The 144179-nt window shown below is 37.1% G+C and overlaps 1 long non-coding RNA gene across 1 annotated transcript; it reads left to right on the top strand.

Moving 5' to 3' along the window:
• The first annotated feature begins 42494 nt into the window (after window positions 1-42494).
• Window positions 42495-133978, top strand: LOC131829725 (uncharacterized). The gene is made up of 3 exons (XR_009352968.1): window positions 42495-42603; window positions 91450-91519; window positions 133682-133978. It is a non-coding gene; the product is annotated as an uncharacterized LOC131829725 (long non-coding RNA).
• Window positions 133979-144179: the final 10201 nt, after the last annotated feature.

Here is a 144179-nt window from a genome sequence, read left to right as displayed (position 1 = left end):
TAAATTCCCACTCTGTCCAGCATCAAGAACACCTAGCCCCTTCAGGTTCCAACAGAGGCTGAGTGGAGAACTTGTGTATCCATCACTGCCTGGTAGTACTGAAGTGATGCCCCCTTTCCTGCAATGGAGTGGTATCACAGGAAAGTTGCTATGGCTCCTAGTGACTCAGTTGGTTAAGCATGGAACTCTTGATTTTGGCTCAGTTCATTATCTCAGGTTCCTGGGATTAAGCCCTGCATGGAGCTCCTGCTCAGCAGGGAGTCTGCTTCTCCCTCTGCCTCTGTTCCTCCCCCTGCTTGCGTACTCTCTCTTTCCCACTCTTAAATAAATAAATAAATCTTTTTAAAAGGTTGCTAAAAAAGATTTAAATAAGATCCAGATGCTTATAAGACCCCAAATATTCAGGTTTCAATAGGAAATCACTCTTTATACCAAGAATCAGGAAGAACTCAAACTGAATGAGAAAAGACAATCAACACCAACATCAAGATGTTAAATATGTTAGAATTATTTGACAATGAATTTAAGGAAGACATCATAAAAATGCTTTAGTGAACACTTTCAGATACACTTGAAACCATTGAAAAACAGAAAGTCTGGGCAAAAAATGGAAAATATCAGCAACGTAATAGAAGATATAAAAAAGAGCCAAAAGGAAATTTTAGAACAACAACAACAACAACAACAACAACAAAAAGCCAAATAAAAATCCAATGGATAGCCTTAATAGAAGAATGGAAAGGCAGAGTGAAAAAAAAAAAAAAAAATCAGTGACTTTGAATGTAGAACAATAGAAACGATCCAATCTGAACAACAGAGGAAAACTGAAAAAAAATGAACAGAGCCTTAGGGACAGATGGGGCTATAAAAATTCGTCTTTGCTTCTAAAAGGAGGTAGGAGAGAGGGTGCCCACTGCTATTACACAGAAATGTAATTGATTTTGTATGTTGATCTTGTATTCTGAAACCTTTCTGAACTCACTAGTTATAGGAATTTTTTGTTTGTTTGATTTTCCTTGGTTTTTTTTGTTTTTTGTTTTTTAAAATAGATTCCTTGAAATTTTCTTGTAAGCCATTGTGTCATCTGCAAATAAGGACAGTTTTATTTCTTTCTTTCTGGTCTGCAAACCCTTTGTTCCCATTTCTTGCTTATTGTACTGGATAAAACCTCCCATACTATGCTGAGTAATAGTAGTTAACATATTCTTTGCTTTGTCCCCAATCTTAGGAGAAAGCATTCAGTCTTTGACCATTAAGTGTGATGGTAGCTAAGGGTTTTTTGTAGATGTTCTTTAAAGCTGGGGAACTTTCCTTCTATTGCTAGTTTTCTGAGAGTTTTTATCATGAATGAGTGTTGACACTGAAACTAAAATACAATACCATTTACAATCACTCAAAAAAGAAAGAAATACTTACTTGTAAGTGTAACAAAACATCTGCAGGCCTTTATTTTGAAAACTACAGAATGCTGATGAAAGAAATCAAAGAAGGTCTACATAACGGAAAGATGTGACAATTTCATGGATTAGAAGAATCAGTATAATAAAGAGGTCAGTTCTTCTCTAATTGATAGAAGTATTAAAAATCCCAATAAGATTTTTTTGCAGGTACACTCAAGATTATTCTAAAATGTATATGGAAAGATAGAGGAAATAGAATAGCTAAAACAATTTTGAAAAAGAAAAATAAAGTGGGAGAAAAAGTGTGCTTAATTTCAAGATTTATTATCTATTAACAGTAATCAAGACTGTGTGGTATTGACATAGAGGTGGACACATAGATCAGTGGAACGGATAGAGAATCCAGAAATTGACTCACAAAGTATGACCACCTGACTTTTGACAAAAGTGCAAAAGCGCTTCAGTGAAGGAAAGACAATCTTTTCAACAGATGGTGCTGAAGCAATTTTCTATTCATAGACAAAAATAAAAACAAAAAAACTTGAACTAAATCTCACATTTTATGCAAAAATTAAGCCAAAATGCATCATAAATATAAATGCAAAAGATAATACATACAAATTTTAGAAGATAGCATAGGAGAAGAATATTTTGGATCTAGAGCTTGGTGAAAAGTTCTTAGACATGGCGCAAAAGACCACAATCCATAAAATACAAAAATCAATAAATTGCATGTCATCAAAATTAAAGACTTTTTTTTTTTTTAAAATGTAAAAGACATCATTAAGAAGTCTAGAAGACTAGCTTTAAACCAGGGGAAAATATTTGCAAACCTTATGTTGGAAAAAGGACCAGTTTTTAGAATACATAAAGAATTCTGAAAATTCACGTTAAGAAGCAAACAATTGAAGTAGGAAATAGGCAAAAGACATGAAGAGACATTTCACTAAGAGGATGTATACATGACAAATAAACACATGAAAAGATGTTCAGCATCACTAGCCATTAGGGAAATGCAAATTCAGACCACAATGAGATACCACTGCATACCTATAAGAACAGTTACATTTGAAAATATGACAATACCAAATGCTGGCCAGGATGCTGAGAAACTGAATCTGCCACACATTGCTGGTGGGAGTGTAAAATGGTACAGCCACCTTAGAAAATAGTATGGCAGTTTCTTTAAAAAACTAAACATACGTTTACCATATGACACAGAAATTGCAGTCCAGGGCGTTTATCCCAGAGAAATGAAAACGATTTGCCCAAAAATCTTTTACGGTTTATAATGGCTTTATTTGTAAAATTCCTAGTTTTGATACTTGACTATAATTATATAAGATGTAGCCATTGGCCGAAGCTGAGGAGAAAGCATTCTTATCAATAACCTAACTCCTAGAGACTCATAACTCAAATCCCCGGGGTCCTAACATCACCTTCCCTTCCATGTGTGATGTGGGAAACAGAGGCAGAAGGAAATATAAAGTTAACTTTCTTAATGACCCGCAGCCTACTGACAGGGACTTGTAAGAGTATAACATTTCTCCAGGAAACTCCCAACTGTCTTTTTTCTTTTTTTTAAATAGGAAGTAAATTATTATTATTATTTTTTTATTTTATGTTAATCACCATACGGTACATTGTTAGTTTTTGATGTAGTGTTCAATGATTCATTGTTTGCATGCAATCCATGCCCTCCTTAATACCCATCACTAGGCTCAGCCATCCCTGCACCCCCTCTATTGTAAAACCCTCAGTTTGTTTCCCAGAGTCCATAATCTCTCATGGTTCACCTCCCCATCCGATTTCTTCCCCTTCATTTTCCCTTCCTTCTCTTAATGTCCTCCATGCTATTCCTTATGTCTCACAAGTAACTGAAATCATATGAAAATTTACTTTCTCTGCTAGATTTATTTCACTAAGCATAATCTCCTCCAGTCCCATCCATGTTGCTGCAAAAGTTGGGTGTTCATCCTTGCTGATGGCTGAATAATTTTCTATTATGTATATGGACTATATCTTCTTTATCCATTCATCTGATAAGTGGTATCTTGGCTCTTTCCACAGTTTGGCTATTGTGGGCATTGCTGCTATGGACATTGGGATGCATATGGCCCTTCTTTTCACTACATCTATATCTTTGGGGTAAATAACCAGTAGGACAATTGATGGGTCTATTTATCTTTGTGTATGGTGTAGAAGAATAGTTGAAGATCTGGAGAATCAACAACAAATTAAACCTAACCCAGACACCAGAAGGGAAATAATTAAGATTAGACTGGAGATGAATGAATTAGAAAGCAGAAATGCATTAGTAGAACACATTAACGAAACTAGATGCTGATTCTTTGAAAGAATTAATAAGGTCAATAAACCACTGTCCAGACTTACCCAAAAGAAAAGAAAAAGGACCCAAATAAATAAAATTATTTGAAAGGGGAAAGAGCATGACTAAGGAAATAAATACAATTACCAGAAATTATTATCAATAGCTATATGACAATAAATTAAACAGCCTAGAAGAGATGGGTGCATTCCTGGAAACCTGGGAACTACCAAGACTGAAACAACCTGAACAGACCAATAACTAGAACAATAACTAGTAACAAGACTGAAGCAGTGATCAAAAACCTCCCAAAAAACAAGAGTCCAGGACCTGATGGATTCCCTGGGGAATTCTACCAAACATTCAAAGAAGAAATAATACCTATTCTCCAGAAGCTTTTCAACTCCCAACTGTCTTAATGTTAATGCATTCCTAGAAGAAAGAAAAACAGTCTTAGCTTGGCAATAGCAAGGCCTCCAATATCTTGAGAGTCTTCTTTGGCATATCAAAGTCCTTTTGAAAACCTCCCTTTTTCCTTATCTCCCTCACTCCCAAGTGTGTAATCAGCCATTCCTCACAATCCCAGTGCAGCAACTCCTTTGGCTCACTGGACCTGTCCTTGGGCTATAATCACCATTTTTTTTTTTTTGCACCAAAACATCTCAAGAAATTCTTTCTTAGTGGTTGGCTCTGGACCTCATCAACATTCCAAAACTACATCAATCCTGTTCTCAGGGCTTTGGACGCAGACTGAGTACACCACTGCTGGGTTTCCTTGTTCTCCAGCTTGCAGACAGCAAGTTGTGGAATTTCAGTCTCCAGAATTGCACGAGCCAATTTTTAGAATAAATCTCCTCTTGTATATATCCTATTGGTTCTATTCTCTAGAGAACCATAACTAATATAGATGGGAAGGAATTAGAATGTTGGCAGAAGAGCTTGGCAGCCAGTGTGTGGCTGGAATGGAATAGGACAGCATGAAAAAAGAGACCAGAAAAGTGGTGGAGCTGAGGATGGACAAATTACATAGATACTGTCCGTCATGGTGGGTCTCACAACTTTTACAATGAATGGAATGAGAAGCTGTTGAAATCATGAGCATAAAGTGATATGTTACTTATGTTTAAAAGGACTTTTCTGGCTACCCAGTTGAGAACAGATTGTTGGGTGTTGGGAGCAGAGAGAATATTTAGGAATGCGGTTATTGCAATAAACCAGAGAAGCGACGGAAGTGGATTGGAATGGGGTAGGAGATAGGTAGTGGTGTAGGTGAGGAGAAGCGACTCAGCATACAATCTGAAAGTAGGTATCATAGGATTTGCTGGTCAATTGATGTAAGTACAAAGTTTTTGGTCTGAGCAATTGGAAGATCTTGGCACTACATTTGATAATATGTAATTTGAAAAGTTCAGTATTGAGGAATATGTCTTCTTATTTAGTGAGCCTCAACATATGGCTGTTGCTCCTCTTTGGCTCAGATTTGTAGACTTGATGACTGTATTTACTTTTAGTTTCTTGCCACTTGCCATCACGTATGTGCTTGGGGTATCCCATAATTTATGGAGGGAGAATATTAACCACTGTTTGCATAAAGGATATCAGTGACAGAACATGATTTTAAATATTATGAGTGTAACCCAAAGGACTCAAGCACTTAGAATGCTTGTCATTTTGTAATTGGCTTTTGTATTATTGTGTCAAAATTTTTGTATGACTGCTTAACTAGGCCCTTTGTTCTTTCTGTTCCCCTTGTGTCTCTGCCACATTCCTGCCTACCTTTATGTCCAAGGCTAGTCTAGGTAATTAAAGTTTTTCTTTCCTTAAAATATACCTTTCAAGCCAAGAAAAGATCTGAAGGCTTCCTTGAAAAAAAAAAAAAAACTAGCATATGTCATCTTTCAACATGTCCAATTAAATGTTATTGTTGAGGGTGAATGACAGCATCAGTTTTTTTACATGGAAAGACTTTAGCTATTTTTTTCTGAATAACGTTTTTGGGTTTCTTTAGGGCACATTCTGACTAGTATTCTGCCCATTTTAATTTGCACAAGAGTATATCAGTTTTTTGCATGTTTATTTATATGGGTTAAATTTAGTAGAAAACCTGTGTAGGAAAAACACTTGTTCATTAGTCTTATAAGAATTGGAATGTAGTGGGACTTTGCTTTAGGATACAGTGAAAGAGAAATATGAGTATGGATTTAAGCAATAAAGAGAAGGAAAAAAAAGAATCAGAAATAATCAGAAGGAACTAAGCTGAAAATATAATTATACATCAAGACCATAATAAACAATAAGTAAAGGTAATATTGAAGTGGTTTTTAGATGATCCTTAAAACCATTGGGAATAAGGCAGTAAGCAGAACTCCAAGATAGAAACATATATAAGTTTCAGTGAATGGATGGAATATAATACAGGCATACCTTGTTTTATCATGCTTCACGTCATAGCACTTTTTAGATATTTCATTTTTTCACAAATTGAAGGATTCTGGCAGCCTTTTGTTGGACAAATCAGTTGGCACCATTTTTTCCACTTTGTGTCTGTCACCTTTTGGCAATTTTCAAAATATTTCAAACTTTTTCATTATTATTATATTTGTTATGGTTATCTGATCAGTGAGTATGGCTTGTTGAAAGCCTAGATGATAGCAATATTTTTTAGCAATAAAGCATTTTTTAAAAACAATTTAAAAAAAGATTTTATTTATTTATTTGACAGAGAGAGATAACAAGTAGGCAGAGAGGCAGGCAGAGAGAGAGAGAAAGAGAGAGAGAGAGAAGCAGGCTCCCCGCTGAGCAGAGAGCCCAATGTGGGGCTCGATCCCAGGACCCTGGGATCATGACCTGAGCCGAAAGCAGAGGCTTTAACCCACTGAGCCACCCAGGCGCCCCAATAAAGTATTTTTTAAATTAAGGTATGTATTTTTAAAAAAACATAATGCTACTGCACACTTAATAGGCTTACTAGCACAGTGTAAACACAAATTTAATATTCACTGGGAAACCAAAAAAATTGTTTGACTTGGTTTATTGTGATACTGGTTTTCTTGCAGTGATCTCACAATAGCTCTGAGGTATGCCTGAAGTCCCCTCTTAGCCATGGTTTCACTTTCAGTAGTTTCAGTTACCTGAGGTCAACCATAGAAACAGACAGTCCTTATGATGAATCATTAGAAGTCAATAGTAGCATGATATTATATGACAGTGCCTTCATCATTCACCATGCTTCATCTCATCATGTGGGCATTTTATCATCTCACATCATAAGAAAAAGGGTGAATATAGTATCATAAGGTATTTTGAGAGAGAGAGAGAGAAACCACATTTACATTGTTAAAATTGTTCAATTTTATTATTAGTTATTGTTGTTACTCTCTTACTGTGCCTACTTTATAAACTAAACTTCATTCTAAGTATGTAAGTATAGGAAAAACACTATATATAGCGTTCAATACTATCTGTAGTTTCAGGCATCCACTGGAGAGAGGGCTCCCCGCAGATAAAGGGGGACTACTGTAAGATCAAATTATCAACACCTTTGAGCGGTTGTTGTTGAGAATCATGATTGTGAGTAAAATTAGCTGTCATGGTCCAGCCATAGTAGAAGGAGCTCACTGTTGATGAATGGTGTCCCGAAGATCGGTGGGTGGCAGTGAGGAGAACAAGAGAATCCTTCTCTTACAGAGAAGTCAGAAGTACCTTTCTTTAGCTTTGTCTTGGTATCGTCATAAACTACTCATGAAAAATGGACAGAACAATTTGTGGAGTGTACGGGATGGAGGTGGTTGCCTGAGTACCATGCTTAGAGGAGTGCAGTGTGGCTCAGTGCATAGTACTTGAAAAATGAAGTGCTTGATTGGAAAGTAATGGGATTCCCATACTATGAAATGATTTGCTTCTGTATATTTGCTTTTGTGTCATATATTATTTTGCTTGTATCTTTAGGCTGCATATTGCTAATTTTTAATTACTTTCTCAAAGCTATTCTGTTATGGTTATTAAAAACTCCATAGGTGGCCTAGGCCCTCACTTCCTGAAAGCAAAACAAACAAACAAACAAACAAACAAAAAACACCAAGCAAACCAAGACTGGGAAGAATTAAACAGAATATCATAGGGGGCATGTGCTTTGGAATCAGAGGTAAATTGTAGGTTTACCTCTTAATTTGGTGTGTAATCCTGGGCAGATTACTTAATTGTTCTGTGCTGCAGTTGTCTCATCAACAAAATGGAGTTTTTAATCGTGTTTGCTTCCTAGGGCCATTGTGAAGTATAGATGCTATAAAGCATGTAAAGTGCTTGGCACATTATGTGGCTCAATAAATGTTAGCTTATATTGATAAGGTAATTAAATGACTCACTAACACATATCTTTCCACTTCTACAAATTAAGAAAAAAACCATCTCTGGCATTTAGTAGACATTGGTAGGTAATATTTATCTGCAAATGCATTTTTTTTAAATAAAAATAACTGCTTTTTTTTTTAATGTGGTAGTTTCTCTAGTGCTAAAGACTTAAAACTTTTTGGTCTAAAATATTCAAACTATTATAAATTTTTATGGGGAAAATTTTCATTTTTTTAAGGAGGAAATCTATTTCTGAATGTTTATGTTAAATATATATTCTATTTTTAACAGAATATGTTAAAAATATTCTGGAATAAGCTATATTTCAAGGTGAATCTTAAAACTAAAAATTAACAAGAAATACTTCACACGTATGGAAAAAGGCAGGTGTTGGAGATCTTTTGGTGTTGGAGATCTCATCAGTCTCAGGTGTGGAAATGCGTGCTCATGCTGGTGGCTGGCTGATGGTGCCTGTATGGTTCCTTCCTTCTCCTTCCTCTAAAGTGGATGTGGGTTTTGCTTTCCTGGCTGGCTTGTGTGGAAAAGCAGCAGGTTTGATTTTTGTTGGCAGCCGCCCCTTTTGTGCTCTCTGAGATGTAACCTTGAATTGATTATGTTGTCCCTTCACCTCTGTGATCAGCTGGAAAACAAAGGAAAGGGGTTCAGGGAACTCAGAGTTAGCAGTTCACATACAAAAGGTAGTACTTTTCTTTGAGTTCCTCTATCAGTTTGTCTTTCTTAAGACACAGTATACTCTGCAGTGGAATTTTATTTTGCATGTAACATTTCCCTTATTAGTAAAAGGTAGGTGTTTGAGACATATAGTTCAACTCCCTGTCCCCTATCAGAATATTTTCTTATACCCCTAACAACTGATTATCTGTCCCCTGGTCCAACATTTCCAGTCATGAGTTATCTTACCTCATAACCTGTTTTGGGGGAGACAGATTTCTTCTCTTTTTTCAGTGGAAACTCCTTTATTGACACAAATCATATAATACTGTAATTCAAAAAGAGTATAATTTTTCTAGTTCATTTCATTTTTTTTTTAAAGATTTTATTTATTTATTTGACAGACAGAGATCACAAGTAGGCAGAGAGGCGGGCAGAGAGAGAGGAAGAGAAGCAAGTCCCCTGCTGAGCAGAGAGCCAGATGCGGGGCTCGATCCCAGGACTCGGGGACCATGGCCTGAGCCAAAAGCAGAGGCTTTAACCCACTGAGCCACCCAGGTGCCCCTGTTCATTTCATTTTTGCATGGAAGTTTTCTTCACTTTTTTGAAAACTCCTGATTAATATAAATATTTCAATATTGGTATATACTCAATACTTTCAATATCAATATCAATCAATATTTTCTTGAGTATTATATTGGAAGAATATTTAAGCATATTCAACTTGCTCCTTAAATTATTTTTTCACAATTATTTTACTATAATTTTGTAACAAAAACAATTTTGTTTAAGGTAAACTTTACCCCCAATGTGGGGCTTGAACTCATGACCCCAAGATCAAGAGTTGCATGCTCTAACTGACTGAGCCAGCCAGGGGCCCCATGCCCCTATTTTACTGTAATTTTGAATCAAAGTTATATTCAAGGTTTGTTTCCTTAGTTTCTTACTTTTCTCTGTGAAATTTTAAAATATTATATAATTAATCATTTAATTAATGTATTATTTATTATTTGGTTGCAAAGATAATGACCATACCTCTTATACCAATCACTGGAGATTTGGGTATACCAATTGTAGAACTCTCAGAACTAGTCAAGCAAATTTTTCATGCATATCTTTTGATAGCTTTTGATACAACACACAGAGAATCTTAATTATGGTCTGGGATCAAAAAGGTCCATGAATCCCCTAGAATTAAATGTAAAATTGTGGTTTTGCCCTTATGAGCAGATTTTAGGAAGATTTCAGAGACTTTTCAGGCTTTTAGAGAATTCTGCAAATTCCCATCCCCCAGATATTCAGGACCGTATTACTAGAAAATTATGAGAGTATGTATGGCTCTGTTAGAGCTGCTAGAACAAATATCATAGACTGGGTGGCTTAAATAACAAAAATGGATTTTCTCACAATTCTGGAGTCTTGAAGTCTGAGATCAAGGTGTCAGCAGGGTTGGTCTCTTCTTCTTGGCTTATAGATGGCTGTCTTCTCCCAATGTCTTTACATGTTCTTCCCTCTGTACATGTCTATGTCCCAATCATCTTTTCTTATAAGGACACTAGTCATACTGGAATAGGGTTCACACTAATGACCTCTTATTAACTTAATTATCTCTTTAAAGACCATCTCTAAAGACAGTGATCTTCTAGGTATTGGAGGTTAGGACTTCAACATATAAATTTGCGGGGATTACAGTTTAGCCCTCAAAAGAGTACTTGTTTGAAAATTAAAAAGTGAAAACTGCATTCAGTTTACTCTAGAATCAGTTTTCCCTAGTCGGATTCTGCTTGTATAATAGTTATTAGCTTGCAACTCACGCACAATTTCTCTTTCAAACTGGTTGCTTCTGTGTGAGCTCTCTGGATCACTGGAGCCTGAATCAATCAGCCAGCAATATTTATTGAGCACCCACTGTGTGCAAAAATCTGTACCAAGAGCTCTAAAGTCTGCAGTGTTGATTGTGCGTGCCAGCCAGGGTCAGCTTGCCTTGTGAAACAATTCTGGCATTTGCTTTGTAGTGCAAAGGGGAGTGAGAGTCTGGAGGTTTGTACTGTGTATTTTTTTTTGTTGTTGTTGTTGTTGCTTGTTTTAATTAATTAATTAATTATTTTTAAATAAACATAGAATATATTTTTATACCCTGGGGTGCAGGTCTGTGAATCACCAGGTTTAGACACTTCACAGCACTCAACATAGCACATACCCTCCCCAATGTCCATAACCCCACACCCCTTCTCCCAACCCCCCTTCCCCCAGCAACCCTCAGTTTGTTTTGGGAGATTAAGAATCACTTGTGGTTTGTCTCCCTCCCAATCCCATCTTGTTTCATTTATTCTTCAAAAGTACTGTGTATTTTAAGCCTCAAAATTTAAAAATCCTTATCATGGAAAGGAAGTTTCCAATGGTGTATTTCCTCCATCTCTTCTGTAACCTTATGGTATGGACACTGATGGTGTCTGTAAGCTGGAAGTGATTAGATTTTGTCAAGTTTTCTTAAAATATGCACATGAAAATCCATTCCATTATAAAGTGCATTCATAGTTGTGGTAGAGAGAAACCTAAGGAAAGGTAGAGGGTTTATCTCAATGAGACAATTGTCTTTATTTGGGAACCTAGATTAATAGAGATATTTGATTACCAAGATAAGGCTTTATGGGGCTCAGTGAAGCATAGGGAGATTGCTAAACTTTTCTGTACTAAGAAATAAACAAATTTGGAGGGTTCAGAGCTTAGCAATCTAGGTAGGGAAGAGGAAGAGAGCAGAGGGGTAAGAAGAGGGTGGAGACTACAGACTGATATGAGGCTGGGGCCTGGGAAGACACAGTCATTGAAAAATTCCTCTAAGTTGGAAGTGGTAGAAGGGGGGTTTAATTCTTAATTGTAAATTGTTGGTGGTGCTGTGCAGTTATGTGAGCCTTGTCTGCTCTCTCCAAATTCTGTGGAATCTCTTGCAGGCACAGCTTTGAGTCTTTGGTTGCTGAGAGACAAGGGTGAGACCAGATGGAGTGAGAAAAAGGAGAAAAACATAGTAAGGAAATAAACACATGGATCTGCCTAATCTAAGGAATAATATTACTAATAATGTCAATTCTGCCTTTGCAACATTTTAATAAAGCAAGCAACAGATTCCCCCAAATGGCAAATCCTACTTTATTTCATTTTTATTACTTAAGTCAGAAGCTTTTGCTTGGTCTTTTGGCGGCTTCGCCTGGGGCAGTTAGTAGCCAGGAGCCATTGGATATGGGTGGTGCCAACAGCTGAGGCAGGGTTAATGGGATCATACTTCTTAGGCATGCGTGAGTCAAGAGTACTAATTTGTCATTAGCTTAGTCCAGTTGTGCAAAGTTAAGGGTTGTTTATCTTATTGAGGTAGTGCATTTCACATTTCACATCTGTCCTTCTGATTCCGAATATGCAAGCACAAAGTTATTAATGATGCTGGAAAGAGCAAGACCTTGTGCCTCTTTCTGCCAATTGCCTAAACTCATCTCCTTTCTAAGAGTCCTTTATAGTCAGATTGGGTCTGAAATCCCTATTTCATTCTCCTTTCACAGACTCCTATTTTAAGGCTTGATAAGAGTCTTCAGCTTAGAAATATGAATATGAGACCCAAAAGCTCACTGTATGTGCCAGGGTCTTGGCAGGAAAGAGATACCACACTCAAACTGGGTAATTGAGCAGAGTTTCATGAAAGGACAATATATAAAGCTGTGGACAGGGCTAAAAGGGCAAGGGGAGAGAGTGACTCATGAACTTGCTGAGAGAGCTGTATAAAGAGGACCCTATGACAGGAGCTGGCTTTTGAGAGGCAGACACATGTAATCTGGGTGGCCGGCAGGGAGGAACTGGAGCAAGAGAGACTCTGACCTCATAAGTCTCTTGCTTTCTGCTGTCCTGCTGTTGCCTCAGATTGACTGAACCCAACTGGAAGCTTGCAGCAGTCCCCACAGGCCAGTTTCCCAGGGAAGAGATGAGGCTGGAAGAGGATCTGAAGGGCAAATTGAAGAGATCAAGCTAAGCATACAGTTTTCTGTATTTTGAGGGCTGTTGTATTTGGGGAAGGCCCATGCTACTAGCTTTAACTTGCTAAATGCCATTTGCTTCAAGAAAGCTTTCTCATAAACCCAGCCAGAAGGAGCTTGCTATCTTTTAAATGTGTCTAGTACTGTGTTTGTCCTATTCATTGAACACAACAGATACTGTCTTGGATTAAATGTGCATGAAAACTTTCCCATATGTGTCTTGCTTATATTTGTTTCTTCCAGAATGCCTCGCACAATGCCTTGCATTCAACTTTTTCCTTTGAAAGTTTTCTGTTTTGAACTGGCCAACCACACAGGGCAGTAGGGAGAATTATTCATGCCTCCTCAAGTATGACAGGTGTTTACCTCGTCTTTTCACTGTTACTCAGATGGTCTCTAATCTACCTGGATGGTAATACAGCATTTTCAGCATGGTTCAAGCCACTATCCTACTGTGTAGTCTGTAAGCCACAGAGCAGCAAAAAAATTATAAACTTAAGATGGCATTGGGATGATTGTTTTTTTGTTCTGAAGTCTCTTGCTGTTTCCTTGCTTCTTGCCCTCACAGTTATTCCCAGACTATTTTTGCATCAGTTCCTTCCTCTGGTCTAGCTGCTTTTCCTTGTTTCTCTTTACCTCAGGCTCCCTGCCCTGGTTAACCAAAGTTACTTGCTGGCTTCTCAGCCTGAAGAGCATAATTTGCTTTTGGTCCTTTGCATGCATCTTGTTCAAGGTCTAGAGAATCATCTTTTTACCTCCCTAGGTTATTAGGAAGTTAGCATTGCCCTGAGGTTGTTGGTAAGAATCTTAGCAGAATTGGAAAACAACCCAAAAAACCCCCCAAAACCAAACTACCTAGTTAAGGCATGTTTCCCTAATTTTGCGTTTGGGTATTTGCATTTTGGAATCTATAGGTAGTATTTTAGACTTTTCCTTTAAAATGTTTGTATCTTCCTAATGGGTTTTGTAGTATAGGCTACTGCATATTTTGGATCCGGATTATGGTGTCAAGCATATTATTTCTCTAATTTCTGTTTATTTACAAATTTTATAAATAGATAATCAAATTTTCCTTTCAAGTGGTAGTGAAAGCATGATGTTATATATTAAATTTTATCTATTAACCACTCTTAATTTGAATTTTATCTATTATCCACTTTTATCTATTAAGCACTCTGTAGTTCTCATTCATTTAGGTATTAAATCACTCACTTGTGATATTATCCAGATCACATTTCTCCACCTAATTAGTAAAGATATCATTAAAAACTTCAAATGTCTTTCCGTAATCCAAATATAGCATTCTATGCCAGTCTGGCTATAAGAAAAAATATTAGCTTAATTTGCATGATTTATTGTTCAAAGGCCAGGCTGGCTCCTAGTCATTAACACTTGAAAATGTTTACATACCTTTTTAATGATTTGTTCCAGATTTTTTTTTTTCTTTTTGGTTGTTTTTATTGTTATTTTTTGTTTCACCAGTGGTTGAAATAAATTTTAGAAGTCTGTAGTTTTCAGATAATATGTTTAGAAAATGAAATGTTTGCTTGCTCATCCTCAGTCTTCTGTCATCTCTTTTGAATGGTTTAATGTCTCAAATGCTGCCATTTGTCCTGCTTTGAATTTGCAAATCCTTTTAGTATTCAGGGATAAAATTCATCCTAGTTAAGCCCCTCTGAATTTAAAACAGAGTCACCAATTTTGGATTTTAATCCTTTTTGGATTTTAATCCTTTAAAAAAGTTATGGAAGGATTGAAATTGCTCCCTGTTAGGCACAACAGTAGTCTGCAAGTTAAGAAGAAAAAGTGGACACTATCTAACATGCACAGTGAGGGAATAGTAGCTAGCAAATTTGTGCACTATATTTAAATCTAGCTCTGAATTTAAAATTCTTATTATTTAAGAGTCTTTCATTTACAAGGTTGAAAACAGAAATAAATTCATTTTCAAGAGGCATTCCTTATTAAAATCCACATTTCTGTTATATTGACACCTGAGAGTGTTAATGTTGAGCACAGCTGTTACCTTTGTTGACATTAAGATTCAGAAATAGGGTGAGAAAGTTTAAAAATATGGAAAAAATACATAAAAATATGGAAACAAATACATGTAAAAGATACAGAAAAACATAGAAGTGTTTATCTGGATCTTAAAAAAGAAATCCACACTTCAAGGACATGATGTCCTTAGATTTGTTGAAGAGCTAAAGGAGCTATTAGGTGAGCTATTCCTTCCCTTATCTCACGCAAGTAAACCATGAGTGACCAGGAGTGCAGGTCAAAACCCATTACCTGAAACCAACTGGCTCTGTCTGCTACAGTATGACCTTATGTGAGGAACTGATAAATGGACAAAAATGTAATAACAAGCTAAATATCACATATCTGTTATGTTCCTCAAACAGGTTTGAAGTAAACTTTGGAACTCTTGTAAACTTTTTTAATCATTAAATTATTTATTTATTTATTTGTTTGTTTATTTAAACTTTTCACCCCTTTCACTTATCTCTCCCACACCATACTCCCTGCTTCTGGTTACTATGAATTTATGTTTTTTTTTTTTTTTTTAAGATTCCTTATATATAATTTTTGTGGAATAAGAGACATCATACCATATTTATCCTTTTCTGTCTGACCTATTTCACTTTGCATAAAGCCCTTGAGGTCCATTTATGTTGTTACAAATGCAAGATTTCATTTCTTTTTATAGCTCCATAATATTCCACTGTAGATACATACCACATCTTTATCCATTCTTCTGTTGACATACACTTCGGTTTCTTCCTATCTTGGTTTTTGTAAATAATGCTGCAGTGAACGTAGAAGGTTCATATATCTTTTCTAGTTAGTGACTTTTTTTTAAACTTTGGATAAATACCCAGGGTGGAATTTCTAGATCATATGGTAGTTCTATTTTAATTTTTTGGGTAAACTGCTTGCTATTTTCCATAGTGGCTGCACCAATTTACATTCCTGCCAACAGTGCACAGGGTTTCCTTTTCCCCACATCCTCACCAACCCTTGTTTGTCTTTTTGATAATAGTCAATCTGACAGCTGTGAAGTGATATTTAATGGTGGTTTTAATTTGACTTTGTCTGATGATTAATGATATTGAGTATACTTTCATCTACTTGTTGGCTATCTCTGTTTCTTTTCTGGGAAAATATCTGTGCAGATTTGCCCATTTTTAAAATCTGATTTATTGTATTTTTATCTATTGAGTGGTATGACTTCCTTGTACATTTTGAATATTAACCCCTTATATAACTTGCAAATATTTTCTCCCATTACGTAGGTTGTCGTTTTATTTTGTTGATGGTTTTCTTTGATGTGTAGAAGACTTTTAGTTTGACGTAATCCCATCTGTTTATTTTCATTTTCATTGCTTTTGCTTTTGGTGTCAGACTCAGAAAATCATGGAGGAGAGCTATGTCAAGGAGCTTACTGCCCGTGTTTTCTTTTAAGAGTTTTATGGTTTCAGGTCTTAAATACATTCAAGTATTTAATTCATTTTGAGTTAATCTTTATGTATGCTGCAAGATTGTGGTCCAGTTTGATTCTTTCACATGTTACTGTCCAATTTTCCCAGCATCACTATTGACGAGACTGACTTTCCCCACTGTATATTCTTGAGTCCTTTGTCATAAGTTAATTGTGCATATATGTGTGGATTTATTTCTGGACTCTCTGTTCTGTTCCATTGATCTTTGTGTCTGTTTTTATGCCAATAATGTACTGTTTTAATTATTATATATTACTATTACTATAGTAACAGAGTTTGTAATCAGGGAGGGTGTTGCCTCCAGCTTTGTTCTTTCTCAGGATTGCTTTGGCTATTTGGGGTCTTTTGTGTGTTTTTAAAAATATATTTTACCCATTTTTGTGTAAAGGCTTTTCTCTTTAAAGCAAGGATGGATGCAAATAGGAGACCAATTTTCTGTTATTTGTTAGCAATGTATTGTAGATGATAGATGGTTCCAAGTAGTGAGCTTCTTGCTTCTTTGTTTTGTTCTGATTATATTATTTTCTCTCTACCCCGCCCCAACAACAACAAACCCAAAATTCCCACAACAAACCTAGCCAAAATAAAAATTAATAAACAAAACCAAATTAAAAACAATCTTCTTCAGTTGGAATGTTTGTTCCTAGGTGGTGAAGAACCTGAGGGTAGGGCTGCTTATAACATGACTTTTGAGGTTCTCATGGCTCTTAGCTATTCTTGCCATGTTTATTCTGTTCTTTTTATGTTTATGCAGCTTTAAAATGCATTCAGATGATTTTTAAGTGCACTAATAATATTATTCTTTTGTGGGTTAAGAATAAAACTGTATTTGTCCCAGGAGTCTGGACCTGTAGAGTTAATATCAAGCATTGGCAGAGAGGAGTTCTCTCAGGTCTATTTATCCAGTATCTGTTTGATTTGATAATCTCACCACAGTATCATTACTGGTCATAAAATTAACTACTTCTTTTTTAATTTTACCCTTCAACATTCATCTTGCTTGTTTTCCTCTTAGTTGAACACTATAAAATTTTTGAGTCTTAAAGTTTTTCAACTATAACACCTAAGGCATTTAGCGTGAAGAAAAAAAAAGGTGTGCATACAAAAGTTATATTATGTTGCTTCATTCCTGTGTTGTTGTTTTGTGTGTTCTAAGTTTGGATCTTTGATCCAACTAGCTGACTTTTTGTAAGCCATGACTCTGATAGGGTAAGCCAGTAGAGCTGGGCATTCATTACAGATGGTGAAATGCAGTTGCTGAATACCTGGTTTTGCTCAGTGATTATACCTCATGATATATACAATTACTAGAACTTCATTTTTTCTTATCAGGCTGAAGACTGAGAAGCAATTTAATAATGTTTTCAACTGTAAGAAAATCTTATAAGCAGAGGGTGATATTATTTATTGTCCATTTTCTGCTGAAGAAAATGGTATTGGTATTTAATTGCGGTGAGGGTTATTAGATATTAGAAGGAAATTCTGCCTACCTTTGAAGAAGTCATGTGGGGAGAAAGAGGGTAGAAAGAGGGTAAGAGATGGTATTTGTGGTGGCAAATTATACTCTTTAATTTTCATAGGGGCTTTCCCAATAGGATAGATTAAAAGAAGTTTAGAGTATATTCTTTCTGGGAATTCAGTGAGGATATTGGAGAGACTAGACAACAAACAGCATTTTAAGATCTGTTTAATCTTTAATAGTTTAATCTTTAATCTTGAGTAATCTTTCAACAATTCAGTTGCAAGTCTGTTTTACAAATATTAAAATTTTTTTTGTTACTAAACCAAAGCTTCACATATGTATTGAACACTAATATACAGAAGGCTCTTTTGGTTTGGACATAATTTATATATTACTAAATTCAGGCATTGGTGCTTAACAATAAGCACTGGTTTGGATGTGATTTTTCTAAGGTTGAAGGTGATTCAGGCTTTTTGTTTCTTTTTTCATATTTATTGTATCTGTCCCTTATGTAAATTCCATAGGTGGCTAGGAATAAAGATGCTTACTCTGAAAACACAGGGTGAATTTTCATGACTCATGGAACTCCTTTCATCCCACTCAAGCTGCCAACTTTCCATTGCCTCATTATTTTGTAGAAGTTTGAGATTACTATGTGAGGGCTAGGTTCCCTGATCATGCATGATCTGAAATTCTCCAGGTTATATAGTAATCTCTAGTACCACCCTTAAACCCAGACCAAAGGAGCCTATTCTTTGGGTATTGTTATGGGCTCAAATGTGTCCTCCCACTTCTAAATTTGTATGTTGAAGTCTTGATCCCCAGTATCTCAGAATGTGACTGTATTTGGAGAAAGGGCCTTTAAAGAGATAATGAAAGCAAAATAGGATTAGAGTTGACTCTAATGTAACCTGACTGGTATCCTTATAAGAAAAGTAGATTAGGGCACAGAAAACAGAGAGAGAGGGACCACCATGTGAGGACACAGTGAGGGTGTGGTATTCTGTAAGCCAAGAAGAGGGATTTCAGAAGAAACCAACCTTTTGATGACTTGGATTTAGGCATCTAGCCTCCAGAATAAGTTTATGTTGTTTACCACTCAGTATGCAGTATTTTGTTACGGTAGCCCCACACTAATATCTGTATTAGTATCTATATCTATATCTATATCTATATCTAATATAGATATTAGTTTACATTATTACTCATAATGCCTCCTTTGGGTCTTCCTCTTGCCCTCTGCCTCTCTAAGGACTAGGAGTCTGTAGGACCACAAAGATATGTCTGCTTGGGAGGTGGGCCCATCTGGTACCTATGCCTGCCTCTGAACTGTGATATGTGGACCCAGACCCTGAAATTCTGTAACTAAATGGTCTGAATCCACTTTAAGGGCTTGAGGAACCTCTGACTTAGGTCGTTTCTCATGAAGTAGCCCTGTCTACCTGTGGACTCCTGCAGACTTGGGATGTAGCTATGTGGAAGGAGTTTAAGGTAGCAAGAACAGACTAGGCATGGAAAAGAAGAGGGGATAAGCCATGGGTGAGATGGAGACAGAGAAGGGGGTATGATTTTCTCAGTGGCCCTAGGTACTGGTGTGGAACTTTGAGGAATCAGAGTTAGACGTTTGAACCTACTTTCCCAGGGTTTGGTCAAGGTATATTTTTCAGGGTAGTAGGAGAGGATATATATATATATATATATATATATATATATATATTCATGTACTTTTTAAAAAAATTATTTGTTTCAGTGTAATATAATTCATTGTTTATGCACCATACCCAGTGCTCCATGCAATATGTGCCCTCCATAATATCCACCACCTGGCTCCCCCAACCTCCCACCCCCCGCCCTTTCAAAACCCTCAGATTGTTTTTCAGAGTCCATAGTCTCTCATGGTTCATCTCCCCCTCCAATTCCCTCAACTCCCTTCTCCTCTCCATCTCCCCATGCCTCCATGTTATTTGTTATGCTCCACAAATAAGTGAAACCATATGATAATAGACTCTCTCTGCTTGACTTATTTCACTCAGCATCATCTCTTCCAGTCCTGTCCATGTTGCTACAAAAGTTGGGTATTCATCCCTTCTGATGGAGGCATAATACTCCATAGTGTATATGGACCTCATCTTCCTTATCCATTCGTCTGTTGAAGGGCATCTTGGTTCTTTCCACAGTTTGGCGACTGTGGCCATTGCTGCTATAAACATTGGGGTACGGATGGCCCTTCTTTTCACTACAATCTATCTTTGAGGTAAATACCCAGTAGTGCAATTGCAGGGTCATAGGGAAGCTCTATTTTTAATTTCTTAAGGAATCTCCACACTGTTCTCCAAAATGGCTGCACCAACTTGCATTCTCACCAAGAGTGTAAGAGGGTTCCCCTTTCTCCACATCCTCTCCAACACATGTTGTTTCCTGTCTTGCTAATTTTGGCCATTCTAACTGGTGTAAGGTGGTATCTCAATGTGGTTTTAATTTGAACCTCCCCGATGGCTAGTGATGATGAACATTTTTTCATGTGTCTGATAGCCATTTGTATGTCTTCATTGGAGAAGTGTCTGTTCATGTCTTCTGCCCATTTTTTGACATGATTATCTGTTTTGTGTGTGTTGAGTTTGAGAAGTTCTTTATAGATACTGGATATCAACCTTTTGTCTGTACTGTCATTTGCAAATATCTTCTCCCATTCCGTGGGTTGCCTCTTTATTTTGTTGACTGTTTCCTTTGCTGTGCAGAAGCTTTTGATCTTGATGAAGTCCCAAAAGTTCATTTTCGCCTTTGTTTCCTTTGCCTTTGGAGACATATCTTGAAAGAAGTTGCTGTGGCTGATATTGAAGAGGTTACTGCCTATGTTCTCCTCTAGGATTCTGATGGATTCGTGCCTCACATTGAGGGCTTTTATCCATTTTGAGTTTATCTTTGTGTATGGTGTAAGAGAATGGTCAAGCTTCATTCTTCTATATATAGCTGTACAATTTTCCCAGCACCATTTATTGAAGAGACTGTCATTTTTCCACTGTATATTTTCCTGCTTTGTCGAAGATTATTTGCCCATAGAGTTGAGGGTCCATATCTGGGCTCTCTACTCTGTTCCCACTGGTCTATGTGTCTGTTTTTATGCCAGTACCATGCTGTCTTGGTGATCACAACTTTGTAGTAAAGCTTGAAATCAGGTAACGTGATGCCACCAGTTTTCTTCTTCTTTTTCAACATTTCCTTAGCGATTCGGGGTCTCTTCTGATTCCATGCAAATTTTAGGATTATTTGCTCCAGCTCTTTGAAAAACACCAGTGGAATTTTGATCGGAATGGCATTGAAAGTATAGACTTCTCTAGGCAGTATAGACATTTTAACAACGTTTATTCTTCTGATCCAAGAGCATGGAATGGTCTTCCATCTTTATGTGTCTTCTTCAATTACTTTCATAAGTGTTCTGTAGTTCCTCGAGTACAGATCCTTTACCTCTTTGGTTAGGTTTATTCCCAGGTATCTTATGGTTCTTGGTGCTATAGTAAATGGAATCAACTCTCTAATTCCCCTTTCTGTGTTTTCATTGTTAGTGTGTAAGAAAGCAGCTGATTTCTGTACATTGACTTTGTATCCTGCCACGTTACTGAATAGCTGTATGAGTTCTAGTAGTTTCAGGGTGGATTCTTTTGGGTTTTTCATATAATCATATCATATGCGAAGAGAGAGAGTTTGACTTCTTCATTGCCAATTTGGATACCTTTTATTTCTCTCTGTTGTCTGATTGCTGTTGCTAGACTTCTAATACTATGTTGAACAAGAGTGGTGAGAGGGGGCATCCTTGTTGTGTTCCTGATCTCAGCGGGAAGGCTGTGGGCTTTATCCCATTGAGGATGATATTTGCTTTGGGTCCTTCATAGATAGATTTTATGAAGTTCAGGAATGTTCCCTCTATCCCTATACTTTGAAGCATTTTAATGAGGAACAGATGCTGGATTTTTTCAAATGCTTTTTCTGCATCAATTGAGAGGACCATGTGGTTCTTTTCTCTTCTCTCATTGATTTGTTCTATCACATTGATTGATTTGCGAATGTTGAACCATCCTTGTAACCCAGGGATGAATCCCACCTAGTCATGGTGGATAATCTTTTTAATGTGCTGTTGGATCCTGTTGGCTAGGATCTTGTTGAGAATCTCAGCATCCATATTCATCAGTGATATTGGTCTGAAATTCTCCTTTTTGGTGGGGTCTTTGCCTGGTTTGGGGAATCAAGGTAATGATGGCTTCATAACAAGGGTCTGGAAGTTTTCCTTCTGCTTCAATTTTTTGAAACAACTTCAGGAGAATAGGCGTTATTTCTTCTTTGAAAGTTTGGTAGAATTCCCCAGGGAATCCATCAGGTCCTGGGCTCTTGTTTTTTGGGAGGTTTTTGATCACTGCTTCAATCTTGTTACTAGATAATGGTCTATTCAGGTTGTCAGTTTCTTCCTGGTTCAGTTTTGGGAGTCCATGGTTTTCCAGGAATGCATCCATTTCATCTAGGTTTCTTAACTTATTGGTGTATAACTGTTAATAATAACTCCTGATGATTGTTTCTACTTCCTTGGTGTTAGTTGTGATCTCTCCCTTTTCATTCATAATTTTATTAATTTGAGCTTTCTCTCTTTTCTTTTGGATTAGTATGGCCAATGGTTTATTGATCTTACTGATTCTTTCAAAAAACCAGCTTCTAGTTTCATTGTTTTGTTCTACTATATCTCTAGTTTCCATCTTATTGATCTATGCTCTAATCTTCATTATTTCCCTCTTGTGTGTGGAGTTGGCTTAATTTGTTGTTGATTCTCCAGTTCTTTAAGATGTAGAGACAGCTGGTGTATTCTGGATTTTTCAATTTTTTTGAGGGAGGCTTGGATGGCTGTATATTTCCCCCTTAGGACTGCCTTTGCTGTATCCCATAGGTTTTGATTAATAGTTTTCGTATGTAATTGGCTGCTCCCATATTGGGGACATAATGTATCTGATATGAGAATCGCTACCCCGGCCTTCTTTTGAGGCCCATTGGCATGAAAGATGCTTCTCCATCCCTTCAGTTTCAGACTGGGTGTATCCTTAGGTTCAAAACGGGTCTCTTGTAGACAACATATGGATGGGTCCTATTGTTTTATTCAATCTGCAACCCTGTGTCATTTTATGGGTGCATTTAAGCCATTCACAGTGAGAGTGATTATTGATAGATACGTTCTTATTGACATCATGTTATGTTTGCAGTCTTTCTTTCTGTAGATTGTATCCATATATTTCTGTTCAATGATATTCTTTGGATTTTTCCTCTTTTATAGAACCTCCCCTTAATATTTCCTGCAGTGTCGGCTTGGTGTTCGTATACTCTTTTAAGCCTTGCCAGTCTTGGAAATTCTTTATCTCTCCATCTATTTTAAATATCAGTCTTGCTGGATAAAGTATTCATGCCTGCATGTTCTTCTCATTTAGTGCCTTGAATACGTCTTGCCAGCCCTTTCAGGCTTGCCAGGTTTCTGTGGACAGGTCTGATGTTATTCTGATGGGCTTTCCTCCTTATGTAAGGAGCCTCTTTGTCCTAGCGGCTTTCAAGAGATCCTGTCTACAATTATGATTCCTCATCCCTACTATCAGGTGTCTTGAGGTCTTTCTAGATTCTATAATCTTGGGAGGAGACCGTTCTGCCTCTAGTACATGAACGCTGGTTCCATTCACAAGATTGGGAAAATTTTCACAGAGAATTTGTCCCACTATATCTTCTAGTCTTCTTTCTTTCTCCTCCCCCACAGGGATTCCAATAATTCTGATGTTGGAACGTTTCATGGCATTATTTATTTCCCTGATGCTGTTTTCGTGGTTTCTAAGCTGTTTGTTCCAGGTTTCCTCCTGATCCTTTCTTTCAATCTGTTTGTCCTCCAGATGACTAATGTCAATAGCCATTAGCTCTGTTTCAGAAGGCCCAGCCTCTGAATTTTTCTTCTTTGGGCACTCCTCCTCCTAGGCATTTTGGTGAGAGATGGTTGAACAGTTGTAGCTGAATGTTTCGACTGTGCTGCAGGCAAGGTGCACCAATGTCCCCAATATGGGAGCAGCCAATTACATAAGAAAACTATTAATCAAGATAAAGAGTCATATTGATATGAATACATTAATAGTAGGAGATCTTAATACACCTCTCTCAGCAATAGACAGATCATCCAAGCAGAAAATCAATAAAGAAACAAGAGAATTGAATGACACATTGGACCAGATGGGCCTCATAGATATATACAGGACATTCCATCCTAAAACAACAGAATACTCATTCTTTTCAAGTGCACATGGAACCTTCTCCAGAATAAACTACATACTGGGTCACAAATCAGGGCTCAACCAATACCAAAAGACCGAGATAGTTCCCTGCATTTTCTCAGATCACAATGCTTTGAAACTGAAGCTCAATCACAAGGAAAAGTTTGGAAGCAACTCAAACACCTGGAAGCTAAAGACTACCTTGCTTAAGAATGCTTGGATCAACCAGGAACTCAAAGAAGAACTGAAACAATTCATGGAAACCAGTGAGAATGAAGAGACTTCGGCCCAAAACCTATGGGATACAGCAAAGGCAGTCCTAAGGGGGAAATACACAGCCATCCAAGCCTCCCTCAAAAAAATTGAAAAATCCAGAATACACCAGCTGTCTCTACATCTTAAAGAACTGGAGAATCAACAACAAATTAAGCCAACTCCACACACAAGAGGGAAATAATGAAGATTAGAGCATAGATCAATAAGATGGAAACTAGAGATATAGTAGAACAAAACAATGAAACTAGAAGCTGGTTTTTTGAAAGAATCAGTAAGATCAATAAACCATTGGCCATACTAATCCAAAAGAAAAGAGAGAAAGCTCAAATTAATAAAATTATGAATGAAAAGGGAGAGATCACAACTAACACCAAGGAAGTAGAAACAATCATCAGGAGTTATTATTAACAGTTATACACCAATAAGTTAAGAAACCTAGATGAAATGGATGCATTCCTGGAAAACCATGGACTCCCAAAACTGAACCAGGAAGAAACTGACAACCTGAATAGACCATTATCTAGTAACAAGATTGAAGCAGTGATCAAAAACCTCCCAAAAAACAAGAGCCCAGGACCTGATGGATTCCCTGGGGAATTCTACCAAACTTTCAAAGAAGAAATAACGCCTATTCTCCTGAAGTTGTTTCAAAAAATTGAAGCAGAAGGAAAACTTCCAGACCCTTGTTATGAAGCCATCATTACCTTGATTCCCCAAACCAGGCAAAGACCCCACCAAAAAGGAGAATTTCAGACCAATATCACTGATGAATATGGATGCTGAGATTCTCAACAAGATCCTAGCCAACAGGATCCAACAGCACATTAAAAAGATTATCCACCATGACTAGGTGGGATTCATCCCTGGGTTACAAGGATGGTTCAACATTCGCAAATCAATCAATGTGATAGAACAAATCAATGAGAGAAGAGAAAAGAACCACATGGTCCTCTCAATTGATGCAGAAAAAGCATTTGAAAAAATCCAGCATCTGTTCCTGATTAAAATGCTTCAAAGTCTGGATGTTTTCTTTGCAGAAATGTCTGTTCATGTCCTCTGCCCATTTCTTGATTGGATTATTTGTTCTTTGGGTGTTGAGTTTGCTAAGTTCTTTATAGATTCTGGACATTAGTCCTTTATCTGATATGTCGTTTGCAAATATCTTCTCCCATTCTGTCAGTTGTCTTTTGATTTTGTTAACTGTTTCCTTTGCTGTGCAAAAGCTTTTGATCTTGATGAAATCTCAATAGTTCATTTTTGCCCTTGCTTCCCTTGCCTTTTGCGTTGTTCTCTTAATCTCACAAAACAAACTGAGGGTTGCTGCGGAGAGGGGGTTTGGGAGAAGGGGGTGGGATTATGGACATTGGGGAGGGTATGTGCTTTGGTGAGTGCTGTGAAGTGTGTAAACCTGGTGATTCACAGACCTGTACCCCTGGGGATAAAAATATATGTTTATAAAAAATAAAAAATTAATTAAAAAATAAAAAAAAATGCTTCAAAGTATAGGGATAGAGGGAACATTCCTGAACTTCATAAAATCTATCTATGAAAGACCCAAAGCAAATATCATCCTCAATGGGATAAAGCCCACAGCCTTCCCGCTGAGATCAGGAACACAACAAGGATGCCCCCTCTCACCATTCTTGTTCAACATAGTATTAGAAGTCTAGCAACAGCAATCAGACAACAGAGAGAAATAAAAGGTATCCAAATTGGCAATGAAGAAGTCAAACTCTCTCTCTTTGCATATGATATGATTATATGAAAAACCCAAAAGAATCCACCCTGAAACTACTAGAACTCATACAGCTATTCAGTAACGTGGCAGGATACAAAGTCAATGTACAGAAATCAGCTGCTTTCTTACACACTAACAATGAAAACACAGAAAGGGGAATTAGAGAGTTGATTCCATTTACTATAGCACCAAGAACCATAAGATACCTGGGAATAAACCTAACCAAAGAGGTAAAGGATCTGTACTCGAGGAACTACAGAACACTCATGAAAGTAATTGAAGAAGACACATAAAGATGGAAGACCATTCCATGCTCTTGGATCAGAAGAATAAACGTTGTTAAAATGTCTATACTGCCTAGAGCAGTCTATACCTTTAATGTCATTCTGATCAAAATTCCACCAGTATTTTTCAAGGAGCTGGAGCAAATAATCTTATGATTTTCTTAATATACATTTGCTTTTCCTTAGGTTTATTTATTGTAAGAGTACAGCATATAATACATGCAACATACAGAGTATGTGTTAATTAACTGTTGATATTAGCATGAGAACATAGAGGTGCTTGTATTCCCTCATATTCTTCAAGGGTCAACTGTACTTCTCAAATTTCAATCATATAGGAGTCATGTTAAAATGCAAATTCTGTTTGTTTGTTAACCAGTTGTATGCCTAGCATCTTTTGTTTTGTCAGATACTTTATGTTTTCATCAATGCAGGATGAGAGTTTGCTGAAACTTGTTATTTCAATATACTTACTTAAAATATGAACAATCAATAAAGCATAAATAGTTCCATTTATTTCCTTTGGAGTACAGTTCAATCCTTGATTGACGATTAAACATTAAATTATCTTACTTGCTTTTAATGGGAATAGTTGAATGCCATTAATGATTAGTAAGCTTGGTCTGTGTGCTGTTCTTTAGGGCCTGTTAGAATATGTGATTTGGTGAGTGCTGTGAAGTGTGTAAACCTGGTGATTCACAGACCTGGGGATAAAAATATATGTATATAAAAAATATATGTTTATAAAAAATAAAAAATAAAAAAATAAAAAAAAAAAAAAAAAAAAAAAAAAAGAATATGCTTATTATATACTATTTTAAATTTCTCTTTGTGATTTACTTATTAAACTGAACTATATTCTTCCAATCTTCAAGGCTTTGATATTTTGTGAGTATCTTTACCTGTATAATAATCCTTTCTTCCATATTCTGAACTGACTGTTAAGTTTATTGTTATTTTATTTTCATTTCCTTTTAAATTGTTAATGTCTTCAAGATTTTATAACTTCCCAGGAAAGAAAAGGAAATTAAACATGAACCATAGTGCACTTGAACAAAATATGTGCTATTGTTATAGATTGAGTGAATAAATTCATACTGAAAAGTATCTGTTAGAGTCTCGTTTACAATGAGTTACTAACTCACTCTGGTCAGAATGGCTAAAATTAAGAACTCAGGAAACAACATCCATTGGCCAAGATGTGGTGGTAGGGGAACCCTCCTTCACTGTTGGTGGGAATGCAAACTGGTACAGCCACTCTGGAGAACAGTATGGAGGTTCCTCAAAAGGTTAAAAATAGAACTATCTTATGACTCAGCAATTATGTTACTAGGTATTTATTCAGGGGACACAGAAATAGTGATTCAAAGGGCACACATCCCCCCAACATTTATAACAGCAGTGTCCACAATAGCCAAAATATAGAAAAAACCTAGATGGCCATTGACACATGAATGGGTAAAGAAGAAATGGTACACACACACACACACACACACACACACACACACACTGGAATATGAGTCAGCCATCAAAAAGAATGACATCTTGACATTTGCAACAATATGGTTGGAATTTTAGGATATTATGCTAAGCGAAATAAGTCAGTCAGAGAAAGACAGATACCATATAATTTCACTCATATGTGGAATTTAAGAAACAAAACAGATGAACATAGGGAACGGGAAGGAAAAATAAAATAAAACCAGAGAGAAAGACAAACCATAAGAAACTCTTTAACTATGGGAAACAAATAGGGTTGCTGGAGAGGAGGTGAGTAGGGGGAAAGGGTAACTGGGTGATGGGCTTTAAGGAAGGCACTTTTTGTAATGAGCACTGGGTGTTGCAACTGATAAATCTCAAAATTCTACCCCTAACACTATATGTTATCTAAATTGAATTTAAATTAAAAATTTAAGAAAGAGTCTAGTTTATTTGATTCCACATATTCTTTCCTTACCAAGTCAGATTTTTAAAAAAGTGTAATTTCTACTATCATAGACAGTTTTACTCAGATGAATATTGTGTAGTAGGAAGGTGGCTACTTGCACGGAGATTGTTACATGTAGATAACAGTGTGACAACTGTCTGTAAACAAACAATTGACCGTATTGCAGTAGACTTACTGTAGAGGTGAACTTATATTTGGCCCCTATTGTTGGAACCCAGTTACTGCATGTATGCAGGTGTTCTTTAGTCCTCTGTTATATTTCTTCACATCCGAAATGGACTTTATGAGCGTTCATTACCTGAATTTCCAACACTGGAACTGAAGTGAGGCTATTCTAAGAATATGATGAAATTCATAGAACTTCTTCAATAGAAATGTACACATACAGATACACTCAAATTTTTAAATTTAATAATGGGCAGTTTGTAGAACTCTAAGATTAAGAATAACTGGGGAAAGTAATGTAGGGATCAGGTTAAGTTAGAGAGGGGAAGATATCACTGGTAAGATAAAAGAAAACAAAGAAAGAAAAATAATAAATAAGTTTAATGTATAGACTGTTCTTCAGATTATTGGCTTTCTGGCTATGCATACTTAATAGATGATTTCTCTGGGAATTCTAAAAAATGACTTACCTCTTTAGATCAGTGGCAGAGATGAAAATTGAAGGGAATTTGGTAATATGTGCCAAGATAAATGTTAATATACAAATGCAGCAGTCACAATTAAAATTCTATCCTAAAGAAATAAAAAAAGTATAGATGAAAAAATATATATGTATATGAACGTTCATTTCAGTGTTACAATGGCAAAAATGCAAGCACTCTGAATAAAACATAGATCAACTAAATACGGCATGTTTTTGTTAATACACTACAACACAATCATGACAAATAATGTAGATCAATGCCTCTCAACTTTAATGTACATATGAATCAGTGGGTGTTCTAAGAAATGTTTAGCAACTGGCTTTCTGAAAAAAAAATTTATGTGAAATATTTGATGATTTATGTGGTTCAAATATTCTACCATGTCTGATTTAATGCTACCAAAGTGATGCCACTGAATGTAGAGTTGGGGAGAGATGCCACTACTGGCTCACTTAAAATGCAGCCACCTCTAGCACACCACTGAAGAATGAATCACTTGTGGCCTTGTTTAAATGCAGATTCTGATTCAGAAGTTCTGGGAAAAATCCCGAGACTTTTCATATCTAAAAAGCTCTTAGGTCATTTTGTTGGCTGCTGCTCTGGGGACAATTGGAGCAGTGAGGTTGTAGAATAATATCTGTTGGCAAGAGAAAAAAAATTTCCAATATATTACTTTATGAAACTAAAACCTGAGACAAAGTTGTGTGGGTTATTGTATTATATTTCCATGATATATATAGTATGGACACATTGTGTCCTCTGATATATTATATTCATATATGTGTATATAATGTTAATATGCCCAGTAAGTTGATAGTAAGTTGATAACTTATAGGAATGGAATAAAAAAATTTATTTTTTTCTCCTATGGACCCTTTAAAATTAATTTAGTGGAGGAAGTTTCTACCCCTGAATGCAAACTTAAAAACCAACTGTCTAAATTATGAAGTACAGTATTCATTTAGAAAATAGGATGTGAAGTTTTAATAATCAAAATTCTAAACTTTATTTAAAATTAAATTTTTTCCCTTCTTTCGGATAGGACAATTTTCGGGTGGCCTACCTGCTTTTGGGAAGGTATATGGATATATATACCCTTCCCAAGGAAGGAGGCTTCTCCTCCTCCTTTTCTTGATCTGCAGTATCGTCCAATCTTGAATTCATGCCTTTTCATGATAGGTCTATGTGGGAGAAAGGAGGAAAAAGAGGGATAAGAAAGTTCTCACTGGAACTACTAGTGCTGTGAACTGGCTGTGCCTCTCTGGGCTGACAGATGTCGGATGCATGACTCCTTCCATGGAGCACATAGGTGGATTTCTCAGAACCTCATATCTGGGGACTTCTTTACCTGCCATGCCTCTCATGTGAATTACTATTCTGTGTGTTCTTCTGGGAAGCTCTCTGCAGCCCCTAGAAATCCTGAGTCCATCTCCAATTTCCTCTTACTAGGATCCATTTACCCTTTGACAGACACAAGACAATCCTAGTACTTTTTCACTTGGGAAATTTTCACTTATCTTTTGACTTGAGCAACTCAGAAAGTTTAGGCCATGTCTCCAGGCAGCAATGGTTCACCTGGCTTCACCATCAGAGAAGTTGGCCTTTGTTGTATTCCTTAGATTTCTCCAGGGGAATGTCGGACTCTCGTCCACCACACCCCCATTTTGGGATCACATATTAAACTTCTCAGCAGTTCTGTTGAAGCTAGTATCTCCTCCTCCTTCATTATTAAGCTTTAAGTATGGGCAGGCATTCCTAATGCTTCTCCCTTGGATGTCAGTTGAACACCCAGAATTTCAATAGCTCTCTACTCATATCTTCTCTTGAAATCTTTGTTCTCTAATTAGGGTTTCCTTCTGCATCCCTGTGGTGGTTGAGAGTACCAAGAGCCTTGGAAGAATCCTACCTCCTCCCCTTTTTGTTTAAATTGATAAATTATACATTTGAGTATGGCTCTTCCTTCTGATATAAAAGATCAATCCTGTTTTGGTCTTGATTGAAATTCACCTTTAGCAAGCATATCACAAAAACAAAAGGATATGCCTCAAAAATACTAATATTGTTTGTGGTGAGAATATGGGTGTTTTCCTTTGAATATGAATCACATTTTTTCTGTGATTACACTTTTATCATCTAAAATATAGTATTAAAGACAAATTTTTACATTTTTGGCTTTTAAAATCTGAAAATGAATCCGTTTTTATAACTAGATTTGTTTTTATTTCTTGTTCAATCTCTTGAGTCCTGACCTAATTTTTGTTACAGGTAGGAAATTACATATAAATGTTATGTTTTTAAAGAGCCTATGTAATATCTAAAAGAAACAGTGGAATCTTAGAGTTTTATATAGTTTATATTTCTTATTGGAAGCAAATATTGCCTGATTTGCTGAAAGCTCTAAAAGCTCTTTGTAACCCTTTGCTTGTCTCTGTTATCTTTGTCTTTGTGTATACATTCTTCAATTTATAAAGAAATGCAAAAAACATATGCTTTCCTCCTAATTAATAGCACAATGCCAAATTTCCACCTGGTTAAGGGAGATGATGAGTAACAGGGCCAGAGATAAGGTATAGCTGTGTACAGAATGAATGAATGAATGGATGGATGGATGGATGGATGGATGATGGCATCTCAGCTGACAGGTGGAGCATGGCTTGGTAGTCCAGAAGCAAGTGATACTTAGAAAAACCAGGCAAGAAGACATTTGGTCATTTGGTACCATGCATTCTAACCCTTGGACTAGAGGTCAGGATCAGCACTCTAGTTCATCGGTGGGGCTTTGGAAAGAATAAAGTATCCAGGGCCCTGGTTTTGGAGATGTTGTTCTGGGTGTTTTATGTAATAAAGGATTCCAACTCACTTAAGGTATAGAACTTAGAATAAAGCAAGTATTTTTAATGTTTCACATGTCTGTGAAAAGACTGATATGAAGCAGTTCTGGGGACAAAAAAAGAGGGAGCAATGGAATACTCTAACTATTTGACTTCAAATGCAAGATCAGGGCTGGACTAGCAGTGACAGTGATGGATGCTGAATCCCGAGTAGAGGTTTGGTGTTTCTTAAATGCTACTTGGTGGATGTTGGAATTAGTTTTAGAATTTCCTTGTTGGGGTGAGGATGGTGGTGAGAGTTTGAGCTTCCAGGAGGAGCATGTGCAAAGATTGATGCTGGTGCTGAAAATAAATTAGGTTTGCATTTCTCAGTGCAATCCTGAAATTACCTGCATTTCAATAATTTTGGAGGCTTACTGAAAATGTAGATTATCAGACTTTCTGAACTAAGTGCCTGAGTGTATGTCAAGGAATTTGCATGGCTTGAAAGCATCTTAGGTAGGATTCTTAATGTATCATGGAGTCTAAGAACCACAAAAATAGGATGTGGCAAACATCCAAGATGAGCATTTGGCTTAGAATGCCACTTGCTTTTGTCTCTGCTGGTAGTCTCAGACTTTAATATTCCGCTCAAATATTATCTCTTTTATTAAGCTATTTTCAATTTTTCTAGATGAAATGAATCACACAGTCTTTGATGCTTTCATGACACTTTCCTTTATTGTGTTTTGGGTAATTAAATTCCCTTAGAGCATAGATATATATGGGCCTACCTCTTTCTGGGTAAGGCAGTGTGCATAGTGGTGAACAGCCAGTCAGCCTGGATTTAAGACTCATCTCTACCTCTCACCAGCTGTGTAGCTTTTAGCCAATGGCTCACATTTTTTAAAAAAATGCTTCATTTTCCTTATCTTTAAAATGAAGGTAGTTGTGAAAATTAAGTGAGTTAGCACTTAAAATGCACTTGTAATGCTAAACTGTAAAGGACTTAGTAGTGTATAACATATCCTTATGCTCAAGGAATCTTTGCTATTATTATTTGTTGGGGCAGATTGCATGTTGTATTAATCTCTGTCAAGGACCTCAGTGCAGAAGTAGGCACTCCAGGAAATTGTTGAAATTGAATTGAATTCATCTTCCAAGACAGTTATCACATTAGACAAGGCAGTGTTCAGTTGGAGAAAACTCACTTGGCTCTCTGGAAAAAAAATACATGAAAACATGCAATGTAATATTTATGAATTTTGGGTTTGAGGGTGTGAAGGGACTTAATTGAAGATTATATAAAGAGAAAGCAGGATGAGAGAATTTTCAGAGTTTTCAAAACAACTCTGAAGTATATTCGATACACCTGTAGAGTGTGTCTTATAGAATGTTAACTGTTACATACACAACCTAACCCTACACCTAAAGGAGCTGGAGAAAGAACAAGAAAGAAACCCTAAGCCCAGCAGGAGAAGAGAAATCATAAAGATCAGAGCAGAAATCAATGAAATAGAAACCAAAAAAACAATAGAACAAATCAACGAAACCAGGAGCTGGTTCTTTGAAAGAATTAATAAAATTGATAAACCCCTGGCCCGACTTATCAAAAAGAAAAGAGAAAGGACCCAAATAAATAAAATCATGAATGAAAGAGGAGAGATCACAACTAACACCAAAGAAAAACAAACTATTATAAGAACATACTATGAGCAACTCTACGGCAATAAATTTGACAATCTGGAAGAAATGGATGCATTCCTAGAAACATTTAAACTACCACAACTGAGCCAGGAAGAAATAGAAAGCCTGAACAGACCCATAACCAGTAAGGAGATTGAAACAGTCATTAAAAATCTCCAAACAAACAAAAGCCCAGGGCCAGACGGCTTCCCGGGGGAATTCTACCAAACATTTAAAGAAGAACTAATTCCTATTCTCCTGAAACTGTTCCAAAAAATAGAAATGGAAGGAAAACTTCCAAACTCATTTTATGAGGCCAGCATCACCTTGATCCCAAAACAAGACAAGGATCCCACCAAAAAAGAGAGCTATAGACCGATATCCTTGATGAACACAGATGCGAAAATACTCAACAAAATACTAGCCAATAGGATTCAACAGTACATTAAAAGGATTATTCACCACGACCAAGTGGGTTTTATTCCAGGGCTGCAAGGTTGGTTCAACATCCGCAAATCAGTCAATGTGATACAACACATCAATAAAAGAAAGAACACTAACCATAGGATACTCTCAATAGATGCTGAAAAAGCATTTGACAAAGTACAGCATCCCTTTCTGATCAAAACTCTTCAAAGTGTAGGGATAGAGGGCACATACCTCAATATCATCAAAGCCATCTATGAAAAACCCACCGCAAATATCATTCTCAATGGAGAAAAACTGAAAGCTTTTCCGCTAAGGTCAGGAACACGGCAGGGATGTCCATTATCACCACTGCTATTCAACATCGTACTAGAGGTCCTAGCCTCAGCAATCAGACAACAAAAGGAAATTAAAGGCATCCAAATCGGCAAAGAAGAAGTCAAATTATCACTCTTCGCAGATGATATGATACTATATGTGGAAAACCCAAAAGACTCCACTCCAAAACTGCTAGAACTTATACAGGAATTCAGTAAAGTGTCAGGATATAAAATCAATGCACAGAAATCTGTTGCATTTCTCTACACCAACAGCAAGACAGAAGAAAGAGATATTAAGGAGTCAATCCCATTTACAATTGCATCCAAAACCATAAGATACCTAGGAATAAACCTAACCAAAGAGACACAGAATCTATACTCAGAAAACTATAAAGTACTCATGAAAGAAATTGAGGAAGACACAAAGAAATGGAAAAATGTTCCATGCTCCTGGATTGGAAGAATAAATATTGTGAAAATGTCTATGCTACCTAAAGCAATCTACACATTTAATGCAATTCCTATCAAAGTACCATCCATCTTTTTCAAAGAAATGGAACAAATAATGCTAAAATTTATATGGAACCAGAAAAGACCTCGAATAGCCAAAGGGATATTGAAAAAGAAAGCCAACGTTGGTGGCATCACAATTCCGGACTTCAGGCTCTATTACAAAGCTGTCATCATCAAGACAGCATGGTACTGGCACAAAAACAGACACATAGATCAATGGAACAGAATAGAGAGCCCAGAAATAGACCCTCAAATCTATGGTCAACTAATCTTCGACAAAGCAGGAAAGAATGTCCAATGGAAAAAAGACAGCCTTTTCAATAAATGGTGCTGGGAAAATTGGACAGCCACATGCAGAAAAATGAAATTGGACCATTCCCTTACACCACACACAAAAATAGACTCAAAATGGATGAAGGACCTCAATGTACGAAAGGAATCCATCAAAATCCTTGAGGAGAACACGGGCAGCAATCTCTTCGACCTATGCCGCAGCAACATCTTCCTAGGAACAACGCAAAAGGCAAGGGAAGCAAGGGAAAAAATGAACTACTGGTATTTCATCAAGATCAAAAGCTTTTGCACAGCAAAGGAAACAGTTAACAAAACCAAAAGACAACTGACAGAATGGGAGAAGATATTTGCAAACGACATATCAGATAAAGGACTAGTGTCCAGAATCTATAAAGAACTTAGCAAACTCAACACCCAAAGAACAAATAATCCAATCAAGAAATGGGCAGAGGACATGAACAGACATTTCTGCAAAGAAGACATCCAGATGGCGAACAGACACATGAAAAAGTGCTCCATATCACTTGGCATCAGGGAAATACAAATCAAAACCACAATGAGATATCACCTCACACCAGTCAGAATGGCTAAAATCAACAAGTCAGGAAATGACAGATGCTGGCGAGGATGCGGAGAAAGGGGAACCCTCCTACACTGTTGGTGGGAATGCAAGCTGGTGCAGCCACTCTGGAAAACAGCATGGAGGTTCCTGAAAATGTTGAAAATAGAACTGCCCTATGACCCAGCAATTGCACTATTGGGTATTTACCCTAAAGATACAAATGTAGTGATCCAAAGGGGCACATGCACCCGAATGTTTATAGCAGCAATGTCCACAATAGCCAAACTATGGAAAGAACCTAGATGTCCATCAACAGATGAATGGATCAAGAAGATGTGGTATATATACACAATGGAATACTATGCAGCCATCAAAAGAAATGAAATCTTGCCATTTGCAACAACATGGATGGAACTAGAGTGTATCATGCTTAGCGAAATAAGTCAAGCAGAGAAAGACAACTATCATATGATCTCCCTGATATGAGGAAGTGGTGATACAACATGGAGGCTTAAGTGGGTAGAAGAAGAATAAATGAAACAAGATGGGATTGGGAGGGAGACAAACCATAAGTGACTCTTAATCTCACAAAACAAACTGAGGGTTGCCGGGGGCAGGGGGTTTGGGAGAAGGGGGTGGGATTATGGACATTGGGGAGGGTATGTGATTTGGTGAGTGCTGTGAAGTGTGTAAACCTGGTGATTCACAGACCTGTACCCCTGGGGATAAAAATATATGTTTATAAAAAATAAAAATTAAAAAAAAATTATTCATGACTTTTTTTATTTTTTAAAAGCTGAATGCTTGTTTAGAAATGCACCACATAAATGAACTCAGAACTATCAGGCAATGCCCCATTTCCCATTTGACTTTTAGGATTCTTATGAATGGAACCTTAATTTTCAAGTAACAGATAATAAAGGGACAGTGGAATCTTAGAATTTAATAAAAACACAGAAAAGTAAATAATCTGTAACATATTTGGGCTATGCCTGATGGTTAGATCTTTTGAGTATAGGCATACCAAGGAAGGTTTTTCTTTTCTTTTTATTTACTTGTTTATACTCTGTCTCTTCCCATAAAGTATCTGTGGTCACTATATAGGTATTTTGATAAAAGACAGGCTCTTCCAAGCTTTTAAAAAATACAGCTTCAACAAATATTTTTATAAGTGAATCTATTTATATTTTTTATAACTTAGTAACTCAAAGCTTAGAAAGCAAAATTCTTTATTTTTAAGATTATGTTTATTGAGACTTGTCAGAAAGATCAATATGAAATAAATCCAATATACTTACACATATATAATTGCATATTATATATGAACATATTTTCATTTTATTTTTTGAAAATATTTTAAATAAAAAACAAGGCTATTATTTTCAATAATAAAATACATATGGCTTTATTTATTTTGAATTAACATATAATGTATTATTTATTTTAGAGGTACAGTTCTGTGATTCATCAGTCTTACACAATTCGCAGCATTCACTATAGCACATACCCTCCCCAGTGTCCATCACCCTGTCACCCCATCCCTCCTACCCCACCCCTATGCTAGCAACCCTCAGTTTGTTTCCTGAGGTTAAGAGTCTCTTATGGTTTGTCTCTTTCTCTGGTTTTGTCTTGTTTCATGTTTCCCTCCCTTCCCCTATGATCCTCTGTCTTGTTTCTCAAATTCCTCATATCAATGATATCATATGATAATTGTCTTTTTCTAATTGGCTTATTTCACTTAGCATATTACCCTCTAGTTCCATCCATGTCATTGCAAATGTCAAGAATTCATTTTTTTGATGACTGCATACTATTCCATTGTATATATATACCACATCTTCTTTATCCATTCATCTGTTGATGGACATCTAGGCTCTTTCCATAGTTTGGGTATTGTGGACATTGCTGCTATAAACATTTGGGTGCACATGCCCCTTTGGATCACTACATTTGTATCTTTATGATAAATACCCAGTAGTGTAATTGCTGGATCATAGGGTAGCTCTATTTTCAACTTTTTGAGGACCCTCCATACTGTTTTCCAGAGTGGCTGCACCAGCTTTCATTCCCACCAGCAGTGTAGGAGGGTCCCCTTTTCTCCACATTTTTGCCAACACCCATCGTTTCCTGGCTGGTTAATTTTAGCCATTCTAACTCGTATGAGATGGTTTTGCTTTGTATTTCCCTGATGCCAAGTGATGTGGAGCACTTTTTCATGTGTCTTTTGGCCATTTGGATGTCTTCTTTGCAGAAATGTCTGTTCATGTCTTCTGCCCATTTCTTGATTGGATTATTTGTTCTTTGGGTGTTGAGTTTGATATGTTCTTTATAGATTTTGGATTCTAGTCCTTTATCTGATATGTCATTTGTGAATTTCTTCTATTCTGTCAGTTGTCTTTTGTTTTGTTGACTATTTTCTTTGCTGTGCAAAAGGTTTTTATCTTGATGAAGTCCCAATAGTACATTTTTGCCCTTGCTTCCCTTGCCTTTGGTGATGTTTCTAGGAAGAAGTTGCTGTGGCTGAGGTTAAAGAGGTTGCTGCCTATGTTCTCCTCAAGGATTTTGATGGATTCCTAACTCACACTTAGGTCTTTCATCCATTTTGAGTCTATTTTTGTGTGTGGTATAGGGAAATGGCCCAGTTTTATTTTTCTGCATGTGGCTGTCCAGTTTTCCAAACACAATTTGTTGAAGAGATGATCTTTTTCCCAATGAACATTACTGCTTTGTCAAAGATTTGTTGACCATAGAGTTGAGGGTCCATTTCTGGGCTCTCTGTTCTGTTCCATTGATCTATGTGTCTGTTTTTGTGCCAGTACCATATTGTCTTGATGATGACAGCTTTGTAATAGAGCTTGAAGTCTGTAATTGTGATGCCACCAACTTTGACTTTCTTTTTTAACATTCCTCTGGCTATTCAGGGTCTTTTCTGGTCCCATATAAATTTTAGGATTATTTGTTCCATTTTTTTGAAAAAAGTTTATGGTATTTTGATAGGTATTGCATTAAATGTGTGGATTGGTCTAGGTATCATAGACATTGTCACAATATTTTTTCTTCTAATCCATGAGCATGAAACATTTTTCTATTTCTTTGTGTCTTCCTCACATTCTTTCATGAGTATTCTATAGTTTTCTGAGTATAGATTCTTTGCCTCTTTAGTTAGATTTATTTATAGATATGTTATGGTTTAGGTGCAATTATAAATGGCATTGACTCCTTAATTTCTCTTTCTTTTGTGTTTTGTTGTTGCTGTTAAAATACATATGACTTTTTGATCAAGAATTACTGAGTAATCTGTTTTCAGGGGATTAGTGAATAATTTTGGCTTGATAGATGATTTAACAGGCAGAAACTTCATTCTAAAATTTATAAAAAATTTCTGTATTATTTAAGTTATTCTCTTTGTGTCATGAATAAAACACATAGTTTCATGAGCGTTGAAAGTAAAGACACTTAAATTAAGCTTCCATTAAGATATTCTTTTAAGATTAAATTTTAAGACTTTAAGACACAAATCTATTAAAGTGTGCTAATGAAACTATATTAAAGTCTTAGCTTGTGCTGTGGTATGCAGTTGCAGTTGGCTCTGGTTTGTAACAGAGGCTCTACCTTCTCAGGATAGTTCTGTTTTCTAACAATAATCCCCAAAGATGATTGGTTCTCTTCACAGAAATCTCAAAACCTTGTCTCAATGTAATGTACCAGTATTCTCATTTCTAGCTTCCAATCATGATGGAGTAACAGGGACCAGATTGACTCTCCTGTCTCTAACAATTTAAAAAATGTTCAAATCATAGAAATAAGAATTTTCACATTGCACAGCAGGCAACAAAACACTAATCCCTGAGGGAAAGTAAAGAAATTAGATGTGCCTTTGAATCTTCTTATTACTGCCTGGAGAGAATTTAGTCTACCAAGAGGAAAAGTAAACTCAAACAGAACCTGAAGATGTCTCTGAGTTGAGGAAATAGAGTTGAGAGATTGTAGGATTTCAAGGGAGCTAGAATTCACATGATCATGATCACATGAGTATCATGAAAGAGAGGGTCCTATAGAGATATATTCCAGACATCTTCAAAAGATTTATTCTGCATGCCCTACTCCTCAAGGATTTTGATGGATTCCTTTCTCACATTGAGGTCCTTCGTCCATTTTTTAAAAAAGATTTTACTTATTTATTTGACAGAGAGACAGATCACAAGTATGCAGAGAGGCAGGCAGAGAGAGAGGGAAACAGGCTTCCTGCTGAGCAGAGAGCCTGATGTGGGACTAGATCCCAGGACCCTGGTATCATGACCTGAGCTGAAGGCAGAGGCTTTAACAACTGAGCCACCCAGGTGCCCCAGAGGTCCTTCATCCATTTTGAGTTTATTTTCATGTGTGGTGTAAGGAAATGGTCCAGGTTCATTTTTCTGCATGTGACTGTCCACAATTTTCCCAGCACCATTTGTTGAAGAGACTGTCTTTATTCCATTGGACATTCTTTCCTGCTTTGTCGAAGATTAGTTGACCATGGAGTTGAGGGTCCATTTCTGGGCTCTCTATTCTGTTCCACTGATCTATGTGTCTGTTTTTGTGCCAGTACCATACTGTCTTAATGATGACAGCTTTGTAATAGAGCTTGAAGTCTGGAATTGTGATGCCACCAACTTTGGTTTTCTTTTTCAATATTCCTCTGGCTATTTGAGGTCTTTTCTGGTTCCATATAAATTTTAGGATTATTTTTTCCATTTCTTTGAAAAAAATGGATATACAAATGTTTTTCAAGGACTTACGTAACAAATTGGAGAAAGGAAATAGAGAAGCAGTGGAAAGGAATACGAGATTATGGTTTTTGTTTTTTTTTTCTTTTACTATCAGATATGACAAATTGATTTTCTGATGGAAATGATTCAAATGAGAGAAAAAACTTGATTGCAGGAGAAGGATAATTGCAAGAGCAAAATTATTGAGTAAGTCAAAGGGGAAGGATACAGTATGGAAGTTAAGGAATTGGACATTCATTTATTTTAAAAAGTAACTTGAGACTATGAGTACTGATAATGGAGGGTTGGTTGATTTTATAGTAGGAAGATGAAGTTCTCTTATGCTGGCTTCTGTTTTCTCAGGGAATTACAATGCATCGAAATCAGCTAAAAGTTAAGAGAAAAATGAGGCAATGGGGGTTTGGGAAGAAAGGAAAATACAGTCATTTTGACCAGGCTGAAGTTAGTGGTCATCAACAGCGGGCAAGGGTGGGAATAATGAGAACTGTTCCCTCTGGGTACAGACGGTAAGCCATGAATTTTCTTGAAAATTTTCTTGAAAATTTCTAGAAAATTTTAAAATAATTTTAAATTATTAATTTAAACAATTTTAAATCTTAAATTCAAATCAAAATTTAATCAATAATTAAATGTCAATGCAAGTAAATTAAACATTTAAATAAAAATTTAAGATTTATGTTAAAATTTTAAATTAAAATTGGTCGGGGCACCTGGGTGGCTCAGTGGGTTAAGCCGCTGCCTTTGGCTCAGGTCATGATCTCAGGGTCCTGGGATCCAGCCCTGCATCGGGCTCTCTGCTCAGCAGGGAGCCTGCTTCCCTCCCCCTCTCTCTGCCTGCCTCTCTGCCTACTTGTGATCTGTCTCTGTCAAATAAATAAATAAAATCTTAAAAAAATAAAATTGGTCTGTTATTATGCTGAGTGAAATAAATCAAACAGAGAGAGTCAATTATCATATAGTTTCACTTACTTGTGGAGCATAAAGAATAACATGGAGGACATTGAGAGATGGAGAGAAGTGCATTCAGGGAAATTGGAGGTGGACTGTGGACTCTGAGAAACAAACTGAGGGTTTTGGAGGGGAGGAGAGTGGGGGGTTGGGTGAGCCAAGTGGTGGGCATTATGGGGGGCACATATTGCATGGAGCATTTGGTGTGGTGCATAAACAATGAATTTTGGAGCACTGAAAAGAAATAAAATGAAAAACAAAATAAGCCAAAAACCAAAGCAAAACAAAAAAAAATTGGTCTGTTATTTATTATCATCACATGTAGGCAATTTTAAGCAATGTCTGTGATACTATACTCCCTGAAAAAAATGTTTTATCAATCTAAGTTCTAATCTAAATGGTTGCTATAATTATTCTCGAGTTTTAATAGCTTCAATTTAGCACATTAAAATGTGCTACATTGCTAATGTCCTTATTCTTTAATAAATATTGTATTCTGTTGAGTTATTTTGGGGAATTACTATTTAAAAAATTGGCCTCTGAGCTCCAACGCAGAGATAACTTCAGTGGTTTCTTTTGTAATTTAAAATGGTTTATAATCATTTGCTCTTGCTTCAGGTGAATTCGCCTCTGTATATATTCCCAAGGTTAACAGTAAATTGAAAATAAACAATGATAGTTCAGTGATTGTAAAGACAACAGTACTTGAATTATTTCAATATTGCCATTTTCTATGTGAGCACTTGGAGTTTTTAACTGTTTATAAGTTGCAACAGTGGAACAGTTCAAATTGTGAATTGTTATGGTTTTTTTTTTTGAGAATTCAATTTTCATTATTCCGTAAAATATATAATTATTGCAGATGTGTTGTTGTGGAAGAAGAGAGGATGTTGAAATATGACCCGTTTGTGGTGTCAGTGTGTTGTGTACAGCTGGCGGTCATGAACGTTAAATGAGATTGCTAGCATATTTCTGTGTCTCCCTCCACCCCAGCATATTCAGCTGTAGAGTCACAGGCAGCACTCCTGTTCCCAGCATTCAGGGATAGTGTCAGCTAACTGGCTTTGAGATAGAGGACAACACTATGCAAAGGGCATAGCAGATTATAAGATATTCATTCATAAATGTGTGAGAGCTTTGGTGATTTAAAGGAGGTAGGAACTAAGGTTATTTACATAATAGAGTTGGGAGAAATGAGCAAATGAAATCCAAGTTACCACTATTAATTTGTTTTTTCTTATACCACAGGCTAGTCAAGATTAAAGAACTTGGGTTATACTTATTTGTGCTATAACTTCTTCATGAAAAAATAAACAGAGGAAGATATCTGTCCCATTTATCTTTGAAGTATACAAGGGGGCAGGTAAAATGCTTAAATATATACAATTAGTAAAGTTTATAAATAGGATTAACTCAAGCTTTCTGGTTTCCTTTTAGTGGTTCATATATTAAAATAGATCAAAATATATGGTATAGAAACTATAAAATAAACTTCTTTATTGAACTTAATGTCATATGATATACATTTAAATAATACATCCACTTCTGTTTTTCACAGCTAGTGATGTGTAGAATTCAGGGAAAATCTAGAGAGAGCAATCAAGATGTTATTAGAATGAGAAAATAATTTTTCACTGGAAGCATGGTGCATACCTTTCTTCTAGCTAAATTTATAGGCTATATTCCAAAGCCAATTCAGGGATTTTATTTGTAAAGCAATCACTTTGTTCATTTAAATTGTTCTTTTATTTCAAAGTTGATTTATACTTTAATGAATTATTTACAGAAATACTTTTTTGTGTGTATCTACTATATGCTAAGAAAACATCTATTGTGTAGAATCAAGGAATACTTATGAGACAGTTATGAACTGCAGTTTAAAAACTCATCTACAGAGAAACATACTCTCCTGACTCCACTTACTGTTTAGTATTTCTGGGTAGTCAGAAAATTTTAAACTTAGTCTCTTGTATTTCCTGCTTCCTTCCCCCAAATTAGTTTCAGAAATGTGTTATATCGAGATATTGGGGAACACAGGATGTCATTATTAAATAAATATCTTAGTTTGAAGGTTGCAGTTGATATGTCATGGTTTGAATTAGCATGGCCATTCTGATTTTGTGGCTTTATGTTAATTTAGTGTAATGCTTGGGGAATCTTCCTAGGAGGCTGATCATGTTACAATGAGCTTGGATATATCATATTGGCAAAACTCTTCCAGGTCTTTGTGATATTTCACATAGAACTGCTGTAGAGTTCGGAGAGGAAATTTACCCCCTTCCCCTTCTCCCCTGTCCCAGGCCCCCAGTCAGGGAAACTCTACTTTATTATTTGGTGTTGGGTTGGGTATAGGGGTTAAGAGATCTCTCTCTGTGTTTTGTCCAAAATATTTTGTTGATACTCTGTGTTAGTTTTTCCTATTGTTGTTGTAACAAATGACCACAACATTAATGTCTTAAAACTACACACATTTATTTTTACAGTTCTGAGCTAAAATCAAGGTGTTGGTAGGTCTGTGTTCATTCTGGGACCTCTCAGGGAGAATTTGTTTCCTTTCCTTTTCCAGTTTCTAGAGGCTGTCTTTAGCTCGTGTCCTGCAGTTAGCAACCACATTATTTTAACTCTACTTTTATCCTCACATCTTTTTCTGATTCTTAGACTCCCATATCCCTCTTTAACTTCTAAGTACCCTCGAGAATTCCTTGGGCCCACCTGGATAATTTGGAGTAATCTGCCCATCTCAAGATCCTTAATGTAATAGCATTTGCAAAGTCCCTTTTGCCATGCAAGGAAACATAATCACAGGTTCTAGTGATTAGAATGTGGACATATTTGGTGGTCATTATTCTGTCTATGACACAACTCAGAATTCCTGATCTATCTGGGACTTAGGCTTTTTAGAAAAGCCTGAGAGAAAAATTAGGGTTTTTCTGTTTTTGTTTTTGTTATTGTTTTTTTTTTTTTTAAAGATTTTATTTATTTATTTGACAGAGAGAGATCACAAGTAGGCAGAGAGGCAGGCAGAGAGAGAGGAGGAAGCAGGCTCCCTGCTGAGCAGAGAGCCCGATGTGGGACTCGGTCCCAGGACTCTGAGATCATGACCTGAGCCGAAGGCAGCGGCTTAACCCACTGAGCCACCCAGGCGCCCCTGTTATTGTTTTGCTGTATATCATTCTATTTGAATCTAATTCTTTGCTTGAATGAGAGGAAAGCAAAATACTGAGAGGAGAAACCCAGCAGTAACAAGTTAGTATGGAATTTTTTTTGTTCCACAAGACATACATATTAAAACAAAACAAAACAAAACAAAAAACACTTGTTGGGGCGCCTGGGTGGCTCAGTGGGTTAAGCCTCTGCCTTCAGCTTGGATCATGGTCCCGGGGTCCTGGGATTGAGCCCCAGGTGAGGCTCTCTGCTCAGCAGGGAGCCAGCTTCCCCACTCTCTCTGCCTGCCTCTCTGCCTACTTGTGATCTTTCTTTCTCCGTCAAATAAATAAATAAAATCTTAAAAAAAAAAACTTGTTTAGCTAAATGGAAATGTTTAATGGAAGCATAAGTATTTTTTTTTTTTTTTATCAAGTATCCTGTTATTTTCTGAAGGGGCACACTTAACTGTTCTCTTTCTTCACTGAAGACAATACTGAAGATATGAGCCTCATACAAATTAATACATGTTAAATAAGTGGAGTAAAGTGAAGTCTTACGGTTTCTTTTCTGGAATGTTGCGTGAGTTCATTTGCAATCCTGGATTAAGGGAAAGTACTCATCTCCATTGGGATTTCATTGTCCTGATGCAAGCTGAACCTGTTGAAATTCTTGGAATGGAAAACACATTATTGAAGGGGGAGAAGGTGGGAGCTATGGTCTGGCATATCCCACCCCCAGTCTATCTCTTCAGACAGGATTCCCTCCCCCAACCAACATGTATTGTATGCACAACTAGGTCAAGTTCCTATAGCTGCTAACCTCCCTCTCTCCAAGGTTAGTTGGACATGTTCTGTTTTCCACTGGTAAAATCTTTTGGCTGCCATCTTTGTTCCTTCATTGGCCTGCAGAACAGTAGAGCACACATGGAAGCCCTTACTAAATTCACTTAGCAAGCCTTAAATGATAACCAACAAAGCCCATCCTTACTTAATACTGAAATGTCTCTGAGAAAAGCTGTCTTCCAAAACCAGAATGTCCTTAGACATTATTACTGCCTCAAAAGGAGGTACCTGTGCCATTATCCAAACAGAATGTGTGTTCATATCTGATGAATCTGCTAATGTATCATCTTTATTAGGTCACCCAAGAACACAAGTGAAATCCTGAATGATCCAACCTTCAGCCTAGGGGACTTAATAAATTAATGGCTAGATTCATGGACTTCTTAGTAGAAAAAAATATTTAGTCATTTTGGGAATCATTATCTTGATCTGTGTTTTCTCTTGCATGTACCCTAATTGTTGCTATGGTATGTGCCTCATTTGACATCTGTCTGGAATCAGATAGATGTCAAATGAACTACCTCCATCCTAGTGAAACCCTTTGCTGACCACTCTGGACACACTGCCGAAGAAGGGAAAATGTAAGATTATAAGAGCCAACAGGACAGGTGTAGTGTTGGAGAAGGTTATTAAGAGAACACGACTGCTAGTTGACCTGTAAGCTGGACCTGGGAAATCCAAAGCTTCTTAATTCTCCCCTGTCCTCAGAATGTGCATCTGCCCACCATTCCCATGCTAGGGGCTGTTTTAAGAACACAGCCTTGAGAGAGTAATGTGTTGCTGAGACCATCTGGACTAAATTCATGACTGAATCCAGTTATGGCCTCTATATAAACTTTTAAGATTCTGGCAGGCAGATGTGGAGACCTACTGGTTTGTGTCTTGTGGCTGTCCAAGACAAGCCCCTTCTGTAAGTTTATTAAAACTGTCACCTTTGTGGAGCATAACGAATAGCATGGAGGACAAGGGGAGTTAGAGAGGAGAAGGGAGTTGAGGGAAATTGGAAGGGGAGGTGAACCATGAGAGACTATGGACTCTGAAAAACAATCTGAGGGTTTTGAAGGGGCGGGGGGTGTGAGGTTGGGGGAACCAGTATTGGAGAGGGCATGGATTGCGTGGAGCACTGGGTGTGGTGCAAAAACAATGAATACTGTTATGCTGAAAATAAATTTAAAAAATTAAAACAAAACAATAATAATACTTGAGATAATAGTAAAAATACTATCTAGATATATCAAAAACAAACAAACAAACAAACAAAAACCTTTCAACCATCAATCTGGAGTGGCCTGGCAATTTCTTCAGTCTCGCCTTGCCTTCTGTGTATGGGAGTGTTTGCAAACCAACATTTCCATTTCCCTGTTCATTAGTGATGTTGAGCACCTTTTCATTCACCTGTTGGCCATCTCTCTCTCTCTCTCTTTTTGGCCATCTGTATGACTTTAGAAGAATGTCTAGTCATATCTCCTGGCCAGTTTTTAACTGTTTTTTTTTTTTTTTTCTTGTTTGTTTGGTATTGAGTTGTATGAATTCTTTATACATTTTGAATATTATCCCCTTGTTAGATGTATGATTTGCAAATACTTTCTATTTAGTAGGTTGATTTTTCATTTTATTTTTGGTTTCTTTTGTCATGCAGAAGATTTTTAGTTTGATGTAGTCCCACTTGTTTATTTTTTATTTTGCTGCCTTCACTCTTGGAGTTAGATCCAAAAAAATCATCACCAAGACTAATGTCAAGGAGCTTACCACTGTTTTCTTCTAGGAATTTTGTGGTTTCAAGTCTTACATTCCACTGGTAAAATCATTTGGCTTACTTTCTGTGTATGTTGTAAGATAGTTTCATTCTTTTGCATGTGTCTGTCCAGTTTTCCCAACAGTATTTAAGAGACTGTTCTTCCCCTTGCATGTTCTTGGCTCCTTTGTTGTAGATTAGTTGTCTATATAAGTGTGGGTTTATTTCTGGGCTCTCTATTCTATTCCATTGATCTATGTGTCTGTTTTTATGCCAGTGTCATATTGTTCTGATTATGATAGCTTTGTAATATAGTTTGAAATCAGAGCGTATGATGCCTCTAACATTCTTCTTTATTAAGATTGTTTTTCACTATTTGGAGTCTTTTGTGATTCCTTGCAGATTTTAAGATTGTACTATGTCTGTGAAAAATACTATTGAAATTTTGATAGGGGTTGCATTGAATTTGTAGATTGGGTAGTATGCACATTTTAACAAAATTAATTCCTCCAATCCAATAGCATGGAAAATCTTTCCACTCATCTGTATCTTCTTATTTCCTCTGAGTCACCCAGTTTAAGTTCTGAGCTGGGAAGGAACAAGTACATTTATTATATTAAAAATTTATATATAATCACATATAACATTATACTTGTTTTAGGTTTACAATATAATGATATCATGTTTGTATATATTGAGAAATGATCAACACAATAAGCCTAGGTAACATCTGTCAGTATATATAGTTACCTATTTTTTTTCTTGTTACAAAAACTTTCAAGATTTATTCTGTTAGTAACTTTCAAATATACAATAACAGCACTATTAACTATAGTCCTTGCTATGCATTATATCCCCAAGACTTATTGATTTTATAGTCAGGATTTGCCAGGTACATTTCTTTAGGAGAGAGATACAAGGGTGGAAATGAAATTTTCTTTATAATCCTTGATTTTAAGAAATTGAATATGAAATATGATGAATTAATTTATTTATTCTTTTTATAATTCTGTCAATTTCTCTGAATTTTGGAGATCTACTTTGTCTAATTTAAATATATAAATTAGATAATTTTGGAACACTTTTCCAGTTCACAACTCTTTCTCTGAGCCCTTGCACCCCATATGAATAAGCCTCTGGGTGCCATTCATTCATTCATTTATCCTCCATTCATTGAACAAAATAATTGTTAAATGCACATTTATGTCTGGCACAATTTAAGACATTTGACATACAGTGGTGAACAAGGTAAGAAAGATCTATGCTCCATGGCATAACATGGCATTACTTTCTGGTGGCAAATGAGTAAAAAAAATGAACTCAATAATTTTAAATAGCAATGAGTGCAGTGAAGTCAATAAATGGTATAGAGATGGCCCAGGGGTATTGTTTTAAGTGTATCTACTACAGTAATTTGGGCTAGACATATATACATGGTCAAGTTACCATTTGATATCCCCAAGATTTTCAAATGATGAATAAAACAAAGAAGTTGGGAGTATGTTTATATTCTAGGAGAACTGTACTTCCTGAATATATCCCCATTTCACATTATGACTTCAAAAATAAGAATTGAAATATTAGAAGGAGAAGAAATACATAACAGGTTTCTACATGAAGTCTCTGTAGTTGAAGCAGAAAATTCAGTTTCTTCACAGTTTAATATTGAACAGCATGAAACAATGGCAAAGGATCCCCTGTACCTAGGATACCATCTCTAACACACAGCATTCACCAGATTTTTGGACTGCTGTGACCTTGTGGAGATAATGACACAACTGAAACATCCATCTTTATTTCTTGAATGGAAGCTGCATGTTGAGGATGACTGAAGAACCTTGATTCCTGGCACCATGGAGCCTTCATAATGGCCTAGAGCTTTTTCACTCAAACTCTTGCATGATGAGAAATGAACTTTAATCTTAATTAAGCCACTGCTATTTTGGCCTTTGTTATAGCAGTTCAGCCATATCTGTGTATCAGATATCTCTTGTCTACTATTCCTCTCTCTTTTTGTCTTGCTATGGGTACTTACCTCTCAGGTCTCAGCTGAAATACCAATTCCTTAGGAAAGATTCTCTGACTCCCCAGACTAATGAATCATTTCCCCCAAGGACACTGTACTACTTTGCAGATCTCATCACACTCATAAGGAAGCCTTATTTCCTTAAACTTTACAAGGTAAATGAAGAAGGACACAGATGGAGAAGCCGTGGGTTCAACCCACAATAAATAGCTGAGACAAGTATTTTGAAGCAAAGGCTCCTAATCAAAACAGACCTAGATTCTCCTACCTGTAGTTCAACACCTATGCATGAGAAAGAATAATTTTTGTTTTAAGATACTGAGTTTTGAGATGGTTTATTTTACAGTGATGGCTAGCTAATTGACATCTTGAATTTTTCATGAAATTTTTGAATGAAGAATTGAGCCATTGGATATGGAGTAGCAGGGACTATTTTCCATACTTGCTGATTTGTCTATGAGAGATCTTAGATAGTGTAGCTGGTACATTAGTTTAAGAAGATGGTTGAAAATCCTACTGATGAGTTCTCAGTCTGGTGACAGAGAAATAACTAAGATAGGCAAATACTAAAGTCTGATCACAAGTGACACTCAGGTACTTAAGGAATCCAAAGGAATCCAGGTACTTAAGGAATACAGTAAGTTCTGCTGTATTGGCTGTGGCCCAGGTTTGATTGTTGGATACCTATTATGCAACATCATAATTTAAAATTTGTCATATTTTTAGATCTTTGGATTTCCAACAGTTATTGAACTCCAGTTCTGTATTATGCACTGTGCCAAGCATTGGGGCATAGAGAAATTAACGTCACAATTTCTTTCTTTGAGGAGTTCTCAGAAGGAAAGAAAAAGACTTGTAAAACAATTGTTACAATATGTGATAAATATTACAGTAGAAGAAAGAGGGTTGTGAGAACATATACACAAAAGAGCAATGATTTAGGTATCTGGGTGGAAGGCTGGAAAAAACTTCACTTATGAGGTAACTTTGGAGTTTGGGTAGGGAGGACAGACATTCCAGGAAGAGTGAGTACAGCTTGGTGAGTGTGGTAGCAGCAATGGGGTGCTGTAGTAGATACCATTTTTGTGGCTACTACATATATGGGTGAGAGTTGCAGGGCTCAGAGCTGCCACCTAGCCAAGAGCCAATGACTAACTGTGTTCATGGAATAGAAGAATGGCTTTCTTGTCTCAAGGAGGTAGCCGCTCTATGGTGAAATTAATGCAGCTGAGCTCCCTATAGGATCTGAAGCCTGAAGCTTATCTCCAGCTGAGAGCTCCTCCTAGCTTAGTTTCCCTCTCCTGCCCTATCCAGCATCCTTCAGTCTCCATCTCCTGAACTCCATCAATAAATTACTTAAAAAAAAAAAAAAGATTTCATTTATTTGACAGAAAGATAGAGAGCACAAGTAGGCAGAGCTGTAGGCAGAGGGAGAGGGAGAAGCAGGCTCTCCACTGAGCAGGGAGCCCAAAATGGGACTTGATCCCAGGACCCTGGATCATGACCTGAGCCAAAGGTAGCCACTCAACTGACTGAGCCACCCAGGCACCCAGTAAATTTCTTTTATAAGAATCACCTATATAGGCTCTATTTAAGGAGTTCCATCTAAGACTGGCCACTCTTTTACTCCACTAAAGATATTACTGAAATTTTGAGGTTGTTATTATAAAACAATGCAACTTAATAAATAAGAGAATGCTCCCCTTTATTGATAGTTTTCTTTCTTTCTAGGTTAAGAATCACTTACGTGATTTCTTTCCTAAATGTATTTTATTTTAAAGATTTTATTTATTTATTTGACAGACAGAGATCACAAGTAGGCAGAGAGGCAGGCAGAGAGAGAGGAGGAAGCAGGATCCCCACCAAGCAGAGAGCCCTATGTGGGGCTCAATCCCAGGACTCTGGGATCATGACCTGAGCCAAAGGCAGAGGATTTTACCCACTAAGCCACCCAGAAAGCCCCTCCTGAATGTGTTTTAGGCATCACTTCGCAGTATGTATAATTCTTATGGAATATGGGTATAGAAAAGTTGATTTCTCTGTGGATTTTTATTTCTTTATTTGATTATTGTAAAATCATGCCCTGAAGGAATTACAATAGAAAGGTCAGCTTTGTCATGTCACTAGGATAGACTGAAAGACAGGGGCTGTTCCAAGGCTGTCTTTACATACTAAGTGAATTAGACATTTGAAGCAATGTTGTGAGATAGTTCAGATTCCTACATCCTAGAATGGTTCAAATTAATAGAATATGTTGTTCTCAAATAAAACTGCTCTTTTGTGATCTCCTTGAGGGGGAATGTCTTGATTAAAAAACAAAACAAAACAAAACAAAAACGAAACAAAACAAAACCTAAAATCCCAGCCCAAGCCAATAGTTGACCTTCTTTGAGGCAATGGTCAAGTTTCATGGGGAGACTTTTAAGCTACTTGCCTCTGCCCTAGCTTATGCCATCATTTTCAAATTCTAGTTTATATAGTTTCATGATTTTGAGGCAATTATTTTCTCACTGCTCACGTATGTTTAGAATTTCAATCTTAGCTAAGGGAAAACTGAAATCTGAATGGATGAAAAAAATCAACTTACATTTTCACTCAAAGTAAATTGCAAATATATGTGAGTTAGATGTTAAAAAGGAAACAGTTACAAACTCTAGAGGGAATATGGTTGAATACTTATGTCCAGATGAAAAGGATTTCCTAAAGGAAGTAAAAGAAATCACAAAGGTAAAAATTCATAATTTGACTACAGAGTAGTTAATAGTTTCAAAGAGTACAGTAAAAGATGATAGCATAGAGACCTTTCAGAACAATAGAAACCCCATCCCCTTGAGGTCCAGCCAAACAGATGGGACCAGATCTACAACTGATAGACAAAACATATATCTATCTCTTAAATATATGAACTCTCCAAAAGCCTGACTTTTTTACCAAAATAAAATATGCAAATTAAGACCATAAGATATTGTTTTTTACACATCTAATTAGAAACTATTTTAAAAATAGTGACGAACTCATAGTGAAAAATTCACTTTTATATACAGCTCATATGGGTAAAAACTGAGAAAACCTTTAAAAATGAAATTTATCACATATTTAGACACAACAGTTCCAGAGAAGAAAATAATCAGGAACATTTATGCAAATTTATATCCAAAGATGATTGGTTATTAGATTATGAATTTCAATAAAAACACCAAAACTTCACCAATGTCCCGTAACCAGGAAACAGATTAACAGATTATGGTATATAAAAAGATATTGATAATATGTAGACTTCAAAGATTTTTTCAGAATCTTTTAAAAATGCTTCTAACAATCTGGATACAAAAATCTACTTGAGATATAATTTTACTTATGTTGGGAAAAAAAAAGGTGTCCTTAATAAAGAGCTCAAAAATTTAATACTGATTATTACCATGTTGAAGAACTATGGTTAACTTTCTTTTTTCAAACTATTGTCAGACCTGAACGTCATTTCTGATTCTTTCAGTCTGGATTACCTGATGGCTCTTTTGGTAATTTTTATGTTTCCTTAGAGTCACCCAACTCTAGCTTTAAAAGTTTAGCAGCAACTAGAACATACCTTTAGGAGAAAGGCATGAGCCTGGAGATAGAGTGCTCTACAGTGACTCTTTTTTTAAAAACCACTTTATTGAGATTCTTGATCTCACACAATGGGATGATAAAAGGTGGATGAAAACAAAGTTTTTTGCAACTCTACAATGATTGCCCTGTTATAGATAACTGAACCAGAGTAACTCACGTGAAATAATATGTGAATAATAACCTTTGGTTGTTTTTTTTTTTTTTTTTTTTTTTTTGCAAGTCACAGTTTCTTTGAAAATCTTCTCAATAAGGTGGGTTAGGCTGCCCTGGAGGGCCAGATGAAGAGAGTGAGGTCCAGAGATATCAGATGAATGAATAGGTTATAAAACTGATGATCTATTGATAAAGTGGAGCTTAGTTGATAGAATAGGGTTGAGGCAAGACATTTTGCATGAGGGTAGCTGGTTGGGATAGGGGTCAGGGTTGGACTTCAAGACTGGAAGAAATTGAAATTTCAAACCAGAGAACTTAGAATTTAGAAATTGAGAGCTAGGATCACTTCTATGAGATTTTTTTCATTGTCTTCCTCTGCTTGCTATATTATCATTATATCCATGATTTATCTCTTACTGGGCTTTTCTTAGTTCCCAGGATTCACTATATTCTTTTGTTTGTCAAGGACTTCTCATATTCTGTAGGTTGTGTCTTTCTGCTTCTTCTTTATTAATAGAATACTAGAGTTTTATTTATTATAAGGTATTTAGCATGGCTGCCCAGCTAAATGCTTTATTTCCCAGATTTCCTTGTAGCTTGTCATGGTCTTGTGACTAGACTGTAGGACACGAGTAGAAGTGATTCGTACAGTTTCTAGGTGATGCTCTTAAAGGGTGAGGACCATGTCTTCCAATGCTCCTCTCTTTGTCTATGGCTGGAAACTAGATTGGGAGATGGAACAGTCATCTTAGACAATAAGATGGAAGCTGTTTGTTGAATAAGGCAGAACAACAAGAGAGAAGAAGACTGAGTTCCTAGTCCTATGAAGCAAATAGATTGGACTTAGATTGCTTATGTTTGAATTGTTTTGTAATTGACTAGTAAGTTTTCATATTAAGATGTTGATATTTTAGTTTTTGTTAGAGTCAAACTTTTTCTTCTTCCTCTCTCTGCCTTTTATCTCTCACACTTCACCTTAAATACCCAAAGAAGTTATTCCCACTTCAAAAGCTAGTTTGGTTTTTCCTAAGATACTGCATTACTTTGTATCTTTTATCACATTTGTATTTTTGTTCTTTGCCAATTTATAAGTCCTGTGAGGGAGGAACTGTATCTTTTTTAAAATTTTTTATTTTTTATAAACATATAATATATTTTTATCCCCAGGGGTACAGGTCTGTGAATCACCAGGTTTACACAGTTCACAGCACTCAGCATAGCACATACCCTCTCCAATGTCCATAACCCCACCCCCCTCCTCCCAACCCCCCTCCCCCCAGCAACCCTCAGTTTGTTTTGTGAGATTAAGAGTCACTTATGGTTTGTCTCCCTCCCAAACCCATCTTGTTTCATTTATTCTTCTCCTACCCACTTAAGCCCCCATGTTGCATCACCACTTCCTCATATCAGTGAGATCATATGATAGTTGTCTTTCTCTGCTTGACTTATTTCGCTAAGCATGATACCCTCTAGTTCCATCCATATCATAGCAAATGGCAAGATTTCATTTCTTTTGATGGCTGCATAGTGTTATATTGTGTATATATACCACATCTTCTTGATCCATTCATCTGTTGATGGACATCTAGGTTCTTTCCATAGTTTGGCTATTGTGGACATTGCTGCTATAAACATTCGGGTGCACGTGCCTCTTCGGATCACTACATTTGTATCTTTAGGGTAAATACCCAGCAGTGCAATTGCTGGGTCATAGGGTAGTTCTCTATTTTCAACATTTTGAGGAACCTCCATGCTGTTTTCCAGAGTGGTTTCCCCAGCTTGCATTCCCACCAACAGTGTAGGAGGGTTCCCCTTTCTCCACATCCTCACCAGCATCTGCCATTTCCTGACTTGTTAATTTTAGCCATTCTGACTGGTGTGAGGTGATATCTCATGGTGGTTTTGATTTGTATTTTCCTGATGCCGAGTGATATGGAGCAGGATGCATTCCTGGAGACATATAAACTACCACAACTGAACCAGGAAGAAATAGAAAGCCTGAACAGACCCATAACCAGTAAGGAGATTAAAACAGTCATCAAAAATCTCCAAACAAACAAAAGCCCAGGGCCAGATGGCTTCCTGGGGGAATTCTTCCAAACATTTACAAAAGAACTAATTCCTATTCTGAAACTGTTCCAAAAATAGAAATTGAAGGAAGACTTCCAAACTCATTTTATGAAGCCAGCATCACCTTGATCCCAAAGCCAGACAAGGATCCCATGAAAAAAGAGAACTACAGACCAATATCCTTGATGAACACAGATGCGAAAATTCTCACCAAAATACTAGCCAATAGGATTCAACAGTACTTTAAAAGGATTATTCACCATGATCAAGTGAGATTTCTTCCAGGGCTGCAAGGTCGGTTCAACATCTGCAAATCAATCAATGTCGTACAACGCATTAATAAAAGAAAGAACAAGAACCATATGATACTCTCAATAGATGCTGAAAAAGCATTTGACAAAGTACAGCATCCCTTCCTGATCAAAACTCTTCAAAGTGTAGGGATAGAGGGCACATACCTCAATATTATCAAAGCCATTTATGAAAAACCCACCACAAATATCATTCTCAATGGAGAAAAACTGAAAGCTTTTCCACTAAGGTCAGGAACACGGCAGGGATGTCCATTATCACCACTGCTATTCAACATAGTACTAGAAGTCCTAGCCTCAGCAATCAGACAACAAAAGGAAATTAAACGCATCCAAATCAGCAAAGAAGAAGTCAAACTATCACTATTTGCAGATGATATGATACTATATGTGAAAACCCAAAAGACTCCACTCTAAATCTGCTAGAACTTGTACAGGAATTCAGTAAAGTGTCAGGATATAAAATCAATGCACAGAAATCAGGAACTATATCTTTTTTATCCACTAATACATATTAAGGATTAAAATTGATCAAGGTGGGGACTAAAACAGGTGAGGAGAGGATAGAGAGAGGAGAGGGGGAATGGGAGGGGACAAGTGAGGTAGGATCAGTAATTTCCAGGTTTAGTCTGCAAACAAAGGAGGCTGACTTGGGGAATCTAGGGGCTGTTGTCACTGGCCATTATATGTCACTGGCTATCCTGATTGGGGGAAAATGACTTACTTTTATGTCCCTGTGAAACTGGTAGTACTGGCCTAGGAACTTGTATAGAAATAAGCCCAAGGCTATAAGTGTCCTCAGCAGGATTAATTATATGTAAGTATTCTTGGAGTTCTCATCTATAAAATTGAGATAAAAATAAATTCTTCATTGAGTTGTTGTAGCATTAGAAGAGATATTTCAAGGGAAGTTCTTTGCATAATGCCATCCATATAGTAAACACTCAGTAAATTAGTTATTGTTATTCTTTGTTTAGGAAATTAATCTCACTTAATTTACTGGTAAGCAGAAAGCTCTCTGATAAGGAAATATGTTCTCTGGAATAGCATAGTTAAGATCATAGACTCTGGAGGCAGATATCCTGGATCTATTTCTCAGATCTGCCACTTTCTATTTTCTAGGCAAGAGTTGATCATTTGGATGCCTTTCTGCGCAGTCATATTGTCTTTTGCCCAAAACTTACCAAAGTGTGTGGGGAAAGAGGAGTGATAATTGTTTCCAAACCCTGTTAGATAGTGAGTGAAGGATCTGGACGTACACTATAATTGTTACATTTGTTTAAAGAATTATAGACCAGTGGAACAGAATAGGGAGACATGGACCCAGACATGGACCCTCAATTCTATGGTCAAATAATCTTCGACAAAGCAGGTAAAATATACTGTGGAAAAAAGAAAGTCTCTTCAATAAATGGTGCTGGGAAAATTGGACAGCTATGTGTAGAAGAATGACACTCAACCATTCTCTTAGACCATACACAAAGATAAACTTGAAATGGATAACAGACCTCAATGTGAGGCAGGAATGTATCAAAATCCTAGAGGAGAACATAACCTTTTTGACATCAGCCACAGCAACTTCTTTCAAGATATGTCTCCAAAAGCAAAAGAAACAAAGCAAAAATGAACTTTTGGGACTTCATCAAAATCAAAAGCTTCTGCACAGCAAAGGAAACAGTCAACAAAACAAAGAGGCAACCCATTGAATGGGAGAAGATATTCACAAATGACACTATAGACAAAGGGCAGATATCCAAGATCTATAAAGAACTCCTCAAATTCAACACACACAAAACAGATAATCATGTCAAAAAATGGGCAGAAGACATGAACAGACACTTCTCCAATGAAGACATACAAATGGCTAACAGACACATGGAAAAGTTTTCATCATCATTAGCCATCAGGGAGATTCAAATCAAAACCACATTGAGATACCAACTTACACCAGTTGCAATGGCCAAAATCAACAAGACAGTGAACAACATGTGTTGGAGAGGATGTGGAGAAAGGGGAACCCTCTTACACTCTTGGTGGGAATGCAAGTTGGTACAGCCACTTTGGAAAACACCGTGGAGATTCCTTAAGAAATTAAAAATAGAGCTTCCCTATAACCCTGCAATTGCACTACTGGGTATTTATCCCAAAGATACAGATGTAGTGAAAAGAAGAGCCATCTGTATCCCAATGTTCATAGCAATGGCCATAGTCACCAAACTGTGGGAAGAACGAAGATGCCCTTCAACAGATGAATGGATAGAGAAGTTATGTCCATATATGAAATGGAGTATTATGCCCCCATCAGAAAGGATGAATACCCAAATTTTGTATCAACATGGACAGAACTGGAAGAGATTATGCTGAGTGAAACAAGTCAAGCAGGGAGAGTCAATTATCATATGGTTTCACTTACTTGTGGAGCATAAGGAATAACATGGAGGACATTGCGAGATGGAGAGGAGAAGTGAGTTGGGGGAAATCAGAGGGGGAGACAAACCATGAGAGACTGTGGACTCTGAGAAACAAACTGAGGGTTTTGGAGGGGAGAGAGTTGGGGGGTTGGGTGAGTCTGGTGGTGGGTATTAAGGAGGGCATGTATTGCATGGAACACTGGGTGTGGTGCATAAACGATGAATTCTGGAACACTGAAAAGAAATATAATAAAATAAAATGAAAAAAAAATTATATGGAATACCACAGATATTTGGATTCACATTTGGGACAACACAGAAAAAGTGAAGTAATGAGTAATTACTGGCATAGGTACTTAAAACATCCAAAGTCAATTTCTTATTACTGTAACTACCAATTAAAATTTATCATTGGCTTCCTAGTTATACTGCACTATTATTTTATGTTTTGACATATTTTAAGAAGTCTGGGCAGTAGAATATTGATTGGACACCAGTTATGTATCTGGCACTCTGCTAAGTAATGCACATATAGAAATTAATGGCTCAATTTCTTTCTTTTGGAGTTTCCAGTAGGAAAAAGACAGACATATAAAATTATTAGAATATGATGAAATGAGTGTTATAATAGAATAATATTTCATACTTGGGGTGCATGGGTGGCACAGTTGTTTACGCCTCTGACTTGGTTTTGGCTTAGGATGTGATCCCAGGGTCATGAGATTGAGCTCTGTGTCAGGCTCTGTGCTCAGCATACAGTCTGCTTAAAACTCTCCCTCACCTTTTGCCCATCCCCCCTTGAATAAATAAACAAATCTTAAAAAAAAAGAGAATAATACTTCACACTAATTGCAGGAACAAAAGAAAGGAACAAATCTTTTTGGTAGTTTGTTAGGATGGTAGGTATTAAAAGTCTTCACAAAGGAGAGGACATTGGAGTTGGCTTTTAAAGCACAGATCAGGGGTGCCTGGGTGGCTCAGTGGGACCTCTCAGGGTCCTGGGATCAAGCCCCGCATCGGGCTCTCTGCTCAGCAGGGAGCCTGCTTCCTCCCTCTCTCTCTGCCTGCCTCTCTGCCTACTTGTGATCTCTGTCTGTCAAATAAATAAATAAAATCTTTAAAACAAACAAACAAACAAAAAACAAAAAGCACAGATCACAAGATGCTTGATATTGATGTAGCAGTCATAGATCTTAGATATGCAGGAAATGCAGGTCTGGGAAAATGAATATACAGAGACATTTGAGCCTTGTGAAGAGATAATAGAGAGTTCATTATGGCTGGAATGAAAAGTAGTGAGGGGGATGGAACTGAAAAGGTAAATGGTATTGACTTATGGAATTTGGCAACAAGGAGCTGGTTAATCATATTCTTCAAAAAAGGAAACTGACAGATCAGATTAATATTTTTGTAAACATTTTAAATAATTAGAAAAGTGATAATGAATGAAATCATGTATAAGAAACACCTGGAGGCAAAGAAGGCATAAATCAACACAAATCCTTTATAAATGCTGGAAAATCATCTTAAATCTGTCTCCTGGGGATAGACTAGCAGCATTGTGTGTGTGTGTGTGTGTGTGTGTGTGTGTGTGTAAATAAGTTCAAACATTCCACATGTTAATGCTTATTTTGATCAGGATGGTGATTATGAAAAAATAGGAAGGAAAATATTTGAGAAGTTAGTTTAAAAATAACTAACAAATAGAGGGAATGACTTGGAAATTACTACTGCCCTTTACTTTCATTCAGTGATTCTTAACCTTAGAGGACATTAGAATTAGGAAGTTTTAAAATAATATTCTTGCTGGGCCCCATCTCTAGAATTCCTGTTTTAATTAGTATTAGGTGAGGTCCACCAGAGTGGATGAAGGATACTGCAAAATTTTTGTTATTCCTTTTGAGAAATAGAGTCTGATTTTCTTTCCTTGACTCTGGGCCGATGTTAGTGGCTAGAATGAGTAGAGTGACATTCTGAGGAATTTTTTTGCAGCTATATCAAGGCTTCCTATGCACTTTCTTCCAGACTCACAGAACACTAGCTTTTTGAGTTTTGAGTCTCCATTTAAGAGATCTGATAAACCTGCTGGAGGGCCTTACAGAAAAGCCTTGAGAATATGTAGTGAGGTAGAGGGGTCCTTTTGAATCCATGATTCCAGATGTCAGAATCAGAGGAGCTGTATTGGATCCTTCAGCTCAGCCCAACCAGGGATAGAAGAGTCACTCAGCCAATCCCTCTATAAGTTCTGTACTGATAAAATTGTAGAATACAAATTGATTGTTGTTTTAAGCCTCTAAGTGTTGGAGTCATTTTTTAATATAGAAATAGAGCATCTGAGCACTTGGTTATGCTTCCAAAATACTTGAGGTAGTTCTAATGTGTAACAAGTTGGAGAATCAAGGCTCTAATTCTTCTCTAAGATACCGATGAGTTGGAAATTCCAATATTGGACAAAATTGCAATTTTGGTTATAGTTTTATAATTATGGATCAAAGCTGTAGTATTTAGTAAATCTGCTATAAAGCAAATAGATAAAATATCAATATTACTAAATTTAAAACAGCAAAATTGTGTTTCAGGTCATGGTCAGTAAATCTATTTATGATATAATCTCTTAATAACATTGAGAATCCTCTGAATTTTTAAAAATATATATTAATTTACTATCCTTTATTGGAAAAAAGAAGTATAATTGAATAGCATGAGTGCAGACTAGGCTCCTAATTTACACAGACAGGAGTATTTTAGGTTTTGACACATCTCCATTTTATACTCAGATATTAATAGATTACATAAAATTTTCCAGGGAGAATTATCTTATAAATTTATAGAGTCTATATTTGTTTACCATGATTAGTCATAAACCAGGGACATCCTGATAAAATCATTCTAGAGGTTCCGTAGATAAACCATGTGTCTATTAGCTATACATTTATAAGGAGATTAGGCTGTGTCATCTTCCTTCTCTCTTTCCTGGTAATGAGAGATAAATTAATCTTAGGCAGCTGCTAATCTTGCTAAACGTAATCTAACTCAGTAGTTGCTATTCCATATTCTTGCAAGAGACAAATCTACCAACTAGAATAATTTTTTTTTTTTTTTTTTTTTTAACTTTCACTTGAAGATAAAGAATCAACCTACTCTGTTCAAAACTCTTCAGGTTAATTTTTCCCACTCCCTAACCCTTTAGTGTCATTATGTTATTCATCTAAAATACAGTTAGGTTGAAAATAATGCCGCAGTAACCATAAGGGTGCACATATCTTTTTGAATTAGTTGTTTTGTTTTCTTTGGATAAATACTGAGTAGTGAAATTACTGGATCACATGATAATTCTGTTTTTGAAGAGTACGCTTATCTTGATGAGCACTGAGAAATATATAGAATTGTTGAGTCATTATATTGTACAACAACAACTAATATTGAAAAATGTTAATCATACTTCAATAAAAAATTAAAAATAGAAAAATTACAGTTAATTTGTTTATAATTTTTTTCTGCCTATGTTTGTTGATTTTATTTGATCTAATTATATTTATCTACTTAACTACTCACTGACATACCTACATATTTACCTATCTACCTATCTATGGATTTATTTACTGACAGCAGATATAACCTTTATTATTACAAAATTCTCTTCTTCATGCCATTCTTCCCTCCCTTACCTAGCCCCATCTTGCCTTTGGGTTTTCCTTGATAAGTAAACAATTGTTTATTCTTTTCATTTCAACATTTTCAAGTCATTTTGCTTTACATTTTTGTTTGTTTATAACATATAGTTGTGTTTTTTGATCCAACTCTAAAAGGTTTTTGTATTTAGTACATAAACTTATCATACTTCTATTTATTAATATGGTAGTCATGTTCAATCTTAACTATATCATTTTTTTTCATTTTGGAAATGTTCACTGCATTCTTTCTTGATGATTCCTTTTATATATTATTTTTACTATCTGATCTCTTTTTGATTAAATTGCTCCCCCTCCTTCTGGCTAGAAGGAAGAAAATAGCTAAAACTTAGAAGATTGACTACTATGCCATTTATTCCCAAATGGCAGGGGGAGACCACATATTGAAATTTGAGCTTTCTGTTTATCTTTACTCTGGGCTTTCTATTGCATTTCAGGCTGACATACGGAATGGAATTAGGTCAAGTAGATTCATGCTGCCTCTTTAACAGGTGCTCACCAACATACATGCTTCGCATTTCAATTTGGAAACAAGCTGTTTTACTGTTACTGAGGATTGAATTATGGAAGGAACATCATAGTCTTTTATTCTATTTGTTTTGATTATAAGACTTACTTGTTTATGTCAATAGCAGTGTAGTTCTAACAGTCAGAGTCAAATGTCTCTAATTTGGCAAATGATAGTTGCACCTGCAAACCAAATGTGCTGCTCTTGTAATCCACTTTTCAGTCCCAGATATGCTTGAGCAATGACAGGCTTGTCATCCCTTCTGCATCCTTTTTGAGATCTGGGTCCTTACTCCCCTACTGAGATTCCCTATATGATATAATCTCTCTCAGGATGTCCCCCAAATGGTGTCTTCTCACTGATTTTGGCTGTATCTGTACTTCGTCTAGTACTAGCTCCCTGAGCTCCTTGGCCACTACTACTACCACCACCATTGCCTTGGCATGTGCTTAAAGAATAAAAAGGGTAGAGGGATGAGAGGTGGTCACTGTCTTTCCATTAGCACTCTGATCCAAGCATAAGACTTTCTGTTAAGATCTCTTTAGATAATAGTGAAAATAATATTATAACTTTTAACAAAATTTTTTAAATTACATATTCAGTAAGGTAAGCAACCCAATGTGATTACTCTCAGAACCTGTTGATGGAACCATTCTCATGAAATCCCTGACCCTAAAAAGATATCTTTCTTGTAGCTAAAGTGCTGCTTCTTGGATGAGCTTCTGGGGGTGATCTCCCTATAGAGCTCCTGAGTTATCACCATGGACACTCTCTATTAGAAGTACAGCTGAAAATGTCTGCACATCTGGAGTCTAGAAGCAGTCCAAGCCAGGGAAAGGGTTGGGGATGCTGTTTCTCACTGAAGTCCTATAAGCTCATCTATACAATTTCCAATTTTTTCTCCAAGGTCTGACTCTTTTCAGACTTTGCAAAAATGAGAACATTCATTTGACATTTTGGGATGAAAGTATTTTTAGGCTATAACTAAGACTTCAAGATTTTAGGAGTTTTAGCAAGATGTACTTTTACAGGACCTGGATCATAGTAGGTGTTCAATTAATATGTGATTATTGAATAAATGAAGGAATAAAATAGATATACTACTAAGCATAATGACTCATACTAATTAGATGATTGTTTACATGATTATCTGTATAAAGTGTATTTTTCATACTAGTGTATAAGCTCTAGGAGGTCAGAGAATATATATGTCCTGTTCATAACTAGATCCCCAGTTCCTGGCATATCATAGGACTTTAATTATTATTTGTCAATTGAAGACTTAACCTCAAATCTTATGAAAGATTTGACTCAGTTTAGATTAATCCCCAAATTGAGGGAGGGGTACATTCCTAATTTCTACAAGATTAAATCAGATGATATACACCCTAAATTCTATAAATTTCCCCTGGTTTTTAATGTTAAGCTTTCAAAGAGATGTTCCAATGGTGTCACAAAATCTCTTTTTTTTTTTTTTTTTTAACTGATCTCTGTTGATAATAACTTTATACCCTGGATTTTTTTTTAAAAGGATTTTATTTATATATTTGACAGAGATCACAAGTAGGCAGAGAGGCAGGCAAAGAAAGAGAAGGAAGCAGGCTCCCCGTGGAGAAGAGAGCCCGATGTGGGGCTCTATCCCAGGACCCTGAGATCATGATCTAAGCCAAAGGCAGAGGCTTTAACCCACTGAGCCACCCAGGCACCCCTACCCTGGATTTTTTTTTTTTTAAACTTTGAATGCATATAAAATCTGCTTGAAAGAGGCTTGTTTTTACAAGACCTCAGAAAAATTGACTGTACAAGTCTTTTTCCTTTCCTATATCCAGTGAAACATTTAAGTCAAGATTTTGTCTCTTTTATTTTTTATCACTGTATATCTTTGGATTCCCTACCTAACTTCAATAGAGTCTACTCATGCAGCTTTGGTACCTATTACTGGGTGCTAACAGTTGCTTTAATTTTGTACTAATAATAGCTAGACTTTACTCATCAGTTATTTTGTCTAAATGGCTTTAATATGTGTCTGATAATATTTTCTCTCTTTTTAGCAAAAAAAGATCCTTATTATTTAGGTGAATGTACGCTATATCATTAAAATGTTATTTAAATTAAAAATTAAACATAAGACTAAAATACAACTTAATGACAAATATAAACAAATGAATTAAAACAATTAAAAATTTTTATTGATACGCTCTAGTTCCATCCATGTGATTCACAGACCTGGGGATAAAAATATATGTATATAAAAAATATATGTTTATAAAAAAAAAAAAATATATTAAAAAAAAAATAAAATAAAATGGCAATACTGTAAAAAAAAAAAAAATTTTTATTGAAAAACAATTTTCAAATCAAAATATTCACCCATTTCAAATGTAAAATTCAATGACTTTTAGTAAAGTTATAGAATTGTATAATCATCTTCACAATTTTAGGATAATCTTCAAAAACATTCTTCATGTCTATTCGAATTGTCTTGGCATCCTTGTAGAAAATCGGATGGACATAAATGTAGGGGTTTATATGTGATCTCCCAATTCTATTTCATTGATCTGTATGTCTATCCTCAAGCCAGTACCACAGTCTTGATTAGGGTAGCTGTGTATTAAGTTTTGAAATCAGTAAGAAGGAGGTCTCCAACTTTGTTATTCATTTCAATATTAAGTCAGCTATTCTGTGTCCCTTGCAATTCCATATGAATATTAGAAGCAGCTTGTGAGTTTTTACAAAGAAAGCTGCTTTTTTTCGCAGCTGAAATTTTGACAGGGATTGTTTTGAATCTGTAGATCTATTTGAAAAATATTGTCATCTTAATATTAAGTCTTCTAAGCCATGAACAACAAATTATTTTGAAGACATTTAAGAAAGCCACTGATTTCTGCACATTGATTTTGTATCCTGCCACGTTGCTGAATTGCTGTATGAGTTCTCGTAGTTTGGGGGTGGAGTCTTTTGGGTTTTCCATATAAAGAATCATGTCATCTGCGAATAGAGAGAGTTTGACTTCTTCATTGCCAATTTGGATACCTTTTATTTCTCTTTGTTGTCTGATTGCTGTTGCTAGGACTTCTAATACTATGTTGAACAAGAGTGGTGAAAGTGGGCATCCTTGTCTTGTTCCTGATCTCAACGGGAAGGCTGCAAGCTTTTTCCCATTGAGGATGATATTTGCTGTGGGTCTTTCATAGATAGATTTGGTGAGGTTCAGGAATGTTCCCTCTATCCCTATACTTTGAAGCATTTTAATCAGGAACGGATGCTGGATTTTGTCAAATGTTTTTTCTGCATCAATTGAGAGGACCATGTGGTTCTTCTCTCTTCTCCTATTAATTTGTTGTATCACATTGATTGATTTGCAAACGTTGAACCATCCTTGTAGCCCAGGGATGAATCCCACCTGATCATGGTGGATAATCTTTTTAATGTGCTGTTAGATCCTGTTGGCTAGGATCTTGTTGAGAATCTTAGCATCCATATTCTTCAGTGACATTGGTCTGAAATTCTCCTTTTTGGTAGGGTCTTTGCCTGGTTTGGGGATCAGGGTAATGCTGGCTTCATAGAAAGAGTCAGGAAGTTTTCCTTCTGCTTCAATTTTTTGAAACAGCTTCAGGAGAATAGGTGTTATTTCTTCTTTGAAAGTTTGGTAGAATTCCCCAGGGAATCTGTCAGATCCTGGGCTCTTGTTTTTTGGGAGGTTTTTGATCACTACTTCAATCTCGTTTCTAGATATAGGTCTATTCAGGTTGTCAATTTCTTCCTGGTTCAATTTTGGTAGTTTATAGTTTTCCAGGAATGCATCCATTTCATCTAGGTTGCTAAGCTTATTGGCATATAACTGTTGATAATAGCTTCTGATGATTGTTTCTACTTCCTTGGTGTTAGTTGTGATCTCTCCCTTTTCATTCATAATTTTATGAATTTGGGGTTTCTCTCTTTTCTTTTGGATTAGTGTGGCCAATGGTTTATCGATCTTATTGATTCTTTTAAAAAACCAGCTTCTAGTTTCATTGGTATGTTCTACTGTATCTCTGGTTTCTATCTCATTGATCTCAGCTCTAATCTTGATGATTTCCCTTCTTATGTGTGGAGTTGGTTTGATTTGTTGTTGATTCTCCAGTTCTTTAAGGTGTAGAGACAGCTGGTGTATTCTGGATTTTTCAATTTTTTTGAGGGAGGCTTGGATGGCTGTGTATTTCCCCCTTAGGACCGCCTTTGCTGTATCCCATAGGTTCTGGACCGAAGTGTCTTCATTCTCATTGGTTTCCATGAATTGTTTCAGTTCTTCTTTGATCTCCTGGTTGATCTAAGCATTCTTAAGCAAGGTGGCCTTTACCTTCCAGGTGTTTGAGTCCCTTCTGAACTTTTCCTTGTGATTGAGCTCCAGTTTCAAAGCATTGTGATCTGAGAATATGCAGGGAATAATCTCAGTCTTTTGGTATCGGTTGAGTCCTGATTTTTGACCCAGTATGTGGTCTATTCTGGAGAAGGTTCCGTGTGCACTTGAACGGAATGAGTATTCTGTTGTTTTAGGGTGGAATGTTCTGTATATATCTATGAGGTCCATCTGGTCCAATGTGTCATTCAATGCTCTTGTTTCTTTATTGATTTTCTGCTTCGATGATCTGTCTATTTCTGAGAGAGGCGTGTTAAGATCTCCTACGATTAGTGTATTCATATCAATATGACTCTTTATCTTGATTAACAGTTTTCTTATGTAATTGGCTGCTCCCATATTGGGAGCATAGATATTTACAATTGTTAGATCATCTTGGTGGATAGTCCCTTTAAGGATTATGTAGTGTCCTTCTATATCTCTGACTACAGTCTTTAGTTTAAAGTCTAATTTATCTGATATGAGAATCGCTACTCCAGCCTTCTTTTGAGGCCCATTGGCATGAAAGATGCTTCTCCATCCCTTCACTTTCAGTCTGGGTGTATCTTTAGGTTCAAAATGGGTCTCTTGTAGACAACATATGGATGGGTCCTGTCGTTTTATCCAATATGCAACCCTGTGCCGTTTTATGGGTGCATTTAGCCCATTCACATTGAGAGTGATTATTGATAGATACGTTTTTATTGACATCGAGTTACCTTTGAAGTGTTTCTTTCTGTAGACTGTCTCTATATTTCTGTTCAATGCTATTCTTAGGATTTTTCCTCTTTTATAGGACCCCCCTTAGTAATTCCTGCAGTGTTCGCTTGTTGGTTGCATAGTCTTTTAAACCTTGCCGGTCTTGGAAACTCTTTATCTCTCCATCCATTTTGAATGTTAGCCTTGCTGGATAGAGTATTCTTGGCTGCATGTTCTTCTCATTTAGTGCCCTGAATATATCTTGGCAGCCTTTCTGGCTTGCCAGGTCTCTGTGGAAAAATCTTACTCCCAAATCTAATTTTAAAAATTTCTATTTTTAAAAAGTTTTGTCTTTAACAATGTTTCCCTAATACGTACAAGAAACTAGTGACAATTATAGCTGCTGGGGAAGGACTTAAGTGGTATTTTACTTTATAAGCTTTTGCACATTTTGAATTCCATACTATGTACATATATAAGTTAAACAAAAATTCAATTTACTAAAAATTTGCTCCAGTTTCTCGAAGTGAAATAAGATGCACAAATATGGAATATGGTTTTAGAGGGTCCAGCTTTATATAATTCTTTCCTTTTTTAACTTAGACTTATCTGTACATTGTCTTTCTTACCTGGCCATCCCACATTTAATTATCAACAACTGTCCCATTTACTCCTTATCCTGACACACAATCTAATCTACTTTTTTTTGCTTTCATTTTTCCAATATTTTAGTCAGTTATTGACTAGTTTGCTTTCTCCTGGCATGAATCAGGTGCTTATAACCAGGTATAGATGTTCTTTGCTCTCTTTTCTTGCCCAAATCCTGTTTTCCCATCTCCCTCTAACATTCTAAGATACTCCAATTTTATCTTACTTTTATGGAATGTTGCTCTATCCTAGGAAGATTATAGTTCATACTTTATTACTCTTTTGGAATTATTAATATGATTTCCTGATTCTTTCCTTTCCTTTTATGTCTTGAATCTTTTTTTTTTTCAATGTGCGTTTTCTTTCTTTCTTTTTTAAAAAAAAATTAACATATAATGTATTATTAGCCCCAGAGGTACAGGTCTCTGAATCACCAGGTTTACACTTCACAGCACTCACCATAGCGCATACCCTCCCCAGTGTTCATAACCATCCACCCTCTCTCGACCCTCCTCCCCCAGCACCCCTCAGTTTGTTTTGTGAGATTAAGAGTCTCTTATCATTTGTCTCCCTCCCGATCCCATATTGTTTCATTTATTCTTTCCTACCCACCAAACACCCCACATTGCATTTCAACTTCCTCATATCAGGGAGATCATATGATAATTGCCTTTCTCTGATTGACTTATTTCGCTAAGCATAACACCCTCTAGTTCCATCCATGTTTTCCCAAATGGCAAGATTTCATTTCTTTTGATGGCTGCATAGTATTCCATTGTGTGTATATGTATGTGTGTGTGTATATATCTATATCTATATCTATATCTATCTATATCTATATCTATATCATCTATATCACATCTTCTTTATCCATTCATCTGTTGATGGACATCTAGGTTCTTTCCATAGTTTGGCTATTGTGGACATTGCTGCTATAAACATGTGGGTGCACAGGCCCCTTCAGATCACAATATTTGTATCTTTTGGGTAAATACCCAGTAGTGCGATGGCTGGGTCATAGGGTAGCTAGCTCTATTTTCAACTTTTTGAGGTATCTCCATTCTGTTTTCCAGAGTGATTGCACCAGCTTGCATTCCCACCAACAGTTAGGAGGGTTCCCCTTTCTCTCCATCCTCACCAGCATCTGTCATTTCCTGACTTGTTAATTTTAGCCATTCTGATTGGTGTGAGGTGGTATCTCGTTGTGGTTTTGATTTGCATTTCCCTGATGCCAAGTGATGTGGAGCACTTTTTCTTGTGTCTGTTGGCCATCTGGATGTCTTCTTTGCAGAGATGTCTGTTCATGTCCTCTGCCCATTTCTTGATTGGATTATTTGTTCTTTGGGTGGTGAATTTGCTAAGCTCTTTATAGATTTTATCTGATTTTATATTTTATCTTATTTATATCTTATTTATATTTATATTTTATCTATTTTATAGCTCTTTATCTGATATGTTGTTTGCAAATATCTTCTCCCATTCTGTCAGTTGTCTTTTGGTTTTGTTAACTATTTTCTTTGTTGTGCAGAAGCTTTTGATCTTGATGAAGTCCCATTAGTTCATTTTGGCCCTTGCTTCCCTTGCCTTTGGTGATGTTCCTAGGAAGAAGTTGTTGTGGCTAAGGTTGAAGAGGTTGCTGCCTGTGTTCTCCTCAAGGATTTTAATGGATTCCTTTCTCACATTGAGGTCTTTCATCCATTTTGAGTCTATTTTCATGTATGGTGTAAGGAAATGGTCCAGGTTCATTTTTCTACATGTGGCTGTCCAATTTTCCCAACACTATTTGTTGAAGAGGCTATCTTTTTTCCATTGGATATTCTTTCCTGCTTTGTCGAAGATTAATTGACCATAGAATTGAGGGTCCATTTCTGGGCTCTCTATTCTGTTCCATTGATCTATGTGTCTGTTTTTGTGCCAGTACCATATTGTCTTGACGATGACAGCTTTGTAATAGAACTTGAAATCTGGATTGTGATGCCACCAACTTTGACTTTCTTTTTCAACACTTCTCTCACTATTTGAGGTCTTTTCTGATTCCATATAAATTTTAGGATTATTTGTTCCATTTCTTTGAAAAAAATGAATGGTATTTCTTTTTTTAAAGATTTATTAGTTTATTTATTTTACAGACCAAGATCACAAGTAGACAGAGAGGCAGGCAGAGAGAGAGGGGAAGCAGGCTCTCTGAGAGTCTGATGTGGGCTCGATTCCAGGATCCTGGGATCATGACCTGAGCTGAAGGCAGAGGCTTCAACCCACTGAACCACCCAGGCACCCCCAAAAATCAATGGTATTTTGATAGGGATTGCATTAAACATGTAGATTGCTTTAGGTAGCATAGATATTATCACAATATTTGTTCTTCCAATCCAGGAGCATAGAACATTTTTCCATTTCTTTGTGTCTTCCTCAATCTCTTTCATGAGTACTTTATAGTTTTCTGAGTATAGATTCTTTGCCTCTTTGGTTAGGTTTATTCCTGGATATCTTAAGGTTTTGGGTGCAATTGTAAATGGGATTGACTCCTTAATTTCTCTTTCTTCTGTCTTGCTGTTGGTGCATTGATTTTATATCCTGACACTTTGCTAAATTCCTGTACAAGTTCTAGCAGATTTGGAGTGGAGTCTTTTGGGTTTTCCACATAGAGTATCATATCATCTGCAAAGAGTGATAGTTTGACTTCTTTGCCAATTTGGATGCCTTTAATTTCTTTTTCTTGTTTGATTGATGAGGCTAGGACTTCTAATACTATGTTGAATAGCAGTGGTGATAATGGACATCCCTGCTGTGTTCCTGACTTTAGCAGAAAAGCTCTCAGTTTTTAATCCATTGAGAATGATATTTGCTATGGGTTTTTCATTGATGGCTTTGATGATGTTGAGGTATGTACCCTCTATCCCTACACTTGGCAGAGTTTTGATCAGGAAAGGATGCTGTACTTTGTCAAATGCTTTTTCAGCATCTATTGAGAGGATCACAATTCTGGTTCTTTCTTTTATTAATGTATTGTATCACATTGATTGATTTGCGGATGTTGAACCAACCTTGCAGCCCTGGAATAAATCTCACTTGGTCATGGTGAATAATCCTTTTATGTACTGTTGAATCCTATTGGCTAGTATTTTGTTAAGAATTTTCGCATCTGTGTTCACCAAGGATATTGGTCTGTAATTCTCTTTTTTACGGGATCCTTGTCTGGTTTTGGGATCAAGGTGATGCTGACCTCATAAAATGAGTTTGGAAGTTTTCCTTCCAGTTCTGTTTTTTGGAACAGTTTCAGGAGAATAGGAATTAGTTCTTCTTTAACTGTTTGGTAGAATTCCCCTGGGAAGCTGTGTGGCCCTGGGCTCTTGTTTGTTGGGAGATTTTTGATGACTTCTTCAATCTCCTTACTGGTTATGGGTCTATTTAGGTTTTCTATTTCTTCCTGGTTCAGTTGTGGTAGTTTATATGTCTCTAGGAACGCATCCATTTCTTCCAGATTGTCAAATTTGTTGACATAGAGTTGCTTATAATATGTTCTTATAATTGTTTGTATTTCTTTGGCATTGGTTGTGATCTCTCCTCTTGCATTCATGATTTTATTTTTCATAAGTCTTTCTATTTTCTTTTTCATAAGTCTGGCCAGGGATTTATCAATCTTATTAGTTCTTTCAATGATCCAGCTCCTAGTTTCATTGATTTGTTCTATTGTTTTTTTGGTTTCTGTTTCATTGATTTCTGCTGTGATCTTTATGGTTTCTCTTCTCCTGCTCAGTTTAGGCTTTCTTTGTTGTTCTTTCTCCACCTCCTTTAGCTGTAGGGTTAGGTTGTGTATTTGAGACCTTTCTTGTTTCTTGAGAAAGGCTTGTACCACTGTATATTTTCCTCTCTGGACTGCCTTTGCTGTTTTTCCATTTTCATGAATTTTTTCAATTCTTCCTTAATTCCCCAGTTGACCCATTCATTCTTTTGAAGTATGCTCTTTAGACTTCATATATTTGGATTCTTTCAAGCATTCCTCTTGTGATTGAGTTCTAGCTTCAGACATTGTGGTTGGAAAATATGCAGGGAATGATCCCAATCTTTTGATACCAGTTGAGACCTGATTTGTGACCCAGGTTGTGATCCATTCTGGAGAATGTACCATGCGCACTAGAGAAGAATGTGTATTCTGTTGTTTTGGGATGGAATGTTCTGAATATATCTGTGATGTCCATCTGGTCCAGGGTGTCATTTAAGGCCTTTATTTTTTTGTTGATCTTTTGCTTGGATGATCTGTCCATTTCAGTGAGGGGAGTGTTATAAAGTCCCCTAGTATTGTTGTATTATTATCAATGTGTTTCTTTGATTTTGTTATTAATTGGTTTGTGTAGTTGGCTGCTCCCATGCTAGGGGCATAGTTATTTAAAATTGTTAGATCTTCTTGTTGGAAAGAACCTTTGAGTATGATATAGTGTCCTTCCTCATCTCTTCTTATAGGCTTTGGCTTAAAATCTAATTGATCTGATATAAGGATTGCTACCCCCACCTTTCTTCTGATGTCCATTAGCATGGTGAATTGCTTTCCTCCCCCTCCCTTTAAATCTGGAGGTGTCTTTGGGTCTAAAATGAGTTTCTTGTAGAGAGCATTTTGATGGGTTTTGTTTTTTTTTATCCATTCTGATACCCTGTGTCTTTTGATTGGGGCATTGAGCCCATTTACATTCAGGGCAAGTATTGAGAGAGATGAATTTAGTGCCATTGTATTGCCTGTAAGGTGACTGTTACTGTATATTGTCTCTGTTCCTTTCTGATCTACTACTTTTAGGCTCTCTCTTTGCTTAGAAGACCCCTTTCAATATTTCCTGCAGAGCTGGTTTGGTGTTTACAAATTCTTTTAGTTTTTGTTTGTCCTGGAAGCTTTTTATCTCTCTTTCTATTTTCAAGGATAGCCTAGTTGGATATTGTATTCTTGGCTGCATGTTTTTCTCATTTAATGCTCTGAATATATCATGCCAGTTCTTTCTGGCCTGCCAGGTCTCTGTGGATAAATCTGCTGCCAATCTAATATTTTTACCATTGTATGTTATAGATTTCTTATCCTGGGCTGCTTTCAGGATTTTCTCTTTGTCACTAAGACTTGTAAATTTTACTATTAGGTGATGGGGTGTGGACCTATTCTTATTGATTTTGAGGGGGTTTCTCTGCACCTCCTGGATTTTGATTCTTATTCCCTTTGCCATATTAGGGAAATTCTCTACAATAATTCTCTCCAGTATACCTTCTGCTCCCCTCTCTCTTTCTTCTTTTTGTGGAATCCCAATTATTCTGTTGTTTCGTCTTATGGTGTTACTTATCTCTCGAATTCTCCCCTCATTGTCCATTATTTGTTTGTCTCTCTTTTGCTCAGCTTCTTTATTCTCTGTCATTTGGTCTTCTATATCACTAATTCTCTCTTCTGCCTCATTTATCCTAGCAGTAAGGACCTCCATTTTTTATTGTACTTCATTAAGACCTTTTTTAAACTTCAGCGTTGTTAGATTTTAGTTCATTAATTTCTCCAGAAAAGGCTTTTATTTCTCCAGACAGGGTTTCTCTAATATCTTTTATGCCTTTTCTGAGCCCAGCTAGTGAGTGTCGTCATTCTGAACTCTTAAGTCTGACATATTACCAATGTTCATATTGATTAGGTCCCTAAACTTTGGTACTGCCTCTTGGTTGTTTTTTGTTTTTTTTGGTTTTTTTTTTGGTGGTTTTTTCTGCCTTGTCATTTTATCCAGATAACAATATATAAAGGAGAGTATAAAATACTAAAAGGGTGGCAAAGACCCCAGAAAAATGTGCTTTAACCAAATCAGAACAGACCCCAAATCGTGGGGGGTGGGGGGAAGAAAGGGGGTAAAAAGAAGTTAAAAAAAATTTAAAAAAAAAGAAAGAAAGAAAATATAGATATTAGACTGGTGAATAGAATAGAGCCACCCACTTGATTTTGGGAGTACTTTGGTTACTTAGAAGAAACTACCTCCCAAAATTTTAAAGAAAGAAAAAAAAAAATATATATATATATATATATGTATATACACACACACACACACATACACATACACAAATAAGGGCAGACACAATGAAGGGATGGAATATGATTGTGAAGATGAAAATTAAAAAAAAATTCTAATAAAGGAGTTGATAAGATAAGTTAGTTGGGAAAAGAAAGAAAAAGAAAGTGGAGAGAATTTTCTCAGGCTGAAAACTAGAACAAAGTCCTATGCTAGATTCAGGGTATATTTTGATCTATTGGAAGAAGTTGTATCCCAAAATTTTTTGGAAGAAAATACCCTATGTGTATACAAAAAAATCAAGTTAGATACAATGAGGGATAAAATATGACTATAACAATGAAGGTTCAAAAAGATTTTTTTGAAAGGTATTGTTAAGATAAACTAGTTAAAAACATTAAAAGTGGAAAGAGCAAAAGTTAAAAAAAATTAGAATAAGAAAAAAATAAAATTAAAAAAATTAATTAACTTTGCAAAACTAAAGAATCATGGAGAGAAAGCCATGAATTCCATGCTTTGCTTTCTCCTCCTCTGGATTTCCTCTGTTCTCCTTGATAAGTGAGCTTGGTCTGGGAGGATTTCTTGCTGGTCTTCTTGGGAACCAGATTCTCAATTGGCCAAGGCAGAATTGCACCACCGTTGCCAGGGGCCGGGCTAAGTAATCGGTTCAGGTTTGCTTTCGGGAGCTTTTGTGCTCTGAACACTTCCTGTAGAGCTCTGGAGGATGGGGTTGCAAATGGCAGCCTCCCAATCTCCAGCCCAGAGGAGCAGAGAGCTCAGGGCCCCACTCCTCAGTGCACCCTCTGAGAAAAGCGCTCAATCACCCCCGTCTCTCTGGCCTCCAGCTGCGCTCTGAGCTCACCTGGCCTGTGACTGGCATATCTGTCTCTGGCAAACAGCCCTGCCTGGAGTCTCCAATCCCAGGAGATCCTTGTTGCTCTTCCAGGGAGGTCTCCCCGGATCTGCCACTTGTGGGGTCTCTGTTCAAAGAGCAGTGGCCTGGCTGTGCCACAGATCACAGTTTAAGGTAACCCAGAGCTGAGAGCTCACTTCTTGGCTCCTCTCTGTAGCCGGCTTCCCCGCTCTAATACCTGTGAGCTCTGTGATACTCAGACACCCCGATCCTTCAGTGACCCTGCAGGACCTGAGACCACACTGTCCTCGCATGGGGTTCACCTCAGCTTAGCCTCTGGAGCAATGTCTTTCAGTGGAGCAGACTTTTAAAAGTCCTGATTTTGTGCTCTGTTGCTCCGCTGCTTGCCTCTTGCCGACCCCTCCCCCGTGGTCTATCTTCCTGTCGCTTTGGATTCACTTCTCCGCCATTCCCACCTTTCAGAAAGTGGTAGATTTCCTGTTTCTAGAATTGCCGCTCTACTTCTCTTCACTCTCCTGTTGGATTTGTAGGTGTTCGGAAGGGTTTGATAAGCTATCCAGCTGATCTCCTGCTACCTGATGTCATTTCAGCCTGCTACTCCTCTGCCATCTTGACTCCTTCCCCTCAATGTGCGTTTTCTTATTAGGTAGTGAGACAACATAATCTCTCTGTAAAGTGAGTTTTCTTTCAAAGCCTAAGTATTAAAATATCAAATGAAATGATCCATTTATTGAATAGATATTTGTGGATTAGCAAACTGTGAGATAAAGATATAGTATCTATGAGAATAAAACATTAAAAAGTATAATTTTTCATATATAAAGAAAATATAAATATTTCAAGCTATATATGAGCAAGATTTAAAAAATATTTGTAGAGGTACTGTAAGTCCATTCTTTTTTAAATAATTGTTTTTTATTATAAAGTAATTTATATTTATAAACCAATCCAACCATTACAAATCTAAAGTGTAATTATAAACCCACCTGTTATCCTAATGTCTAAAGATGAATAGATTTTTTTTTCTATGTAAGTACAAAATGTATCACTAGAGAAAGTTCTCTGTTATAACTAAATACTGGACCATTTGTTACTTACATTTAAAAGATTAAATTGTTTCACATAATCAAGGAGCTGAAGATAACTGCTTCTGGGGTTAGTGGGTCAGCTCAGCAAGGTCATAACCTACCTGTTTGCTTTTTTTTCTCTCCAGAGTTCTTGTTTCATGATTATAAGGCGGCTGCCACAACCTCAACTATCACATCTTTATATAAAGGCATTACTGGCAGGAAAAAAGGTTGAATGGAGAAAGGGGTCTTCCTTTCATTAGTTAGGAAAAGTAATTCCATAAATCTTCCTTACTTTCATGGGTAACTGTATATTTGACACTTTTGCTACAAAGAAGAAAGAGAAAATGATTATCTAGGAGAGGGTAATGGAATTGACATGAATTCTTTTGCCCCCATAATTTTTGGGGGGGATTGTCTAGGAAAGTTGTTTCTATAACAGATTTTTTTTTCTTTTTTTTTAAAAAATAGGAGAAGGGTTGGTGTAGCCACTTTGGAGGACAGTGTGGAGATTGCTCAAGAAATTCAAAATAGAGCTTCCCAATGACCCTGCAATTGCACTACTGGGTATTTACCCCAAAGATAGAGATGTAGTAAAAAGAAGGTCCATCTGCACCCCAATGTTTATAGCAGCAATGGCCATGGTTGCCAAACTATGGAAAGAACCAAGATGCCCTTTAATGGACGAATGGGTAAGGAAGATGAGGTCCGTATACACTATGGAGTATTATGCCTCCATCAGAAAGGATGAATATCCAACTTTTGTAGCAACATGGATGGGACTGGAAGAGATTATGCTGAGTGAAATAAGTCAAGCAGAGAGAGTCAATTATCATATGGTTTCACTTATTTGTGGAGCATAACAAATAACATGGAGTACTTGGGGAGATGGAGAGGAGAAGGGAATTGAGGGGAATTGGAAGGGGAGGTGAACCATGAGAGACTATGGACTCTGAAAAACAACCTGAGGGTTTTGAAGGGGCGGGGGGTGTGAGGTTGGGGGAGCCCAGTGGTGGGTATTAAGGAGGGCACATATTGCATGGAGCACTGGGTGTGGTGCAAAAACAATGAATTCTGATATGCTGAAAAGAAATGAAAAAAAAAAAAAAAAAGAAAGAAAGAGGAGAAGAGGGCTATTGAGTAGGCTACTAGTAGTGGCTGCTATACACTGTATAGTATCAATGTATCAATGTATGTGTAAAGCTTTAGGTTTGCTTGTAAGTAATATAGGCCCCAAGTAGGTCTGGTTTAAATAAAGAGGGAAATTTCTTTTCTCTTGTAAAAGTTCAGAGCAGGTAGTACCAGGAGTGGGATTCCTTACAGGTTGTCACTTTGCCATCCCTAGATAATGGGCCTCATTTCCAAGGTTCAAAATGGCGACTATATTCTGAGCAGTAGGATTAGAAAAGGATAAAGTCAAAAAGGGCAGGTACTGGCTGTCATTTTAGGTTGGATCCCTTAAGGCTGCTCTGAAACATTCTGCTTCTGGTCTACTGTCTGATTCTTAGTCTTAGGGAGACTGAGAAAAGTACCTTTTATGACCGATAGCTATGTGTGTAGGTACAAATTAGTGCCTATTAAAAAAGAAGGCTTCAAGAAAGAGAATGGAATGGAGGGATTGCTAGTAGTCTTTGCCAGTGTGCAGAAAGGAACACTCTGCATTATCATTGTCCTAAAAATGGCATCATCCTGATAATATTTATTGCTATCTTCTTTTTATTTAAAGGAATTATTTTAGGATAGTGTGTGTAAAAGCTGTGGGACATCACACCTTCCATTTAATTTTTTTTATTAACATATTATTTGTTTCAGGGTACAGGTCTGTGAATCATCAGTCTTACACAATTCACAGCACTCACCCATATAGCCCATACCCACCCCAGTGTCCATCACCCAGCCACCTCATCCCTCCCATCCCCCTCCCCTCCAGCAAACCTCAGTTTGTTTCCTGAGATAAGAGTTTCTTCCATTTGTTTAATTTATGCCTATTCCCCTCCCCCACAATTTAGTGTTATTGGAAGGCACTGAGTTTTCTTATTGCAGACATTTAAAGAAAGATTTTGGACCTTATCCTTTTGATCATGGCTTGAAATCTTTAATGTTTCCAAAAAAGGTATGGAGAGGAAGACTGAGAGATTTCTCAAAGGTCTTAACAGGTTTTTAATCTATGAAAGCTGTGTGTGAAATCCTGTCACCACAGTGTAAACTGCAAGATAGAGAATTTCTCTCTTTTCTAAATTTTTCTTTCTTTATTCTTTCTGAATGATTGCTAGACACCAGAAACTAAGATTTTATTGAACAGATTTGTATGTGGAAAGAAAAGCCATGGTAATCTCTTTTATGTGAATTTTTTGGGAAATTGCTTCTGCTCAGATTAAATTTTATATCCAAGCTTAGACATGAAAAGCAAGCTAGTACATAATTGTTCTCTGCCTGGCCTGGTCACAGCCTACTGCAGGAAGCTTGTTCAAATATGGGCACTTCAGTATTTCAGGCAGAAAATAAAATCTCTCTCTTGTTCACATAAATAATGCCATGCCAGTGCATCTTTACTAATCCTAGCTTTGTGAAATGAGGTTTTAAAATCTGCTAAGTATCTTCTAGTTCAAAGAATTGCTCTAGTAGAATGAGGTTAGACAATGGTTTTATGATGCAAAGACCATGTGTCTATATGCAATCTGTTTTTGATCTCTCTGTTACTGTTTCATTGGTGGAATGTTGGCTTTCAGAGATAAGTGAGTCCAATTTTACAGCTTTTGTCTACCAGTCATTCCTCTGAGTGGTGCTGGTGACCAGCTGTCTGAGAATCTGTTATTGAGAGTTGGCGTCTGCATGCTACATGATGCCTTTCTCCTAATACTGTGTAAGTCTATAATATTCTTTATGGAGTCCCTTAATTGCTTCATTATTCCTTATTGCTATACAGTTAGCACCTGCGGGCTGCTGAAAGGAGTATTTGCTTCATATATTTTGCACAACATTTAAATAGGCCTAGATTTTTGTAATATCACAGATGGTGTGTCATAAATAAAAAGGTCACATGGATTGTGTTAAAATTTGGACTCCGCTTTGAACTGTGTTTTTTGGAGCCCCTGTCAGTGTCATTATTTGATGTGTCTGCTATTTTCTCCTATATTAAAATATTAATCATTTAAGTTCTACTGTATGCAGTACATTGTTTTGGATGTTTTGAGAGATATAACTTAATGATAAAATAGATTTCCTCCTACTAAAGAACTCTCCACAGCCACCCTTACACCCTTGGCCCTTGACCCAGGTCTGACAAGCAGATACACATGCTCAGATATGGGAGGGACAACCCAGAATGCCTTCAGCTAAAGATGAGGCAGTGGCCACTGCTGCATCTTCTTTCAGAGGCAACAGACAACAGTGATAGGTTTATAGCAGGAGCACCTAATGGCCAGCATTGCTTGAGTTGGTGGAATTACCCAAGGTGTCTGCACCCATGGGAGATGGCTGTGATGTCTCAGTGAGACCAGATATGAATTTGGCTATTTCCCTGGTTGGGAAGTTTCTATGATTAGTTGCTGGGCTCTTTAGATTCTGTGACGTACTCAGAATATTTAATATACTGAGAATTACTTCCTAGGACTTACAACTAAGGTCATTAACTTATATAAGAAGTTAAAAGCTATCACATCTTAAATGAATTACAAAAGGAAGCAAAATTCATTTTTTTTTTTAGAGGGCAGCGCAGAGGGAATGGGAAAGAGACTCCCTACCTAGTGCAGATCCCAATGCTAGGCTCAAAATCGCATGACCCTGAGATTATAACCTGAGCCAAAAACAAGAGTCAGATGCTTAACTGACTGAGCTATCCAGGCACCCCAGTCCAAATTTTTGAGTAGACATATTGACATATGATGGAGACAGGGCCTCAAGAAAATAGGAAAGATCGATGGAAGAGGTAAATGTTGCTCTCTGCAGTCTCAGTTCATTGAACAAATACTATGAGCTGCTAATATATACCAGATATGGTGTTAGGTGCTTGGGATAAAAAAAAAAAAATGAGGGAGAGAATGAGGGAATGTCATTATAGAATGACACAGTTACTATCTTCACCAAACTAAAGGTGCAGTGGAGAAGAAATTAACCTCATTCACAGCTTTGGCAAAAGCTCTGTTGGAATGAGAGGATACAATGTGTAGTTATATCAGGGACACTTATGTATTCAAGAATAGGCAAGTAAGGCTTCCCAGACGAGTGTCTTTAAAGAAATAATCTGAATGATGTGTGAACTGAAGAGAACTCATGGAGGAGGGTCTTTGGGTAATGAGAGTCCAAGTAAGGAATCAGAATTTGTAAAATTTTTAAAGTGAGAGAGAATATGACAAATACAGAATATAGAAATGGAGAATGATCAAGTGGATCTGGGGAAAAATGAAATATTTTCTCTACTATATTTAATGGTTAGAGAGAGTTATATTTGATGGTTATAGAGAGTTCACTGAAGTTAGTGCTTATGAAAAATAAGATCAAACCCAAGAATAATATGCAAGCACAAATAAAGATGATTATTCTGCTTGTCCTTAACTACACTGTATTAAATCCTGACATTCAGCAGGGTATCTGAACAACTTGCATGATGGTGTACTGGACCAAAACAGGGCCAGTAGCAGTGTTCAGAGGGATGAAGGGACCTAGACATAGTTAAGATATGTTTAGCCAGATTTGGTCATTAATTAGAAAGATAAGTGGAAAGGGATGCAATTAAGATGTTGTTGTTTTATTAGGAAAGCACAGACTTGTGGTTCCTAAGTGGTCTTTCTGTCTACCTGCAATCACCCAATAAGCAAATCTCATAATGTTTATGTTTATACATATTTTAATTTATTTATTTTTAATTTAACTTAATTTAATTTTTGTTCAGTGTTCTAGAATTCATTGTTTATGCACCACACCCAGTGCTCCATGTAATACATGCCCTCCATAATGCCCACCACCAGGCTCCCTCAACTCCCCAACCCCCTCCAAAACCTTCTGTTTGTTTCTCAAAGTCCACAGTCTCTCATGGTTTATATTAAAAGTGAAAATACCTATAAAAATATATTAGTAATGTATATCTGGTTTTCTTCATTGCTGGTTAGCAAAACTCAAGGTAAAAGACCAGGAAAGCACTTACTTTACTCTAGTGGCTGTGGCAAAATTTGACATTTGCATTAGGTAATACTGGATTTGAATAATACTTGGGCACACATTTGACAAGTTGTATGTAATTTAGTCATTGCATGTAACTATGGAAAATAGTAATTTACACTGACATAGCACCTTGCATTTCTTTTTAAAGATTTTTATTCATGGGATGCCTGCATGGCTCAGTCATTAAGCGTCTGCCTTGGGCTCAGGTCATAATCCCAGGGTCCTGGGATGGAACCCTGCATCAGGCTCCCTGCTCCGAGGGAAGCCTGCTTCTCCCTCTCCCACTTTGGCTGCTTGTGTTCCTTTTCTCGCTGTCTCTGTCTCTGTCAGATAGATTAAAAAAAAAATTAAATATTTTATTTTATTTAAATATTTAAATTTAAATTTAAATATTTTATTTTTATTTATTTGCCTCACAAGTAGGCAGAGAAGCAGGCAGAGAGGAGGAAGCAGGCTCCTTGTTGAGCAGAGAGCCCGATGCGGAGCTCAATCCTAGGACCCCAGGATCATGACCTGAGCCAAAGCAGAGATTTTAACCCACTGAGCCACCCAGGTGCCCCTAGATAAATAAATTAACAAAAAAAAAAAGGATCTTCATTCATTATTTCATTTTATACTCACTTAAAATTTTTGAAAGTCGTAATTATCCCCATTAGGTAGATGAGAACATGCTGGCTCATAAAGGTTTAAAAACTGTAAGTTCATCCACACTGCAGGCAGCAGAACATGGACAGGGACAGATTTTCATTCAAAGACAAGAGTAAGCATTCCTTTTGTAGTAGGTGATAGTTTTCAGAAGGACAAGGATACACACTACATGAGTGGAGAATCCAGGATTTAAAAAGGATAAGAAGGATAGAAGTTCACACATGAATTGCTAACTAGGTAACAGATCACTTCATTATAATTTAGAAGGTCATGATCATTTTCCTTAATATATGTACATCCTATATCTATTCAAATAAAGTGAAATAGAGGGTTGATCATTTGTGTCTCAAATATTACCCAGTAGAGGACTATTAAAGTCAGGTAGGCAGTATTTTACCTTTTATTCCTTAGGGTTATTTTTGGCTTGCATTACTCTTTTAGATTATAAATATCCCCTGTGTTTAAAGGTGAAGACATTATTTTCTACTGTTTGTTTGTCTGCCTGAAGAACTTGTACAATACCAAGTTGATTGCACTCAAAACTGATAGGAGCTTAGGAGCTCAGAGATGCAAATGCATAAAAAAATGCCTTTCACCATCCAGCTTAGCTTTAGAAGGTAACTTGCTGAGAAAATGCTTGTAGTAACGGGATGACATTATTCAGCTCTGTGAGGTGCTAGCTGGAAAGTTACAGTGTCATTGCTTGAAGGACTGTACTTGTTTATATATGGACATTTACAAGTAGCTTTGCGGGCTGAAAATTTGCGAAATTATCCACTTACATACATACAGACAAGTTTTCTTGACCTGAGGGTCAGAGAACTAATGGTAAAGAAAAATGTGACTGTTAAACAAGATAAATGATTACTGGTGACCATATTTGGCCTTTTATTCAGTTTAACCAGTTTAAAGAATAAATTTGTAGTGCTTTGAAAGTTATGAAATATAACTCCTCTTATAAAATCCAGATGAATTTTATTTTCTAAAGAATAAAATGAATGATAACTAATCAAATACAAAATAATCAAATTATTGTTATATATTAAAAAACAACCATACACACACAAATGCACACACACAAACATGTAGCCTATATGTGTATATGCTTATTATATAGTTAATTTTATTATTATTATCATAATTATTTTATTATATAGTTTCTAAGTGATCTCCAAGGAGCCTATACTGTATATGTTAGCAAGCTAACATTAACTGGACAGTAGCCAATTGGTATATTTGCAAATGGGGTTAAAGGGACAAGGTGGTGAGAAGAAAAATGAAGTGTCAGACTTGAGAGTAGAAGAGAATCTTGTTACATTATTTCTTAGCTGGGTTTGACTGTGGAAGACTTTGAAAGAGAAATTATTTAGGAGAAATAAGTCTTATTCTTCTGGATAGGAAATTTTAGAAACAGCATGTGTAATGACTGTTAATAGAAGTGTCATGTTAAGTACCATGGGCTTTCTTGTGTTACTGAGATTCAAGGAAAATTCCATAACTAGTGAGTCAGAAAGCGTGACTTTTCCTGAAAACTGATTAAATAAGGGGGAGAAGACTGCCAGCTAATTAGTTGGCTGGACTTATATGGACATTACCTTGAAAGCCCATGATGGGAAACTTCAACTACATAGGCAGGCCTTAGATCTGTTTTGATCCAAAACTAATTTCCTCAAGTGAGTAGTTAGAAATTGCCTTCTTTAAAAAATTTTAGAAGAAATGAAATAGAGGAAAGAAGTGGGTTCATATAATGAAGGGCAAATGGTCTGATTAACACACACACACACACACACACACACACACACACAGTCCCTCTATAGCAGGTAGGAGAGTTTTGGGGAAGGGAATAAGAAAGAGAAAAACACCAACAATCCTTATTCATGTTTTTAAATATTTATTTTTAAATTCCCCAGAAAAGTTGCTATCTTTATTCATTTCAAGAATAAATTAATATATGGTGGCATGTGAACTATTTTAAAAACATTATAAAATAACTACCAATGAGGACATTTTTTTAGTTTGGAGACTTCTGTTTATTCACAAGGCATTTTCTCCCTAATAAATAAACTTTGTGCTTCTTTGATCCATTCTAGAGGCTTTAATATGATTGCACTGTCCAGTCTAAGATTTTAAAAAAGTCTCCTAATCTTTTGAACAACATGAGAGAACTCAAAGGAGTTGTAATGCTAAGATTCATTTGCAGTGATAACTAACATTACTATTTAGGGAAGATGAAACTGTCCTTTTTTGTGATGAAACCGACTAAGGTTAAGTGCCCTCTGAATATTCTATACGACACCATTTCCACCCTATTTTCTCAGTGTGTTCCTTGCAGTGGTGACAGCTGTACTGAAATTCAGTACCCAGGGTTTCAATTAATGTATCCAGATTTTTGAACCATCTCTTAATTGTCTACACTGCCTGAGTATTCTGCCAAAATTCAAGAGGACAACATCAGGCTGGAGAGGATACTTTCCCATGGATTCTGCTTTAGCTTGTCCAGGTCCATGAGCTCTTAGGATTATTTCTTTTGTAATTCCTTTCTCCATGAACTCTCCACCCAAAGCAGTCATAAAGGTATCAAGAGGAACCAGAGTAAAAATGAAGTTTTCTTATAAACATGACTTTTTCTGAAAATAGACACCAGTCTACACGAGATGTTATTTCAGAATCTTATTAAAGTGAAAGGTTTTATGAACCCCCTTCATTTTAATAGGCGGTACCTTTCTACTAAATCTCAGTTGGCTCTGGCTAATACTTCTAAAATTGCTTTAAACATATTTCATTGAATCTAAGAAACCAGTGGTTCTAAGATTATGTATTATTTGACATATAAGATAGGAAAAATGATGACATCCTAAGGCTCTTTTTTTTTTTTTAAGATTTTATTTATTTATTTGACAGAGAGAGAGATCACAAGTAAGCAGAGAGGCAGGCAGAGAGAGAGGGAAGCAGGCTCCCTCTCTGCTCCCTCACTGCTGAGCAGTGAGCCCGATGCAGGGCTTGGTCCCAGGACCCTGAGATCATGACCTGAGCAAAAGGCAGAGGCTTTAACCCACTGAGCCACCCAGGTGCCCCAGGTCCTAAGATTCTTAACTGCATCTCTATTTTAGAGTAAATAAGTGTGTATTATGAAATGGAAGAGATAACAATATTGCTAACCTCCTCTGTACTGAATCCAAGTTTTTCCTGGTTGCTGAGGCCTAAAAACATAGATGCCTCAAATGAGCTATAAACTTATCATGAATGTAGCCATTTTGGAAAGGTAGAAATTTTAGAATGTTTAACAGAAAAAAGGTTTCAGCCAGCACAGTGGATTCTGAATAGCATATGTGGATATAAGGGGTAGATATTTCATTCCTTGAGTTTTACAAATTGAGGTCATTGTCTTGTGCTTTACACTGTATCATCTCTCTCTCTACCCTGCCCCCGCCTATAGGAATCAGGTAACACAAGGAAGTTGTTATGGGGATGTCACCTTCTTTTCACTGGCCCTGCATGACAGTAGTGGATGTAGGAGGTTGGATCATGGCAATCTTTTTATCCCCCTTGGACACTTTATGTGATAATAAAAATGTGTTTTTGGCAAGATATAATTGATCTTAGCAATTCCTTCCTTAACCTTCTTCAGGAGTTTTTTTTTTTTTTTAAGATTTTATTTATTTATTTGACAGACAGATCACAAATAGGCAGAGAGGTAGGTAGAGAGAGGGGGGTGGAAGAAGGCTCCCTGCTGAGCACAGAGCCCAACGCGGGGGCTGATCCCAGGACCCTGAGATCATGACCTGAGCTGAAGGCAGAGGTTTAACCCACTGAGCCACGCAGGCACCTCAGGAGTTCTTCATGGGAGAGAGTACGTAGTTCCCAAAGCTCCCTACTTGGAGTCTGTGCTGGGTTGTGATCTTCTTTGATGATAATCTTGTGCTTTGAATAGTTGATAGAAAACTGCCTCTTCTTTTTTAGCCAATACCATTTATTCATTTAACAGTTATGATTTGGGTGTCTTCTGTGTTCCAGTCACTATTATATTATAGACCATATAGAACATTATTATTATAAATAACAAGAATTGACTGTATTTGGGCAAAGACTTGAAAGAAAGTGATGTGAGCCATGTGGATTTCTTATGGAATACTATCTCTGAGAGGGTACAACAAGGGCACAGGCCTGCACCAGGAACATGCATAGCATCTTTGAAGAACATGGCTGTGAGGAGTTGGCCAGTGTGGCTGGAGTAGAGTAAAGAGGAAGAGAGTGGTGGTAGGAAATAAGAGCAGAGAAGTTGGGGAGAAGATAGGCCGACACAAAAGCCTCAATTTTTACTCGGAGTGAGATGAAAAGGCACTAAAGTAATTTGTGCAAAAAAGTAACATATTTGATTTTATTTTAAAAGATTCTCTTAAGTCTACGTGGAGAAAAAACCTGCATCATGGAAGGGTGGAAGCAGTGAGACCTGTAGAAGGCTAATGCATTAATCACTGAGCAAGATCATGGTGGTTTGTGCTGGGAATTTGACAGAGAAGGTGGTAAGTGGTGGTCGAGTCCAGGCCATATTTTGTAGAGAAAGCTGCCAAGTTTAGATTGGCTATGTGAATGGAGAATGGAGAGAGTTGACGCAGAGGTGTTTGGTGTTTGAACAATGAAGTTGCCATTGACTGAGATGGGAAAGCCATGTGGGAAGAGCTGTTTGAGAAGTAGAGTTAGAAACTCATTTTTGGACATGTTAAATTCGAGAAGCCATTAGATATTCACATAAAGCTTTTCGCTGTTTAGTGCTGTATTATGATCTTTTTGGAATGGATAATATTTAGAGAATGAGGTTTGTTACTCTAAATAGCCTTCTATCTGTCACATTTCACACACTTAACTGCATGCGAGAGCATGAACTTGACATTAGATACCTTCTGCCAGGTATACAGGATATAAGAGTTTTGATCTCTGGTGATGGCTTTGTGAACTTCCATGAGTCATGAATACTGATTATACAAGATTTTTTATTTCATTCTGTTGGCCATGATATGAGTTTCCATGAAATGTACCCACACCACAACCACTTATTGCTTCTGATTAGCAATAGCTATGAAAATATCTAATCTTATTAATACTCTTTTCTAGTATTACCCCTCTTTCTTTTATCAGTTACTCTAAACTATGATGAGTTGGTAAAGCTATTTAATTCTCTTTAGGTGTTTGGTGACTATAAATCTTATTCTACATTTACACATGTGAGTGTACATTAATAATTTATTAATATTTTTTATGTTACTTGGATTGCTCTATTTTAAAAAAAGTAGGATGTTTGGACCATATGCTGAGATATGGTCCTTCATTATCCAGTCTAAAGAAAAGTCTTGGAATATTCAGCAGTTTCCCCACAACTTACTGAATGGCAGAATCTGACTTATAGATATAGTGTCAAAGGGACAATAAACAAGTAGCCCAGGCCTTTCAATTAGAAGCAAATATTCTGGGGGTGCCTTGGTGGCTCAGTCAGTTAAACAGCAGATTTTTGATTTCAGCTCAGGTCATGATCTCAGGGTTGTGGGACTGAAGCCTACATCTGGCTTTACACTCACTGGGAGTCTACTTGAGATTCTCTCTCTTTCTCCCCCTCTCCCCCAACCCCACCTCTGTTTGTGTGCACATACATTCTTTCCATAATAAATAAATAAAACTTAAAAAAAGAAGCAAATATTCTGTAGAAGACATAAATTTAGTGAAATATGACCTTGATAATCAGGTAAAAATTTACCTGTTAAATTGTTAGAAAATGTTAGAACTCATTAACATTTATGTTAGAACTCATTCACGTTTATGATGGTCCAATACAAAGATGAAAAAGGATATAATTTCTGGTGATATAAAATTTTCTAGAGTCCTAATTTTGCATCCATAATCTCTTTAAGGTCATATTAGCTCTTAATTAAATTCTCGTTTAACAACTGGAACTATTTACTTAGTATTGAATTTTCATGTAATTTGCATTTTAGATTTGTTGTTTTCTCAAACTTCTCTTCATTAGTTCTAATTTATAATTAAAAATGTCATTGTTTTCTATCCAGTTCCCTTCTTAAAACTCTAACAACTCATTTAATGAAGATAAAAAGTGAAAGTTTAGGGAGAAAAATGACCCGAGTACTGTAAACATGAAAAATTAGGTTGTACTAATAGTTTAGGCAGGATGTGGTTTTGGTGTAAGGGACCTTTTGCTGGAGAAGCGGCAAACTTTTTTTTTTTTTTTAATTTTTTATTTTTCATAAACATATATTTTTATCCCCAGGGGTACAGGTCTGTGAATCGCCAGGTTTACACACTTCACAGCACTCACCAAAGCACATACCCTCCCCAATGTCCATAATCCCACCCCCCTTCCCCCAACCCCCCTCCCCCCAGCAACCCTCAGTTTGTTTTGTGAGATTAAGAGTCACTTATGGTTTGTCTCCCTCCCAATTCCATCTTGTTTCATTTATTCTTATCCTACCACTTAAGCCCTCATGTTGCATCAGCACTTCCTCATATCAGGGAGATCATATGATAGTTGTCTTTCTCTGCTTGACTTATTTCGCTAAGCATGATACGCTCTAGTTCCATCCATGTTGTTGCAAATGGCAAGATTTCATTTCTTTTGATGGCTGCATAGTATTCCATTGTGTATATATACCACATCTTCTTGGTCCATTCATCTGTTGATAGACATCTAGGTTCTTTCCATAGTTTGGCTATTGTGGACATTGCTGCTATAAACATTCGGGTGCATGTGCCCCTTTGGATCACCATGTTTGTATCTTTAGGGTAAATACCCAGTAGTGCGATTGCTAGGTCATAGGGCAGTTCTATTTTCAACATTTTGAGGAACCTCCATGCTGTTTTCCAGAGTGGTTGCACCAGCTTGCATTCCCACCAACAGTGTAGGAGGGTTCCCCTTTCTCCGCATCCTCACCAGCATCTGTCATTTCCTGACTTGTTGATTTTAGCCATTCTGACTGGTGTGAGGTGATATCTCATTGTGGTTTTGATTTGTATTTCCCTGATGCCGAATGATATGGAGCACTTTTTCATGTGTCTGTTGGCCATCTGGATGTCTTCTTTGCAGAAATGTCTGTTCATGTCCTCTGCCCATTTCTTGATTGGATTATTTGTTCTTTGGGTGTTGAGTTTGCTAAGTTCTTTATAGATTTTGGACACTAGTCCTTTATCTGATATGTCGTTTGCAAATATCTTCTCCCATTCTGTCAGCTGTCTTTTGATTTTGGTTACTGTTTCCTTTGCTTTGCAAAAGCTTTTGATCTTGATGAAATCCCTTTTTTTTTTTTTTTTTGGCATGTTGTAATTACTCAACTCTACCATTGTAGCAAAAAAAACAGCCGTAGAGAATCTGTAAACTAATGGCTGTATTCCAATAAAACTTTATTTACCAAACAGTCATTGGGCTGGATTTGGCCCATGGGCAAGTAGTTTGCCAGTCTCTGTGTTAGAGGCCAAGTGCTACATGCTGACCTTCAAATGTTCTGGATTTATCCAGATAGCGGTCACTATTGTCAAAATTCCATTTATCTGTCTATTTAATGTATGTGTTGTTTATAATTTTTATTTTAATCTGTGTAACATCTTGAGGTAAAATATTCCATGAATATGTTATACCTATGGAAGACTCTTAGAACACATTTTTTTCCCTATTCATTTAATTAAACACATAGAACCCATTTTTTTTTCTATCCATTTAATTAAACACTTATGGAGCACTTGCTATACACCAGGAACTGTATTAGACACTAATCTATCTCATATAAGGTCTATTATTACTCTCTAATATAATGGTGTGACAATTGATGAGGGAATTATGAAATGTTCAGAAATTAAATGGGGTGTCAGGGATGGCTTTTTAGAGAAAGTGGTATCTAGGGGGAGAGTCAAACAGAAACAAAGAGTTATTTACACGGGTAATTGGAACAAGTGTGTGGTAGGAGAACAGCACACACACTGGTAGGTAAGAGGGAGCTGGAGAGTTGAGAGACTCAGGTAGCTCTCACCAGCTCATGTGCTCTGGCTCTAGCACACTGCAAGCAAAACTGCCTGTGATGTGTGTTTGCAGGAGTGTATGTATATCTCTGCGTATATATGCATCCAAGAGGCAGAGTAGTGTGGTTAAGAGCTCAGGTTCTGCAGTCGCATATAGGGGCTTTAATTTTGCTTCCACAGTTTACTAATTAATTCTATTATTATGATTTGGCATTCAAGCTGACTTTTGTGTCCTTTCCACTTGCCTTAATTGCTTTATAAGCACTTCCTACTTTGTTGTACACAATGAGATATTGCTCATAGTGTTCATATCCCAGGTTAGAAATTCACCATTCATCTGTTGAGATCTGGCTTATTTTAGTAGAGAATGGTATTTAGAAGCCAAAATCTGGGTACTTATTGTTGTGATCTGTCATTCTTGTATCATACTGTTTCCTTATAGAGGCTTTGTAATGTATTCTAATATCTTCTTGTGGCTCCTCTCATAGCTTTTTCATTTTAGTGTTTCTTGAGCTATTTTTACATATATTTTTGTTTTTTACCCATGAACACTGGTATCAACTTGTCTAGCCACAGGGGAAACAACTTTTTTGGTATTTTTTACTGGCACTTCATTATATTTATAATTTAACTTAGGGAGAATTGACATCTTGATAATGTGGTCATATCTAAGTAAAAGAGGCATCTGTCCATTTGCTACTGTCTATTTTTCTAGTTAAGGTTTTTAAATAAATACAGTTATTAAGTTTATTCCTAAATATTTTATCTTCAACATTATTACTGTATTTGTTTACTTATCCTTTCATTTTCTTCTTTTAAATGGTTGTTATTGGTGTATATAAAGGTCATTGATTTTTACATGTTAAGCTTATATTCTGCTACCTTGCTGAATTATGTTTTTTTTTGTCATTTTATAATAGATTTTATAATGTTTCCCAGGCAGAGTATCATGCTATTGGCAAATGCATATCATTTGGCTTCTTTTAAATTTTTTATTCTTCTAACTGATGCCTCCAGTACATTACTAAATAATAGTGGATATAATGGCTCTCTTTGTCCTGTCTCCAGTCTTTTTCTCCAGTCTTTTTGAAAATCCTTACAGTGTTTTTCTTTACATAAGATACTGACTAGAGGATTGAGTAATATATATTATTATTTTAAGGATGTATCCCATCATTTCTATTTTCATGAAATTTCTATTAGAAATGGGTATTGAATTTTTGCCAAGACCTTTTTAAACATTTATGGAGAAAATAATGTTTTTTTCTTTTTAGATCAAATAATTTGATGAATTATATCAATAGACTTTTTAATATTGGGCTATCCTTGTGTTTTTAGCTTAGATCCCACTTGGTTATGATATATATTTTCATAATGGAGCATCAGAGTCTCTCTTCTAATATTTAGGAATTTTCCACTGGTGTTCATAAGTGATACTGGTCTGTAAATTTTTTTTTGCATATGATGAATTGATCAGGTATAGGTTTCAAAGTTATATTTGCTCCATTAAAATAATTTGGAAGGTTTCCTAAATTTTCTGTAGCCTAAAGAAATTTATATAGCTTTGGAAAGGTGTGGTAAGATTTCCACATAGAATCTTCTGAATCTGGTGTGTGTGTGTGTGTGTGTGTGTGTGTGTATGTGTATGAGTGTGTGTATGTGTGAGATAGTTCCTTGACAAAAAATAAAAACAAAACAAAACAAAAAACCTGTTTTTTCCCCCCTGTGGAAATAGATCTGCTTCTACTTTCTATTTCCATTGAACTCATTTTTGATAGACTATATTTTCCTGTAAAATCCTCTTTATGCAGATTTATAAATTTATTTGTATAGAGGTTTACAAAGTAGTTTCATATGATTTTTTAAACCTCATTTGTAGCAATAATTATTTCTTTTTTCTTATTTTGTATATTTGTGTTTTCTCTTTTATCTTAATTAAATTACTAGTACATATTTTCTGAAAAAATTAGGCTTTTGGTTTATTAACTTATTTACAATTTTTCTTTTTTTAACCTTATTTTTTGCTTTTATCTTTTATTTCCTTTCTTATGTTTTCTTTTTGTTTACTTAAGTTAATCTTTTCCTAGATTTTAAATTGGGAATTTAGTCCACTTATTTTAATTCTTTTATTTTATTGATTTAAAAAATTAGTTTTAAAAATTAGCATTTTCCTTTGTCTCTTTAAATGCATTCCACAGATATTATGTAGGAGAAATATACTGATCCTTGCAACGATGTGAATGAATCTCAAAAACATGCTGTCTGAAGGTAAGCAGACACACTCTATGTGATTCTAGTCATATAATATTCAAGAAAAGGCAAATAATCTATATTTACAGAGAGCAAATCAGTCGCTGATGCTGTGTGTGGTAGTGAGGATATTGACTGCAAAAAGATGTGAGATATGTTTGTGTTAGGATGCTTATATGGATACATAAATTTGTCAAAAAACAAAATGCACCCATAACATATCCATTTTATCATATGGATAAAAGTGCATTTTATTACATGTAACTTCGTGTAACCGTATCTCATAATTCTAATTAAAAATAAGTATGAGAATAATTCAGTATAAAAATGGAAACTTATGCTATGTTATAATGTCTACTTAGATTTATAAAATTCTCAGATTCCTGGTTGGACTACTTTCTTAATCTGACATTTGTTTAAAGACTATAGAGAATTTATTAGCATTTATTTTGATAAGAGGAATAGAGCAACAGTTTTCTATCACATTTAAAACTCTGTATAGTGGGGCACCCAGGTGGCTCAGTCAGTTGAGTGCCTGCCTTTGGCTCAGGTCTTGAACCTAGGGTTCTGGGATTGAGTCCCCTCTTGGGCTCCTTGCTCAATGGGGACCCTGCTTCTCCCTCTGCCTGTCCCCATTTCTCTCTCTGACAAATAAATAAATAAAATATTAAATATATATATATATATATATATATATATATATATATATATAAAACTCTGTATCATGGGGTTTATTCAAATTTACCTTCTTTTCGGAGATAATTAAAACTTGTTTCAGTTTTATTTATTTGATCTTAGCTTAATGGGGATCATGTTCAACTTATTAATTTTATGATCATTCATTGTGGAAAACATTTTTCATGATGCTTAAGTTTTCTCAACTGTGAAATGAGGATAAGTATTACTTAGCCTATATTACATATGAAAATTTGATGATGTAATATTTATAAAACTCAATCTGGTATTTACATTAAATAAATTATAAAAAATTTAGCAAGCAATATTCATAGTAAAGTTAAAGACAAAACACTACTATTATTATCTCGTGGGCATGACTGTTCTTGGCTTTATTTGGAACAAAAAGCATTTGGGAATAGAGTAACAGTACTATAATTACCTAGTTAATACGATTAAACTAGAGAAAGAAGTGAGGTGTAAAATGTGCAAATTAAGAAGTGAGTCATTATTTTGTGTGTACATTTTTTAAAAAAGATCTTATTCTTAAGTAATCCTTGCATTCAACATGGGGCCTGAAATCACAAACCCTAGATCAAGAGTCATGTGCTCCACTGACAGAGCCAGCCAGGTGCCCCAAATCATTATTGTGAAGTTGTAGGTCTGAAGTCTTGTTTCTTTCCTGTCAGTTAGCTAGGTTGCCCATATCCCTCTTATGTGGCACTATCCATCTTCAAACCAGCTATGATGTCATGCTTCAAATTTCTTTGACTTCCTCTTTCCCTACCAGCCTGAGAAAACTTATTTTTATACAGCTCATGAAATTATATTAGACCCAACCTGTATAATCTCCCTTTTGCCATATACTCTAACATAATCACTGAGTGCCAAAGGTCATGGGCCATTCTGAACTTCTGCCTACCCTATTTCTATATGGTTTAGTTTTGCCATAAGAATATACTATTCTTGTAACATAAAAACCTGTTAATAAAAAGATTTTATTGAAAAATTTCAAAACAATTTCTAATTATCCCAAGTTTAAAATGGAATGATAATAACTTGCTCCAAGGAAAAAGGATAAAATAGTATATGTGAAAATGTTTTTTAGATATTAAAGTCATCAACAAATTTTAGTTATACTTATTTTAACTATTGCTGTTATTGTTATTATCACAAACGTGTAAGTCAGACCTTACATAGTGTCAATATGAGAATACAGTAATTTTATTAAAGGTAGTGATAGCAGTCATGATGAGTAATTAAATATATACAAAGATTACAGTCAAGAACCATAAGTGACTCTTAATCTCACAAAACAAACTGAGGGTTGCTGGGGGGAGGGGGTTTGGAAGAAGGGGGTGGGATTATGGACATTGGGGAGGGTATGTGCTTTGGTGAGTGCTGTGAAGTGTGTAAGCCTGGTGATTCACAGACCTGTACCCCTGGGGATAAAAATATATGTTTATAAAAAATAAACAATTAAAAAACATTAAAAAAAATTAAAAATTAAAAAAAAAAAGAAACAGCATATTTAACTTTGGATTCATATGGAAAAAAGGGATAGCCAGTGGTCCTCTGGTATAGCAGTTTTTCAAATTTCCACAGGTGTAAAACTTTTCCTCCAATGTTATTTTAATATGAGGACAGGCCTTTGAAGCTGTGGCAGTCATTATTGAGATCACAAATTTTTACTTGGTTCCAGAGTCTTGAAATTTCAGGGAATAGGTATTGCTACATGTTGGGAATTATTAGGGTCTCCTCTTTATTTTCCATGAAGAAATTCATTAAAATTGCTTTGGATTTTTAGAAAATGGGAAACTTAAGGTTAGTAGGAATTAAGGAGATCACGAAAATGGTATGGCAATGCAATATTTCTTTAATATATCTGCATTGCATATATGTTAGAGAAAGAAATCAAATGTTCCAGGCTTTGGAACTTCATCCTGTTAGGAGGAATTTGGCTAATGTGGACGTGTAATGGTGGAAGAAGAGGTCCTACTATGTTCTGATGGCTTCCACTGGATTCTGAAGTGGAATTGGGAAGGAAGTAGAACTCCGGATCCTAGGCTGGGCACTGGGTATAGGAGTGAATCTCTATGGACATGTAGAGCTATGTACACTAAATGATGGTCAAAGTTTTTGTTTTTTTTCCCCCAATATAGGAGATAATAGAAGAAAGATTGTGTTCATCTGTCCTTTATGTGTGATGCTCTTTTATTCATTTGTTCTGTATGGGACCTGCTGGTTTCCTTGGTTTCATTTCCTCTCTTGCCTTCTTGCTTGCTGCTTCAGGAACAGCACCTGTACGTCATATTCTAAAACACCACCAACTAATCCCATGGAAGCTCTGGCTCCTTACACCACATCCAGACTCAGATGAAACACTGAACCCCCGCCCCCTTTTTTCCCCCCAAGTCACTATTCCCATGTTTGCAGTTTCCATTAATCTGAAAGTTCATTGGCGACAAGGACTATGCCACATTTACTGTTTTATTCCTATACTTAGCATAGTACTCAGTAGTTTTGTTTTAAATAAATGACTAAACTAAAATTTGTAGAAATGAGGCTCAGGATTATGAGATATAAAATTATCACAGTTCAGGTCCCACTGGAAGCTCTAGAGAAACAGGGCATTTGGACAGATGAAATAAGTAATGTCAAAGAGATGTAGGAGTAGATTTTGGGTTGGTTCAGTGAAGAATTGGCTCTTATTTCTAGCCTCTAAATGAGATCCTTTATAGATTAATTGCCCAAATGGCCCTATTCCCCACCCCATCATCCTGTTACAATACCTGCATCTCTCCCTACAGCAGCTGGGGTCTTTTTCCTTACCTCTTGAATTTGGGCTGCGCTTTTTACTCTCTTAAATTAAAAGAATTCAGTAGAAGTGACTGTTCTGAATATAAGCTTCAAAAAGCATTGTAATTTCACTGCCGCTTGTAAACCTTTTCCTCCGCTATGAGAGTAAACCTGGGACAGCCTGTGGCGGTGGATCTGGCCAGGTCATCCCAGCTGTGACCAGCCTCCAGCTGACCCATCTACTTATTGAAGAAACATGAGCTAGGCTAGTCAAGATCAGCTGAACCTGTTCAGATGAGCAGAATTACCCAGCAGATCCTTAGACTCATGATGGAATAATAAACGGCTCCTATTTGAAGCTATCAGATTATGGGAGGGGTGGTTTATTATGCATTAATAGCTAAATGATATAGAACATAAAGTGGCAAAGTCATTTAAGAACACTCATTATGGTACAAAGTATTTTCCGATTTTTTTTTTTAAAAGGAATGACTATAGTTTTTGTAAAAATGATACACACACACCCATGGGGGGAAAAACTTTACAAAAAAGTATAAAAATCACACCGCTGATGGTTACATATCTGTTTATATTTACTTTATAGTTATGCATACATATTTCAAACTGTATACTGTATGTCAATTTATAAGTGTAAATATTCCCCCCTCACATTTTAAGAAATAATTTTATTCAAACTCTTTGGTTGTGTATTTGATATCAGTAATTTGTATTTTTTTAATTGTTAGAGCCACTTTATGATTGCCTTCAATTGTCCAGAGAACATCATGTTGACTACAAAGTTATTTGAGATGCAGCATTCTGTGAAGCCTGCCTAATGCTATCATTGGAAGCTTTTACAAAGTGCTAAGTACATATCTCTGTATTATTAGGGGAGTTGTTCATTTATTTACCCTGTAGGTATATATTTGTGATTCAAAAATGTTACTACTGAATATATTGGTTTTAAGGCTTTTTAAAGCAAATGTTGATTGAACAATGAAAATTTTTATAAAAAAGTAAATGTATTAAAAACACATGATACAAAGACATCAAACATTACCTTAATCTTTGAACATTGTGTCTGATCGTCCTCCCCAATCTCATACTCCTTTCTTCACTCTCAGAGATAGCTTAACTCTTAGAGATATTAAATTTGTTTTTTTTATTTCTTTTTTTTTAAACTTGTTTATTTATTTTTGCCTCAGGAACATTATTCCTAAGTTTGGCCCTTGATATCATGTATGCCTGTAATTATTAATTTATTCATTTACATTGTTGTTTGGTATCCCATTACATAAATATAACATGATCTATTTATCCATTTGTATTAGGGAAATAATGCTAATTGCTATCAAGATCCTAACATCACAGTTCCTAATACAGTATAAAGTTATTTGTTTTACAATCTGATCTTGATCTGTTTGTGAATGTGGTAGGGGAAAGGTAGTGAGGAAAGCTTGCTCCATGGAGTCATTCAGAGATCTATCACAGTATATCATGAGGCTACTCCATACTCAAAACTTGGCTTCAGTACACCTGCATCATCTAGTCAGCAAGGGGGGAAAAAGGAGTGTAGAGAAGGCATAATTGCCTTCACTGCTCGAGACATAGAAAGTCTGCTCGCTTTCTTTGAGGAGAAATAGTTAAACATCATCTATTTATGCAAGGTGTCTTGAAAATGTGTGTGTGTATTCAGAGGATAAAAATTGTTTAATGAAGATATAGCTCTATTACTTTCATACCTATCTCTTCTAATCATGGGATATCAAAGCTAAAGATCCATATCCTGTTCTGCCTTCTTCACAAGGCTGTGTCTTAAAGGGCTTTGGTCCCTCCAACTTTTTCTATGTTATGTCTTACTGCTTGGTTTCTAGAAGTAATCAAATTTTCCAGTTCTTTCAGGGCGCCCAATTTATTAGCTCTCAATTCCTTTGCAAATCAGCACATTCTTTCCTGGGCTTATCTGTTTCGCATAATAGCTGCTCTCCTGTAATAGCCAACACACACTACTTTTTATATTCTCTCTAACCATTTTCCACTATGCATAAGGCCCATTGTTTTTTCATCTCTGATATCAGATTTTTCACCACTCAGAATCCAACAGCTCAGCAGATGACGTGTATTTAAGGATTTGTAAAGACAACATCTCACTTCAAATTACAAATTACTATATTAGAATAAGCTAATCTTGCTAAAAAAACTATAGTGAAAATGTAAGTAGTTTAATATGCTTATTTCTTATTTCTAATATGTTTATTTTACTTCCCTCTCAGTCTAATTGGATGTTTGGTGGGTGATGCTCCCTGTGGTAATATAGGGGATCAGCTTCTCGCTTCTCTGGCACTGCCATCTTCAACACATGGCACATGAAGGATAGAGGAGAATGTGGAAGAAGGCATGTAGGCAATTATCATTTCCATCCATAATGCCTATATATTATGAAGAGTCTAAAATGATAACTATCATGTGTTTCTGGCAGGTGGCTTTACAAGTATTTAAAGATTTTCTTTTTTGTTTCTTTGCCTTTTTCCTTCTTTGCTTGTTCCAAGATTCCTGGAGAAACATTATATCCCTTTTGTACTGAAGATAAAATTCTAATAGAATAGCCTCAGAAATAAAGGATTAAATTTTACCATATAAGCTAATCATTAAACACTAAACTGGTTAGAAAGGTGACATCTGGAAAAAGCTTTCAACTATTTGGGTATTCTAAGTAAGAAGTTTATGTAGGTCTTCGCTATGGCAGTTGTTAACCTCTGATTGATCTCTGGCTTTAAGAGGGGATATTGAAAAATATTAATAGCAATGATGCCTTTTGTAACTGTTATTTTGCCTTTGTAGAGCAGATGTTTCATGACTTAACATGCTTTGTGCTTTCTTGAACTTTTGTTTTTATGTTTTTTAGAGAAACTTCATACTTGGTTCAATAAAGTCTTCACCTCAATTTATTATTTTTATTTTTTTAAAGACTTTATTTATTTGACAGAGAGACAGCCAGAGAGGGAACATGAGGAGGGGGAATGGGAGAGGGAGAAGCAGGCTTCCCACTGAACAGGGAGCTGGAAGCGGGTTCTATCCCAGGACCCTGGGATCATGACCTAAGCCAAAAGTAGACGCTTAATGACTGCGCCACCCAGGTGCCCCTTCACCTCAATTTAAAAAAATGTTTAACGCTTGTATTCTTATCACAGTGTGAGTTGAAATAGAATCTTAGGACATGTTTTCTTGGGTCCCACACAAAATGAACACCATTTTATATAAGGTGGAGAGAAGGAAAGCAACAAAGTATGAAAAATCATCATGGGCAAATTAGCATTTAAATGGAAAGTTACAGGTGTGGGGGAAATCTCCTGTTTTAGGATTTTAAAACATGTGTCCTTGATTCTCCTTTTCACTTGGCTTTCCATCTCTCACAAATTTTATTTTCTTGCCAACACACTGAAATGTGTAACTCCATTCAGTGACATCAGGAGTCAGTTTACACTTTGGTAGGTATTGAGCAAGTTTTGCTGTTCTCAGTATTGGCCAGAGTGGACATTGTTCTTTGTTACTTGATTCTTATCACAGCATATAGCAGAAGCGGGAAATAATCTTTATTATGTTTTGTGTAGCAATATGGGAGGATGCAAGAGACCTTGAAAATGTGATTAGAATATGCCCCCAATCTCTTGCTTCACTTCTTCTGAGGTTGCTGTGCTTATCCTGTTATTTGGGGGAGACTACAAAGGGCATGGACCCAGATCTAAATTCAGAAAAGAAGAACTGGTTACAAGAAATGGGAAGAGGTCCAGAAATGAGAAAAATCTCCTGCATGGTGGACAAATTATACTTAAGAAATATTTTTCACTTCAGATACTTATTAAAAGTGCTAAGTCTAATAGAAGATTTTCTATATATATGGATATATTTTTAAAGATTTTATTTATTTATTTGACAGACAGAAATCACAAGTAGGCAAAGAGGCAGGCACAGAGAGAGGGGGAGGCAGGCTCCCTGCCGAGCAGAGAGCCTGATGCGGGGCTCGATCCCAGGATCCTGGGATCATGACCTGAGAGGAAGGCAGAGGCTTTAACCCACTGAGCCACCCAGGCGCCCCTATATATATGGATTTTAAGTAAAAGATGGTTACTTACCTTTTTTATGTCAACTACATCTGAATAATGATGAAATTCTTAAGGTAAAGTAACAAATGTGGAAATAAATCATGATAAGTTCTCTAACAAGGCATCTGAATGTGAAATTAATTTGCTGGCCAAATCAAGCCTCTTGTGTTTACAGTATAAATGAAACTGGCAACATATGAGACAGGTAACTCTGGTCAAGACCACAATTTTATAATGAGATAGCTATCTATTATGAAATTACTGTCTCACTGTATAACTTGAGTGTTAAAAGACTATTTTAGGTAGCTACACAGGTAACTGTTTCATAGCTTTGTATTTTCTTTTGTAGCAATAAATAAATATCTTCACACATACATTATGTTTGTTTACATTTATCTCTGATTTATATTATCAACACCTGTGAATCAGTTCACTCATGAATCAGTTCTAAAAACAAAGTCTAAACTTGGTTTTAGATCAAGGACACTTTTAAGAACAGGATGAAAGTTATACAGCTCCTCTTCAGGAATATTTGTACATTTTTATAGAAAATTTCTTGTACAAAAAAAAGTTATATAGGAGGAGTCAATATTTCTTGTACAAAAAAAAAGTTATATAGGAGGAGTCAACATGGCAAAGAAGTAGCAGGCTGAGACTACATCAGGTAGCAGGAGATCAGCTAGACAGCTTATCAAACCATTCTAAACACCTACAAATCCAACAGGAGATCTAAGAGAAGAGCAGCAATTCTAGAAACAGAAAATCGACCACTTTCTGAAAGGTAGGACCTGTGGAGAAGTGAATCAAAAGTGACAGAAAGATAGACCGCGGGGGGGAGGGGTTGGCTCCCGGCAAGCGGCAGAACAAGGGAGCACAAAATCAGGACTTTGAAAAAGTCTGCTCCACTGAGGGACATTGCTCCAGAGGCTAAACAGGGGTGAAGCCCATACAACACAGTGTGGTCTCAGGTCCTGCGGGGTCACAGAAGGATTGGGGGTGTCTGAGTGTCACAGAGTTCACAGATATTAAAGCAGGGAAGCTGGCTACAGAGACGGAGCTGAGGAGTGAGCTCACAACTTGGGGTTACCTTATCATGATCTGTTACACTGGTTACTGCTCTGTGAGTGGGGACCCCACAAGACCCGGGGAGACTCTCCTGGAAGAGTGCAGGGATCTTTGGGGTTTGGAGACTCCAGGCGGGGCTGTGTGCCAGAGACAGAGATGCTTGGTCTAGGTGAGCTTGGAGCACAGCTGGAGGCCAGGGAGATGGAAGTGATTGAGCGCTTTTTTCTGAGGAGTGGGGCCCCGAGCGCTCAGCTCCTCTGGGCTGGAGACTGGGAGGCCGCCATTTTCATTCCCATCCTCCGGAACTCTACTGAAAGCGTTCGGGGAATAAAAGCTCCCAAAACAAACCCGTGCGGATTACTTGGCCTGGCCCCCGGTAAGGACGGTGCAATTCCGCCTCCGGCAAAACATGTGACAATCATTACAACAGGCCACTCTCTGAGAAGATCAGCAAGAAATCCAGCCATGACCAAGTTCACTTACCAAGGAGAACAGCGGAATTCCAGAGGAGGAGAAAGCAAAGCATGGAATTTATGGCTTTCTCCCCATGATTCTTTAGTTTTGCAAAGTTAATTAATTTTTTTAACTTTATTTTTTCCTTCTGCTAATTTTTAAAAAACTTTTACCCTTTCCTCTTTTAACATTTTTTAACTAGTTTATCTTAACAATACCTTTAAAAAAATCTTTTTTGAACCATCATTATTATAGTCACATTTTATCTTTCATTGTATCTAACTTTATTTTTTGTATACACATTGGGTTTTTTCTTCTAAAAATATTTGGGATAGAACTTCTTCTGATCTATCAAAATATACCCTAAATCGAGCACAGGACTGTGTTCTAGTCTCCAGCCTCAGAAAATTCTCTCCACTTTCTTTTTCTTTATTCTCCCAACCAACTTATCAACTCCTTTTTTAGAAATTAAAAAAAATTTTTTTTTCCATCTTTCTAGTAATATTCCATCCCTTCATCATGTTTACCCTTATATATGTTTTTCATTCTTTAAATTTTGAGAGGTACTTTCTTCTAAGAGACCAAAATACTCTGAAAATTAAGTGGGTGAACCAAAATACTCTGAAAATTAAGTGGGTGAACCTGTTCTATTCACCAGTCTAAAATATATATTTTTCTTTTTTATATTTTTCTTTATTTTCTTTCGCTTTTTAATTATTTTTATGAACTATTTTTACCCCCTTTCTTCCCCCCATGATTTGGGGTCTCCTCTGATTTGGTTAAAGCACATTTTCCTGGGGTCTTTGCCACCCTTTTAGTATTTTATCAGCTCCTTCATATATTCTTATCTGGATAAAATGAATTAATTCCTATTATCCTGAAACTATTCCAAAAAGTAGAAATGTAAGGAAAACTTCCAAACTCATTTTATGAGGCCAGCATTACCTTGAACCCAAAACCAGACAAGGATCTCATCAAAAAAGAGAATTACAGACCAATATCTTTGATGAATGCAGATGCGAAAATTCTCACCAAAATACTAGCCAATAGGATCTAACAGTACATTAAAAGGAGTATTCACCACAACCAAATGGGATTTCTTCCAGGGCTGCAAGGTTGGTTCAACATCCGCAAATCAATCAATGTGATACAATACATTAATAAAAGAAAGAACCAGAACGATATGCATCTCTCAATAGATGCTGAAAAAGCATTTGACAAAGTGCAGCATCCTTTCCTGATCAAAACTCTGCAGTGTGTAGGAATAGAGGATACATACCTCAATATCATCAAAGCCATCAATGAAAAACCCACAGCAAATATCATTCTCAATGGAGAAAAACTGAAAGCTTTTCTACTAAGGTCAGGAACATGGTAGGGATGTCTATTATCACCACTGCTATTCAACATAGTACTAGAAGTCCTAGCCGTAGCAAACAGACAACTCAAAGAAATTAAAGGCATCCAAATGGGCCAAGAGGAAGTCAAACTATCACTCTTTGCAGATGATATGATACTATATGTGGAACACCCAAAAGACTCCACTCTAAATCTGCTAGAACTTGTACAAGAATTCAGTAAAGTGTCTGGATATAAAATCAATGCACAGAAATCAGTTGCATTTCTTACACCAACAACAAGACAGAAGAAAGAGAAATGAATGAGTCAATCCCATTTACAATTGCACCCAAAACCATAAGATACCTAGGAATAAACCTAACCAAAGAGGCAAAGAATCAAGCAAACAGGTCAAGATGGCGGAGAAGTAGCAAGCTGAGACTGCTTCAGCTAGCCGGAGATCAGCTAGATAGCTTATCTAAAGATTGCAAACACCTGAAAATCCATCGGCAGATCAAAGAGAAGAAGAACAGCAATTCTGGAAACAGAAAAACAACCACTTTCTGAAAGGTAGGACCGGCGGAGAAGTGAATCCAAAGCGACGGGAAGATAGACCCCGGGGGGAGGGGCCGGCTCCCGGCAAGCAGCGGAGCAACCGTGCACAAAATCAGGACTTTTAAAAGTCTGTTCCGCTGAGGGACATCGCTCCAGAGGCTAAACTGGGGCGAAGCCCACGCGGGGTCAGCGTGGCCTCAGGTCCCGCAGGGTCACAGAAGGATCGGGGGTGTTTGAGTGTCGCAGAGCTTGGGGGTATTGGAACGGGAAAGCCGGCTACAGAGACAGAGCCGACAGTAAGCTCACAGCTCCGTGTTACCTTGAACCGGTCGCAGGCTCGGTGAGCTCGGAGCGCGGCCGGAGGTCAGGCAGACGGGAGTAACTGGGCGCTGTTCTCTGAGGGCGCACTGAGGAGTGGGGCCCTGGGCTCTCGGCTCCTCCGGGCCGGAGACCAGGAGGCCGCCATTTGTATTCCCGTCCTCTGGAACTCTACGGAAAGCGCTCAGGGAACAAAAGCTCCTGAAAGCAAACCCGAGCGGATTACTCACCCCGGCCCCGGGTAAGGGCGGTGTAATTCCGCCTGGGGCAAAGTCACTTGAGAATCACTACAACAGGCCCCTCCCCCAGAAGATCAACAAGAAATCCAGCCGAGACCAAGTTCACCTACCAAGGAGTGCGGTTTCAATACCAAGGAGAGCAGCAGAATTCCAGAGGAGGAGAAAGCCAAGCACGGAACTCATGGCTTTTTTCCCGTGATTTTTTTTAGACTTGCAGTTAATTTAACTTTTTCTTTTTCATTTTTTTTTTTCTCTCGCCTTCGGGTAAAATTTTTTTTTTAACTGTTACCTTTTTCTTTTTTAACGATTTTTTACTAGTTTATCTAATATATATATATATATATATATATATATTCTTTTTTACATTTTTCTTAAGAGTTTTCTTTTTTTAAAAATTCTTTTCTTTTCTTTTTTTTTTTTTCTTTTTGTTTTATTTTTCTTTCTTCCTTTTTGAAACTCTTTTTATCCCCTTTCTCCCCACTCATGATTTTGGATCTCTTCTAATTTGGTTAAAGCATATTTTCCTGGGGTTGTTGCCACACTTTTAGTATTTTACTTGCCCCTTCATTTACTCTTATCTGGACAAAATGACAAGACGTAAAAATTCAACACAAAAAAAAGAACAAGAGGCAGTACCGAAGGCTAGGGACCTAATCAATACAGACATCGGTAATATGTCAGATCTAGAGTTCAGAATGACAATTCTCAAGGTTCTAGCCGGGCTCGAAAAAGGCATGGAAGATATTAGAGAAACCCTCTCGAGAGATATAAAAGCCCTTTCTGGAGAAATAAAAGAACTAAAATCGAACCAAGTTGAAATCAAAAAAGCTATTAATGAGGTGCAATAAAAAATGGAGGCTCTAACTGCTAGGATAAATGAGGCAGAAGAAAGAATTAGTGATATAGAAGACCAAATGACAGAGAATAAAGAAGCTGAGCAAAAGAGGGACAAACAGCTACTGGACCACGAGGGGAGAATTCGAGAGATAAGTGACACCATAAGACGAAACAACATTAGAATAATTGGGATTCCAGAAGAAGAAGAAAGTGAGAGGGGAGCAGAAGGTATACTGGAGAGAATTATTGGGGAGAATTTCCCCAATATGGCAAAGGGAACGAGCATCAAAATTCAGGAGGTTCAGAGAACGCCCTTCAAAATCAATAAGAATAGGCCCACACCCCGTCACCTAATAGTAAAATTTACAAGTCTCAATGACAAAGAGAAAATCCTGAAAGCAGCCCGGGAAAAGAAGTCTGTAAGATACAATGGTAAAAATATTAGATTGGCAGCTGACTTATCCACAGAGACCTGGCAGGCCAGAAAGAGCTGGCATGATATTTTCAGAGCACTAAACGAGAAAAACATGCAGCCAAGAATACTATATCCAGCTAGGCTATCATTGAAAATTGAAGGAGAGATTAAAAGCTTCCAGGACAAACAACAACTGAAAGAATTTGCAAATACCAAACCAGCTCTACAGGAAATATTGAAAGGGGTCCTCTAAGCAAAGAGAGAGCCTACAAGTGGTAGATCAGAAAGGAACAGAGACCATATACAGTAACAGTCACCTTACAGGCAATACAATGGCACTAAATTCATATCTCTCAATAGTTACCCTGAATGTGAATGGGCTAAATGCCCCTGTCAAAAGACACAGGGTATCAGAATGGATAAAAAAACAAAACCCATCTATATGTTGCCTCCAAGAAACACATTTTAAGCCTGAAGACACCTCCAGATTTAAAGTGAGGGGGTGGAAAAGAATTTACCATGCTAATGGACATCAGAAGAAAGCAGGAGTGGCAATCCTTATATCAGATCAATTAGATTTTAAGCCAAAGACTATAATAAGAGATGAGGAAGGACATTATATCATACTCAAAGGGTCTGTCCAACAAGAAGATCTAACAATTTTAAATATCTATGCCCCCAATGTGGGAGCAGCCAACTATATAAACCAATTAATAACAAAATCAAAGAAACACATCAACAATAATACAATAATAGTAGGGGACTTTAACACTCCCCTCATTGAAATGGACAGGTCATCCAAGCAAAAGATCAGCAAGGAAATAAAGGCCTTAAATGACACACTGGACCAGATGGACATCACAGATATATTCAGAATATTTCATCCCAAAGCAACAGAATACACATTCTTCTCTAGTGCACATGGAACATTCTCCAGAATAGATCACATCCTCGGTCCTAAATCAGGACTCAACCAGTATCAAAAGATTGGGATCATTCCCTGCATATTTTCAGACCACAATGCTCTAAAGCTAGAACTCAACCACAAAAGGAAGTTTGGAAAGAACCCAAATACATGGAGACTAAACAGTATCCTTCTAAAGAATGAATGGGTTAACCGGGAAATTAAAGAAGAATTGAAAAAAATCATGGAAACAAATGATAATGAAAATACAACGGTTCAAAATCTGTGGGACACAACAAAGGCAATCCTGAGAGGAAAATATATAGCGGTACAAGCCTTTCTCAAGAAACAAGAAAGGTCTCAGGTACACAACCTAACCCTACACCTAAAGGAGCTGGAGAAAGAACAAGAAAGAAACCCTAAGCCCAGCAGGAGAAGAGAAATCATAAAGATCAGAGCAGAAATCAATGAAATAGAAACCAAAAAAACAATAGAACAAATCAACGAAACTAGGAGCTGGTTCTTTGAAAGAATTAATAAAATTGATAAACCCCTGGCCCGACGTATCAAAAAAAAAAGAGAAAGGACCCAAATAAATAAAATCATGAATGAAAGAGGAGAGATCACAACTAACACCAAAGAAATACAAACTATTATAAGAAAATACTATGAGCAACTCTACGGCAATAAATTTGACAATCTGGAAGAAATGGATGCATTCCTAGAAACATATAAACTACCACAACTGAACCAGGAAGAAATAGAAAGCCTGAACAGACCCATAACCAGTAAGGAGATTGAAACAGTCATTAAAAATCTCCAAACAAACAAAAGCCCAGGGCCAGACGGCTTCCCGGGGGAATTCTACCAAACATTTAAAGAAGAACTAATTCCTATTCTCCTGAAACTGTTCCAAAAAATAGAAATGGAAGGAAAACTTCCAAACTCATTTTATGAGGCCAGCATCACCTTGATCCCAAAACAAGACAAGGATCCCACCAAAAAAGAGAGCTATAGACCAATATCCTTGATGAACACAGATGCGAAAATACTCAACAAAATACTAGCCAATAGGATTCAACAGTACATTAAAAAGATTATTCACCACGACCAAGTGGGATTTATTCCAGGGCTGCAAGGTTGGTTCAACATCCGCAAATCAGTCAATGTGATACAACACATCAATAAAAGAAAGAACAAAAACCATATGATACTCTCAATAGATGCTGAAAAAGCATTTGACAAAGTACAACATCCCTTCCTGATCAAAACTCTTCAAAGTATAGGGATAGAGGGCACATACCTCAATATCATCAAAGCCATCTATGAAAAACCCACCGCAAATATCATTCTCAATGGAGAAAAACTGAAAGCTTTTCCGCTAAGGTCAGGAACACGGCAGGGATGTCCATTATCACCCCTGCTGTTCAACATCGTACTAGAGGTCCTAGCCTCAGCAATCAGACAACAAAAGGAAATTAAAGGCATCCAAATCGGCAAAGAAGAAGTCAAATTATCACTCTTCGCAGATGATATGATACTATATGTGGAAAACCCAAAAGACTCCACTCCAAAACTGCTAGAACTTATACAGGAATTCAGTAAAGTGTCAGGATATAAAATCAATGCACAGAAATCAGTTGCATTTCTCTACACCAACAGCAAGAGAGAAGAAAGAGATGTTAAGGAGTCAATCCCATTTACAATTGCATCCAAAACCATAAGATACCTAGGAATAAACCTAACCAAAGAGACACAGAATCTATACTCAGAAAACTATAAAGTACTCATGAAAGAAATTGAGGAAGACACAAAGAAATGGAAAAATGTTCCATGCTCCTGGATTGGAAGAATAAATATTGTGAAAATGTCCATGCTACCTAAAGCAATCTACACATTTAATGCAATTCCTATCAAAGTTCCATCCATCTTTTTCAAAGAAATGGAACAAATAATGCTAAAATTTATATGGAACCAGAAAAGACCTCGAATATCTAAAGGGATATTGAAAAAGAAAGCCAACGTTGGTGGCATCACAATTCCGGACTTCAGGCTCTATTACAAAGCTGTCATCATCAAGACAGCATGGTACTGGCACAAAAACAGACACATAGGTCAATGGAACAGAATAGAGAGCCCAGAAATAGACCCTCAACTCTATGGTCAACTCATCTTCGACAAAGCAGGAAAGAATGTCCAATGGAAAAAAGACAGCCTCTTCAATAAATGGTGCTGGGAAAATTGGACAGCCACATGCAGAAAAATGAAATTGGACCATTTCCTTACACCACACACAAAAATAGACTCAAAATGGATGAAGGACCTCAATGTACGAAAGGAATCCCTCAAAATCCTTGAGGAGAACACGGGCAGCAACCTCTTCGACCTCAGCCGCAGCAACATCTTCCTAGGAACAACGCAAAAGGCAAGGGAAGCAAGGGAAAAAATGAACTACTGGTATTTCATCAAGATCAAAAGCTTTTGCACAGCAAAGGAAACAGTTAACAAAATCAAAAGACAACTGACAGAATGGGAGAAGATATTTGCAAACGACATATCAGATAAAGGACTAGTGTCTAGAATCTATAAAGAACTTAGCAAACTCAACACCCAAAGAACAAATAATCCAATCAAGAAATGGGCAGAGGACATGAACAGACATTTCTGCAAAGAAGACATCCAGATGGCCAACAGACACATGAAAAAGTGCTCCATATCACTCGGCATCAGGGAAATACAAATAAAAACCACAATGAGATATCACCTCACACCAGTCAGAATGGCTAAAATCAACAAGTCAGGAAATGACAGATGCTGGCGAGGATGCGGAGATAGGGGAACCCTCCTACACTGTTGGTGGGAATGCAAGCTGGTGCAACCACTCTGGAAAACAGCATGGAGGTTCCTCAAAATGTTGAAAATAGAACTGCCATATGACCCAGCAATTGCACTATTGGGTATTTACCATAAAGATACAAACGTAGTGATCCAAAGGGGCACATGCACCCGAATGTTTATAGCAGCAATGTCCACAATAGCCAAAGTATGGAAAGAACCTAGATGTCCATCAACAGATGAATGGATCAAGAAGATGTGGTATATATACACAATGGAATACTATGCAGCCATCAAAAGAAATGAAATCTTGCCATTTGCAACAACATGGATGGAACTAGAGCATATCATGCTTAGCGAAATAAGTCAAGCAGAGAAAGACAACTATCATATGATCTCTCTGATATGAGGAAGTGGTGATGCAACATGGGGGCTTAAGTGGGTAGAAGAAGAATAAATGAAACAAGATGGGATTGGGAGGGAGACAAACCATAAGTGACTCTTAATCTCACAAAACAAACTGAGGGTTGCCGGGGGGAGGGGGTTTGGGAGAAGGGGGTGGGATTATGGACATTGGGGAGGGTATGTGCTTTGGTGAGTGCTGTGAAGTGTGTAAACCTGGTGATTCACAGACCTGTACCACTGGGGATAAAAATATATGTTTATAAAAAATAAAAAATAAAAAAAAATAGAGGCAAAGAATCTATACTCAGAAAACTATAAAGTCCTCATGAAAGAAATTGAGGAAGACACAAAGAAATGGAAAAATGTTCTATGCTCCTGGAGTGGAAGAACAAATATTGTGAAAATGTCTCTGCTACCTAAAGCAATCTACACATTTAATGCAATCCCTGTCAAAATCCCATCCATTTTTTCAAAGAAATGGAACAAATAATCCTAAGATTTATATGGAATCAGAAAAAACCTCAAATAGCCAGAGGAATGTTGAAAAAGAAAGCCCAAGTTGGTGGCATCACAATTCCAGACTTCAAGCTCTATTACAAAACTGTCATCATCAAGACAGTATGTTACTGACACAAAAACAGACACAGAGATCAATGGAACAGAATAGAGAGCCCAGAAATGGACTCTCAACTCCGTGGTCAACTAATCTTCGACAAAGCAGGAAAGAACGTCCAATGGAATAAAGGCAGTCTCTTCAACAAATGGTGTTGGGAAAATTGGACAGCCACATTCAGAAAAATGAAACTAGACCATTTCCTTACACCACACATGAAAATAGACTCAAAATGATGAAGGACCTCAATGTGCGAAAGGAATCCATCAAAACCCTTGAGAAGAACACAGGTAGCAACCTCTTCAACCTCAGCCACAGCAATGTCTTCCTAGGAACATTGTCAAAGGCAAGGTCAGCAAGGGAAAAATGAACTCTTGGGACTTCATCAAGAATAAAAGCTTCTTGAGGGGGACAAGATGGCGGGGAAGTAGAAGGAGGCGCCTTTTCAACCTGTACCTCAAAGTGAGCTGATTACCTACCAAAGAACTCCCATGAAATCAGCCTGAGATCAGAATTATACACGTCTGGATCTCTACAGGGGCAGAAGACGCCATGGGCAGGTAAAGCAGAGTGGGAATGGTGGACTGATATCAGAAGATAAACAAAAGGGGGAGGAAGCCACCAGAGGCGACTGGTTGGAAAGTAATACCCCAAAATGAGTGAGAGTGCTTTGCGTCTGGGGAGGACCAGCATTAACTTGGAGATTGGTTGAAGGCACTCCAATAGAGCAAAGGATCACGGGGGGAAATTGTGGGAATCGGGGTGGCTAGGGACAGGGACTTACGTCCCTGGTCCCAGGACAGCCTACCCTGGCGCTGAGGCAGAAAGAGTGTGGCGGAGAAACCAGATCTTGGTTCCTAAGCCGCCAGCGTGCCCGAGAATGTGTGGGTTCTAGCTCCTGTGAGGGGACGGGAGCCACGCTGGTGGGCTGAACACGCGAGTCCTGTTACAAAGCCTGAGATAACGCGCACAGGTCCCTCATACTCCCCTGAGAGAGTTACAAAGGCCTGGCCAGTGCTTTTTGACCCGCACCATTGTTTCAGAGCCTAAGACGTGCGTCCTAATCTCTCCCCTGACACAGGTGCGCAAAAGCCCAGCCTAGTGCTTTCGGACCTGCACCCCGTTCTCAGTGCCTGAGACACGCGGCCACCCATAGCCACCCCTAAAAGAGGTTTGCGCAAGCCAGGCACTCTTAGACCCAGAAAGACCAGGCAATCCCAGCCCGGGCCAGCGGGAAAATCTCAGTGTGCCATTGCTGCATGGAACCTCTCTGGCGGTCGGGAGCTCCCAGACACCCGCCACTTCCTTGGCTTTGGGTACAAGCAAAAGATCCTGCATCCCCAGGGACCACGACTTGGAACCTGCTCTGCCAGTGGCCAAGGGGGAACTTATTTAGGCTCTTCACCCAGACTGAGGCTTCTCTCTGAGAGGGAGATCAGGGTGCGGTTTGTTTTCCTTTAAAACTACAAAAACCATCAAAAGCGGTCAAGGTGAGAGAAAAAAAAGTGAACAAACATAAAAACCGCCAGAGACTTATTTCGCTAAGCATGATACGCTCTAGTTCCATCCATGTTGTCGCAAATGGCAAGATTTCATTTCTTTTGATGGCTGCATAGTATATGAGGAAGTGGTGAAGCAACATGGGGGCTTAAGTGGGTAGAAGAAGAATCAATGAAACAAGATGGAATTGGGAGGGAGACAAACCATAAGTGACTCTTTTTTTTAAAATTTTTTATTTTTTATAAACATATATTTTTATCCCCAGGGGTACAGGTCTGTGAATCACCAGGTTTACACACTTCACAGCACTCACCAAAGCACATACCCTCCCCAATGTCCATAATCCCACCCCCTTCTCCCAAACCCCCTCCCCCCAGCAACCCTCAGTTTGTTTTGTGAGATTAAGAGTCACTTATGGTTTGTCTCCCTCCCAATCCCATCTTGTTTCATTGATTCTTCTACCCACTTAAGCCCCCATGTTGCATCACCACTTCCTCATATGAGGGAGATCATATGGTAGGTGTCTTTCTCTGCTTGACTTATTTCGCTAAGCATGATACGCTCTAGTTCCATCCATGTTGTCACAAATGGCAAGATTTCATTTCTTTTGATGGCTGCATAGTATTCCATTGTGTATATATACCACATCTTCTTGATCCATTCATCTGTTGATGGACATCTAGGTTCTTTCCATAGTTTGGCTATTGTGGACATTGCTGCTATAAACATTCAGGTGCACGTGCCCCTTTGGATCACTACGTTTGTATCTTTATGGTAAATACCAGTAGTGCAATTGCTGGGTCATAGGGCAGTTCTATTTTCAACATTTTGAGGAACCTCCATGCTGTTTTCCAGAGTGGTTGCACCAGCTTGCATTCCCACCAACAGTGTAGGAGGGTTCCCCTTTCTCCGCATCCTCACCAGCATCTGTCATTTCCTGACTTGTTGATTTTAGCCATTCTGACTGGTGTGAGGTGATATCTCATTGTGGTTTTTATTTGTATTTCCCTGATGCCGAGTGATATGGAGCACTTTTTCACGTGTCTGTTAGCCATCTGGATGTCTTCTTTGCAGAAATGTCTGTTCATGTCCTCTGCCCATTTCTTGATTGGATTATTTGTTCTTTGGGTGTTGAGTTTGCTAAGTTCTTTTTAGATTTTGGACACTAGTCCTTTATCTGATATGTCGTTTGCAAATATCTTCTCCCATTCTGTCAGTTGTCTTTTGATTTTGTTAACTGTTTCCTTTGCTGTGCAAAAGCTTTTGATCTTGATGAAATCCCAATAGTTCATTTTTGCCCTTCCTTCCCTTGCCTTTGGCATTGTTCTTAGGAAGATGTTGCTGCGGCTGAGGTCGAAGAGGTTGCTGCCCGTGTTCTCCTCAAGGATTTTGAGGGATTCCTTTCGTACATTGAGGTCCTTCATCCATTTTGAGTCTATTTTTGTGTGTGGTGTAAGGAAATGGTCCAATTTCATTTTTCTGCATGTGGCTGTCCAATTTTCCCAGCACCATTTATTGAAGAGGCTGTCTTTTTTCCATTGGACATTCTTTCCTGCTTTGTCGAAGATGAGTTGACCATAGAGTTGAGGGTCTATTTCTGGGCTCTCTATTCTGTTCCATTGACCTATGTGTCTGTTTTTGTGCCAGTACCATGCTGTCTTGATGATGACAGCTTTGTAATAGAGCCTGAAGTCCGGAATTGTGATGGCACCAACGTTGGCTTTCTTTTTCAAGACCCTTTGGCTATTCGAGGTCTTTTCTGGTTCCATATAAATTTTAGAATTATTGTTCCATTTCTTTGAAAAAGATGGATGGTACTTTGATAGGAATTGCATTAAATGTGTAGATTGCTTTAGGTAGCATAGACATTTTCACAATATTTATTCTTCCAATCCAGGAGCATGGAACATTTTTCCATTTCTTTGTGTGTTCCTCAATTTCTTTCATGAGTACTTTATAGTTTTCTGAGTATAGATTCTGTGTCTCTTCGGTTAGGTTTATTCCTAGGTATCTTATGGTTTTTGGTGCAATTGTAAATGGGATTGACTCCTTAACATCTCTTTCTTCTCTCTTGCTGTTGGTGTAGAGAAATGCAACTGATTTCTGTGCATTGATTTTATATCCTGACACTTTACTGAATTCCTGTATAAGTTCTAGCAGTTTTGGAGTGGAGTCTTTTGGGTTTTCCACATATAGTATCATATCATCTGCGAAGAGTGATAATTTGACTTCTTCTTTGCCTATTTGGATGCCTTTAATTTCCTTTTTTTTGTCTGATATCCTGAGGCTAGGACCTCTAATACTATGTTGAATAGCAGTGGTGATAATGGACATCCCTGCCGTGTTCCTGACCTTAGTGGAAAAGCTTTCAGTTTTTCTCCATTGAGAATGATATTTGCGGTGGGTTTTTCATAGATGGCTTTGATGATATTGAGGTATGTGCCCTCTATCCCTACACTTTGAAGAGTTTTGATCAGGAAGGGATGCTGTACTTTGTCAAATGCTTTTTCAGCATCTATTGAGAGTATCATGTGGTTCTTGTTCTTTCTTTTATTGATGTGTTGTATCACATTGACTGATTTGCGGATGTTGAACCAACCTTGCAGCCCTGGAATAAATCCCACTTGGTCGTGGTGAATAATCCTTTTAATGTACTGTTGAATCCTATTGGCTAGTATTTTGTTGAGTATTTTCGCATCTGTGTTCATCAAGGATATCGGTCTATAGCTCTCTTTTTTGGTGGGATCCTTGTCTTGTTTTGGGATCAAGGTGATGCTGGCCTCATAAAATGAGTTTGGAAGTTTTCCTTCCATTTCTATTTTTTGGAACAGTTTCAGGAGAATAGGAATTAGTTCTTCTTTAAATGTTTGGTAGAATTCCCCCGGGAAGCCGTCTGGCCCTGGGCTTTTGTTTGTTTGGAGATTTTTAATGACTGTTTCAATCTCCTTACTGGTTATGGGTCTGTTCAGGCTTTCTATTTCTTCCTGGTTCAGTTGTGGTAGTTTATATGTTTCTAGGAATGCATCCATTTCTTCCAGATTGTCAAATTTGTTGGCGTAGAGTTGCTCATAGTATGTTCTTATAATAGTTTGTATTTCTTTGGTGTTAGTTGTGATCTCTCCTCTTTCATTCATGATTTTATTTATTTGGGTCCTTTCTCTTTTCTTTTTGATAAGTCGGGCCAGGGGTTTATCAATTTTATTAATTCTTTCAAAGAACCAGCTCCTAGTTTCGTTGATTTGTTCTATTGTTTTTTTTGGTTTCTATTTCATTGATTTCTCCTCTGATCTTTATGATTTCTCTTCTCCTGCTGGGCTTAGGGTTTCTTTCTTGTTCTTTCCCAGCTCCTTAGGTGTAGGGTTAGGTTGTGTACCTGAGACCTTTCTTGTTCTTGAGAAAGGCTTGTAGAACTATATATTTTCCTCTCAGGACTGCCTTTGTTTTGTTCCACAGATTTTGAGCCATTGTATTTTCATTATCATTTGTTTCCATGATTTTTTTCAATTCTTCTTTAATTTCCCGGTTCACCCATTCATTCTTTAGAAGGATGCTGTTTAGTCTCCATGTATTTGGGTTCTTTCCAAACTTCTTTTTGTGGTTGAGTTCTAGCTTCAGAGCATTGTGGTCTGAAAATATGCAGGGAATGATCCCAATCTTTGATACCGGTTGAGTCCTGATTTAGGACCGAGGATGTGATCTATTCTGGAGAATGTTCCATGTGCACTAGAGAAGAATGTGTATTCTGTTGCTTTGGGATGAAATATTCTGAATATATCTGTGATGTCCATCTGGTCCAGTGTGTCGTTTACGGCCTTTATTTCCTTGCTGATCTTTTGCTTGGATGACCTGTCCATTTCAGGGAGGGGAGTGTTAAAGTCCCCTACTATTATTGTATTATTGTTGATGTGTTTCTTTGATTTTGTTATTAATTGGTTTATATAGTTGGCTGCTCCCACATTGGGGGCATAGATATTTAAAATTGTTAGATCTTCTTGTTGGACAGACCCTTTGAGTATGATATAGTGTCCTTCCTCATCTCTTATTATAGTCTTTGGCTTAAAATCTAATTAATCTGATATTAGGTTTGCCACTCCTGCTTTCTTCTGATGTCCATTAGCATGGTAAATTCTTTTCCACCCCCTCACTTTAAATCTGGAGGTGTCTTCGGGCTTAAAATGAGTTTCTTGGAGGCAACATATAGATGGGTTTTGTTTTTTTATTCATTCTGATACCCTGTGTCTTTTGACAGGGGCATTTAGCCCATTAACATGCAGGGTAACTATTGAGAGATATGAATTTAGTGCCTTCGTATTGGCTGTAAGGTGACTGTTATTGTATATGGTCTCTGTTCCTTTCTGATCTACCACTTGTAGGCTCTCTCTTTGCTTAGAGGATCCCTCTCAAGATTTCCTGTAGAGCTGGTTTGGTGTTTGCAAATTTTTTCAGTTGTTGTTTGTCCTGGAAGCTTTTAATCTCTCCTTCTATTTTCAATGGTAGCCTAGCTGGATATAGTATTCTTGGCTGCATGTTTTTCTCGTTTAGTGCTCTGAAAATATCATGCCAGCTCTTTCTGGCCTGCCAGGTCTCTGTGGATAAGTCAGCTGCCAATCTAATATTTTTACCATTGTATGTTACAGACTTCTTTTCCCTGGCTGCTTTCAGGATTTTCTCTTTGTCACTGAGACTTGTAAATTTTACTATTAGGTGACGGGGTGTGGGCCTATTCTTATTGATTTTGAGGGGCGTTCTCTGAACCTCCTGAATTTTGATGCTCGTTCCCTTTGCCATATTGGGGAAATTCTCCCCAATAATTCTCTCCAGTATACCTTCTGCTCCCCTCTCACTTTCTTCTTCTTCTGGAATCCCAATTATTCTAATGTTGTTTCGTCTTATGGTGTCACTTATCTCTCGAATTCTCCCCTCGTGTCCAGTAGCTGTTTGTCCCTCTTTTGCTCAGCTTCTTTATTCTCTGTCATTTGGTCTTCTATATCACTAATTCTTTCTTCTGCCTCATTTATCCTAGCAGTGAGAGCCTCCATTTTTTGATTGCACCTCATTAATAGCTTTTTTGATTTCAACTTGGTTCGATTTTAGTTCTTTTATTTCTCCAGAAAGGGCTTTTATATCTCTCGAGAGGGTTTCTCTAATATCTTCCATGCCTTTTTCGAGCCCGGCTAGAACCTTGAGAATTGTCATTCTGAACTCTAGATCTGACATATTACCGATGTCTGTATTGATTAGGTCCCTAGCCTTCGGTACTGCCTCTTGTTCTTTTTTTTGTGTTGAATTTTTACGTCTTGTCATTTTGTCCAGATAAGAGTATATGAAGGAGCAAGTAAAATACTAAAAGGGTGGCAACAATCCCTGGAAAATATGCTTTAACCAAATTAGAAGAGATCTCAAATCGTGAGGGGGGAGAAAGGGGATAAAAAGAGGTTCAAAAAGGAAGAAAGAGAGAAAAACAATGAAAAAAGAAAAAAAAAGAAAAGAAAAGAATTAAAAAAAGAAAACAAATAAGAAAAATATAAAAAAGAAAAAATATATATATATTAGATAAACTAGTTAAAAAACGTTAAAAAAGAAAAAGGTAAAAGTTAAAAAAAAAATTTAACCAGAAGGCGAGAAAAAAAACAAAAAATGAACAAGAAAAAAATTGAATTAACTGCAAGAGTAAAAAAAATCACAGGGAAAAAGCCATTCGTTCCTTGCTTTGCTTTCTCCTCCTCTGGAATTCTGCTGCTCTCCTTGGTATTGAAACCGCACTCCTTGGTAGGTGAACTTGGTCTCGGCTGGATTTCTTGTTGATCTGCTGGGGGAAGGGCCTGTTGTAGTGATTCTCAAGTGTCTTTGCCCCAGGCGGAATTGCACCGCCCTTACCCAGGGGCCGCGGTGAGTAATCCGCTCGGGTTTGCTTTCAGGAGCTTTTGTTCCCTGAGTGCTTTCCGTAGAGTTCCGGAGGACAGGGAATACAAATGGTGGCCTCCTGGTCTCCGGCCCGGAGGAGCCGAGAGCCTGGGGCCCCACTCCTCAGTGCGCCCTCAGAGAACAGCGCCCAGTTACTCCCGTCTGCCTGACCTCCGGCCGCACTCTGAGCTCACCGAGCCTGCTACCGGTTCAAGGTAACACCGAGCTGTGAGCTTACTGTCGGCTCTGTCTCTGTAGCCGGCTTTCCCGTTCCAATACCTGCAAGCTCTGCGACACTCAGACACCCCCGATCCTTCTTTAACCCTGCGGGACCTGAGGCCACGCTGACCCTGCTTGGGCTTCGCCCCGGTTTAGCTTCAGGAGCCATGTCCCTCAGCGGAACAGACTTTTAAAAGTCCTTATTTTGTGCGCTGTTGCTCCGCAGCTTGCTGGGAGCTGGCCCCTCCCCCCGGGGTCTATCTTCCCGTCGCTTTGGATTCACTTCTCCGCCGGTCCTACCTTTCAGAAAGTGGTTGTTTTTCTGTTTCCAGAATTGCTGTTTTTCTTCTCTTCGATCTGCCGATGGATTTTCAGGTGTTTGCAATCTTTAGATAAGCTATCTAGCTGATCTCCGGCTAGCTGAAGTAGTTTCAGCCTGCTACTTCTCCGCCATCGTGACTCCTCCCCCCCCATAAGTGACTCTTAATCTCACAAAACAAACTGAGGATTGCTGGGGGGAGGGGGTTTGGGAGAACGGGGTGGGATTATGGACATTGGGGAGGGTATGTGCTTTGGTGAGTGCTGTGAAGTGTGTAAACCTGGTGATTCACAGACCTGTACCGCTGGGGATAAAAATATATGTTTATAAAAAATAATAAATTAAAAAAAAAAAGGAAAATTCATGTAAGTCGATACACCCATCTTTTGAATATAGACATCAGTGCTTGAACAACAACAACAACAACAACAACAACAAAAACAGCCAGAGAACAAAAGCCTGAAAAAAACCAGTTTCCTCAGAGCCCACCCCCTTGAGGGGCGTGGGAGGACTTAACTCAGGAAACATCATTGACTGACAACCCACGTGGCAGGCCCCTCCCGCAGAAAACAACCAAGAAGAAAAAAAAAAAAGAGAGAGAAAAAAAGGACTTCAAGAAAACAACCACTACTTCATAGGAAAACTTGTATTGTTCACTCATTCCCACTATTCTGGTTCTTTTTTTTTTTTTTTTTTACACACAGGAAATTTTTTTTAACCTATTTACCATCACAGTGAGCTGTACAGTACATAAAGTTCCATAATACCCTTCTAACCTGAACTTTTTGATACATACACCTATGTTTTATTTTTGCATTTCTATTTTTTGAATTCCTTTTTTTAATTTTAGTTTAGTTTAGTCTAGTTTATTACTTTTTATTTTTATCTTCTAATATTCATATAGAGTTAAACTTCAAAGTAATCCCTTTTCCCCAATCAATACTACCCCTATAGGTAAACCAATTTTTAATCACCTTTATCTTAGGAAAGTTGAGTCCTTTAACAAAGATATCAAGATACATCCAGGAAGAATCAAAACAAACTTCCTCGCACACACTGAGAATTTATAACCACTCTCCCATCTTCTTCTTCCACCAGTGTTTCTGTGTTTTTGTGTTTGTCCTGATAGCATATAAATCTTACACTTGGGGTTCTATTTGATGAGGTTCTTCCTTTATTTGCATATATATATATTTTTTTCTCTTGTCATATACTTGTATCAGTCTTTTTGTTTGTCTGTTTTTGTTTGTCTACTTCATAAATCTTACCTTGGGGCCAATCTGGATGAGCCTTCTCTTTCATCTTCCCTTTCTTTCCTGTCTCTCTCTCTCTTTTTTTCTTTTTCTTTTGTCTCTCGTTTGGGTGGGGAATCCTGATTGCTCAGAAGTGTTCCAGGGTGCAACTTGACTGCACCACGGTTGATACATCCAGCTACATCTGTTCAGTCATCTCCCACCAAAATGACTAGGAGGAGGAATGCCCAACAGAAGAAAAATACAGAGGATGGACCTTCTGCAACAGAGATAGTGGCTACCAACATAGACAATATGTCGGAAAGAGTATTCAGGCTAACAATTATCCAGGCAATAGCTAGGTTGGAGAAAGCCATGGATGACCAAATGGAATTGATTAGGGCCAAGCTGAAAGTGAAGAGAGATGATGTTCACAATGTTAGGGCGTGCTTAAAGCTACCAGGGAAGAGGTTCACAATGCACAATGAGTTCCAATCTAATCTAAACTCTCTCAAAGCTAGGGTAACTGAGACAGCAGATAGAACTAGTGATCTGGAGGACAAACAGATAGAGAGAAAGGATCAGGAGGAAGCCTGGAACAAACAGCTTAGAAACCACGAAAACAGAATCAGGGAAATAAATGATGCCATGAAGCGTTCCAATGTCAGAATTATTGGAATCCCTGAAGGGGAGGAGAAAGAAAGAAATCTAGAAGATATAGTGGAACAAGTCCTTTATGAAAATTTTCCCAATCTCGCGAATGGAACCAGCATTCATGTACTAGAGGCTGAACGGTCTCCACCCAAGATTATACATTCCAAGAAAACATCACGACACCTGATAGTCAAATTGAGGAATTATAATTGTAGGTATAATCTTTTGAAAGCCGCTAGGGCAAAGAGGCTCCTTACTTACAGAGGGAAGCCCACAGAGACCTGGCAAGACAGAAAAGGTTGGCAAGATATATTCAGGGCACTAAATGAGAAGAACATGCAGCCAAGAATACTTTATCCAGCAAGACTGACTTTCAAAATGGATGGAGAGATAAAGAGTTTCCAAGACCAGCAAGGCTTAAAAGACTATGCAACCACCAAGCCAACACTGCAGGAAATATTAAGAGGGGCTCTATAAAAGAGGAAAAATCCTAAGAATAGCATTGAACAGAAATATAGAGGCAATCTACAGAAAGAAACACTTCAAAGGTAACTCGATGTCAATAAAAACGTATCTATCAATAATCACTCTCAATGTGAATGGGCTAAATGCACCCATAAAACGGCACAGGGTTGCATATTGGATAAAACGACAGGACCCATCCATATGTTGTCTACAAGAGACCCATTTTGAACCTAAAGATACACCCAGACTGAAAGTGAAGGGATGGAGAAGCATCTTTCATGCCAATGGGCCTCAAAAGAAGGCTGGAGTAACGATTCTCATATCAGATAAATTAGACTTTAAACTAAAGACTGTAGTCAGAGATATAGAAGGACACTACATAATCCTTAAAGGGACTATCCACCAAGGTGATCTAACAATTGTAAATATCTATGCTCCCAATATGGGAGCAGCCAGTTACATAAGAAAACTGTTAATCAAGATAAAGAGTCATATTGATATGAATACACTAATCGTAGGAGATCTTAACACGCCTCTCTCAGAAATAGACAGATCATCGAAGCAGAAAATCAATAAAGAAACAAGAGCATTGAATGACACATTGGACCAGATGGACCTCACAGATATATACAGAACGTTCCACCCTAAAACAACAGAATACTCATTCTGTTAAAGTGCACACGGAACCTTCTCCAGAATAGATCACATACTGGGTCACAAATCAGGACTCAACCGATACCAAAAGACTGAGATTATTCCCTGCATATTCTCAGATCACAATGCTTTGAAACTGGAGCTCAATCACAAGGAAAAGTTCAGAAGGGACTCAAACACCTGGAAGGTAAAGGCCACCTTGCTTAAGAATGCTTAGATCAACCAGGAGATCAAAGAAGAACTGAAACAATTCATGGAAACCAATGAGAATGAAGACACTTCGGTCCAGAACCTATGGGATACAGCAAAGGCGGTCCTAAGGGGGAAATACACAACCATCCAAGCCTCCCTCAAAAAAGTTGAAAAATCCAGAATACACCAGCTGTTTCTACACCTTAAAGAACTGGAGAATCAACAACAAATCAAACCAACTCCACACATAAGAAGGGAAATCATCAAGATTAGAGCTGAGATCAATGAGGTAGAAACCAGAAATACAGAAGAACATACAAATGAAACTAGAAGCTGGTTTTTTTAAAGAATCAATAAGATCGATAAACCATTGGCCACACTAATCCAAAAGAAAAGAGAGAAACCCCAAATTCATAAAATTATGAATGAAAAGGGAGAGGTCACAACTAACACCAAGGAAGTAGAAACAATAATCAGAAGTTATTATCAACAGTTATATGCCAATAAGCTTAGCAACCTAGATGAAATGGATGCATTCCTGGAAAACTATAAACTACCAAAATTGAACCAGGAAGAAATTGACAACCTGAATAGACCGATATCTAGAAATGAGATTGAAGTAGTGATCAAAAATCTCCCCCAAAACAAGAGCCCAGGACCTGACGGAATCCCTGGGGAATTCTACCAAACTTTCAAAGAAGAAATAACACCTATTATCCTGAAGCTGTTTCAAAAAATTGAAGCAGAAGGAAAGCTTCCAGACTCTTTCTATGAAGCCAACATTACCCTGATCCCCAAACCAGGCAAAGACTCTACCAAAAAGGAGAATTTCAGACCAATATCACTGAATAATATGGATGCTAAGATTCTCAACAAGATCCCAGCAAACAGGATCCAACAGCACATTAAAAAGATTATCCACCATGATCAGGTGGGATTCATTCCTGGGCTACAAGGATGGTTCAACATTCACAAATCAATCAATGTGATACAACAAATTAATATGAGAAGGGAGAAGAACCACACTGTCCTCTCAATTGATGCAGAAAAAGCATTTGACAAAATCCAGCATCTGTTCCTGAATAAAACGCTTCTAAGTATAGGGATAGAGGGAACATTCCTGAATCTCATCAAATCTATCTATGAAAGACCCACAGCAAATATCATCCTCAATGGGAAAAAGCTTGCAGCCTTCCTGTTGAGATCAGGAACAAGAAAAGGATGCCCACTTTCACCACTCTTGTTCAACATCGTATTAGATGTCCTAGCAACAGCAATCAGACACCAAAGAGAAAAGGTATCCAAATTGGCAATGAAGAAGTCAAACTCTCTCTCTTTGCAGATGACATGATTCTTTATATGGAAAACCCAAAAGAGTCCACCCCCAAACTACGAGAACTCATACAGCAATTCAGCAACGTGGCAGGATACAATGTCAAACTGCAGAAATCAGTGGCTTTCTTATACACTAACAATGAAAATACAGAAAGGGAAATTAGAGAATCAATTCCATTTACTATAGCACCAAGAACCATAAGATACTTGGGAATAAACCTAACCAAAGAGGTAAATGATCTGTACTCGAGGAACTACAGAACACTCATGAAAGAAATTGAAGAAGACACAAAAAGATGGAAGACCATTCCATGCTCTTGGATTGGAAGCATCAACATTGTTAAAATGTCTATACTGCCTAGAGCAATCTATACTTTTAATGCCATTCTGATCAAAATTCCACCGGTATTCTTCAAAGAGCTGGAGAAAATAATCCAAAAATTTTTATGGAATCAGAAGAGACCCCGAATCACTAAGGAAATGTTGAAAAACAAAAATAAAACTGGGGGCATCATGTTACCTGATTTCAAGCTTTATTACAAAGCTGTGATCACCAAGACAGCATGGTACTGGCATAAAAACAGACACATAGACCAGTGGAACAGAGTAGAGAGCCCAGGTATGGACCCTCAACTCTATGGTCAATTAATCTTCGACAAAACAGGAAAACATATACAGTGGAAAAAAGACAGTTATTCAAAAAATGGTGCTGGGAAAACTGGGCAGCTATATGTAGAAGAATGAAACTCGACCATTCTCTTACACCGTACCCAAAGATAAACTCAAAATAGATAAAAGACCTCAAAGTCAGACAGGAATCCATCAGAATCCTAGAGGAGAACATAGGCAGTAATCTCTTCGATATCAGCCATAGCAACTTTTTTCAAGATACGTTTCCAAAGGCAATGGAAACAAAAGCAAAAATGAACTTTTGGGACTTCATCAAAATCAAAAGCTTCTGCACAGCAAAGGAAACCGTAAAAAAAACAAAGAGACAATCCACGGCATGGGAGAAGATATTTGCAAATGACAGTACAGACAAAAGGTTGATATCCAGGATCTATAATGAACTCCTCAAACTCAACACACACACAAAACAGGCAATCATATAAAAAAAAGGGCAGAAGATATGAACAGACACTTCTCCAATCAAGACATACAAATGGCTATCAGACACATGAAAAAATGTTCATCATCACTAGCCCTCAGGGAGATTCAAATTAACACCACATTGAGATATCACCTTACACCAGTTATAATGGCCAAAATTAACAAGACAGGAAACAACATATGTTGGAGGGGATGTGGAGAAAAGGGAATCTCTTAAACTGTTGGTGGGAATGCAAGTTGGTACAGCCTCTTTGGAAAACAGTGTGGAGATTCCTCAAGAAATTAAAAATAGAACTTCCCTATGACCCTGCAATTGCACTCCTGGGTATTTACCCCAAAGATATAGATGTCATGAAAAGAAGGGCCATCTGTATCCCAATGTTTATAGCAGCAATGGCCACGGTCGCCAAACTATGGAAAGATCCAAGATGTCCTTCAATGGATGAATGGATAAGGAAAATGTGGTCCATAGTGTATATGCCTCCATCAGAAAGGACGAATACCCTACTTTTGTAGCAACATGGACGGGACTGGAAGAGATGATGCTGAGTGAAATAAGTCAAGCAGAGAGAGTCAATTATCATATGGTTTCACTTATTTGTGGAGCATAACAAATATCATGGAGGACAATGGGTATTAGGAGAAGGGAGTTGGGGTAAATTGGAAGGGGAGGTGAATCATGAGAGACTATGGACTCTGAAAAACAATCTGAGGGGTTTGAAGTGGCGGGGGGGTGGGAGGTTGGGGTACCAGGTGATGGGTATTATAGAGGGCACAGATTGTATGGAACACTGGTTGTGGTGAAAAAATAATGAATACTGTTATGCTGAAAATAAATTAATAATTGCAAAAAAAGAATAAAAGCTTCTTCACAGCAAGGGAAACAGTTAACAAAACCAAAAGACAACTGACAGAATGGGAGAAGATATTTGCATAGAACATATCAGATAAAGGGCTAGTATCCAAAATAAATAAATAATTGCAAAAAAAGAATAAAAGCTTCTTCACAGCAAGGGAAACAGTTAACAAAACCAAAAGACAACTGACAGAATGGAAGAAGATATTTGCAAAGAACATATCAGATAAAGGGCTAGTATCCAAAATCTATAAAGAGCTTAGCAAACTCACCACCCAAAAGAACAAATAATCCATTCAAGAAATGGGCAGAGGACATGAAAAGGCATTTCTTCAAAGAAGACATCCAGATATCCAACAGACACAAGAAAAGTGCTCCACATCACTTGGCATCAGGGAAATACAAATCAAAACCACAATGAGATACCACCTCACTCCAGTCAGAATGGCTAAAATTGACAAGTCAAGAAACGACATGCTGGCGAGGATGCAGAGAAAGGCGAACCATCCTACACTGTTGTAGGAGTGCAAGCTGGTGCAACCACTCTGGATAACAGCATGGAAGTTCCTCAAAAAGTGGAAAATAGAGCTACTCTATGACCCAGCAATTGCACTACTGGGTATTTACCCTAAAGATACAAATGTAGTGATCCTAAGGGGCACATGCACCCTAATGTTTATAGCAGCAATGTCCACAATAGCCAAACTATGAAAGGAACCTAGATGTCCATCAACAGATAAATGGATAAAGAAGAAGTGGTGTATATATATACAATTGAATACTATGCAGCCATCAAAGAAATGAAATGTTGCCATTTGCATGATGTGAGTGGAACTAGAGGGAAATAAGTCAATCAGAGAAAGACAACTATCGTATGATCTCCCTGATATGAGGAAGTGGAGATGCAACATGGGGGGCTTGGTGGGTAGGAGAAGAATAAATGAAACAAGATGGGATCAGGCGGGAGACAAACCTTAAGAGACTCTGAATCTTACAAAACAGACTGAGGGTTGCTTGGGGGTAGGGAGGTAGGGAAAGAATGGTTGGTTTATGGACATTGGGGAGGGTATGTGCTATGGTGAGTGTCTTGAAGTGTGTAAACATGGTGATTCACAGACCTGTACCGCTGGGGCCAATAATACATTGTATGTTAATAAAAAAAAGTTATATAAAACAATGAAAAGAATGGGAATAGTGGGAATGAATTAAAAATATAAGCTGTATCTATGAAAAAAAAAAAAAAGAAAATTTCTTGTAGACCCTATCCCAAGAGTCCTTTACAGATCCTGTGTTAGGAAACTACTCTCAGTAATGGTTTTCCTTGGTTTTTAGCAGGTTTGGGGTATTGCCCAACTGTGCTATGGTATTCCTTTTCCTGCTCTTAGTGCTATCTATAACAAACAGTGTGGAGGTGGGAGGGACGTATTGAATCTGAGGCTGCATTTCTCTCTGGAATAAGACTAGAAAGCCATTTACTTATTTATCTAATCATTAGACAAACACTGAGCAGCTAGTTATTATTTATTATTTATTTTTTATTTAAATATATATATATATATATATATATATATATATATATATATATATTTGACAGAAAGAGTTCCGTAGGCATAGAGAGTGAGAGGAGGAAGCAGGATTCCTGCTGAGCAGACATCCTGATGCAGGGCTCGATCCCAGGACCCTGGGACCATGACCTGAGCCAAAGCAGATGCTTTAACTCAATGAGCCACCCAGGCGCCCCAGATAGTTATATTTAGAAAGCACTTTTGTAGGCACTGTAGGACATATAAGACAATCATCTATAAGAAGAATCCCAGAAGTGTTATTCATATTTGTTACTTAAAATCCAGAGATTCCAAATGTTAAAAAGATAGAATTATATTAATTATAATTGTTTATACTGAATGACATATTTTATGTAGAAATTTCTTGTAAATTGAAAAATGTCCTTCAAATGTTATTTTTATTTTTATCTTGATGTTGGAAACCCAAGCCAGTGAAGATCACAATAAGCAAAGGAGACATGAGACTTTCATATAAGAAATAGGATTTATAAAGTCAAAGAAACCCTCAAACAAACTAGGTCTAAAGCAGAAAAAGGAACTGCTTATGGAGTTGTTAACTTTAAGACTTAACAGATACTTTCTGAATAACAGCATAAATTTATGTTAGTAGACATTTTATTCAAATACTAAGTTTAAGAAAATATAGTTGAAAAATATAATTTAGTTGCAGAGTATCAGTGGATCCATACTTTCACAAGAAAATTATTTCATAAGAGATAATTATCCAGGGAAAAATAACACAAAACTTTTAGAAACTTTCACACGTGGCAAAATGTGTTATGGTAGATTTTCTAAGAATACAATTAAAAACCTAACCTTGATAACAATGAAAGAACACTCAAATTGATCAGAGGAAATATGCATTTCTGTAAGTTTTCTAGGCTGCCATAATAAATTATCACAAACTTGTCAACTTAAAACAATAGAAGCTTATTCTTTCACAGTTCTAGGGGCTGGAAATCTAAAATTAAGATGTTGGCAGAACCATGTTTCCTCTGAAGGCTTTAGGGAAGAATCTTCCCTTGCTTCCCTTTAGCTTCTGGAGGCTCTCAGTAATTTGATTTTATCTTATAGTGGCATCACTCCAATCTCTGCCTCTAATTCACATGGCCTTCTTCTATACATCTTTCTGTGTCTTCTCCTTTTATGTCTCTGTATAAAAGATCTTCCCTAACCTGGCATAATTTTATCCCAAGAGTCTACCCTGTACCTGCAAAGATCCTTATTCCAATGACGTTCTACATGGACATAATTTTTAGGAGGCACTATTTAACCCACTGTACCATACCACTGATTAAAAAAAAAAAAAAGAAAAAAGCATTATTGATTGACCTCTGGAAAGAGAGGACAAATATTTTACTATTTTTAATCTCAGAAATTATTTCTATAACTCACCTGATGAGTACATGAAAGTGAAATCATATATATTCTTTATTTTAACTTCTTTTTTAAGATTTTATTTATTTAACAGAGAGTGACAGAGATAGTGCTGAGAGAGAGAGAGAGCAGGAACCGGGAGGAGAGAAACAGGCTCTCCCACTGAGCAGGGAGTCCCACAGGGAGTTCCATCCCAGGACCCTAAGATCATGACCTGAGCCCAAGGTAGCTGCTTAACTGACTGAGCTACCCAGGTGTCCCAACATCATACATATTCCTATCCTGTGAAAGTTTCAGAATCTTGTCATTTAATAATTCATGCACAAAGGTAAAAGATGTCTGGATAGGTCCTGGCATTGATAACATAATGTGTGCTTATGATTACTGCAATGGAAATTTCCAGTTGAACTCTACTATTCTGTAGAGATTAAAGAGATTATCTAAATCCATTTATGTTATTAAGAGCATCATATGGCAATAAGTGACTGAATCTTCAAAGCAGTCTTTAAGACTGGCTTTGCTATCAAATGTGAAAACTCCTTTTGTTTAGGTGGGCTAAATTTTATGACCATGATGTCATTCTATTGCAGTAACAGAAGCCCACATAAACTAGTTTAAAAATGGGAATTTAGGGGCACCTGGGTGGCTCAGTTGTTAAGCATCTGGCTTTGGCTCAGGTCATGATCCCAAAGTCCTGGGATCGAGCCCTGTATCAGGCTCTCTGCTCAGCAGGAAGCCTGCTTCTTCCTCTCCCACTCTTCCTGCCCTGTCTGTCAAATAATAAATAAAATCTTAAAAAAATTCATATAAAATCTCACAAAACAAACAGGGTTGCTGGGGGGAGGGGGTTTGGGAGAACGGGGTGGGATTATGGACATTGGGGAGGGTATGTGGTTTGGTGAGTGCTGTGAAGTGTGTAAACGTGATTCACAGACCTGTACCCCTGGGGATAAAAATATATGTTTATAAAAAATAAAAAAATTAAAGAAAATGCTTGCAGACTTATGTTTAAAAAAATAAAAATGGGAATTTATTGAAACATGTATGTAACTAAGAATTCCAAGAGCATGTGATTACCTTTAAAATCATATAAATTCAAAGAATGGTATTTTTCTTGCTCTATTTCTCTAGCCCATCTCTCTTTCATCACTTGGTCCTGTTTTCATTGGTATGTTGGCCACTTACAAAAGACAGACTTTCTCCATATGGTGGGGAAAGTGATGGCATAGCCAACAGAGTTCTTCAGGATTATATCATCCCAGTCCAGTGACCTACAACTGAGAAAAGACATGACATCCACTTATACAATTTCATACTATGATTCTGATTGGCCTGGATTAGGTTACCTGCTGATTTTTAGGCCAATTATATGGTCCAGGGGAAGAGATAACTAGGTCACCTGCTGATTTTTAGGCCAGTTATATGTTCCAGGGAAAGATATACTTTGTAAAAGAGGCTTGCAACATGTTACTGTGATTGAGTTGTCAGTTTAGGCTGCTATAACAAAGTACCCCAGATTGGATGACTTACAAACAATAGGAACTCATTTCTCACATTTCTAGAACCTGGAAGTCTGAGATCAGGGTGCAAGTATGGTCAAGTTCCAGTAAGGGCCAGCTTCTCTATTCTCACATGATGGAGAGCAGAGCATAGAGGCAAGCTCTCTGATGACTCTTATAAGATCACTATATCATTCATGAGGCCTCCACTCTCATGACCTCATCTAGTCCTAATTACCTCCCAAAGACCCCCCCCCCCAAACCTTTACATATAAATATTTTTTGGGAGGGCAGGCATAATTATTTGTAACATAACAGGGATTTAGTGAGATGTCATGACTGGTAGCCTGTAGTCATAACATAGACCAAAGCTAACTCAGCCATCTTAGAATCCAATACATGAAAGCATTAATGCTAGGTTCTCACTAAAATAACATTAAACATTCTATATCAAACTGTTTGGAGATTCTCCAAGTATTATAATGGCTTTCCAAATGCATGTCTAAATAACTTGGCTTTTTTTTTCTTTCTTTTTTTTTTTTTTTTTTTTTGAGTGGTCCTGAGCTAAAATCACTATTCTTCCTCTAGCTCAGACATGATTTTTGGAAGTCTTCCTTGTAACACATTTTAAAACCTTGCTGTTAAGACTGAATTACCTGTGACATTTGGAAATGTCAGAAGTAATTTTGGCTATGGTAAGACTGGCCAAAGCATTTCACATATATAAAATACAATTTTGAGAGCCTAGATGCTTATGGCATTGCTAGACATCTCTTTGTCTTGTTTCAGCAATAGGTTTTAGCACTGAAGCAATCCACTCCTTACAAAGCAATTATCATTAGAAAATGTCACTGCATAAATTGTAAGGTAAAAGAGGCAGAGATATAATTAGTTGTTGATTCAGAAGAGGAGAGCTCATCCTAGTAGAGCAGAATGCCAGAAATCAAGAGCTCATAGCCCGTTTTTCCTTTTTGTTGAAGAAACTGTAATAGAGGAATAGTTGATAGGACTTTTCAAAATTCCAGAGATATGCAATAGGAAAAGAAATATTTGTAACATTTGTTTAAAAATAGTAATAACTAGTATGTTTTGTTTTATGCAATTGATGTATTTCTGACCAGAGATGTAGATTGAATTGACTAGTAACTATTATTTATTGACTACTTCTAGGAACCAGGTTCTGTGTCAAGTCTCTTACTACTTTAGTATTATTAAATCTTCATAGCAGTTCTATAGTATTCTGTACTGTAATATTCTCATTGTACAAATGTGAGAATCTGTGGTAAATTTTGTATGTTTCCTAAGGTCACACTGATAAAGTGGAAATGAGATTCATATCCAGAGCTATCTGCTTCAGTTTGTCATATATTAGTAAGCTTGCTAAATTTTATGTATCCCTAAATTGTATGTTTTATAAAGCAGCCATGTGTGTCATTATTCATGTGTAGGTTTGATGCTCAATGAAATTAAATTGCATGGAAACCCATTGTTGATATATACCATACCTGTAAATTTTGACTTGAAAAAGATTTCAAGAGATGGAATGACAACTGGTTGTTGGCTCCTTCCTCTTTTTACAAGGTCTATAGTTCTTTGACCCAAGTGTGCACATTTAAATAGGAGTAAATATGAGTTTTAAATACTTCTCTGGAGATATATTAAAATTCCACTGGAGGGGTACCTGGGTGGCTCAGTCAGTTAAGCGTCTGCCTTTGGCCCAGGTCATGGTTTCGGGGTCCTGGAATCGAGCCTCACATCGGCTCCCTGTTCAGTGGGGAGCCTGCCTCTTTCTCTCTCTGCTATTCCACTCCCCAAACCCTGCTTATGTCCTCTGGCTCTTTTCTAACTCTCTGTTAAACAAATAAAAAAAATCCTTTAAAAAAATTCCACTGGAGTTAGGATGGCCAGATTTAGGAAAATTAAAATTACATTTGAACTGTTGTTTATCTGAAATTCAAATTTAATTATGTATCTTTTATCTGACAATCCTAATTTGAGTTCCTCTAACTTGAATCTCTTTGATGTTTGTTTTGCTCTGCTTAAATTCTATTTTCCTACTTGCAGTTGAGTATTATATATATATATATACTCTACAGAATATATTATAGAGTATCAGTTACTCTAAAACTTTCAGACCAAGCCTTCAAGTCTTGGTAGGTTAAATTCATCATCATCTTGCATCTGCTCCTCTGATTTCTTATTTCAAGCTTTACTCTCTGGTTTGTACTTTGACTTGTATTTTTCCATGTAATAAGGCATGTACTATTTTATTGCATTTGCCAACTATTCAAAATACCTAGAGTAGAGAAAGGGAAGGCAGAGCAGGAGAGAATAAAGCAAATTTGCAGGTAAGCCTAGAGCCTCTTATGAGAGTAATTAGCTTGTTGGAGAAAATGGGACTAGACCCTAGGCCAGCAGAGGAAGATTGGTGGTTGAGAAGCCTGGGCACTCCGGAAACCGGAGAGGTGGATGACACAGATGAGCCGGCCGTGTGCATTAGCAGAGAGATTGTACTGGGGCAGAGGTTTGAATAATCAGAAATAGATCATGAGCACTCAGGACTTTCAGGAGCTGCTTTGTCCAGGAACGGCTCCTCTTAGTGTTAAAGGTAAGACAACCCCTAGGAAGACACAGGTCCTGCTAGAATACTCTACCAACAGTTTAGAGGAAAGCTCTTCACTCCCACCCACAAAAGTGCATTTGGGTAAGAATGGCTCTTGCTAATGAAAAGTCTATTAATTTATGTGAAGACATATTTATTAAAAAATTAAGACCACAATTTAATTCGATACCTCCACCTGCAAGCCCATCCAAGGAAGAGAGAAGCTCCAGAGGAAACTTGATGTAGCATGGTCTCACCTGTTAGAGATGGCTTAGCAGAGACCCATGGGCAGCAACATTGTGAGAATACAGCATTTGTCTTAATTCTGTGACTTTGTGTGAGTCACACATACACATGTACATGCACGCACACACACACACACACATCCACGTGCTCATCTTCTGTCCATAAACATCGATCTTAAATACAAATTTGAATTTTCTTACATACTCCTCATTTACCACTGGCTGGCTTCCATATTCATCCTGACAGTGGACTTGGATCCTTCTCTTACCTGCATTCTCATTCTGGCTTTTTTGAATAGATAGACGCATGCATCTGGTCTTTTCACCTCTAGAAAAAAAAATTTTTTTCTCAAGAGATTTCAGAACCCGAGTGTTCATAAATTAAGTTGTGTTGGATAATTTGAGGATATTATACATACCAAGAAAGACCATAAAATTAGAGTGATGCGAAACAGACTGTCAGAGAGTCACCTATAATATATCATTGCACGGGAATTCTGAGAATTAGAATTCCATAGCTGTCCATGAGCGATAAAGAATTATTTAAAGAAAACACTAAATCACCAAAATCCCACCTTCTGACCAAGTACATTACAAGTTAAATTATCTTTGTTGCTAGGTCTTTAATTTCCTTACGCGAGCATTCTGAAAATTGCTTGAAGCATAAGTAAATATTGTATAATGCACCTTGAAAATCAACGAGTAGAAATTTAAGTAGAATGTAGCGTGAATTATTTTCTGTGACATAATTTAATCTTTCTTTTTCTGTGAATTATAAGAAGATTTCATGCTCATGTTGGATACAAATACTCACGTCCTGCTAATGGTAGCTAGAGCAGGTAGAATAGCAAGTGTCATGTCAAGATCCCGGTGGTGTGGAAAAAACTGTGAATTGTGACTTCTTATGAAGCATAGCATCACTTTTAGGACAAAGTCCAAAATTCCTAACATGACTTTTAAGGTAATTCATAATATGGTGCCTGTTTATCTCTGCATTTATATCTTCTCCATTTCCTCCTTCTACTTTATACATCAGTTACCCTGAACTAATACTGATCTACTCACTGATTCCCAGATTTGAGGTATTTTTCCATGGTGGCTTTCCTGTAGTTTATTTCTGTGACAAAACACAATTTCCCCATGCCACTCAACACCTACTTAGCTGTTAGGATTCAGCTTGCTTTGTGCTTGCTCTGTTCTTATTCCTACTTCTTTTCTATCTTTATATTCTTATAATAATGAAATCATTATAAAAATATCTTCTATATTAATCTTTGGGTATCTTTTGAAAGTAAATGCCTCTTATTCTTCATTGTATACCTAAGGCCGATGAATTTTTTTAAAAAGATTTTATTTTTTATTTGACAGACAGAGATCACAAGTAGGCAGAGGGGCAGACCGAGAGAGAGGAAGGGAAGCAGGCTCTGCACTGAGCAGAGAGCCTTGTGGGGCTTGATCATGACCTGAGCTGAAGGCAAAGGCTTAACCCCCTGAGCCACCCAGATGCCCCAGGCCTATGAATTTTTGTCAGTTTGGAGCAGGCACTCAAAAAACTATTTATTGAATTAATGGGGCATGTAAAGATAGACGCAGCTGCAGCTGCTTAGAGGACTTAGAGTTGGTAGAAAGACCACCGTATTCCAAGGCTATACTATGCATATCACTAATCACTAATGTGATTCAAATATAATGGCTCCAGCGTTCAGCCTCTGGTTTTGCTTGGTACAATCTTAAAACAGGACTAAGCACTTTCTCATGTTTTGTACACATCCACATCCACACGCACATCCCCACAATCCCTACCCACATACATCTTTTGTCTCCTGCAATATTTGGGGAGAGATCATCTCACTGTGTAAAAAAGAAAGTGTGAATGAGAAATAGATCTAGATGCTCCTATATTGGTAGATTTCTTTTTTCCAAACTCTGTTAATAAAACAGTTGCATTTCCTGTCTCTACTTCTGAGCTTCCAAAATCTGGGTTACATATTTTTCCTGGTAACTTGGTCTCTCCCATTCTCTTTAGCCTGGTGGATTTTACTGTTTTAAAATTTTTTCATGGACATTTTAGTTGATTTGGAAGGCAGGTAGAAAAACATTTGTATTAATTCTGTCATGTTCCAATGGACATTTTCTGCTTCAGTATCTTACCTAACTTTTAATTGACCAACATATCTTTCCTCTAATATTTAGGTAGTTTTGAAATATGTGTTGCTGTTGATAAACTGCATCTGGTTGCCATGGGTGAGGATATCATCTGTGGTATGGGGAAGTCAGCTGACAAGAGTTAGCAATTCATTAAACTATTAATTTTCATGAATTTTGTAAATCAGTCATATCCACAGCCATTATTAAAATTAAATAGGCTTATTAAAGAAAGTATATTAAAAGAAAAATTAATAAAACCCCCAATTTTATCACTTCATCATTTTACTATTATATATGCTCTTTTTTTTCTCTTCCTTAGTATTTTCTTTTCTTTTTTTTTTCCTTTAAATTTTTTATTTTTTATAAACATATATTTTTATCCCCAGGGGTACAGGTCTGTGAATCACCAGGTTTACACACTTAACAGCACTCACCAAAGCACATACCCTCCCCAATGTCCATAATCCCACCCCCTTCTCCCAAACCCCCTCCCCCCAGCAACCCTCAGTTTGTTTTGTGAGATGAAGAGTCACTTATGGTTACAACTATCATATGATCTCCCTGATATTATATATGCTCTTAAAGTTATGTTCACTTTATTTGTAAGGCAGAAATATGAGACAATGGTATGCTACTATGTATCTCTGCACAGTGACATCATATTAGTAACTTGAAATGGGTTATGGTGGGAGTATTTATGTTATGGGAATTTGCAAATGCTAAAAATAAAGCCATTTTTTTTTCACCCAGAAACCTGGTTGTTAAATATTTATCAGCATTCTACTATTGTATTCTCCAAAATCAAGGAATCAAAGTATTCCTCATCTGTATCCATCTTGAAGATAAAGCTGACATAGAGAGGAAGGCAGTGAGAAGACAAGTGGAACCAGGTTTCAGATCAAATTACTCGTGAAGGTTGCCTCACATTTGGAATTCTGAGTCATGGAGGCAATGTATTCCTATATTTTAAATTGTAATCTGTTGCATTTTGGTTTTATGTCATCTGCAGGTGAAAAACTCCTAAATAAAGCCTTCTTCAAATGCTCTCTTTCCCTAAATGAAGAGATGTTGATTCAGAACACTTTGGGATCTGTTGCCAAAAGTTCAGATCCATAAATTAACATTGTTTGTTGAGCTCCTACAATGTGCCAGATTCTGTAGCTGGTTCTGTTTTTATAAAGATGCAGAAGACATGCTCCTGCTGTCAAAGAACTTATGTCTCATTGGGAGAACATACATGCATTATTTATGTTATAAAGTAAAAAGTGCTTATAATAGAGGCACAGAATGAAATAAATGCATCACAGAAGACTACCATTCTGTTTAGGGTGGTGGAAAGACTAGGCAGGAATGAAAAAGATGAAGAAGGAAGAGATAGAACCTTCCAGGAAGAAGCTTAACAAATTGAAAGGCTATAAAAATTGCACAGCATATGTGAAAATATCTTAATATATGGCCTGGGTATTCATTGAATGTATGGTGGAGAAAGGAATAGGGAATGAGTTGGACATATGACATGCTAAATACTATTAACTTAGGAAATGCAGGAGATTTTAGCAAAGTTCAGTATTTGAACTACATGTTTATGTAGATCAGAATAAGTCTACTCCAAGAGCGCTAGCTGTTCTCTATGCGGATGAAGACTCAATGCCATATTCTCTATTTTAAGCAGTAAATTAAAAATAATTTTCAAGAAAAAGAATTTTTAAAAGTTTGTCATTTTAGTTTGGCATTTTGAGATACTGCAAATAAACTAATGTAAAGTGGATTAGTGCTACAATAAAGCAAGCATCAAACAAAGAATTGTGGGCTCACTCTCTAGGTCTTCTTTAGGCTAAGTCTTCTTTAGTTTAACATTCAGAAGATATTTACTTTCTCTGAATTGGTTCCTTCACCTACAGAAATAAGGAGGTTGTTTTCTGTTTTCTGAGATACCATTTCCATTCCCGAAAATGTGTTGCTTTATGTGTTTTAACCTCATGCTTTTCTAAAATTTAAATAAATTTAAATTTAAATAAATTGGTGATCATGGAACAGAACTGCAATACCTATCTTTATAGGAAGAAAAGGAAAGCTCAGAGTTGGGTGTGAGTTTGGAGTTTTAGAATGGATTGGAATAAGTTTGGATAACCAAAATATCTAGAGAAGTATGAAATACTTAAAATGCAGTTAACACACAGGAAAGAGAGATTCACCAATGGATTTTAAATCAGAAATTGAAAAAAAAATTCATTTTTATATCTCATAGAGTTTAAAATCAATATACTAGCTGCATACACCCCTTTTTCCTTTGGTTTGTGGGAGCTGGCAGATCTTTCCCCATCCCAGTGCTCTGCAGCCCTGCCTCAGGGCAAAAGCTGACATGGGAGTCACATGCCTTTTCACACTTCATGGTTCCAAGTTATGGTACAGTATCTAGGTGTACAAGGTCTGATGGAGGTTAAGGATGCCAATTTAGCCCATCTCAATGCTATCTTTCCCAGAGGAGAAATGAGAACAACTGGCAGATGTATTTTATCTGTGAGCAATCTGTCATTATATTTTACACTTTATTCTGTGCTTTGTCTTATAACCACAATAAATTCATGAGCAACCCATTTCTTCTCAGTTATACTTAGGGTTATGTTATGTGCTAAGAGAAAGATCTCATGATACTGTCTCTATGTCTGACACATCATTAGCCTAGCCTGAAGACTGGCCCTTGTTGCCTGGCTCTTTCTCATTTTTTTCTCCTGGGCTTTGATTTCTGAATGCCAGAAGGTTTTATACTTTGTTTTATAATCTTTCTTATTTACAGAGAAAAAAAGAATAAAGTTGAACTGTTTTGCTTTCCCACTGTCACCCATCAACAGGACACTATTTGTTCTCAAAGCAGCTCTATTCTTCCCTTGTTCTTTTCTTATTTCTGACCATGTTAAAAAGCTTTGTTACTGTGGCCTTCAGCTGTCTTCCCAATCAGCTTGTTACGGCTTCAGTCTTTTTGTGACAACACTTGCAGAATGATACCAAACTTTAATTTTTATCCTTTGATATGTACCCTGTTTATTTTTATTCTTTGATATAAAGACTTTTAAAATCCAAAGATTTTGGAATGTTTCTTATATAACTACATTGTTTTTGCTTTTCTCCTAAGTGTAAGTAACCATTTTATAGCCAGGATTTCTTGTTTAGATGCCTAACCTTCTTGGGCTCTCACAGCCTCAGACCCTGACCACGTTTGCTGGCCTATCTATCATGAGCCTTAAAGTGTTGCTGTTACTTTCTGGCAAATTAGAATTGCTTATTGAAACAATCTGATTTAGAGTATGGATTTTAACAAATAAACATGCATAATGTAGTTTTATCAAATAATTGGCACTCCCTAGATTTGTAAAAGTCTGTTACTGCCTCCTTTTCCTGAGTCTTTTGGTTCTCACCTCATATTCTCTGCCTGTTTTGGCTAAGAGGACACCATATACACCTCTTTGGATACCATGGCTGATATGAGAAAAATCAATGCAGCAGACAAAGAAACTTGTTGGCATTCAGAGATAGAGAATGGACTACAGATACTTAAGCAGGAAAATGATATTATAAACATATTTTGGGGGTGCCTGGGTGGCTCAGTGGGTTAAGCCACTGCCTTCGGCTCGGGTCATGATCTCAGGGTCCTGGGATAGAGCCCTGCATCGGGCTCTCTGCTCAGTGGGCAGCCTGCTTCCCTCTCTCTCTCTATCTCTGTCAAATAAATAAATAAAATCTTTTAAAAAAATAAACATATTTTGGAGCAAATTTATATCATCCCTGTGATTGGAAAAACAATGGGTGCAGAGAGAGCAGCCCCTGGGAGAGGCAAGTGAGGTGAAGGAGCCTCTGATGGAGGGAGCGACTGGGGAAAAAGAGAGAGGCAGGACTTATTTATTTTATAACTGGATCAGAGATGAAAAGTACAGCACAGGGAGTATGGTCAATGATATTGTAGTAACATTTTATAGTGGCATGCTGACTATACTTTCTGTGGTAAGCATTAAATAATGTATAGAATTGTTGAATCAGTATTTTATGCACCTGCAACTAGTAGAACATTGTGTGTTAATTATACTTCAGTTAAAAAAGTATAAGAAAAAGAAAAAAAAAGTATAAGAAAAAAAGTGAGGCCAATCAAAGGCATCAACAGAGCTATGGTGGGTGGGGGCACTGAATGTCAGAGACACAAAGGAAAGAAAAATAGATTCAGTTTCAAAGTCTGGAGATAGCCAGTTCAGAGAGGTGAGGAAAATTGGAAGGGCATGTTTGTTTAAAGAAGATGAAGAGATATAGAGCAATTTTAGCCTCACAGGCCGATAGGATATGTTTCTGATGTATCTGGTAATATATGTTTCATTCAATGTTAGTAATTTTTATTCTAATCCATCATTTTCATATTCATCCTGCCTCTCATATTGAGAGACACAATATGTTAGAGTACTTCATCCGTTATCCATCATGTGGAGAAATATTTACATTATCATTTTTTTACGATGTGAATTTCTTCTCAATCATAAATAATTAGTTTACTTTAGACTGAGTGATGGAACACATCAGACCACATACAAGAAATGAAAAGGGATGAGAGAAATTGACTAAAGGAAACAAAAGCAAAATTATTTTTGCTTTTGTTCATATATATAAATTTATATATATATTAATATATAATTTATGTTATTAACATTGTATGTTAATTATACTTCAGTTAAAAAAAGTATAAGAAAAAGAAAAAAAGTATAAGAAAAAAAGTGAGGCCAATCAAAGATATCAACAGAGCCTTAACATAACATTTATGTTATAAATTATATATTTATATATATATAGATTTACATATATAAAATATATAAAGATTCTACCTCTTGGGAGAAGATCAAAGAGGGTTGAAGGAAACTAATCCACTGCTGTTGGGGGAATTCCAATATTTAGACAAATGTGCATTCAAATTACAGACTTTTCTGTGAAATTATATGTGAATGAATGCTGAGAGACATTAAAAAAATTAGGGCTTTAACAAAGTGAGAAGGATTAAAATGGAGGTTTTGCTTACAATAAAGTCAATTTATTCTAACTAACCTGACCAACAAATACCAATAAGGACAATAAATATCAATAAATATAAAAGAACTTATAAAATTTCTAACTTCTGTCTGAACTTGTATTATAGTTAAAACTATTCAATAATAATAGAGTATGATAATATAAACTCTGTGAAAACAAAAGACAACAAACAAAAAGACAAGACAAAAACACCTTATACTTATTATTATATGTATTATACTGTAATTTATTCAAAACTGTATGTAGAGATACTATATTGCTTTTCAACTGTTTGTCCTATATATTTTTAAAGTCTTTATTTATTTATTTTAGAGAGAGAGAGAGAGAGAGTGAGAGCGCACGTGTGAATGGGGTAGTGGAGGTGGAGGGAGAATCTCAAGCAGACTTAGCACTCAGTGCAGAGTCCAGTGCCTGTCTCAGTTTTAGGACCCTGAGATCATGACCTGAGCTGAAACCAAGAGTCAAACGCTTAACCAGTGAGCCACCAGGTGCCCCCTGTGTGTTCTTTATTAAGAGATTGAGCCCCTCCTGAATAATGAGGACTAGAAAGATTGTGTCTGCCTTTCAGGATAGTTGTTCAAATGCTATTCCAGTAATTCTGATTCCATCACAATTTCTTGGGTGCTTATTATGTAAGAAGATTACTGGGTGTTACCACAGATCTATTAAATCAGAATTTGGAGTTTAAGACTAGAAATCTACATCTTTAATATGTGTTTTGGGCAATTCTTACCCTCCCTCATGTTTGAGAACCTTTATTCCAGAAATCCCCACAATATCTAACATAAGCAATGATTAACATAAATAAATGGGCCATACAATAGTGAAAACAATAATTTTACAGAAAATATATCTTTTTATTACATTCATAGCTCAGCCTGTGAATGAACCTATAGTAGATGCTTAATATTTGTGAATAATTAATTAGTTTATGTATTAGAATACTGAATCACTGTGGTGACCTAGGCATTTGCAATCTTTAAAGCAACATATTTAATTACTTTTGATTACAAAGAAAGGAAACACTTGTAACCTTTTATTTTTGCAATGTGCCACAAAATGTATGGTTTTCTTTATTTTAAAATGGTGAAAGATAAAACATTGAAAGATCTTGCGGGAGAAAAAAAAATATGGGTCATAAAATAACACTTAAGATAAACTTTTTAAAAAATGAAGAAAACCCTTAATCTACCCAAAGTTCCTTCCATGCTTACTGGCATTAGCTTCAGTCTCACAAAATGCTTTACCAACTGGGAAATAGAGGGTAACAGATGTCATAAATAACCCATTAATCATTTAGTCGAAACTCCTAAAATCCAAATGAGGCTGATTCTACTCTGACAAAATGAAATAAAGATCGATCCAGTTTGTTAAAGTCTTATGCCTATTAGGAGTACATTCAGTTAAAACCAGAGGCTTAATTAAATAAGGTTTATTTTTCTCATGTACCAAATCTGTAGGCGGGTGAAAGTTCGTGTTGGTCAGCTTCTCTGCATTGACACCTGCAATCCTACCCGCTGTACAAGCCTCTAATATGTCTATCCTACTATGTCAGCTTACTTTTAAAAATGTTTTAAATTAGTTTTTAAAAAATTTGAATATAGTTGACACCCAATGATACATTAGTTTCAGGTGTACAACATAGTGGTTCAACAAGTTTTTATGTTACGCTATGCTTATTGCAAGGTTAGCTACCATCTGTCACCATACAAAACCTTTACAATATCAGTAACTATATTCCCTATGAGTAATTTTTACCCCCATGATTTATTGCTTCCATAGCTGGAAACCTTTATCTTCTACTACCCTTCACTCATTTTGCCCATCCTCGCCTTTCCTCTGGCTACCATCACTTCTCTGTATTTATGGGTCTGATTCTGCTTTTTGTTTGTTTTGTTTTTCAGATTTCACATATAAGTGAAATCATATGGTATCAGTCTTTGTCTGATTTACTTCACGTAGCGTACTACTCTCTATGTCCATCCTCAGCTTCCTTTTTTGACTTTTGCACCCTAGGTGGCTGCTGCAATCCCTGCTTTTATGCCAATATTCAAGGTGGTAAGAAAGGAGGAAAGACTGGCACTATCTATTGCTTTTTTTATTTTTTAATATCAGCAAACAAAATCCTTCCCAGAAACTCTATGCTAGATTTCCCTTTTTGCCTTGTGGCTCTTTGATCAGAACTCGGTCATATGGCAACAAATTACTGTGAGTCTGGGAGAACAAGTATCTAGCTTTTGGATTCTATAGTAGTTCAGAATAGGAAGGACAGTTGGGAAATGACTTTTGAGTTGGCCAAAGAGCATTGTCTGACACAATCTCTTCTCATTCCCAGTGTCCCTGAGCCTGGCAGTTTGAGTATTGAAAAGGCAGATTAACTACCATGTAGAGTTTCCTGAAGTTCTTCCAGAGTCTTGCTTCTGTATCACTGGTGTTCATTTTGGCCTCCTTATCATGTTTCTTTTCTTTTCTTTTTCTTTCTTTTTTTTTTTTTTTTTAAGATTTTATTTATTTATTTGACAGACAGAGATCACAAGCAGGCAGAGAGTCAGGCAGAGAAAGAGACGGGGAAGCAGGCTCCCTGCTGAGCAGAGAGCCCAATGCCTGACTTGATCCCAGGACCCTGAGATCATGACCTGAGCCAAAGGCAGGAGCTTAACCCACTGAGACACCCAGGTGTCCCCATATCATGTTTCTTGAGCTATTTCCTTCTTTTTATTTTTTTAATAAACATATAATGTATTATTAGGCCCAAGGATACAGGTCTGTGAATTGCCAGGTTTACACACTTCACAGTACTTACCTTAGCACATACCCTCCCCAATGTCATAACCCAACCACCTCTCCCGGCCCCCTCCCCCTATCAACCCTGTTTGTTTTGTGAGATTAAGAGTCTCTAATGGTTTGTCTCCTTCCCGATCCCATCTTGTTTCATTTATTCTTTTCCTACCCACCAAGCCCCCCATGTTGCATCTCCACTTCCTCATATCAGGGAGATCATACGATAGTTGTCTTTCTCTGATTGACTTATTTCCCTCTAGTTCCATTCACATCATTGCAAATGGCAACATTTCATTTCTTTGATGGCTGCATAGTATTCGATTGTATATATATACACCACTTCTTCTTTATCCACTTATCTGTTGATGGACATCTAGGTTTTTTTCATAGTTTGGCTATTGTGGACATTGCTGCTATAAACATTAGGGTGCATGTGCCCCTTAGGATCACTACATTTGTACCTTTAGGGTAAATACCCAGTAGTGCAATTGCTGGGTCATAGGGTAGCTCTATTTTCCACTTTTTGAGGAACCTCCATGCTGTTTTCCAGAGTGGTTGCACCAGCTTGCATTCCTACCAACAGTGTAGGATGGTTCGCCTTTCTCTGCATCCTAGCCAGCATGTCATTTCTTGACTTGTCAATTTTAGCCATTCTGACTGGTGTGAGGTGATATCTCATTGTGGTTTTGATTTGTATTTCCCTGATGCCGAGTCTATATGGAGCACTTTTTCTTGTGTCTATTGGATATCTGGATGTCTTCTTTGAAGAAATGTCTGTTCATGTCCTCTGCCCATTTCTTGATTAGATTATTTGTTCTTTGGGTATTGAGTTTGCTAAGCTCTTTATAGATTTTGGATACTAGCCCCTTATCTGATATGTTTGCAAATATCTTCTCCCATTCTGTCAGTTATCTTTTGGTCTTGTTAACTGCTTCTTTTGCTGTGCAAAAGCTTTTGATCTTGATGAAATCCCAATAGTTCAATTTTGCCATTGCTTCCCTTGCTTTTGGTGATGTTCCTAGGAAGAAGTTGCTGTGGCTGAGGTTGAAGAGGTTGCTGCCTATGTTCTCAAGGATTTTGATGGATTCCTTTCTCACACTGAGGTCCTTCATCCATTTTGAGTCTATTTTTATGTGTGGTGTAAGAAATGGTCCAATTTCATTTTTCTGCATGTTGCAGTCCAATTTTCGCAGGACCATTTGTTGAAGAGGCTATCTTTTTTTCCATTGGACGTTCTTTCCTGCTTTGTCGAAGATTAGTTGACCATAGAGTTGATGGTCCATTTCTGGGTTCTCTATTCTGTTCCATTGATCTCTGTGTCTGTTTTTGTGCCTGTAGGTTACTGTCTTGATGATGACAGTTTTGTAATAGAGCTTGAAGTCCGGAATTGTGATGCCACCAACTTTGGCTTTCTTTTTCAATATTCCTCTGGCTATTCGAGGTCTTTTCTGATTCCATATAGATTTTAGGATTATTTGTTCTATTTCTTTGAAAAAAATGGATGGGATTTTGATAGGTATTGCATTAAATGTGTAGATTGCTTTAGGTAGCAGAGACATTTTCATAATATTTGTTCTTCCAGTCTATGAGCATGGAACATTTTTCCATTTCTTTGTGTCTTCCTCAATTTCTTTCATGAGGACTTTATAGTTTTCTGAGTATAGATTCTTTGCCTTTTTGGTTAGGTTTATTCCTAGGTATCTTATGGTTTTGTGTGCAATTGTAAATGGGATTGACTCTTTCTTTTGTCTTGTTGTTGGTGTAAAGAAATGCAACTGATTTCTGTGCCTTGACTTTATATCCTGACACTTTACTGAATTCCTGTACATGTTCTGGCAGTTTTGGAGTGGAGCCCTTTGGGTTTTCCACATATAGTATCATATCATCTGCAAAGAGTGATAGTTTGACTTCTTCTTTGCCGATTTGGATGCCTTTAATTTCCGTTTGTCGTCTGATTGCTGAGGCTTGGACTTCTAGTACTATGTTGAATAGTAGTGGTGATAATAGACATCCCTGCCGTGTTCCTGACCTTAGCAGAAAAGCTCTCAGTTTTTATCCATTGAGAATGATATTTGCAGTGAGTTTTTCATAGATGGCTTTGATAATATTGAGGTATGTGCCCTCTATCCCTACACTTTGAAGAGTTTTAATCAAGAAGGGATGCTGTACTTTGTCAAATGCTCTTTCAGAATCTATTGAGAGGATCATATAGTTCTGGTTCTTTCTTTTATTAATGTATTGTGTCACATTGATTGATTTGTGGATGTTGAACCAACCTTGCAGCCCTGGAATAAATCCCACTTGGTCGTGGTGAATAATCCTTTTAATGTACTGTTGGATCCTATTGGCTAATATTTTGTTAAGAATTTTTGCATCTGTGTTCATCAAGGATATTGGTCTATAATTCTCTTTTTTGATGGCATCCTTGTCTGGTTTTGGGATAAAGGTGATGCTGCCCTCATAAATAAAATGAGTTTGGAAGTTTTCCTTCCATTTCTATTTTTTGGAACAGTTTCAGGAGAATAGGAATTAGTTCTTCTTTAAATGTTTGGTAGAATTCCCCTGGGAAGCCATCGGGCCCTGGGCTTTTGTTTTTTGGGAGATTTTTGATGACTGTTTCAATCTCCTTACTTGTTATGGGTCTGTTCAGGTTTTCTATTTCTTCCTGATTCCATCGTGGTAGTTTATATGTCTCTTGGAATGCATCCATTTCTTCCAGATTTTCAAATTTGTAGGCGTAGAGTTGCTCATAGTATGTTCTTATAATTGTTTGTATTTCTTTGGTACTGGTTGTGATCTCTCCTCTTTCATTTATGATTTTATTGATTTGGATCCTTTCTCTTTTCCTTTTGATAAGTCTGGCTAGGGGTTTATCAGTCTTATTAATTCTTTTAAAGAACCAGCTCCTAGTTTCGTTGATTTGTTCTACTGTTTTTTTGGTTTCTGTTTCATTGATTTCTGCTCTGATCTTTATGATTTCTCTTCTCCTGCTGGGTTTAGGCTTTCTTTGTTATTCTTTCTCCAGCTGTTTTAGGTGTAGGGTTAGATTGTGTATTTGAGGCTTTTCTTGTTTCTTGAGAAAGGCTTGTACCACTGTATATTTTCCTCTCAGGAATGCCTTTGCTGTTCACAGATTTTGAACCTTTGTGTTTTCATTTTCATTTGTTTCCATGAGTTTTTTCAATTCTTCTTTAATTTCCTGGTTGACCCATTAATTCTTTAGATGGATGCTGTTTAGTCTCCATGTATTTAGATTCTTTCCAAAGTTCCTCTTGTTTGAGTACTAGCTTCAGAGCACTGTGGTCGGAAAATATGCAGGGAATGATCCCAATCTTTTGGTACCAGTTGAGACCAGATTTATGACCCAGGATGTGATCTATTCTGGAGAATGTTCCATGTGCAC

Source organism: Mustela lutreola, chromosome 1 (assembly GCF_030435805.1).
Source record: "Mustela lutreola isolate mMusLut2 chromosome 1, mMusLut2.pri, whole genome shotgun sequence".
Taxonomy (NCBI): domain Eukaryota; kingdom Metazoa; phylum Chordata; class Mammalia; order Carnivora; family Mustelidae; genus Mustela; species Mustela lutreola.
The sequence above is the reverse complement of the archived record's forward strand: the minus strand, read 5'-3'. Positions and strand labels throughout refer to the sequence as shown.